Genomic DNA, 121,896 nt, shown 5'->3' with positions numbered 1-121,896 from the left:
GCCTCGTGACTGCCATCTAGTGTTTATTAGGAGCGGTTTTCATATTGAACAGCATTAAGAATTTCAAAGTTAGAGAGAAAAAGGGAATGTATGCTTACTCTCACTATGATGAAGCTAAAAAAAAGCTCTATTGTTTGAAAAACTGAGAAATATTTTTACTTCAATAATTATGTTTTTATTTATGAATAGTAGCTTTTGTGGTACATAAACAGGGACACAAACACCCCGATAGTTACCATCTTATAAATGTTTATTCTTGGTACAGTAAGAATGAATCTGTGGGAACTGAACATCAGTAACTAATAGAAAAATACCTTCGCCGCACCAAGTTCATTTCACACACACACACTTATAGCCTGTAGCAAAACAATATACTGTGTTGTGAACATTTATTTAAAAAAGGAACAAAACTCTGAGTGCAAACATTAAGTTTGAAGTGCCATCTATACATAAAGACATACAGTGTGAGGTACAGTATACTGGCATATGTTTTGATAATATTCTCTACAAAAAATATCAGTGATTTTCTCATTTTTAAACTTTCTTTTTAAAGATCTAAGTAATTCCCTGTGTGCAAATGTTTATATTTTTATATATCCGGTAGTCTTGTTCACTCCAAAAAGTAAACAAGTCTTTGGAGTGAATAGTCATTGAAATATATTTGGCTTCATGTATAAAAATAAAGTAGTATGATCATCACATCTGATGTGTTTTCAGTCCACAGGTCTTTAATGTCCCTTTAGCTGGATGTTTAGCTTCAGAGTCCAGAGGCATCAGCGGAGCTCTTGAATGAAGCATAAGGTCCACACAGCATAAAGGATGCAGACATCACTCCAACATATCCATGAACAAAGTCAATAATGCATTTTTACCTTGACACACTTGGTTGGTTTTTAGAACACGTTTTGTTGGCAGTCACTGCTGACTTTCATGTTGTCACAACACCTTTTCTAAAAGGTTCTGCAGGTCTTACTCCAACATGAAAGGCGCAGGTTTTATTTTTATTTTTTACAGGAAATTACCTTTGATTGCAGTGGCAGAAAGCTCACAGAACTTCCTTTGACATCTTCATGTAACTGCTTTGAGGTTTAGCCTTTGGCCTCAGGTTGCCAAATGCTTACTGGCAGGTAAAAACAGTGTTGGATGTCTTTCCTCTGATGGGTTGGCTGGATTCTCCCAACAGTGCCGTTGTTCCAGCAGAGTTAACTTAACTAAGGTCGAGGGCTGGATGCTCCCGCAGAGGGCTGAAGCTGTAGATGGCTGTGAACTGAAGGGCAAACACACACGTGGAAACAGGACAAACAGGACAAAAGATGGTTAAAGTTGGTTTAAAACTTTAAAGTGACTGCTTTTACTCTTACAGAGAAAACAAACAAAAAATAATTACATCTACTCAGACAAGACTTACAGTATTTTTTAAAAATATCCACACCCATTTTAATAATTTTATTGGGATTTATGTGACAGATCAACAGAGTTCAGATCATCATGGAAACAGAAAGCGTCTTTTTTTATTCTTCACAGATAAAAGTCTGAAAAGTGTGGCCTGCATCAAGCTGCCACCACCATTGGGTCTTTTCCATCAATGCCTATTTGGCTCAGTTTGACCCAGAAGTGTGTGTGTTTTAACCTTGATGCGGCTTAACCCTAGCCAAGTACATATTACTGTTTAGCTGGTACCAGTAATGGAGGCTCATGTTTCTCTGTGGGACGGTGTGTTCACAGGGTGTTAAGTGTTAGTTTTCAGCTACACATTGCGTAGTAAATAAAATATGCAGAAACAAACTAGCTGTGCACTGAAAGCCTCTATAAAGAATTTGCTGCATTTCAACTGATACACAAAGATCGAAAACACATTTGAGATGGTTAACAAAACAAAATCACAAATCTAACCTGCTGTTCTGTCCCATTGAGAGGTTAGAATGAGGGTTACTATTCTTTGTTTGAGCTGAAATAAAGGGTGTAGACGCTGTCAGAGTGGAGTCCATTAGAGGCCAGAGTCTGAACACCAATGTGGACAGGTTCACTCAAGTTGATGTTCTCCAGAATACACTAAAATAAAAAAAATGCATACTATATATGAGTACTTGTTTTAGGTAAATAAAATTCAGCATGTTTCATCTGTAAAGTGTTAAGAGGGCTTGTACCTTGGTACACGCTGAGCTCAGGACAGATTTATGGAATTCCTTGTTGACAAACACCTGAGGGATGAAAATGAAATGCTGTATTTGTTCAAGAGACGTGGTAAACATCCCAAGGTTGAAAATGAAAAGAACATATGCAAATCTAAAGAGCATATTTTTTCTACCCACCCTGTAGCCATACACAAAAGTGTCATTGCTGCAGCCGAGCTCGTCAAGAGGAGGCCTCTCCCAGCCAATCAAAAGGCTGCTCTGTCCCACTGTTTTAATAACCTCAACAGAGCGAACCTCCGCTGGCGCTTCTAAAGAAAGTTCGACAAAATTTTAGCCATTTACACTCAGTTTTCTTTACTTTTTTCAGTATAGAAGGACGAGCCGTTTTCATATTTCAAATTCTAACCACAACAAACAAAACAACACAGTACATTCAGAGAGCGCTAATAGGCCCAAATGATACATTAAAACGTAATAATCGTATACAGCAGAGTGTAGTGCAGGCAGCGAAATGGGGAACACTAAACAAGAATGTGCACTGGAGTGTGCTGCAACGTTTTCATTAATTTAAAAGACAGGCACAGAGAAAAGGACATATTTGCAGGGAATCTAATATCACAAAAATAGGAGAAGAAAAACCAATATGGTGCCGTAATGTAGTGCACCATCTTTCTCAACACTATAATAGTTGCTCAGGTCCTCATTTTGAATTTTTGTGTCTCACCTTGAAACTTATGAGTAGCTGAAGTTGTGTAAGAGTATTCAAGATTTTTTATTGCTGGAAAGTAATAAAAAAAATAGCCTATTTGCACTTGAATGCATCATATGTGTTTATATCTGTCTCAAAAATCATGAAAATTTGAATCAAAACACAGCAAATGTAATATGAAAAAAGTTTCTGGAAGTGATAAATCAGAGAAGATTCAGCTTTTCAGACAGCACTCACTGACCATAATTTTTTTTCACAGAAAAAGAAAGTCCAGACATCTTGAGTTTTCACCTTACCTGGTCTGGGTCTTGAAGCATTTTCCAATGCAGCAGTGGAATGTGGAGCAGCCTTGTGGGATTTCTCAGGAGAGAAACGAGTAGACTGACTGCAGGATGTATTGAGTGGATCTGTTTGTGTAATGATAGATAAATCAAGCATGGGGTTGAATTTCTTTTCTATCTGCTTTGTGTGTGTGAATAACTTGGTGTCATCACTAGAGATGGAGCTGTCTTTTCTGTGAGTCGGAGACTTGAGAAAAGAATCAGGACATATTAAAAGTTCTTGTCTTTTAGATCCGTCTGCTTTAAGGTGGCAGGATGTGAACATGCTTGGACTTAATTTGGCATTAGTAGACCGAGATGTGACTGCATTAAAAAGTGTTGGTGATTTCTTAGAAGCGTCATAATTAGTAGCTACGTCTTGGGTGTGTTTAGTGTGGAAACAAAATTGTGAGACTGGCAGAGACTCAGTACATTTATCACTGAAAGGAAAATGTCTTGTTGGTTTGGGTGAGTTTAGGTCTGCAGGTGCTGAAGGTGAGAGATTTCTCTGAGGATGCTTTCCTCGTCCTCTGTTCTCTGGTGCCTTTAAAAGAAGACACCCAGAAACATGAACCATCTTAACATCTTACTTTAATTTGGGTTAAAATATCTTTTTGAATACTTAAAGGATTTCTTAAAAGTCCGTAATCCTGTTAAACATTTACGCCTCAGGTTACCTGAAAGCTGTCCATCAGTGTCTTCTGCAGTTCTTCTTGCAGGTTGAGAATCTTCTCAGGACTGCTGAGTCTCCTGCTGGGACTGACTCGTGTGCTTGAGGACTGCCGAAGGAGGACCATGCAAGTGTATGCCCACCTCGGATGTATCTGAGGAGTGCTTGTCTTTCACCTCCAAATCAAGGAAGTCGATTTTCTCTGGTCGGCTGGTTGCTTCGAGTGATGCGGTGACAGGAGAGAGCTGAGCAAGGGTTAATAAAGATTTACTGTTTGTTATTTATAAACGAGAACACAACTTACAAACAGAAAATACATACATTCTCATTACAGCCATGTAATGAGAATGTATGTATTTTCTGTATTTTTCATTACAGCCATGTAATGAGAATGTATGTATTTTCTGATCATACATTCTCATTACAGGCATGTAATGAGAATGTATGATCTGGTGCTTTAAATCTAGATGATCTGGTGCTTTAAATCTAGCAATGACTGGTTTTAACTGTTTAGGTGCAGTAAAACAAAATTTAAGTATAACTTGAGCATCCTACAAATTGAACAAAATGTATCAGAGCTATTTTCTGGTATCCTTCAAGTTAAACGTATAATATAGCTGCTTTTTTAGTGTTTGGATTAATCTTCGATTCTTTGAAACAAATATCTGTAATCAAAATTATCAATCCATTTTTTTCACTTTGTTTATTTAACCAGCTGCTGTGGAAAAACAAAACCATTGTTATAGCTTAGCTATATTATGCATCATTATTTGTAAACTACAGCGATGGGTTGCTTTACAACACATGTTTTAAAAGTGTTTATGTTTCCTCACCTGGGGGCTGTTTGTGGAGAAGATCTCCTTTAATGGGACGACAGGGGACACCGTAGTACTTGAAGGAGACACTGACCCAGGGGGGGTTTCCTTTAGTGTTTCTGCTGCTGCAGGTGGAACTTTCCAGCAGTTTGCCGAAGTCTCTCTGGCAAATATCAAAGAGTGTTTTTCACTCTCACCACACTGAACTCCAGATTCAGCTGAGACTTTATTTTGATGCGTAATCAAACAGTTTGATACAACTGGGCAGGTTGGATCAGGAAGGATTCCCTTGTTGCAGCCTTGAAATGCTGAAAAAAAATGTTGTGTAAAATCACTATAGTGCTCTCTGCGTTGAATTTTGCTTTCTGGTGAGAATGCAGCAGCGTAATCCTGCAAAGCAGCATCACTGAGCAGATGCTCGGCCTGCTGCGTCAGCCTGGGCTCCAGACTGCCGTCTCTGTGCATGGACTTCATCATCTCAGCTAACAAGATGTTTCTCTCCTGACACTTCACCACCAGGCAAGACAGCTTGGCCTATTATTGGAAAAAAAATGTTTGTAAGCAAAAATCATCCACAGGGAGCTGTTCAGCAGCAAAAGCAATTTAAAACAACAATTCAGGTGAAAATTTATTTTGTTTCCTCACCTTTAAGGGAGCTACATCCAGATCAGTTTGGCTTTTTCTTTTAAGAAGTGCATCATACTGCAAATAAAATCACACACATTTAATACTCAAAAAATAAAATGAAGGCAGAACATCAGAAAAGTTGCTGACTGGTTACCCACCTTGGCTCTGATGTCATTGTAGCGTGCTCTGAGGGAGACGAGCGCAGCGGTCTGATCGTCCCTCCTGCCCCGTCCTCGTTTCAGAGCGATGTACTCTGAGTTTAGCTCCTCCAGAGCCACGGTCTGTGGAAGGTTACACACATATTTCACATCAAGTACAAATTAATGAGGCTACTTTAAACAGCAGAAGAACAATGATGCTGATTAAATGGGAAATGTCACCATCACCTTGTTATACGTCTGTAAAACATCCATTTATCAGCCTTAAGTCATTGCCGCATGGTTGTTACTTAAATGAATGTCCTCGATGGTTAATACCGAGTCATAAAGAAAAATAAACAAGCCGTGCCTTAGCTTTGAGCTGAGCAGAAAGGATGTGATGGTGCTCGTCTGTTTGTGCCTTCAGAGACGAAGCATCAGTCTTCTCTCTGAGCAGGACCATCAGTTTATCCTGCAGCTCCTTCACCTGCACGAGCCACAGCCACTAGTCAGACCCAACGCATATATGCTTCGTTTACAAAGAACGAGCAGAAACTGTCTAACAACAACAAAAAGCTGCCAAACTACATGGAAATCTGACTTTTATCTCCACAAAACAGTTAGGTTTGAATCTTGTGATGCCGTAGCCTTTGAAAACAGGAACAAAGGTTTCTAGTAGAAAAAGAGTTATTTGTTTTATATACAATAGCAGAAATATAACCTTTGAAATAAAGATAGAAGAGTCTGCAAAAGCACAAGATAAGAGAGATAAATAAGTGGCTTGTAGAGATATTTTACCAGGTTCAGTGATATTACAGGGGGGGTGTTCAGTTAATTGGATCATTGTATGCCTGGTGTAATGAATTGGTGGCTTCTTTTAAAAAATACCATAAACTGATTAATTTTGGGCATCAAAGAGAATTTTTGATCAAAGCAGGTGTTAGGGTTTTAGTCTTCTTAGAAGTCTAAGAAAAGTAAGAGAAGCACAGAGAAGGTTTCTTTTTTTTTGTCGTTGAGTTTAACTTTTAGACGAAGTAGAAAAAGCATCATGAATTCTTTGAAATACATCAAGTCCAGTAAAAACTCTTAGCTCAGGAAACATTCTTGGAAAATCTGAATACCTAAGAAGATTTCTGGATTTTACTAAATAGCAGCAAAGCAACTACGCAATGTTAACCACAAAACTATGCATAAAACATCCAGAATAGGATTAACTATATGAAGATGAACAAGAGTTTTTTTTTTAAATAATTGTATAAAAAGTTTCATAATTGAGGGTATATGTAATTAGGAGTTATTTCCTTGTCATTTGGGACAGTCACCAAAAAGCTGGTGTTTTCTACGTGAGGTTTTATCAGTGATTCTTAATGTAGAACCCCATTTACACAAAAGATGTGAAATAATTTTATTAACATCACAGCAACATATTAATGAACGGAGGTTAAGATATATTTAATGAAGTACCTGCAGTGTAAGGGTCTCATTTTCCTTCATGATGTCTTCCCTCTGACTGGCTGATTCTGTCAGTCTCATGATCTGATCAGCTGACTTTTTTTCTACTGTTTCACACCTGGCTTCTGACTGGGACAGCTCAGTATGCAGCTTCCTTATCTTCATTTACAAGAAAGACCATAAAGATCATGTACGTACAAGTGTTATATATTCATAGTTGCTTGTACTCACCTCTGCGTGATTCTTTCCCACTTCTTCTCTTGACTTCTTTAATTCATCTCCCAAAGCTTCAATCTCCCTCATCAGGTCACTAACATTCTGTCATTCATAAAAAAAATCATATTGAGTTAAACATGGTATGGTGTATTGCAGCACTATTAGGATATAAACTTAAAACATAAGACTTGAATTTAATCAATATGTCAATGAAATTACTTTAAGTACCTTCATAGACTTTCCTCTGTTGTTACTGGTCTCACATCCTGGAGCATCATCTCCTTTCTCTGTCCTCTTTGTCATATAATCATTTCTTAGATTTAATTCATGATTGGTCTTCTCAGCTTGCATTTGAAGGTTGCACCTGTCCTCTTGTAAACTCAGGATTATTTGCTTTATGTTTCTTTGCTCGTCCTTTAAACAGATGACTGATTGCTCGACTTTTTCCTTTTCTTCTTTCAAACTGCTGACAGACGTTATTAGCTGGTCACGCTCCTCTTTTAAAGTGCGAGTTAGTTCCTTCTGGTCTCTCTGTTCTGTGAGACTTTTAAGGGACTCTGTTATTTTGTCTCGCTGTTCATTTAAATGAAGAACAGTTTGGCTTAGCTGCTCGCTTTCTGTCTGTAAACTCTGCAGGGACTTCATGATCCGATCCCTCTCTTCTTCACCACTCAAAATAGATTCTTTTATCACATCTTTATCTCTTTGAAGAGCAGACAACAACAGATTTAGTTCCTCTTTCTCTTCTTTAAGGCCACTGTTGGACCTCGTGTACTGATCTTTTTCATCCTTCAGACTGCAGACAACCCTGCTCAGCTTCTCTTTCTCTTGTTTAAGTCCATGTAGAGACTGAAAGATGCAATCTTTCTGCTCCTTCAGCGCCCATACTGAGCGAGTTAGCTGCTGTTTTTCTTCCGTTTGTCTTTGGAGTGACAGAGCGACTTCTTTCTGCTCTTCTCGTAGAGAACTGATGTTGGCTGTCAGCTCTTTTTGTTCTGTTTTGAGGCTCTGGATTGAGTTGCTGAGCTGGGCTACTTCATCTGTCAAAGAACTAACATGCAGGCTGTTCTGAGAGTGGTTTTGTAATGAGTCACGCTGAATGTTTTGCTGACAGCCAGACAAGGAGGCTGTGGTCAAACTGACAGTTTCTTGACTGAAACTCAACTGTGTTTCTTTATCTTCTTTAAGCATATTTTCTACTAGACTGTCCACACATTCTTTTTGTTTTTTCTGTTGGAGGCATCCCGGTATTTCAGTGTGGTGTTCATTTTGCCCCAGAGATCTGCAGTGCTGGTTACCCTGTGGTTTCTCTTTGCTCTCTTCAAATTTTTGCCGAAGCTCCATAATGGTATTCAGATCATCCTCAGTCTTCCTGGTGAGTTCTGAGATCAAACTGACTTGTTCTTGGTTCTCCTGCTCCAACCTGACAACATCCTCCTCCAGCCGACAAATACACTCCCTGAGGTGTGTTTGCTCCGTTTTCATCTCCTCTTCTCTGAGTTCAATGTGAGCCTGCAGCTCTTGGATCCTTTCTGCCAACGCCCGGTTTTCCTGATTCAGGGCTAGGATGAGCTCACTTTGTGCAAGGTCAAGAACTGCATCATCTCCAGCAGAATTTAATGGAAGAGGATGATCTACATCACAGGTGGCAGGTGTGATGATCTATAAAGCATAACAATAAAAAGATACAATGTAAATACAAATATAATGGAAGTGACAATTTGTCTTGAAAACATTTTAGAAAAAAAAAACATGAAATACCATTTCTTCTGATGACAACTGAGCTTTTGCACTCTGTTGTTTTTCAGTCTCTCTCCTGAGTTGTAGCTTTATTTCAGCATTCTCCTGAGTCATCGCCTGCAGCTCTGCTTTTATGTGCTCAAGTTCATCCTCCAGGTGGTCACGTTCTTCTTTAAGAGCTTTCGAATTGTCACCAAACCCCAAGCTGTGTAAAGCTGCACTCAGGGCATCGGATTCTGCACTGGGAACTTCCTCCACATTTCCCAGTTTAGGTTCAGTTATGAACTCAGTGGAAAAGAAAAGGGACTGGAAACCTGGGGTGGGTTTGGAACCAATTTGGGGAAAATCATTGGGAGGATTTAGTTTTGTGGTTCTCGTAGATGGTGGGAAATGATCATTTGGGTTGTTTCGTGTGTGCTCTGCTGCGCCCTGATGGTCAATGCGTTGAACTGCAGACAGATGTGACACAGGAACTGCATGTGACTGCGCCTACAAATTATAAAAAGTAACAAATGTTAAATGAATGCTAACACTTAGGATACTCTTTAAATGATTTATGCATGCACAACACTTCTGAGCCAGTTACCAACTGCAAAATATTGACCAATGTATATTCATAAAATACTGTAATGTATAAAATTCAGTCAATGTAATATCTATGTATAAGTCACAAGAGATGTTCCATTTAACAGGCCATTTTTACCCTGAATGACTCCAACACTAAAAAACTTTTTATTCCTCCGCCCCCATACAACAAGTGAGGAAAAACCTACAATTAACCTCTATAAATACATTAAATAAGAGAAAGTAGTCTTATGGATAGTTTAGAACAGATGCTTTGATGCATACAAAAATATAATCTTGTATATAATCTTGCAGTCGATAAATTTTTTCCTGTTTTCAGAATTATCTGAAGCACATTTCTTGTAAGATTTTTTTTTTTAGGAAAAAATATGACAATAAAATATATGTGGTCAACACTAATGTGATTTTTTTTCAAGTGAACCAGTTGAATAGGTTTTGCTAGATGATTTTCTAAGTTTAGATCAGAAACATACTGATTTACAACCTTCTGAAACATGCACAGTTAAGCAAAACTAACCTGTTTTATCTCTAAATATATACTTTGGCTTAATTAGATTTTTTTTTTTTTTTTACATTTATAGAATGAGCAGCTAGTTATTTTAATGAGACAGAGCATTATTTTCTATAGGAAGACTGCAGCTGTCCATCACCAGGTAGCTCATTGACTTGTGGAAAGTTTTATGCTCTCCTGTCACTCATTTTAACCTAAAAAGCTCACTAATATTTGGGGTTCCTCGGTACATTACATTAGAGGTCGTGCTCATTTGAAGCAGTTTTTAGATTATTATGAGCACTTTTTTGTCTCTTACCGTCTACATTTTCTCAGTTTGATTATAAACAAAATTTTGATCTCAACAAAATAATCACATGAAGTGTGATGAAAAAGTTAGTTCCTGCTTACGCACCTCTCCTACTAGGCTTCCTGTTGAAGATTGTCCAAGTGCCCTTCCCAGTGACAGAGGGCTGACTGGTGTATCCGGACAGCAGCGTGGCAAGTTCACTACAGGAATGGTACACGTTGCCTCAGGTTTTAGAGATGACAGCGGAGGTGTGGAATTACCTGCATCCCTGAGAATCTCCTGGAGACTCTGGTTCTCCTTTCTCAGGTCTTCCCCCTCCTCCATCATGGAGTTCTCTGCCTGTCTTAATTGATGCAGCTCTGCCTTCATCTCCTCCACTGTGCAGCCCAGGAAGTGTCTGTTCTCCTGGGCCTCCTGCAGTTCCTCCAACAGTTTCCTCCGCTCAGTCATCCCTTCCTCTTCTCTCTCCAGCAGTACCTTGAGATCCTCCTGCAGGCTGATAATGAAGCTTTGCAGTCTGGCCTCTTTTGAAGTATGTTTTGTTTCCTTGTCTTGTCCTCCCTCTATGACTGAGTCTGTCTTACTCTCATCAACCTTTGTCCTTTCTTTACTCAACGGTCCCACATTTGGCTGCCACTGTTTCTTCCTCTCTTCCTTGTTTTCCTCCTCTCCTTCCCCCTCTCCTCTCATAGATGGTAACTTGTCTAGTTCATTCATGAGTTTTACAGTCCCAGCTGTAATTCTGACAGCTGTGATTGTTGCCATTCCTGTAGCACAGCTAACAGTCACATCCAGTAACTGCTTTTCTAAACTGTAGATGCGATTCTGCAGACTCTGCTCTCTGTCTCGGGCCAGGTTGAGCTTCTGCTGGAGCTTGATTTTAAAGCTCTCAAAATACTGGGCCTGACGACTCATCTCCTCGTCTTTGGCCTTCAGCTGCCTCTGGCAGCGATGCAGCCTCTCCCTCCAAACATGCTCCTCTCGCTCCTTTTCTTGACTCTGATTAGGAACAGAGAGAGTAAGAACAAAATATCAAAGTAAAGTTCATCTTCACATATTTAGTGAAAGATTAACTTTTTGCAAGTTGCGGCTTTCAGACGTTACTTTGCGATTCATCACAAGCAAATGTTATTACATTTTTCATGTTTGTAATCTGTTTTCACTGAAATGCTCAGCAATTGTTTATACTCAAAATATTTTTGTAATATGCATATGCTCATGATAGCATTCTTTCCATTGCCATGTTTTTAAAAATGTTTGTGTAAATTGTTTCAAAAATATTTTAGTACTAATTGGATCTAGACTCCATGTGCATTTATAGGTGCAACATGGCAACATAAATCCCTATATGATGACATGAACTTGCAGTATCTGTGCTGATAACATTACCCTGACACAGTTTCACTCTGAACAGCCGCAAAACAAAGAACATTTGAAGACTGAACAGCTCACATGAATGTCCAATGTGTTTTCATTTCTCTGCATTTAATGTTGGAGAATTTCAGATTTACCTAAGATACACCAGCTCTAATGGAACATCTATCATAAAAACACATTGCTCAAAAAGAAAGAAAAGAAAAAAAAAATCAATCAAAAGACAGTGTTCTGGTTCTCTTCCCCTGATCTGGACCTGGTTGCTGAGCTCATGGACAGTGCAAGTTGTGAACTGGCAGCATTGGATGGACTGGACTTGATATACAAGACATGTTTTATTGGATTTGGGTTCAGGATGAGTAATATCACTCCGTATTCCAGGAAATGACTGCTTACTCTCATCAAATGAGGTTGGGCATCAACATAAACGTAGAGGAACCCAGGATGCCGTTGCCTATGCAGTGGCAAACCTCACAATGCTGATGTTCAATGGTAAATGAGAAAACTGTTTATGTTCATGCTTCATGTTGCCAGGCAGTGAGCACAGGACCAACCACAGGACAATGGGCTTTTAGGCCTCAAAACATCTCTTGCTGATTGTTTGGTCTGGGACTTTCACACTAGGTGGAGGCCATTTTGTAGTGCTCTGGTACAACTCATTCCGTTCCTTCTGGTAAAAAGGAGAAGACATCGGTCATGTTGACAAGTTAAGGCCATCTGCAGCTTTCTAAATGTCTCCTGAAATTATATCTGTGTTCTTGAGATGTGGTACTGGGGTAACATGGCAAACCTTTCCAAGCAGAGATGTACTGATGTGCAATCCTATTCAACCTATCCTAGTAGCAACACTGACCCATACCAAATGTGAAACTAGCAGAAAAACAGACAGAAAAAATAAAGAGGGAAAATTGTCTGTGGCCGCCATCAATAAAACCAATCCTGTAAAGGAGGTTTTTGTATCTTATCCCCTCTAGTCCAACAGTTCATAGTCTTATTAACATCAAAGTTACTGAAACTGATTTAACAACCTTTTCTAGTTAACTGACCTCCTCTTTGGTTTTTCAGTTTCCTTTGATATTAAAGAGTTCTGAGAGTAAAATGTGGTTTGTATACAAATAAATAAATTAGGTTGCAATCTACCAAAAACATATTTCACCGCCAATGCTTGAACTTGATCTTCAAAAGAAGTGAAAGATTAAATATGCAAAAGATAATTGAAAAAAAAACAAAAACATGAAGTTTACTCAAACCACAAAAATGACACTAAGTATTCCTAAGGTGTGTACTTTCAAATAAAATTTCCAGTCATGACTGCAGTATGTTGCATTGTTGGATCTATGTAATGAAATTTTGTCAAACATTTCAACTCCTTACTGCAGTGAATTACAGTTATAAAGCAACATTTTCAAAAAAGTCATAAAGAGTTAAGATATTATTTTCTAGAGCACTCACCATCGTCCTGACTTCCTGTCTGAGCATGTGGAGTGTCTGGTCCAGTTTGTGAGAGAGCTGCATGCTGAGAGCTCAGAAGCAGTCGCTAGCTGACAAAGCCGTGGCAGCAGGCTCCTCTTGGAGTTCTGCAGCTCTCTGATGCCAACAGTGTGATTAAAAACAGCCGTTTACATGATGTCATATTCACACCTTTCAGTCAAATTTTCAAAGCAAAATTTTAAAGACTTTCCTAAATTAAAAAATCTGAGATATGGGTAAAATCTCCTGAACACATTGTGTTTACATGACAGGGTGCAGGCAGTTGTGTGTGTGATACCTGATACCTCCTCAGTCAAAAGTGAGCATATAGCAGCAGGTGTGTTACTGGATCCCATCTCCTCCGAGTTCTCACCTGTTCCTCAGGATGACTGAACTGGCTTTGTGCTTCAAGTCCTCCCCCGTCGTTATACAGAACCTGCAGGTCCGTGTCAGTTCCTAGTGACCCAGCTGCTTCTAGAACCCGCTCTGTCCGATGAGGTCATGTGATCCTCTGTAGATCAGGCTCTGTCTTCTGAGCAAAGCTTACTTGCGACACATGGGCTGAGAAGCGTAGAGTGGCAAAGTCAGTGAGGTTTCCTGTTATATTAATGAAATTTTTATTTCTGACACAAAAACTGATATACTTAAAATATCTTCATCTATTATTCAACATGTCAGCAGCTTGCTGGCAAGTTGTTGGGCAGAGGTATCGCTCAGGTTACCCCGTCTCCTAATCATCATTCTGCTTACAAAAGCTCCTACTTTATCACTGTGCAGGGCACATCCGTGAATCTTTAGGACAGTGGCGCATGTTAGCAGAATTCCCTTAAGCCCATTTAATCATCACTATAGTGTCATTACCTCACCTGATGCAAACATAAAAAAATTTGATCCTGTGCTTTAGGACTGCAAAGCAACCCAGTGAGTCTGGCAAATAGTTAACTAGTTTGTACATTAAAGTCAGTAGACAGATTTAACAAATCTTTGCTTGAGTTATCTAAAGACTTGAGAAGAAAACCCAAATAAACTTTTATACAAACCTGATTGTGCTTTTCCACCTCTTAAAGTCTTCCCCTTCCAGTAAGTTCAATGTCTGATATGTGGACTTAGTTGTACTCCTGTTTCCATAGAAACTCCACAGACTCATTACAAGAATCCTTCGCGTCCATTTGGCACTCAGCCTGTTCACCCCCCACATTCAGCCCTGAACTTTCACTTCTCCTCCCCACAGCTTTTCTTTTCCACTGGGGCATTCTTTCTCCACTTCAGTAAAATGTTCAGATCTCACAATAGATCAGTTTTTATTCCCACAAAGAAGTCCAATGCTTCAAGTTCAAAGACAATTGCAAAATTGTAATAATAAACTATGTCACTTTTCTCTCTCAAGTATATACGGTTATAAAAATTTCAAATCTGCTTGCATTCCAAGTAGGGGGTCTTCTGCAAAGTGCACAATTATCAAAAAGGCCATAAGTTTGTAACTGTCAACAAAACATAAAAAAGAATTAAGTTTTGATTCCTTGCTTTGCTCCACAGCAAGTCAATATCTACAAAAACAAAAACAGGAAAGTTTTACAATTACTTTTCTAACCATCATTCCTATGTTTTAAGAACTAGAATGTAGTAAATTCTGGTCAGAGTCTTTACCTCATGGGTGTCCATGGTCACCTCCATTAAGGCCAAAGAATAAATGCCAAAGAGAAAAATAAGAAAAGGAACAAAAACTGAAGGGGGATTTAGGTTTTTTGGAAGATGACAAAAAGGAGAGAGAAGAACAAAAGATGTCAAATAGGCACAACATCAGCACAGTAGCTTCAGTGCCTGAGAAAAATCTTTACACAATTTGAACATAATTTTAGATTTAATCTGTTACAACCACAAACTTTAATGTCATTTCCTTGGATTTTGTGTACTTTACTAACACACAGTGGTACGCATTTGGAAAGTGGAAAGGAATTTAGACATATTTTTAAAAATTTGTTTTAAATTAAAAAAAATAAAATAAAATTGTGTGTGGTGCATTTTTATGGTGGCTTACATGCAAAATCTTACATGTGCAGAAAACTAACACTGTGCATTACCCCAAAACACCATTAATGGACAAGAAAGTCAATCGAAATTTGGATCAAATTAAATGCATCCTTAAATATGAGAGGCAAAGACTTGAGACTTTGGTGAAGATTTCTTTTTCAGCAGGTCAGTGGCCCTAAAATTACAGCCAGAACTACATTATTACATATAATCATTTTGAGCTAACGGGTTAAAATATTAAAATGTGTGGCTGTGCCTCATCAAAATGTTAAACCATAATAGGGGTATAAGGACCTGAGAAAACCACAGTAAAAACTGCAAAATTGTTTAACACACTTGCTTCACCAGCCATGGCAGAAAGTATCCTCAAAAAATCTGAACTTGTACCTTTTCTTCTATTTCCTTTATTTGTCTCTTTTGCAAGTCAATCCTGTCCTCCAACTCTCTAATTCTCTGCAACACAAAGACAAAAGCAGTTAGCTGGTCAAAATATCTTAAAATATTAACATGAATCCATTTAAAATCATAACATCTAATTATTATTCTTTATTTTAAAGGTGCTGGATAAAAATGAGCATCTACAACATTTACACAGTAGACGGAATAGTGAAGGTGATGCACTTTTCTTTGTCCCAGGCAGTAGAATCTATACTTAATGGGTATCTATATGCTTCAGACCTATTTGTTTAGACATTAAGAGTGAGTTAGTATTATACATTTATGATGTATTAGTGCTCAAAGTGTTCCTTTGTTAGATTTTGTCATGGTAATGAGTCTAAGTACAACAGGTTTGAATGACCTCTAAGGTGTTGATGTGATTAATGAATAACAGGTGCACAAAAACAAACACAAAAGTGAGTAAATCTAAAAAGGTGCTGCTTTAGTGGGAGAATACTACTAGGAGTGAGGCTATTAAATTCACAATGAAACACACACAGTCACACATTAATAACTTGAGTCTGTCTCATCTTTTGCTCTTCCATTTCAGACAGAGTTACAGGAAGAACACAGAGGGATACTGCATCTTTTTCAAAGCACCAGAGCTCTGGTGGCATCAGAGGTTTCAGACAGTTATCAGGGATCAGACTGAGGACAGGCAGGACTCGACAACCTGACCGGGTTTGGTTTGAGCCTTACCTGCTGGGCCTGCTGAAGGAGCTCCATGCGCTCCTGTAAGATCTGACTGTCATACTGCCGGCTCTGCCGGAGAATCTGACGGCGCAACTTGTCCACAGCTAGCCTCAGCTCCTCCCTCTGCCTGTCTGTCAGCGACTCGGCCACCGCCTGGCATGCCGGCTGCTCCTGCTGCAGAGCGCTATACAGCGTGGCCTCCAGCTCCTCGATCCTCTGCACAACCAGCCACGTCCACACAGGTACAAAAACACACATACCGGCAGGGGTGCACATGCACATGCACAGAAACAAACAGGCATGCACATGGCAGGCACAGACAAACGGAAACCCAGATTGCACAGAAACACACACGCACATACACACAGCACTGTGACCATGTTAGATATAGGGAACACCGTTCCAGCTAATAGTGCTTCCTGTTTAGATTTGAACACTTATGAAGCAATCCTTTTATTAACATTAACTGTTTACATACTCATTCTTCACTAGGACAGTCCCAGTTTACAGTAATACAATAAAACAAAGGAAAAAACATCAAATAAAACCTTAAAATAAAAAAGTGAATAAATAAAATGGTTAGAACATGGAGATTGACTGAAGTCTTCACTTCTCTTAAATAAATGTGTAAGTAAATTAAAAGAGAACATGGGTTTAGCTTCTCTGTGTTAATAAATTCATTTTCTCTTGAATTAATTAACCTCTGGTTGAGAAACACTTAACAATAAAATACCTTAAAACAATAATAGTAATAAAACATATGCAGCTTAGATGATGGACAGGGATTAAGTGGGTAAAAGGCCTTCATCTAAGAGAAAAATCAGATCAGGCCAGAAGCATGTAATTACCCCAACCAACTGAGTGTCCTAGACCAATCACAGAATTTGGGACTTATGTTGTAAAAGATGCAGTATCCCAACACAATGTGAGAAATGTTATTTCTATGAAACATGTTGCATTCATGACAATTAATGGGCTCCTCAGTGTTTATGTTACATGCTGAAATGACAATGTTGTGCCCTTACATGTTTTAACCAGTTTATAGCGCAATGACGCTCTTCACACAGCTTTCATCAAATTATCCAAGTTTTTAATTTAATTTACTAATAAAAGTATTACTACTGCAGGTGTAACCAAAACGGCATGGTACACCTACTGGACTCGTACCATGTAAGCCTGATCCAATGCTTGCTTCCTGTAATCCAGCTCCTCTTCAAGGAATCCCTTCTGCTTACTGAACAACTCCTGCAACAAAACAACAAAATACAGTACTCAAAATAATGAGCATCCTCAATGTAATACTGGAAGTCAATATAAATATGAAAAAAATTACTAATGGTAAGTTAGTTTTATGAATTTTTATCACTCTAGAAATTTAATCTAATGATTATGGCTTTGAATTATAACATGGGTAACAGTTGAAAAACAACAGAAGTCTGAATTTGTTTCATACTTTGTCGTTTTCAAGGTCGATCATCTTCTGAGTCAGTGCTGCCTCAGTGCTGTCTACCTGCTTCAACCACTGTGCATCAAAAGACAAAGGCGATTATTAAACTTAAATACTTTTTAAAATAGGTTTATCAGCAGGTTAATGTTACAATTGCAGTACCGCAACTGTCCACAGAGTGTCACCAAAAACGCAACAAGTCAGAGAGGCTTTGATTCACCTTTTCACAGAGCGAGATCACAGTGCCAGCCTGGATCACTGCCACCTGCTCCTCATTTCTGAGGTTCTGCAAAAATTTAAAGGAAGATTTATGAGAAATATGCAGACTGATCATTAATGCTAGCTTTAAAAATACAATAATGATCAAACTAACTCCATTGTCTCCCAGAATATCCAGCTTTTTCATCAACTCGGGAATGATTACATCCTGCACAGAAAGAAAATGTGGAAATTTACTATTGCCTAACGATAGGATTGAAGGTAAAAAAAACAAAAAAACTTTTTTAGATGGGCGAGTTACCTTCACTCCCTCCTGGTGGCAGTAGGTCTGCAGGGCACTGCTGCTATTCTCAGGGAATGCCGACATGTGGAGATTGAGTGCAGGAGATCTGCGTTCCCTCTCCTTGTAAAAACAGATACCATCTCAAAACTAAATATATGTTTTTGAAAATTGCCATACAGTAATAATTTATAAATCCTTACTGTCTGGCAGTAATGATTTATAAATTGATTGTGTTGCATAATTAAATGAATAAAATCGATAATATTCAATGTGAAAAGAGAATGCAGTGAGATGGAAGGGAATGAGGATTTACTTACATGACAGTGAAACTACTGGTCAGGATCTGCCAAAACGATGGAGGTAAACTCAAACAAATCGACAGGGATGCATGCTAAAAACTGAAAACTAAAAATGCAATCTGACATTTCTTTCCTACTGCCAGGTAGAACTGCTGCACAAAAACAAAATAATTTGTAATAAAATATAGTGATGCAATTATATTTACCTCAACAGACAAATATCAGACTTACTCAGCCTAATCCTTACAAAATACAAAATCATTCTAGTGTCGCAATCATCCTTTTATAGTTAAAATACAAGTTTTACCTATTAAAATTTTTTATTAAGAATAGAAGCATGCACATAAAAAATGACAAACTCAACGTTTGAAATGGATGGTGAACTTAAATATCTTTTATTTCTTTAGAAAATAATATTTATCTTCACATATAAAACAAGGACAAAAACAAATCCAGTTGATTGGATGGGTATGCAAACAGCTGCCATGCAAAAAAAACAAAAAACAGGATAACACAGGAGAATACAAATAAGGAACAGTGAGGAACAGTATTGATAAAAGTTATGCATGCATGTCTGATGGGTCACTGTATGTATGTTTTGCGCCTGGAACTGAGATTGTTATTATCGCCTGTTGCTGACAGTTTGATGGAGGGACAGTCTCTTACTTCCAGTTCGAGCACCCTGAATTCAAGCAGCTCATTTTGGTCCCTGGCGTCCTGAACTTCAGCCTGTAGCCGAGATTCAGCCTGCTGCAGTGCACAAATCTACAGACACAAAGGTTCAGAAATGTTACAGAACAAGGCGGATAAAGGTTTTCATAAAACCATTTACTTCTAAACATAAACAGTTTAAAAGTTAAACGAAATTTAAAGATGGTAAGAAGTTCTTGCAGTTCTTTGCTATTTTAATTACTTTCTTTTGAGAGCTTAATTATAGTTCCTTTGATCCAGTGAGGTCTTAAGCTATTTATGCTTAGAAAGGAAAGGAAAGGAAAGGAAAGGATTTCTACAAAAATCAGAGGTAATCTTCCTAAAGTAAGGCCACATTGCAGTATAGCGTTTGTTTTGCTACTCAAACTCTGAAATTTACTGCATTTACTGAAGAATAATCCTCAGTAAAAGAATCATCAACTGAACAGCTTATGCTCAGATAAGTGATTGTAGACTACATAATCTACCTTCTCGTGCAGATCCTGGTTGGTCCTGATCAAGTATTGCTTCTCCTCCACCCACTTTGAATCCTGCCATAACAACCAAGCACAACATCAGCAAGGAAGGACTTGGCAGCAGAGGGATTAAAATGTCCCCAGTGACTAAAGAACGAAGATGTCAGCAAACATCCCCAACAAAACCAAAACATTATGTTCAGTGCCATCGCAGATGCAACAAAAAGACAGGAGCAGAGTATGAGTAACACCAGTTTATTGATCCAGGCGAAGAAAACCCACTCTTGTGAAAACAGAAAATAGAGCTACATCCAACAAGAGTTCACAGTAAGAGAGAAACAGAAGGCAATCTGAGATGAAATACAGCAGAAAAGCAAATCGGAGGAACAGAGCTGCATCAAGCCACATTAGAACATGCAACATGCAGAAAAACAAGTATTTTGTTTTGGGTTTTTTTTACAATGAACTTTATTTAGACATCATGCTTATTTGTTTTTATAGTGCACCATTATATAGAATATCAAATAACTAACTTTTTTTAAAATAACCTTTGCATTTTCTTCTATCATGATTGTTTCACAAACAATGCAAACTAGGACACTATGACACTGAGATCCTCATCAATTCAAAACCAATTCAAGTCAATTTACCACAAGCAGAGCGTGCAGTCACAAAGCTGAGAACATGCAGGAGGTGTTATCACAAGATTCTGCGGAACACCTGGTCAACATAACGCCATCCCAGCAGCAGAGCAGCCAAACAGACATGCAGGAGGGCCAGCAAGAGCAGGACCACTAGGCTCCTGTCCCCATCCCCCGTCTTTATTACCTGTCCACTCTCTGCCAGGGCCTTCTCCAGGTCTACAATCTTTGCCTGGCAGCTGCTGAGCTCCATCTGGAGCTGCTCACGTGTCTGTGGGAGAATAAGCAGAATTTAAAAGTTTTGTTTATATCCACAAATCAAAACAGTAAAGGAAAAAAAGCAGATACATACTCTGGCCTCCCTTTCAGCATCTAAAGTTCCCCCACTCTGCTCCTGCAAGAGAGCATAAGCTCGCTGCAGAGCCTGGTACTCTCTGGTGAGCTGACGGAAACGGAGCTCTGACTCCTCACGGGAAACAGTCTGTCAAAAAAATGAAAAGGGTCAAACAAACACACTTAACAAATTTTAAATGTCTTTTTCTTGGAAGGCATTCACCAGTTATCAAGATGAGCCAAGGTTTAAAACTACTAAAACAATTCTTTCAATATTTATGCTTTTAATCAGATGTCGGAAAAAGAGTAAGGTAACAATCCCCCAGATATTGCTGTGCACTGCTAATCAGCTTGGCTGAAAAAATACTAATAGAAACTTACAAGGAATACAGATTCACCTGTTTGGTAATATTTCTCATCTTGAAAAGCACAGAAACAATGCAAAAACATAAAGAGAAATATCTATTACTCTTATAAAGAGCCTTAAACTTCAGGCAGGATTCTCATCAGTTAAGCTAACAGATCAAATACTACTTCTCATTGCAAATGACCTGAATAACTAACCGACTTATATCTGCAAATTATAGCTTTAATACACCGTAAAGAAAGCTGAACAAGTTTCATGCACAAGTGTAATACCTTGTGAAATAAGGTATTACAGCAATAGAAATTTCTTTTGCTTTTGTGTTCTACACAAAAGCCTTTATGTAGGGCTTTTTTTAAATATCTAAAACCTATTTAGATTTTTGCATCAATACTGTGACACCATGAAACCGTGGTACTTTTATTAAGAATATACCATGAGAATCCCGAACCGAACCATTGCCAATATTTCATTCAGTTGTTATAATTGAAGAGTATAATACTTTCTTAAGGCAGACAAAGAATTACCTCTTCTAAATCTTCCTCAGGTGTGGCAGGTGTGCGGTCAGTCAGGTCAGTGTTAAAAGACGTAAGTGATGAGGTCTCAGAGTCTATTGATTCCTCATCAAATCCAAAATATGTCTCCACAACATGCCTCTGTGGGAAAAGTATGAGAGAGAATCTATATTGTGAATAAATCTTTCAAAACGTGTTATGTCTTTGTTAGCAACTTCTATCCATTTATTCATATTTTGTCCATTCAATACTATAATTTCTAGCAAATCAGACAAACTGAATCCTTATTTGCATAACTTCTGTTCTTACCATCATGTTTATAAGTCATCTCCTGGCAACCAGAAAAATAAAGGCAAACTAAGGCACAAAGACAAATGAAGGAGGAGAAGTAGAGGGTAAGAAGGATGTATTCTGTCATGATCCAAAACGACAGCACCAACACTAAATGGAAAACGAAACGTCCTCAGAAGTCATCTGTTATTTCCTGGACTACAGCAGCTACTCTGAATACTATCCAAGGCTTCAGTGATGTTCGGAAGATTAAATCTGCTTTTCTCACACTCCCACGCAAAATGGAAAAACAGACAATGGAGCTTCTGGCTACTGTCAAATCACTCCAAAAAAGCCAAAAGTCAGCAGCTGGGTTTTTCTCCCTCGCCTGGAGTATTAGGCATGTGTTCTATATTCCTAAAAATTTGCACAATGGTCCAAGTTTCTGTCTAAAAATCCAAGCGACTGTGTCCAACTCTTGTCTAGTTGTTCAAGCTAAAAACCTATCTGTGAGGAGAGATGGAGAAAATACAATGTAGCAGGAGACTCCTCCTCCCAGCAGCATCCATGACTTTGAAATGTCCCTTGACAGATTAGTTCAAACAAGCCCAGTCATATGCACTGCACGTCAAAGCAATTAAATTTTCCAACAGCTTCACCTAAATCAAAAAAACTTACTACCTGGTTTCTCCTTTAAAAGAAAAACCTACTTGATTTCCTAAACAGCAATAAATAAACAGAAACTAAAAAAAGACTAAAATAATTTTTATTCAGCTGTGAAGATTATTCAAGCAGGAGTGTATCCTTATGTTGTTTCTATTGTCCCTGGAGCCTAATTAGTCAGAAACACACACCGAGTACTAACTGAAGAAATACTTAAGGATCTGTCAGCCACAGATAGGAATAGTTGCTTAGTGACACACTGTTGGCTTACGGCTGTGGTAAAGCAATATTAAAACATACTTTGGGCAGTTTGGTTGCTTTCCGTCGGTTTTTCTTGTTCATCACTAATCGGTCACGTTCCTGAAAAAAAAAAACCCACCAAAAAGTTTGTCAAAATCTGACTCCAAACTCAGACAACACTGGAATGTAAATCAAAGAATGGCCACTCATAAGTATACAATACATAATAAAAAAGTATTCATTAGATATTTCCCAAACTACAGGGCAGTGAAATAAAAATAGCTGTTTGACTTTTCGTGTTGAAAGATACTTAAAGAACAGGCAGCAACCTTTAAAAACAGAGACATTCACTGCTGATAACAGAGTAAAAACGAGTCACATTTCAGTCAGGGCACAAAACACTAACTGGTTTGGGAGTGCGGCCCATTACTCTCTAATATGGGTAAGTGGGTCAAATTGAATTAAAGTTAATGGATATGCACTGTACTTTTTACATGACACATCTAAAAATATGGATGGAATGAATGCATCCGGATGGAGAATACATTAAAAGTACATCACAAAAAGTTGTTACATGTGTACTTTATATATAAAAATAAAGAAATATATTGCTAAACCAGTTCATTTTAACCATATTAAATAAATGAAAGTCAGAAAAACATAACCTGTGTTAGTTCTTCAATAATGCCACGCTGCTCAGCAACCTGCAGCTTGAGAAACTCCACTTCCTGTTCCTCGTGGGCGTGACTAAGGTCTGTCAAGGAACTTGGTCGCTTTAACTGAGGCTGAGTGGTTTGGTGCTGTGAGGGTGGCCGAGAGGAAGAAGCCTTTTCCTTCTGCGGACAGAATGAAGAGCCAAATCAGGTTTTATGCTGTTCCTTTAACTGCCACTAGAGGTCCTGTTTCCTATGGGACAAAAAATTTTCTAATACCATTAATACAATGATGTGGAAAAATTACAGTTAGGTTACATCTGCTAGTTGTATTGCTATATGTTTATTCTAAGTTCTGTATATTCCCACCAAGTTAAAGCTGTTTGGGTTACATGCACAAGGTTGGACGTTGTTTTTCCCCAGCTGCATGGGAACCAGTCTGATTCCAATGCTTTGGATCCCTTATCCCTTTGTACAAAACTCATGTGTTGTTTCTGCCTGGCAGAGCTTTCCGTTTCAGACTTGCTTCATTATTGATTGTCCTGTGAGCTCTCTGAGTTGTGCACAATTCATGAATAAACCTGATTGAGTGATTTTACCTGAACAGTGCTTGGAAATAGTTTTTATCCACGACAACAATCATACAGCTTACCCATGTGACATCATTGCTTAGGGCTCACAATGGTATTTCACTGAGTGGCAGAAAAGAGCTCTGATAATGATCACAGACTGAATGAGGAACTCAAAAACAGAAAAGTGAGGCGTGCTCCTGGGCATTAGCAGTGAAAAATGCACAAAAATTTAGATTATTATGATAACATACATTAAACTCTGACTGATGATGTTAACAAACCCCCATAGCTGACAGTATAACTACACTGCTTAGAGTAATTTAGAGAAGTAGCCCATTTAATAATGGTTAAGTTTTATTTTTAGAGCAGCTGTTGTGGTTGTGAGATTCTGACTGTAGGCAGTGACAGATGCATTCCCAAAACAATTGATTAAATTTTAAAAACTTTGTTTTGTCACTTCTTTACTATGCTCATAGTAATTATCTCAAAAAAGCATAATAAATCTGTCATAAAAATATAAAATAAGATATTTAAAGCATAATGTCTACAATATAGATCAGAAATAAGAATTAAAGAGCAGAATATTGCATGCTTCACTCCACTGCATCCAAAGGTGTGTATTACACTTACTAATCCAAGTATTGGACAATGAAAACCTGTATAATGATGCACTCTACACACTGTTTACGAGCTAATTAGAAGGCCGAGTGAAGTTCGGAGGTCTGTCGATGCTAACTCTGCAGAAAGCCACAGACCTCTGTGGACTCTGCTGACCGCTGTGATTTTATTTAGCTTAGAACTTCATGATTGAGTTGCTGTTATTTCCAACACTTCCACTTTGTTGTAACACTGCTTACAGTCGACTGAAATATTTAGTAGTAAGTTTCCAAATGGGTTTACTGCACAGTTGGCATCCTGTCCCAGTACAATACTGGAATCCACTAAGCTCCTGAGAGCACCTGCCTTTTCACTAATGTTCATGAAAGCAGTTTGCATGAATAGGTGCTGGATTTTCTGAACATGAGGCAATGGAAGTGACCAGAACACCTAAATTCAATGATTTGGACCTTCAACTAGAAAGAGGTAAAGTGAGAAAATTCAGACAGTGTCAACTCACCATCTCTGCATTCTCTCGACTCAAGTTCTTGAGTTTCTCCTCCATTCGCTGTAACGTTTGTAAGAGGTCATCGTTCTTCTTGGACAGCCGTTTATTCTTCTCAAACATGGGCTTCATTTGGCTCTCTGCCTCTCGCACCCGCTTCAGCTGAACAGAGGAAGGAAACAGGGTGGGGAAACAGTAATCTTAAGTCTTGACCTCTGCTGACTCAGAATTCCAACATGTTCAGGAGGGCTAAAAATAAAGTTAAATGTTTCAAAACAATATGTATAAAGAAAATGTTTCCTTTGATCGTATATATAACTGCAAGGGTGTTTCTCACTAGTTCATTCCTCTCATCTGCCAGAAGTGCATTTCTGTCCTCCAGCTTCCTAATGACTGAGTGGAGCTCTGCAATCTTCAGCTGGAATCTCCTCATGTCCCGCTCGTCCACCTCCTGTTGGGCAGGAGGGAGAGGGGAGAAAAAGGAAGACAACAACTGAAAAAGGGGACACATGCAGGCCAGCAGATAATGGAGGTGGACAGGAAGGAGGATAGGATGAAAGATGAGTTGACATTTTAACGGTGTGAATGTAAATGTGTGAGAAAACAGTCAACATGTTTTAACTGTGGATTAACTTTGAACGGTGGGACAACTCTGCCAATACGTAAAGACACTTTGCACCTAGACGATACAAACATCCCTTAAACATTTATATTACAGATGTGCTGATTCCTATAATGTACTGAAAGAAGGTAATATAATGACCAATAAGGGTTTAAAATGTTTAGTGATTCAACGGTTCTTCCTAACAATGCTGACAATGCTTGTGCACGTGTATGGTTTCAGCTGTGTGTCTGTGCAGTCCTACCTGGTTATTAAGCAGGTCTGGATTTTCTCCCAGGCCAGGCACCACCTCTCGCTTGGGGCTGCCGTGGTTGTACTTCTCAGCCTCTCGTACCTGTCCCAGTTGTTCATCCAGGGCTTCCTTTTGAAGCTGGAGCTTCTGGGCATAGCCAGCCTGCAGCCCCAACTCCCTCTCCAGAGTACACACCACCCGGTCCTTTGCCTTTAACTCATCCATCTATGAAAAGCATTGAACAGGGACACAAAACACTTAGAAAGTGAATCAAAAAAACACTTTGTTTCAGAAAGTTTTGTTTAGGACTTGTTAATGATTTTGTTTTATTTATTTTTTTATATTTTGGCACTATTGGCCATTCTAAACAGTAGTTCAATAAAAGCACCCGCTCTACTAACTGATCCACCCAGACCACCTTACATTTTCTTTTACATAAAGGAATAACTAACTTTTACATAAACTGCACACTGACCATTCTAAACACAAGTAGCAAAATAAGAGACCATAAATCCTTTTGCTTTAGCTTTGACTAATTTTAGAGCCTTGTTTGTGTCTGGCATTGTGAACTATCTGACTTCCCTCCGTATTTTGTTCTTTAACACCAGTGTTTCCTGTGTTCATCTGACAATGAGTCATTCTGCTTTCCTTTAGTGTTGCTCAAACATTCCTATATTAACAATGATGACTGTTATAATAGTCCTGCAACATTTAGGGTTGTTAATGAGTAACTGACACAGGTGTGCAGGCTTCTGTTCTTGGAGATAGGGACAGCATGGTGAATATAAACTCACAGCAGACAATTGGTCTCCAACCTTCACACAACATTCAAAAGATAAGCTCTAAGCTGGGACTAAACTTCATCAGCAGAACAGGTCAGTTTGAGACGACTCTCAATGATATTCAAATATACTCAGGATATGGTTGGACAATAAAAGTGCAGATACTACATATTATGAGTGTTACAACTACAGGAATCAGGATATAAGTATTGATGCTAGACTTTTTGGCTTTATTTTAATCATATGGCTGTTTAATACTCTTTTATTCATAGCACAGTATCTAATTCTCATAAATTATAGTTTTGATGATACAGCTTTCAGTAAATAACTGGAAATTAATGGTATAATCCTTTAAGAATTAGGAATGATAGATTTGCTTTTTAAATTTCAAAATAAAATGTCATTTATGACAAAGTTTTTTAAACAAAAATATGGAAAATTGTTTTAAACTTCACAATCTTTGCTGCAGAGCATTTGTAGGAGAACATTTGTCCTCCTACAAATGTTATAATTTGTAGGAATGATAACATGGATTCCTAAGTGTAACAGTAAGTGTAGATAGCCATACGATTGGTTATTTTTTATTGTGAAAAAAGTTTATATGTTCTTGTTTTGTCTCCAGGTTCCTCCCTAAGTTCAAATACATGCAGGTTAGCTTAACTGTTATGTCCCAAAGAGCAAACATGTCCATGTAAACATGAATGGTAATCTGGCTCTATGGACAAGCCCTTCAGGCTCTAAGATCCCATACGGTGCCTAAGGTCATAGCTAATGTGAAGTAAAATAACAAGGACATTTACTGTTAATTATTTAAACTGTTTCTAATTTTGGACTTTGCTAGAAATTTTCTGAATATTTACATAACTTGGACTCTCTGAGTCTATATGTTATTCCTCTTTAACACAGTCTTACCAGCCTGCGAATGTCTTTCTCGCAATCCCGCTTAATGCGATGAACTTCATCCTGGTGTTGTTGGTAAGCTGTGCGTAGATCAGCTGCTTTAGCTTTATCAGCTTGCAGAGCATTTGCCAACGCCTCCTCAGCCTGCTTCCTGGCTGTTTTTTGCTCCTGAATCTAAAACATAAAGACCCGCACACATAAATTAATATACAAAAAATTTTAAAGTATAAATAACCCAGACAGAGGTTCATATATTTATAAATACTTGTCATCCCATTAAAATGCTGTAATGGTTAATGCTCTGTTTGTCTAGAAAACACAAAGTAAAACAATAACTTGGCATGCTTTCCAACTTGCTTCCTGTTTTTCAGCAACAAATTTACAAAAGGTGTCTGAAGTATCACAAGAATGTTGACACACCCGCACACATTCACACATTTATTCCATGTAGCTTAATAATTACTTAAATAAACAGAGCCAACAAAGCTACACAAAATCTGTTGGGCATTTATGATTTCAAAAACCACAGAGAATGAACAAATAATGAAAACTCTGGAAAACTAATAATTTGTATCCCCACATTAGACCTGCGCAAGGTATTTATGGCACATAAAAAATGCGATATCCATGTTCATTGACAAATTATTAGGAAAAATGATAACAATCTGCAGTAAAATTGGATATGTTGTACAGACTTTACATAGCACCGTGTTCCTAATAATTGTGGTCCTGATTCCCATTTAGTCAAATTCTTTCAATAGAACAAATTTTCATCTCTGACCATAACATAACTCTTGCTTATTGGAGTCACACTGAATTACAACAGGCAATGAGTAGATTGTAGAAACTTAAAAGCTGGGCACTTAACATCGCAAAAGTGTTTAAGAATTGACTGGTGGTCAGTACAAAAACACCAAAACCAAAGAAATACAAACTGTGAAGAAAAATGAAAATATAAAGTTCTCTATCAGAGACACATGAATGAACCCACCTCCTGCTGAAGCTTTAGCCTCTCCCCATCAAAAGCTCTCCTAGCCTCCTCCCGAGCTTCTCCTAGAAGGGCGTTTTTAAGCTTGTCAGCTGCTCCATCTCTCAGTGCGTTTACAAGTCCCTGCAGCCTCTGCACCTCTGTGTCCCGGATCTTGATTGCCCGGGTTAGCTCAGCTTCATGCTGCCGCCCTAGAGCCTCGCGAGCAGACGATATTTCGCGTAGTTTTTCTTCGTGGAGTTTGGCACGCAGGTCAGTGAGTGCTACAGCGTGTTTGTGTTGTTCAAGCTCCCGGCCCTGTCGCTGTTCCTGCAGACGCTCTCGGAGCTTACACACCTGTGAGAAAGTGGAACACCAAAAACAATACTATTGCAGCCCAAACATCAAAACTGTTCAATTGCCATAATGTTTACTAAACTGTAAAGTGAAAGCCTGTCTTAAACATGTCTGCTGTAAGTGTGAAATCCATCTATGGAAAATAAGCATGTATATGTATTTAGTTGTTTTTCATCTTTAATTAAACAACATAGTTTTCACTTGTGCCAAACGCCCTGAGCAAACAAAAGTCATGTGAGGTTACAGACATTGTCCAAATAAAACAATGAAGGATAAAAACAGATCATGAAGGGAGTGTGCATGTCAGTAGGAGGATATAGTTACATAGAAGCAGTCCTTCCTCCTGGGAGAGATCCTGCAAGTGAAAGACACCTTTCCTTTGGAACTTTCTTTTGTTAGCAGAACTTGACATTGAAAACCAGGTTGGTCATAAACAAAGCTGTAAATATGTGCTGAGGATTTTCAGGGGCTTCAATGAATTCAGATTCAATGTAGAGGATTTTTGGTTTACCTGAACATCACTGATTATCAAACTACTCATTACAATGAGTTTATGAAAGGGAAGAAAAATATGCCATTAATAGCCTAAGAGAATGAGATTTTTAACAGAAAGTATTAAGGTGTTCAGTTATGCCAGTTGAATCTAGTTTAGTTGGCTGATTAAGTGATATTTCTGCAGGTTAAACATAGGATGACAAAAAAACCCTGAAATAAATAACTTGCCAATCATCACTTGACAATATGCTTCAGATTGTTATGTTTAAAAACAGGCTTCTGCATCCAGAAATTTCTGGAAAGGATTTTTATAAAGAATTTAACTTCTATACTTCTGTGTATATATATTGCTTTAAGCAAATCTAATCTTATAATTACCCCTTTCGACAAAAATGTTTTTTATCTGCCCAGTACACTATCAAACCCTGAATGGAAATATGCTGCCTCAGTGCATGTCCTTCATGGCACAACCCTGACTCATCTGTGGACAATGTGCTCTTGTTAGGGTTAAGGAGGAAAAGCCTTCACCTAGCAGAGCCACTAAAAGCTTTACTGGCATTGTGGTTTACAATAATTATATTGCTGGCTTTACTAAGAGTTATAGCACAATTTTCATGAGAATCAATAAAAAAAAGAAATTGTGCTATATAAGGATAGAAGGAAGCCGTGCAATTATTCTTTCCAGAGCTTCTTTTCCAGCTTTACTGTGTCTATCACAAATTTTGATATATTTATAACAATGAATGTCATAATAACATTAAGGTTATAATGATTTTGGTAATAGTATAATTTTACAGTAAACAGACAATTACTGTTTACTGGAAGTACTATGGAAGTGATAATTAAAAATCAGTTTGCTTCCTGATACAGACCCTTTCATGCATAGTGGTCACTACAGTGGACAGCTATCTAAAAGCCATTTTCTTGTGCTTCCTGTGGATTTTTATGTTATAAATGCACACAGACCACTGAAGTGGACACTAATGCATCATAAAATATACCATCAACTACTGGCCATCAGCTGCAAATGCAAGAAATTATTTTTGTTAAATACAATATGGCCGACAGACAAAAAAGCATGAGAACCGACCCGGTCCCTCCTTCTACTGTAGACGACTCTTGCAAATAAAAAAAATATTGTGACATCAGATAACCCCTAAGGAACAATACTACTGATGTATTTTTCAAATAACAACTTTGTATTTGGACAAAATTACAATTCATCAAATAAAAATAAAAAAATATATATATATATTTTTACAAAAAAAATGTTCCTACCTTTTTTTATGCCTTAAGAAAAATTTTTTTAAAATGGAAAAAAAATTCTGACACAAAGGATCATAATTCATGCATCAAAGGGTTAACTTACAAAGATAGTTATTTTCTACAGGGTTGATATCAGGCTATTACAGAAGCATGATGTTAGTCTGCTTTATCCATTCCAAAACCAGTTTGGGTGTATGTTTGTGATCATTATTAAGTTGGAACATCCAAATGTGCAGAGATGAAGAAATTGGAGGATTTCAAGGTTATAACTCATTATATAATTCACTTTGTGCAAAACACCAGTTTGATAGTTGGTTTGGTGTTCTTAGAACTAGAAGTCTTCTTAACTATCCGACCAAAAGGGTTTATTTATTATTAGGGGCGATTCAAAGTGTAAAAATTAAACAAATCTGTTATCTGTCGGCCTCCATTTTGTAACTACGCCTGACGTCAAATGCAGCTGGTACTGGAACATATGCATTAGCAGAAAGCACCACAACAAAGAGGAAACTACAATAATGAAAGGAGACAGTCAACTGGTCTGGTCTTCGTTGAAGGCAAAATTTTTGTTTTTTTATCGAATGTGCTGGAGGACCAAGCTTGGCATGAGCTTCACTGTGTGTAAGGTTTGCAGAATGAAGATCAAGCATTTTACTAATGTAAAATGGGCAGAGCCGCAAATGTGCAGAGCCAAGCTACAGTGGAGCCAAAGGTAAGCAATACCCTCCTGTACGTTTTTAACTGAGATAGCTGTGCCACAGCTTTACCAAGAGACTAAAGGTTGCCAGTGCCTTTACCTAATGGACAATAGTGGCACTAATGTGATCCAACTTGTAACAATTCCATCTTACCATGGATTAAAACTTTATAAATGTGAAAAAGACACTAATGCCATTCTGTCTTGTAAAGCTGACTGGAGTAGATCATGAGGAACCTTTGCATACCAATAAGTTGAAGTAGAAATTATTATGAATTGTTTTTAATCAAATTTGAATCAAATTATGATAATAAAAATCTGAATTGAATAGTGACATAGTAATAGACTCCCATTCCTAATTATTATTATTAATTATTTTTGTAGGCCTTTTCCATTGTTTCTCCTCACCTTGCCCCGCTCCTGCTGCAGCTCGATCTGAATGTCCATCAGTTTGCTCCTAAGTTCCTCATTAGTGGCCTGCGGTGAATCAGCCATCACCTCTGATTTCTCCGGCTTCCTTCCCTTTTTAGAGGGTTGAGCCGATGGGGGTGTGGTTGATGACATAGCACTCCAGCTGCCCCGTCAGGACAGACATAAGTGTGCACCAGGTGGCGAAATGGAGGAAAGTGTCAGTCACTGCTCCTCCTCCCTGTAAGTCCTTGCATCTTCATCTCCACATCACCATCTACATCGTGACCAGGAGCTGTTGGAACTTTCTGTTTAAGAGAGAAAAATACAAGCAGAAAGACAGAGAAAAAATACTGAGTCAGTATTAAAAACTGGGTTACACAAAACTATCCCACACAACACTCTGGGCCCGAGCCACATGACACACCACCGCCTTGGAAAACAGACTATTTTGGGAACATTTACTCTCTCCCCAGTCACCAGTTTCACTTTTTTTTTACATAAGGGTCATTTATCAGCAGTCTGTTGCACTCCCTAGAGTGCACTTACAGGCTACATAGTGCATGAAAATGTGCCTGTCGAGGCATTGCAATCCCTTGTCAGGAGAATCTCACTAGAATCTTCTATGAACAAAGAAACTAGCACAATAAACAAAAATGTTTTCTACAGACATCCCATGATCTGCATCACTAGCTGCATCACAAATCTATTCTTTATCAGAATAAACTTGTCTTAGCCTTACAGCAAATGGTGATTACAGATTTTTGGCTACATCCCCAGCTAGAGCAGAGATATTGGATCGACTTCAATCCACCAATTTTCATGTTGGGACCTTTCAGTTGACTGGTGGCAGAAAGAACATGTAAATTACAAACTGAAAGTTTTTTTCACTAAAAAGGGTTTTTTAACAGTCTGCTATAATGGCGCCCTGAGTAAATTTGCTTCATTTCAGCTTGACGTCTTGGTTCCATTCATTCTTTTTCCATATCCATCTCATGTAGTTTTGCAGTGGCTACATAACATAGTGAGCACCGACATTGCAAAGTGAAACTGTCAAAATGTTGCATCAAAGGAAGTGCAATGTTATGAAAGACAAACTGACAAAAACATTGCAGGCAACAGTGCTCATTGTCAACAATGTATCTGCCTGAGTCAGGCCTGGAAATGATTTAAACTTATTATTAAAATTATTTAATAACAGAAAATATTAATTAGAACCACAGGTTTGTCAAAACACCCTTGCTATTATTCCCAAACTGAAAATGGATTTCATTTGCTCAATTTTATTTGAAGTAGGCAAAACACAAAACCAGGATAAATATTACGTTACTGATTTCAGAATAGGGTACAGTGTATATCAGAAGCACTGTAACAACTCTTCTTTAAAGTTCTGTGTCAGTACGTTGAAAGAAAGAAATTAAAAAAATATATTTTGCAGTAAATATCCTAAAAAGAAAATATTTACAAAAGACCTATTCCATATATTTCCTTACTTTTATTTTGATTATGTGTACTATAGATAAACACAGTAATGTAATAATCGGACTAAAAAGAAAACACATTTGCTCCAGATCAGCTATGTAATAAATTATTCTTTCATGAGTAATGTCCTGATAAAGCTTTAAGAATATGATATAACATTCCCTTTTTTAACCAGCTGAATTCAGAAGCTTCCTACTGACATCCAATCCTCCACTGAATCCTCCATTGAATCCATTAGAACACTATAAGATTCATCTCCACCTCTCGCTTTCCCACCATAATGAGCTCTCAGAAACCATGACATCAACTTGACTAAGAACGCTAACAAAATGATTGCTGATATTTTTAGAAGGAAATAAATGAATTTTGAAAATATTTACCTATTTTTGCCTTTGTCTGAGCTGGAAAAAAGTAACATAGGCACATAAGCTTAAGCAAATACAGAGGGATTTAAATTAATAATTACTTATCCGCTCCTTGTTTCCAGCTCAGGGCGTCCATTTCTCTTGCACAGTTTGTCATACATGTGTTGCTGCATTGACACAAATCAGTTGAGCCGAAAGTGGGCAGCTCCAACATCGTCTGTAACCCAGTAACCCTCGAGTCTTTCTGTTGACTTATTTAATAAATAATGTAACAAGGAGAGAGCTGAAGCATTTAGACTCGAGACGCTTCTGTCTATTTCGACACACATTTGCCAAGCTGCCTTACAACATACACAGATGGCAGAAATTGTTACCAAGGCAACTCTTGCTCTCAAAAACTCTCATATTCTCCAAAGCAAAGGATGATGGGAAGGAGGAATCCATTGATGGTTAAAAAACTGCATGGAGGCTGTACATAGGAAATATCCCTACATAAATACATGATTTGCGTTTCATCTTTCAGTCGATCTCGGCTGAGGGAGGTGAATTGATTGCAGTGAGCATGGAAGCTGAATTTACGCAAGCCACTCACATGAGATAAAAGGAAAAGATAGAAGAATGATAGAATCAAAGACATCCTAAGGTTCATCTCTAAGAGAAACAGAGAACATAAAAATTTTAAGGAAAATAAACACATCCCTCAACCAACCTTACCCATCTTCCTCTCTGTCCTCCTATTTCATCCAAGCTTGCTGCATCACTCCGACCCGCTTTACTAGCATGCCGAAATTACAGATCTCACTCTGATTCACAAACATGGATAGAAAAATCATTCACACAGAGAGAGCAGTGACACAAACATGCTTTCCCTCAGCCTTCAACTGACCAACCAGGGACAAACACAGCTGACACACATTCTCACTGGCACCAAAAGCTCTCACTGCTGATTCACGTTAAGAACAAATGCTGTATTTACAGTAGAACTAAACTGAATAGCAATCACATGCGAAAGGAATATGATTGTACATGTGAGTATTGTGTATAAGCATGCCACCATTTCTGACATGTCGATGCTTGCCTGTGTCATTGGGAAAGACCAGGTGCACCCAGGAAGAAATGGCTGTGGGGCAGTAACGGATCAAGTGTAAATTTAAATCCTACTCGCATCTAGATGAAAGTCTTCTTCACAAGCCAAATGCATATTAAACACTTTTCCATGCTTTCTCTCTGTTTAAATTTTTGTGAACTGAAGTGTCCAGACTCACACATGCAGCTATAACAGGTGTCACTTTCCTCATCTTCAACACTGTAATGTCATGTTTAGCTGTTAAAGTTTTAGAGAAGTTTGGATTCAAGTCAATGGCAGTCACAGAGAAACATATTTCTATTTTTTTGTTGTACATATTAATAAACAGTGGCAAAAACTAGTTAACTTTTCCTAGAACTGAAGTGTGTGTAGAATGAGTACATATTAACAGATGTATAACAAAGTGTTGCTAAAAAAATATTGTTTTTGCTTTGTTGTCACACATAAATGTTTCAAAGACATTTTAACATCAAAGATAGTCCAGTATCTCTAATGTAACCCTATGTGAAAATCTAATCAGTTCCCTTGTTAAATAATCAATTAAGGTGTAATTAACCACATTTTCTGGATCTATTTCACCAGAAACACTCAGACCTGATTTCTGCCAAAAATTATTGAAATAGAACTTGTCTGACAACATGAAGTAGGCCAAAAGATCTGAAAAAGAAACACATAACACCCTGCTTTTTTTTTTATTTTAAAAAAAAGGAACTGATAAAAAATTGCTAACATTTGTCATTCCGGAAAATATAAGAAAGTCGCTATGAAGGTTTTGGGACTTAAGTAAAACGACAGTGAGAGCTTTTATCTACAAATGGAGAGCAGATGGAACAGTGCTGAACATTGCCAGAAGCGTTGGTCTAATAAAATTACAACGAGCACATCAACGACTCATCCAGGAAGTCACAAAAGGACCCGGTAAAATATCTAAAGTTCTGCCAGGTTCACTTCTTTCAGTAAAGCTCAGTATTCATGATTGAAATATCATGGGTGAGTTCCATGACAAAATCCAGAACCCAAAGGCCATCTCATATTTGACAAAAAAAAGAAAACATCTGGATGACTTTTTATACAATCTTCTGTGGAAAGCTAACATCATGTAAAGCTAACAGAATTTCAGAAAACTAACATCAGCCAAACATGGCAGTAGTGTGATGGCTATAACTGATGCAACCAAGACTTCTGCTCTCTACCAGAAAAACTTGAAGAAGTCAGGCCATTCTTTGGTGACCTTAAGCTGAAACACACTTAGGATTAAGCAGTAGGACAATGACCCAGAGAACACCAGCAAGTACACCTCTGAATTTCTATAAAAAAATAAATAAAAAATAGAAAAAGATTCTAAAAGTTTATGAGTGGCCTAGTCAAAGTTCAGACTCAAGTCTGACTAAAGATGCATTGATGTAACCTTTAACATATCATTAATGCAAAATCCAAGCCTCTGAGGCTTGAATTAAAACAATCAATTTTAAAAAGATGGAACCAACATTTTTTACAACAATGTACAAGACTCACTGCCAGGTTTTACAATATTTAGTCTGCCAAGACTGACACAATCAATTATAAGGACATACAGATTTTGCTACATACACGGATTATATATTAAGTGAGAATCTAAATAACTAAAGTGCAACAGGAAAAACAGAAGATATCTGAAAGAGGGCAAACACTTTTTTTACAGACTTTATGGCACTCGAAGTTTGTGTAAGTTGCCATGTAACCACATGCTCCCAAGATGGCAAATGGGCAGTACTTTTCAAAGTTTATAGTTTATTGAAAACCAGGAATGCCATACGGGAGACTGGAACTTTTTATAGGGGCACTGTGAAGCTAACAAGCACCTTTAATGTTCACAGAAGCAAACAACTGTCAACTTTGGTCAAAAACCTTGAATTACCTCATTCTGTTCAAGTAGAGTCAAGTTTACATTCTGCAACAAGACGGAGAGTGGAAGTAAACCTTTCAACAAGGACAACTGACAGCTCAAGATTCATTATCCTTCTCACCACCCGTATGTAGCTGGTACAGCCTCACATTCTGAGGCTCTACCAGATTAATGAATAAAAAATGTACTCGCTAAAAACAATTAATGTGCCACCCAGACAACTAGGTCCAACATCACTGCAGCTAAATTGTTTTATTGCAACTGCAGTAGCACGTTTATGGAGGTGATAATAAACCCATATGGACTATGATGTTGGAACAACTTAAGGTTTGAGACATAAATGATTCCAGACAAATTAATGCAAATAGGATGGCAAGCAGATGAATAAAAACACAGCTTCAGCTTGTACCACAGACTCATGCTGTAATCTTGACCTAAATCTGGCAGTATAAAGTGTAAAAACACAACATAAGTGTTAGAAAAATTTTTTAAAAGTTCTGCCTTATTATAAAGCAGCACTGGGTTTTGGTGCTTTGACACTTTAAGTTTAATAACTTACAGCAAATGCAGGATATTCAAACATTTGTTTATTTAGAAATAGTTTGTTTCTCTACAACCCAAGGTTTCATTTTTTTAACATCACTATGTAAAGTAACCACTTTAAACAGCTGGAAACAGTTGATCACATGAAACCTGAGGCCTGTGGGGGAAAACAAGTCTGTCTGCCTACCATATGCCCATCAACATTTCTTTCTTCATGGATGTTTGCCAGATATTTACAGTCTCATAACATCACTTCTAACTGTTTCAATCTGCTGATGATTTTCTTAAATTATAGTCTGTCCATTCTAAAACTTTAGATTGTTTTGTTAGATTGTTTTTCTCCAACCCCTGCACAAAAAAAAATGCTAATCATAACTAGAGATCAACCATTGAAGTTTTTCCTGGTGGATACAACTATCAATTTCTTTTGGTGGTCTTAGTGGCCACTTGCCGTTTTGTTCCAAGGACCATAACAAATAAAAGAGAAAATCATTTGCAGATTGGTTAAGGGTATTAGTTTTGAACTCAAAGCATATGTCCCTGAACTAAAAAATTAAGAGTATTGTACATGATCAGAAATATGGGGGCATAATTTTATCTCATTTAATACAGGAATAGAAAAATCAGTTTTTTCATGGAAGTTTACATAAAAAAAAAATTCACAAAAAAGTTAGGACAAAAATAATACTGTACACATATTAAAAATATCATGCTCAGATTAAAACAAAGATGCATCTTCATACTGTAATTTAGAGAAAGAAAAACTGTATGAGATGTGTATATGTACTAAAAACAACAGAAGATTTGCTGTGCAAACAACATGGATTTACAAATGATAGCATGGCTGTTTTTTTTTTTTTAAATGAATGAATTGTAGATAGCAGGGATATAAATACTTGAGTTTGAGATTGTTGGAAACTGTGGTGGTTATAAAGTTTTACAGCCGCTGGGAGGAATAAACTGCAATAACGCTCCTTTGTGCACCTAGGATGCAGAAGTCTATCACTGAAGGAGCTCTCAAGTTGAAGACCAGCTTCAAGCTTAACATTGTCCATCAGTAATGTTGTTTCAGCCAGATTCCTTCTGTCTCCCACCAACTGCAGTGGGTCAAGGGGGCGTCCTAGGACAGAGCTGGCCTTTCTGATGAGCTGATCTACCCGCTTCCTCTCAGCTGTAGATCAGCTGCTGCTCCAACAAACACCATAAAAATGGCTGATTGTTAGAAAGGTCTTCACGGGCGCCACCTGAACTCCAAAAGATCTCATTTTCCTTCCCAGGCAAACTCAGAGCTTTATTCTCCCAGAAGCAATGTGTGTCTTTTTGTGTTATTATAATAATAAACAAAATAATAATTAAAGTCACAAAGCATTTTAAAAGTTAAGTTTGTGAATTTAGACAGTTTAACTTTCTGGGCAAACCAACGTAGGCTTAAAACATGCTCATTGTACATTAACAGATGGTTTTTCTCAAAGCCAGAAAGACCTACACAGAACTAGCAACTGTCAAACATTAACTAAACATCAATGAAAAATTAAAAATGTCCAACAGCCTCACAGGCAAATATGAGCTCTAGTAAAGACTTCACATCTTTGCTAGGGCTACACTTCAACTTAGATTAAACAGATAAGCTGATTCCACTGAACATGTTTTTATTCATACCACACATTTACTACCAAGCTGGAGGGGTGAGGGGGGGTTACACACTGTCACACATTTCACACTGCAGTAACATCAGCAGATTGTAAGAGTATCAGAACAGGTCTGGCGGCTCTCCAGACATCCCTCCACAGACCACACATACACCGTCAGCAGTCTAGAGACTTAAACCATGGTAGGGCTGATTGTTGGAGACTGAAAAGTACCACAGCTCAGTCACTAGGTGACCCCAATCTCTGGTGAAGCCAAACATGAATTAGAAATCTTTGGATGTTAATTTTATTACCCAGTCTCTGATGAGATTATTATCTTTCACTGCAGGAGAGACTTGGGTGTAGCTTCAGCAAGTACATAATGTGTATGCAAGGGTTTGCTTTTGCATGCATAAGCACATCTGCATGCATCTTTGCAATAATAATTACACCTCCTGCAGGATATTCCAGTGCAGAAGTAACAAACTGTTTACATTGAAGGTGGAGAGAAATGCTCCAAAGAGAAAACACATGAGAGTAATAGTTCACAGGATTATTATGGCACTAGAGTATAGAGTTTGTCAGTGTATAAGGGATTATGAGTAAGGGATAAATTGGAAAAAAAAATATGTCCTAAAGAAATTAGTATAAAGGGGCTGTGTGAGGAGTAAAGACTACTTGATAATTAACAGGAAATTGTGTTTGATAGAAAAATGAGATAACAACCCAAAGTAGAGAATACATCATGATTTCTGATCAAACAGGGCTGATTTACAAAGCTCCAGAGCTCCTAATATGGCAGCAAGAGAGAAAGCTAGTAAAGGGCTATGCTGGGATGTGTTAGAGGTGGCCCTAATGTGATGTGGCCAGACCCCTAATGGGAAGTCAAACAGCAGATTAAAGGGCAGTGGGTTGCTCTAGGGGAGTCAGTGCTTGTCCGGCTTGCCTGCCAACCACACCCCGCGGCGACATGAGAGGGGCTGCCGCAGCATCCTCCAGCCACAGAGGACTGAGGTCCATGTTCTGGTTAAAATCACAATACACGTTCTCCTGATAAATCTTATTTTATCACCAAAAGGGTGTGATGAAATAATAAACATCCGTAAAAGGAGACTGGCGTTATTTACTCACGTTGGGTAACGTTATCACCGCTCTCCAGGCTTCCTCCCTGGCTAACTGGTGGACTATTTTAGTAAAGCCCCGCATTATTCACATTCTTTAACGAGTCAAAATGGCTCTTAGGTTTCTTTAGAAAAAAGCCACCAAACTCCCGAAACTAAAACCCAGACAAGATGAGACCTCTGGTGTGTTAAGTCCTCTGCTGCACCGCTGCTACATCATCAAACACGGGTAACGGAAGCGGCTAGCCGCTTGTCATTCCACAAATTAGCCGGCAGAAGTTATTTAGCTTGACATTGCGAACAAACTCACCTGAAATTGAGGTCCTAAGCGCACGGTCACAAGTGGCTGGATGGCAGTGAAGCGTCGTTGCTTTTACATCCAGGAAGGAAGGAAAAGAGGCAGGCTGGCTGGCTGGCTGGCTGGCTGGCTGGCCGGGGTGGGTGGGCTACGGTGCCGAGATCTGAATTCAAACACTTCATGCACTTTTAAGACGCAGGACACCGCTTACTCCGCTCAAACGCGTCTTCTCCATAAATTTCACTCATGTCCAGGCGTAAACACAACGACTGAAACTGTATTTCAGCCACTCTCCTCCAGCGACACACAGCCAGCAGCGTCTGGCTTCTTCTCCTCCCCTCGCGCGCTGCACGTTAATTTCCTCCACAAACCGTTGGAGTCCTCGAGCTACGTCACACGTTCCTTTACATTACATCTCCACGAGGTCGATAAATTAATAAATAAGTAAAACACGGCTAGTGGCTGCAGCCTATCCACGAGGGCGTCGCCAGCAGCGTGATAGAGGTGCGACACCTGACTGCGTGTGCAAGGATGACACTGAACGCGTGCACATGCGTGAACACGCCGCCCTGGTGCGGGAGAGGGGACGTACAGGACGTGCGGTCACACACAAGCAGTTACTGAATATATAAAACACATGAATACCCAGCTCTTCTAAACAGAAATATGCTTTTATTTTGGACACAAACGTGTAAACGCACCTCTTTGTGAGTTGTTTTTTTTCTGACAATACACATTTTAGTGATAAGTTATAAATTTGACTGGTTTTAAAACAATACACTCTCAACAAACTTGGCCTAATAACCAACTTTCTCTGATCCCCAATTCTTCAGTAGCCCTACTATAAGAATAGAAAACATGCCTTTATTTGTTCAGCACATTAACAGTCCTGCACTCTTAAACAGCCTAGAACTCACCCAAAAATCAAGAAATTATTTAAGATAGTAAAGATATAGGTCAATATGGGTGCTAAATATTATACCAAAGATTTAATAAAAATATCAATATTTATTGAGGATTTTTAAAATTTGAATATAGAGTGCGATGCTATCCAGTTCAGTAAAGTTTAGTTCATTTCATTATATTTCTCATTTTGTAAAAATGTTTTAAAAGAGACTACATTCTGTTCAAATTTGTCAAATGACCTGGCTGAAACTAAGAGAGATTTTATTTAAAACTGATTAGCAGGTTGTATCTGTTCAAAGAGAACACAGAAAATTAAGTTCAGGCCTCTTTAAATTAAATGTCCTTTCTTGTGAAATTGTCTAACTCAAACAGTCCCCATGTACCTTTGTAAAAACCAGAAAGACATATACTTTCTCCTTAAAAACGGACACATTTTGTTTAGTAAAGTGCAACTGGCAATTATTTAACAAATATAGAATTTAGCCAATAAAAAAAGAAAAACAAATGTCTTTCTTAAAGCTTTCTATTATCTGTTATTAAACAATTTCACATCATGAAATCAGGAAAATGTGTAAAGAGAGAATCTGCCCAAATGAGAGTCTGTAAAGAATTAATCTTTTTATGTTGACATTTATTTATTCCATTTTAGAATTGTCAAACCTTTAGGTTGGCTCTGTTTTTTAGTTATTAGACAGCTTCGCTGAATTTATTGTATTCCCTGATATATTTCTGCATTCCTTAATTTTGGACAGTATAGCATGCTGAATCATAAAAGCAAACAAAATCATCTGGCAGTGTAAAAGTGGTGTGATTGTGACCCAGTTTCCAGAGAGGATGCATTACTTACGCACAGCTGCCTGTCTCTGCTGTTCCACACTTTGCCAGGCAGTCTGCCATTCATGAGCAGCTACAAACACATCCTAACAGCACAGCACTCTGTAGCTGCAGCATATGTAGCTTATTGCTCTAAGGCAGTAGAGATCACAAGAGGAAAAACACATGGACTGAGATGTCCTTCAGTAGTGTTCATTTGCTCTCTTTATGTACAGATTTTAATGTGTGAACTATTTTCAGAGTGATAAAGGATAAAGCAGAGTGGAATGGGGATAATATTGAATATCAATCTACGCAATATTTATGTTCCTGCTAAGGCCAGCAGGCAGACACATAGAGGGAGTGAAAAACGCAACGTTGGTGCAGGCTGGGAGCAATTGGGAGCTATGTAAATGTAGGTCCAAGTCTGTTTTGGTGAAAAATTGACTCAGGGAGCAAATGTGTGTCACAATGTTTGTTATTTGTTTAGCCCGAGGTGTCATTTTCCCTCCCAGTTTTAGGGAACATGACATTTTGTCAGGTTGGCTTTTGCAATAGCACTTTGTAGAAAACAACAAGCAACAAGCAGTGCAGGTCACAGAATCAGGATAAAGAAAAATTCTCCATATGACATCGCAATAACCTTGTGATAAGACCTTGTGATTTTTCACTATTGAACAAAAAAGGAACTTAAGGTGTTTAAGGTAATAATACGAGTGACTATTAATAGGTCAAAGTAACAGGTAATAATCAAAACAAAGATAGCTGATGTAATGTATTTCTATTCTCACCAGTTCACAGCCTGGTGTACATGTAGCTCTTCTATCATGCACTGCTGTAAGATGTCCAGTGTGTCAGTTTAAGATTTGCCATGAGTTATTAGGTAGACATAAAAAAAAACATGTGGAAGAAGGTGCTCTTGTCAGAAGAGGCCAAAACTCACCTTTTCAACCCACATTTAGAGTACTACCTGTGAAGAGGAAGGGTAACCTTGCACATAAAACACCAAACCTCTTGGGGCGGTGCGTGGTGTAGCAGCAGTACACCGGGTGCCCATGTACAGAGGCTATTACTCCTCAAAGCAGCCATTGGGGTTTGATTCCTGACCTTGGAACCTTTGCAGCGTGTCTTCTCCCCTTCTCTCCCTCAACCCATTTCCTGTCTAATATGGTACAAATAAAGATGATGCAGCGCTACAAAATATTTTATGAAAAACACCATCCAACAGTAAAACACTGGCTGTGGTAGCGTTGTGCTGATGAATGCCTGTTTTTCAGCAGGGAAAAGGGAAATTTTGTGGTTGGTGGGAAGATAAAGGCTGTAAAAGACTTCAGATGGAAAAGAAGTCATCTTTCCTCAACAACAATCCCTAACATCCAGCCAAGAGAAGCTGGAGTTTTTGTTTCTCTTCAGTGAATACAAAGTATCAAAGATGTTGATTCAAAGTATCAACATCTTGACAGATCTTTATCATTTGTTCTGCTTAATTCATAGACGGATATGGTTTACTATGTTTTATTTTAAATCAGGAATTGAACCTTCCAAGTTTGAACTGACATAAATCATTGGAAAGGCTCCTATAGTCATCGTTCCACATGGCAAAATCCAATATATACTCCGTGCATACAAAAATTATCTAGAAATAAGATGAGATACGTGTTGTTAAATCTTGCGCACACAGTAAAATACAACTTTCTATTGTAAACATTTTTGCTGCAGTGTTTGAAAATACAAAATACTGAGAAATATTATCATTTATTATCAATACTTGGAATAGTTAATTTAGGTTTTATGTCATTCCCAAATTTCAACATGGTAAATTAAAGACATTATAAGACAATCTGCATCTGTTTGCCAAACAGATACCAATATTTCTTCTGCATGCCACTAAAAGTAGCCCAAGTACCAGTTGTGGCATTTCCTCTACAGTTTGAGAACCATGGGGTTTAGAATTAAGCACTTTCGTGCATCAATGCGGTTTTTACAAAGTTCAGACCTAAATCCAAATAAAAACCATGTGGCAAAACTTGAAAACACGGTCACTTTGCATACAATCTGACCTTGAGCAGGAAAGAAGAGTGGATTCAGAGGAGAAGCTGGTAGAGACATACTTGCATCTGTGATTGCAGAAAAGCATACTTTGCTAACTTTTCAGATTATTTGTAAAAAACAACAAAATCCAACCATCATGTTCTTCCCATGTTACAAGTATACACTACAGTGTGTTGATCTATCACATAAAATCCCAACAAATACTTTGAACTCTACTGATTACATCATAAAATGTGGAAAAAGTGAAAGGCTTTTACAAGGCACAGTAACTTGATAGCTTGGGTATAAAGAACACCACTTCTTTTTAACTCGAGAGAATCTTTTTATTTTTAACATATTGATGAGAACTTTCCACAATGAGCTTACCATACCATCGGTTGTGCTGTTGGACCTGTTGTAGCTAAAATTGCCCTCCAGAGCTGAAGACTTACATTAATACAAGATTTAGTTGAAACCCATTTGCAAACAGTTGAGAAGAAATAGCCACTGAGTGAAAGAGTGGATTTCAGAGGCAGTCCACCATACTGACCTATTTTCACGACTTTAACTCAAGTGCCCATGGTGACGTAAGTAATTCATATGAAGGTAATTAGGCTTCCCCTGGGCATGAGTCACCACTATTAGTCAGTATAAATTTCTGAGCCTGTTGTTCCATGTCTGTGCCCAAAATCTAGGGTCCTAATATCAGAGGACAGCTTCTCTGGCCTGCAAGTCTGTGATTTGTTAAAATGTTACCTAAATAAATGTCAAAGCAAGCAAGGTTACAAAGTGGATATTTATATTCTTATGCATTGGTGAAGTAAACTCATATATTCCATTTGAAAGCCCAAACATTTTAATGCTTTACAAGCACTGAAAAAAATCCTCTACCCACACCCAGAATCATTAAAGATTTCTAATGTTGCCTGGATGCAAAAAGTGTGAGCCAACAGGCACCATTAAAGGCAAACCAATGTTTCATTCATTATTACTTACATAATGGAAAACAGACATGTTTGACTTAGAAGAATATGGCAGTGTGTAATGTCATGGATTTTACCTTCTCAGCTTTTTAGTTTGTGGTATTGATTTGTGACCCCCACAGTCACTGTTTAAAATATGCAATAAATATCAACAATAATTCAAGTCATAATAAGAAGGTGTCTTAGTGGACAGCACAGCAAGCTGTGGTACATCTCAGGCCACCCACACTGAGGAGATTTAAGCAGATCCAGAAAGAAGATGGGTGAATATTTCATCAGCCCTTTAATTCAATATCCATGGTCTTATAGTTTGTTTTTACATATTATGTAGAAGCAAAATGTAAACATTTAATAAGCAGTACCTAGAAAAACTATTCACATCCCTTGAACATTTTTACATTATCATGTTTTAACCATAGCTTTCCATGTTTCTCAGTTTTTTTTATATTTTACACCACAACACAAAATAGCACATAATTGTTCAAAGGAAGGACAATGATGTGTTGTTTTCGAACATGTTACAAGAATCTGTACTCAACCTCTTCTTAACTTTGATATCCTAAAATAAAGTCTGGTACAACTAATTTCAAATAGTCACCTAAAGAGAATTCATTTTTATGCAGCTGTTCTATGAATTTCTTAAAGGTTACTTATACAATATTTCTGAACAAAGCCTCATTAAGACAGGGACACGTTAGAGAGGTCAGGATGAAGTTAGAACCAGGGTTAGGTTGTTGAAGAAGGTGCTCTTAAATGAAATAAAATCTCACCTTTTCAGAATAACATTCCATACATGTGCCCAAAAAACAGAACTTTGCCATGGACACAACAATCTCCCCATGTGGGGACATTGGGAGACTTGTCTTCAGCAGGTACAAGGTTTAGATCAGGGTGTCCCATTCCAGCAGCTGGAGTGTGTCAAATTATGTAGGAGCCTTCTAATGACTAATCCTTTTGATTCAGATATGTAAAACCAGGGACAAATCTAAACCACCGGCAATTAGTTAATCATGTTGCTCACCACTGGTTTAGATCACAGCACATTCATGTGTCAAAAAAACCCAGTCAAAATTTCAGAACTAAATATATTTGATAATTTTGGGCAGCACTTAAAAACTAGATGTGCAGAAATACTATACATAATATCTAACACAAAGAGGAATAGGCAAAAAATGTTGTCTCTAGAAGCATGATGCACATTTTCAGGTTCAGACGTTCCTGAATAATATGCACACCACATTTTTCACATTTTCCTTCTTTTTCTTTACTATTATCTGCTGCTTTGTGTTGGCATGTCACAAAACACTCCAACCAAGTACATGGACGTTTGCAGTTGAAACATGACAAAATGTGAAAAAGCTTAAGAGGCATTATTTTTGCAAGGAACAGTAAACTAAACAGAAGCTCAACCTTCGCAATATTAATTTACTCTTTGTGTTTGAATTACTTTTGTTCTTTACTACTGCCACTAAGGCCCTTTAGTAGCTGCTGATCAATAAATGGAAAGGTTAGTGAGCTGAGAAAGAGAAATTTATTACCAGTGAAGTAGCCCATTTATTTGACATATTTATTCAGAAACAAAAGGTGAATCCTGTGAGAATTATTGCCTATAAAACATACACCAATTGTACTTTATGAGTGAGACTGAGAACAACTCAAACTAACAGTGTTTCTTAATCTTCACATCATTGTTTCTGACCAATTAATACAAAAACATGCCTGCTGTGACTTGAGCCATTACTTGCTTGAGGTCATACGGAGAAGTACAAAGCAGACTGAAGTCACAGAAGCAGCTTGTTCCAATTTTCAGACTGTAACGACTCAAAGTAATGATTGCTTGATAAAAACTGTCTACTGCTGTCTCAAGCAGAGGCACTTTGGTGGTGACAAACCACCAAAGGGATTTACGTATTCAGACGATTTGAACTCATGATAAGCTGATTATAACGAACATGTGCTTGAGCTGTGAAGGTGTGTGTGTCGAAACCCAGTCTAAAGACTAAAAACTGATTTCCTAATATATTCAGACTAAAAGCAGTAAAACGGTGCTGCTTATCCTCTAAACTGGATTGTATTAATCTACTAATCACACAGCGTTTCTTTAACTGCTTCTCCCCAGCTGCACTGTGGCAATTAAGACCCTAATGTTCTTTTCTTTGGCTACTGTGTTATTTCTACTCTTGTTCTCTTAGTTGAACTCTGAAGATAACCTGGGTTTTGTTCCCTTTAATGCCCAGTAATTGTTGTTGCTCTTTCCTGTTTTACTGTGTACTTCTTTATGGTTAATCTCAATCTTTCATCCCTGCTTTCCCACCACATCTGGTATCATTTTACAGTATAAAATCATTCAAATAAAAGTAGTGGCAACACAGTCTGCATAGTGTGTTCCTCATATGGATACCATTTTAAACATTGGATCTCATTGTTGTTAGGTGTAAGCACCTTTTCACTAATTGACACTTTTTGCTAGCTCCTAGGTAAGGTAATTCCTCAAAATATTAGCATACTAGATTCCCTTAAACCCTAACCAATGGTTGTTGAATGACACCCAACCATTAGAAAAGAACATAAAAAGAAAGTTCTTCAGTTTTATAGAATATTTATTCAAAAGGGAAAACAGCTAAATGTCATTGGTTTTAGTTTCAAATAATATTAATGTTTTAAAATCAGATTTATAAATAAGACAATGGACTTTTGGGTGGGTTTAACAAAAACAAAAAAAAAAGCATGAAAGAAAACACAAATGTAATCTGCTGCCATCTGCTGGTGTTGAAATGTTATAACAGGCAAGTAAAAAGCAAATTAAAATAATAAAAAAAATAAAAGAAACCAACACAAGCTAAATTTCTTTAGCTTTGTTTATTGCTGTTGTTGGAGCTGGGCCAGTGCGATCTGTTTAGCTTGATTTAATATGCAAAATCCTTGCTTTTGAATGATTATAGTGTCTGATCACTGTGACTCCGCAGGTGAATATTGTGGCTATTCACCAGCAACGTTATATATATATATATAAAAAAAAACTAATTAAAAAAAAAAAGCAACTTTATACACTTGTAATATTGGAAGCTCCGCCTTTCCGACCAGGTCCACGGCTCTCTTCACCGGCTGCTAAACGAAGCAAGTCCCTGACATCATTTTCCTACTTCCTCCCTATTTAAGCCAATCATATTGTGTTTAGTCACACGAGTGTGTGGTTTTACCCAATCAGAAGCCGCAAAACAAAATGTAGGCGTGAGCGCCAACTGTAGCAGCTGACTGTCTTTCCTGCGCAGTGTTGGTGTCTGGAGTTTGACCACTGTCAAAGGAAAGGACATGTCTATTTCTCAGGATCCAAACGGAGGACTGACTTGAAACAGCAAGTCCCACGACCCAATCACCAGAGATACTTCACTAATTCTTGAAATAAACCGGAAGGTGAGCGGGCAGCAGTAATTATTGTTAGCATTATTAGCTATAAAGCGCTAGGTTATCTCGCTGTAGTGATGTGTTAAATGGCACAGCAACGTGTGTTATTGTTATATAACAGTGGCGGTTCTCACAGCTGCAACTGGACTCAAATGCCTTCCCAATAAGTTCAAGGATGTCACCTTCTCAGGCTAGCTATTCAGTTTAGCTTGATGTTGTCTGAAATAGAGTGATAGATAACATAACGTGGTTCAAACACTGATAAAAGTTTTAACTTAGACAACCTAAACTACCAAGCAGTCACAGATTTCTAGCTGAATTAAACTGTGCTATGTGGTACAGAGTAAAGGCATGAAAACCTTATGATCAGCTGTCTTAGCATTCCAAAACCCACATAGCATCATTGTTGTAAAAACCAACATGATTTAGAGTTGTACGCCGTGTTGATGCACAGATAGTTTTGCTAGCTGGTTACAGGGGAATAAATGACTGTGTTCAGAAAGTGAAAGTGCTTTAGAAAACTTGTTTTTGTTTATCATTGTTTAGGTGTGCGACGTGAACATATTCGCTAAACTGTGGTTTATTTACGCATCTCTACTGAGACCATGATTGGGTTTACTGTCTCAAACAGAAAATAGACAAATGATTTGAACAGCATCAATATTTCTCAGACCTCAGCTTGTTCACGTGAATCTGGGAGTCTGCAAACAAATATTTTAACCACCGGCCTCCGACTGCTACTTTGACCACAACAACTGTATTTATAATGAGATTAAATATCACTGTTTAGGTAACTTTTGATTATAGTAAGTTGCACCAGATTTCACAAATTTCAGATCTATATTCAAAAAATAAAAATCTAATATCGCTACAATGTACTACTTTGTGTTTGTTAGTCACAAAAATCCTGATAAACATACTTTAAAGTTTGTGGTTTTAAGATGAAGAAGTTCAAGGGGTTTGAATGTCTTATTTCATTTTTTCTTATGATCTAAGTCAGATCAGACATGGATCATAAGTCTGATCTCTGAAGGTTAATTATTGATACGTTTAGTGATGTAATCATTTCTGCCAGTCACCTGAACTCTTCCTCTCACAGATATTTCAATGAACTCATATAAACACTAAAGTCTTAGGTTGACTGTTCTTTTTTTCAGCCATGGATCCTTCATCTACAGGCAACCTCCCCACACCAAAGCTCAACCCTTCATCTCAACCCATGAGGCCTGGAACTTCCTCGCTCGGCTCATCGGCTGAGCTCCTCCACCCCTGAGCCGAAGAGGCATAAAGTCACGCTGCCGACGCCTCTGACCACTCCATCACCTCCTCCCTCCACCACCTCGCCTCAGATATCTCCACGGCTTTATTCTCGCTCTTCCTCCCTCTCTACACTGACAACTCCATTTCCCTACCAGCCCTCCAGAAAGCTTTTCACAGCCGGGCAGATCGCAGCTCAACGCAGCAGCATCAACAGGAAGTCTTTTTAATGGTTCATCGGCTGCCGCGGTGCCTTCATCGCCTGTCTCACCTGAACCAGGTAGAAAACTCAGACCTTTGAGCTCAAACACAAGCTTTCTAACGTGGTTTCACTTTGCAGTTTTTCTGCAATCAGTGCAGCCAACACTCCTAGACACTGTTGTGTCACCATAACAAACAGACATGCAAAGCAGCTGCTCCCTTTCTACTGACCTTCAGGGAAACACCAGAGTCCCTCTTTAGTTTTTTCTGCTGTTTGTGTGTCATGTTGCCATATAAGGGGTATAGATCTCTTATTCACATCGCTTCACATCGCATAGCATATTTTAGTTATTTAAAACAGTTATTTATGATATCAAGATGTATTGCTACAAATTGTGAAAATATCACTTTACAAAAAGCGTGAGCCTATCAAATTGATACAGGCCTTATAATGTAACTAACAAGCAAAAGTTAAAACTGACCTTTTGAATAATTAAGACTGGATGTTACCTGTAGCAAGGCAGCAGCTGTTTACTGTACTAAACTAATAGTTATTTTAGGGTTCAGAGAGAGCAGTTAAAGTATGAGCAGTGTTCCAGGACAGCACAAGAGGACATCTAATGCGTGTCACTGGATATCATCAGTATTTTCTTTAGCTCACCCACACTCAGACAGACATCTGATCCACTCACCAGTATCACCTACAACCATTGGAAATATTAAATCACCTGAAAGGTTTACAGAGCCTTTATTTTAACAGAAATGTTTTTGATAATTGAAGGTCAAACTTCCCCTGGGACCTAGGAATGGCAGCTTAAGATCATTTACTGAATGAGGAGGATTGTGAGAACAGAATAAGGAGCTTTAAGTGTTTTTATTTTATATACTCAATTTTTCTTCAACTTTTTCCCTTTTTGTTACTTTATAACCACAAACGTTAGAGTATTTTGTTGTGTTCATGTGTGACTAAGCCACACAAAGTAGTTTGCAACTATGAAGTGGAAGGAAACGATGCCTGGTTTTCAAGCTTTGGTTTTTACGAATGAAAATATCAAACGTTTTTACTGAGTCGTGATGTAGGTATTTTGCCATATGTTTCAACCAACTATGCACATTTACCTTTGCTTATTTCTATTTGCAACATAGCTCGAGTTCAGTTAGATTGGTTGTTTTGTGTCTGTGATCGTCTTTTTTAAAGAGATGCTACAGATTATCTGTTGGATGCAGCAGAGAATCTGTTGATACCAACATTAAATTGTTATTATCTAACAAGCAGTTCTGTTACTCAGCCTGGTGTAGATGAAGAGTCTCGTGTTTGTACATTTGCAGTTGTGCCATACACTTTTCCATTTTCGGATGATGGATTAAACAGTGCTGCATGAGATGCTCAAATCACAGGACATTGTTCTATAGTGGACCTCTGGTTGTATGTTTATAGTTCCTTTCTTGCTGTTTGCAAAACCTCAGACAGTTTCTTTGTCTTTGTGGAATGGTCTGTATAAAGCTTTAATTATCTTACTCTAAACTCTTATCAGTACTGCCATCACTGATGAAGAAAAGCACCGTGACAGGATGACAACCATCTTTCACCATGGGATGGTGGTTTTTCGTTTAATTTTAGTGTCATCTGACCAGAGCAGTGGGAAATCAAAATATACGCACTTGTGTATTTTTTGAAACCTTTTCAAGTTTTTTTTTTTACCATGGTCAATCACTTAAAACCCTAATAGACTATACTGCTTTGTTTTCGGTTAGCAAATCTGGAAGACATAAAAAAGTATTAATACTCTCTTATGCACCTCTTTTTATGCATTATTACAAACAGGCCTTTTAACCGCACATCTCAGATATCATAATTCTATGACCCATAAAACTTAAATCAAAATCATCTGATTTTTTTTGTGTGTGTGTGTGTTTTTCCAGATGAGTCAGAGGAGGATGTCCGTTTGGAGGATTTGGAGGAGAGAGCAAAGTCAGGTGATGCTAAAGCACAAACAAAGGTCAGTGAACATGCTGCAGATTGTTGACCATATGTTGGAAACAGAACAGATCAGCTGAGTCATGATAATGTTTATAGTTTAGCCCCACTATGGACAGATCAGCTGTGCTTGTTTTGCAAGATTAAGACTGAACGTGTGTATGTGTGTTTCCAGATGGGCCGTCACTTTCTGGCCTTGGCAAAAGAAAGCGATGAGGAGCTGAATAACTGCAGAGCGGTCACATGGCTGATCCAAGCTGCTAAACAGGGCCGCAGAGATGCTGTCAAACTGCTGCAGCAGTGCTTAAAATTCCAGGAAAGGTGACCAAAAAGTCCATCAAGCTACTCCTGTTTTCAGTGTGACAGCAGAAATCCTACTTTTATTACTACTAGCTTTTTTATGTTGCTTTTATTCACTTCTGTACTTCAGGAATCACTTTGGAGAACTTTGAGGAGGTTAAGAAGTTATGCACCGAGACACGTTTTGAGAGGGGAGTCAGGAAAGCAGCTCTGCTCATGTATTTTAAGCTGAACCCAGAGAAGAAGAAGTCTGTGGAGGTTTCTGATTTGCTGGAGAACGTGGAGCATGTTCACTGCAGAACCAGGTGCAAAAAGGAAAATTTTTACACAATTTAAGCTTTCTTTCTCTGCCTTTTTGTCAATTATTTACTTCCACTTGTTTATGGAAACCCATCTGCTCAGGCCCACTCAACAGCTCTGCTAAGAAACAAAGGCGAGTCCTGGAGACGATGGTTTCCAGAGAAGGTTTGCATATTTTAACATATAATTACTCATTTTCATTGGTAAAGAGGACTGTAATGTAAAATTTGCATTTTGCAGGTTTTATAAATCCATTTGGGTCTTAGCTGCTTATAAAAAACACTAAAAAAAAACCCCCATCAATTTGTTGGCAATAAGTTAACGTTTTTTGGTGTCTGGAAAAAGAGCTATTTCAAAAAACTCCTGATTAAGTCACAGTTGACAGGCACTGCGCCGTTACCTAGCAACCCATACATAATAGGTCCCCTTTAAATCATGCATGATGGAATGATTATTTATTTAAGGTTTCCCATTATGGATTGCTTATAAAACTTCTTTTTTTTTTTAACTGAGTTTATAGGTTTTCTTTTTTCCTTTCGTTGCAGCCAGTTCTCATGTGGGTCTGGATGACTTTGTTGAGATGACAAAGAAATATGCTCAGGGTATTGCACCGTCACCCTTCATGGCCTCTGCAGCAGATGATGATGATGACGATGATGATGTGGTAGTGAAAAATCCAGATGAACTGCCGCTCCATCAGAAGGTTAGACACTGTTCCCCGCAAATATTTCTACACACGTCTGTATGAGAATTGTGTGTAACACATTTGCGAATTTAAACTTGCCAGTAGTTTATTTTACATATAACTCCATTTTGGCCAATTTGAGCATTTATAAACTCTCTACAAACATAAATGTTTACATCATGTGTGTCTCTCTCAGTTGCTGAAGTTCCCTCTGTACGCTCTGCTGGAGATAAAAGAGCATCTCATAGACTGGGCGTCTCGGGCCGGCATGCAGTGGCTCAGCGCCCTCATCCCCACTCACCACGTTAACGCACTCATCTTTTTCTTCATCATCTCCAACCTCACCATTGAGTTCTTCATCTTCCTCATCCCGCTGCTGATTTTCTACCTCTCCTTCTTCTCCATGATCATCTGCACACTGCGGGTATTTCAGGTTAGTTATGACTTGCGCTCTTTTGGACAACACTGAGTATGCGTTTTAGATTTGTGAAATATTGAAGAAGTAATGAGTTCACCTTTAAAAGACGCATTTGTCTTTTCTAGAATTCAAAGGCATGGGAAAATTTCCGAGCTCTCACAGACCTGCTCGCTCATTTTGAGCCTGGTCTGGATCTGGACCAGGCCGAGACCAACTTTGGATGGACACACTTGGAACCTTACCTGTAAGGTCACCTCTGTTTGCTGGTTTTTTTTTTTTTCATTTTATTTGCTCTGTTGTTGTTGTTTCAACTGGGTTTCAAACTTTTAGGTCCAATTCTTCTTTTTGATTAAAATTTTGTTTGAAAATAAGATCATATGAGAAAAGAAGAAAAAAAGACCAAAAGACAATATATAAATGGAATCCAAACCTTTTGTCTTCTTCACTTCCATGCACTTTGGTGCCTTTGCCAGTGCCAAGATACCAACCAACATGTTGAGTTATTTCTGCTAAATGTGTCCAGAGGAGTGGACAAATATTTAGTCTGAATTATGACAAAATATTTGTTGATGACTTCTACAAGTTTGTGGTCCGGGTTCAACATGCTGAGGACACATTTGCTCAAACATTATATCTGTACATTTGGTCCTGTATGTGTATTTTGACCCTTGTTTCTGTTTTCCCACAGGTACTTCCTGCTCTCAGTGGTCTTCGTTGTGTTCTCCTTCCCTGTTGCCGATAAATCCTGGGTCCCCAGCTCAGAGCTAGCTGCCATCGCTCTCTTCTTCACCATCACGGCCTTCCTCAGCCTCCACGCCTCTGCTCAGCTCTTTGCTCGTAAAGCCCTTCTCTCTGAGGTCCTTTCAGGAGCATGCTCCCTCACTCAGCTGCTACCCGACTCCTTCTGGTTCTTCCGGATCTTTGGGAAGACGTTTGTCACAGTGCCTCTCGGAGATGCCGTGGTGTTAAATCTTGGCATGCCGTGGCTTTTGTACTGGACACCTCTTCTATCTTCTCTTCCGCATGGCCCAGCTGAAAGGCTTCAAGGGAACCTACCTGTGCCTGGTGCCCTACTTGGTTTGCTTCACCTGGTGTGAGCTTTGCTTGGCATTCCTCAATAACGCCTCAGCCATAGGACTGATCCGGACTTGTATAGGCTACTTCCTGTTCCTGTTTGCCCTTCCTGTTCTCACACTGGGTTTGGCTGCCATGATTATGATCCAGTTAGTGCAGTGGTTTCTGACCCTGGAGGTAACAAAGATGGTGGTGACACTGATTGTCTGCTTTGTGCCCGTGGTGTTGAGGCTCTGGACTCGCTTCAGCCTCAACCCCATCGTGGTTTTGAGGTCTTTGTCACGGAGCAGCGTAGTCAAGCTCATCCTGGTGTGGCTGAGTGCGGTGGTGCTTTTCTGCTGGATGTATGTCTACAGATCTGAAGGAATGAAGGTGTACAACTCTACCCTGACATGGCCTGAATACAGCAACCTCTGCGGGCCATTGGCCTGGAAGGAGTCCAACATGGCCCAAACTCAGATTCTCTGCTCCCACCTGGAAGGACACAGAGTCACCTGGACGGGACGCTTTAAATATGTCCGTGTGACGGATATCGAGAATGGGCCGCAGTCGACTATCAACTTGTTTCCTGTTTTTCTAGGAAACTGGATGCGCTGTCTGTATGGAGAACCCTATCCGATGTGTGATGAGGGGACACAAAACGCAGCTGCTGAGCCCCAGCCGCTGCCGGCTCCAGCTCCTCCTCAAGAAGATCCACTTTGCAAACTGAAAACCCTGGCCAAGCATGAGTGCCACGTCAAGCGCTTTGACCGGTACAAGTTTGAGGTTACCCTGGGAATGCCGCTCGAGAGGAAGACTAAGGACTGGGACAATCATAGAGGACGAAGATGCAACCAAGGACATAGTCTTGCGCGCGAGTAATGAGTTCAAGTCTGTGCTTTTACACCTGAACGCCGGCAGTCTGGTGGAGTTCAGCACCATCCTGGAGGGGCGTTTGGGCTCCAAATGGCCGGTGTTTGAGATGAAGGCCATCCACTGCTTGTCCTGTGGGGACACCCGCGTGCCCAAACGCAAACAGTTCAAGATTGAGCACGACTGGAGGCGCACAGCTCAAAACGCCCTCCAGTTTGGGTTCGACTTCTTCTTCAACCCCTTCCTGACCGCTCAGCTAGAGGAGCAGTCAGACACTGAAACAGAGATGGTGGCGCAGGAAGACACATAGAGTGAAGACAACTCTTAAATAGAAGAGGCCTCATAATAATAAAGCTATCGAAGAACACTAATTATTGTACGACACCGATCTATCTGCAATATTGGTTATTGAGTACAAGGAACAAACAGATCCTCAAGCATTTACTGTCTTATAAAAGCCCTCGCACTCCTTGAACATCATCACATTGGTTACATTACAACCTCAACCGTACCTCACTGGGGATCAGCAGCTGAAGATCTGTCTGATTTTTGTGTTAGCTTATTTTTGGTTAACACAAAATAAGCTCTGATCTAAGGCATGCTGTGCTAAGTCTTGCTATACATTTTGTGGTCATTGAAAGGTGAACATCTCCCACATCCTCAAGTCTTTCAAAGAACAAAAGAGTTGAATTTCTCTGTATTTAGTTTAACTTCATCCTCCTACTGACTACTGACCCTGCTGCCTCCATGTTTAACCATAAGGAGCAGTGACGGCCTTTTATCACACATTTTTGCATGGAGACCAGAAAGTTCCATTTTGGTCTCATATGACTGGAGCACCTTCTTCCACATGATTGCTGTATCCTATACATTTTTACAAAACCTTAAACACACTTTTTAGGGTTTACTTTCACTCTCAAATAGTTAAGAGTTTTCCACCTGAGCTGTGTATCACTGCCGCTCCTAGGGAGTCACCATAAACCTTTTTGTTGCTTCTCTAGGCCTGTCATGATGACATTTTGCTGGATAATAAAAAAAACTGCTATAAACAAAAGTGTTGTTTTGAGACCATTTTCAAGTAATATATTGATAATGGCATAATAATGCAAGTTCTCTCTTTCAAAGACTAATAAACTTTGCTTTTAGTACAGAAAGCGCCACACTGAAACTAAAATAAAACAACCAAAAACAATAAATAAAGCAGAAATATAAACCTTGCATAACCCAAACCATAAACAAAATGGATTATTAAGCTCATTTTAATTTAATACGCGATTAAGTGCCTATTGTGACAGTTTTATTGCTCTCCCTATCCAGCCTGTCATCTTAGATGGACGGCCTTGTCTTGGTAGAGCTGCAGTTGTGCCATAATCTTTAGATATTGGTTTTATAATACTAAAATATCCCAAAAATGTTATCCTTAACCTGTCCTGCTGCACTTCTTGGTCTTCATGATGGATTGAGAATGAGATTGATTTCAACATTTCAGAAAGAAATTGGTTACTCTGTCAGAGTAAAAGAGGATGAATGTAAATGCATATAACACAAGATAATCAAGAATAATGCAACATTTCTTTCACTTCCTAATTATGCCTTGTTTTTGTTTGTCTATCACTTAAAAAACAAAAACATTAAAGTAGACTGATGTTGGTGCTTGTAATGTGACAAATTGTGAAAAGTTCATTAGTGTGTGAATACTGTTACGAGACTCAATATATCTGCCGATATGTGTTTGAGTTCTTACAGCTTTTGAGCCAAAACATAAACTTGACAGAAGACAGAGTGGAAATACAAAGCGATCAGGATTTACTGCCTGCTGCTACAGGTGTGCTGTGAGTTATTTAGAAACATTTTATCCAGTTGAAGTTTCATGTGTGCTGACCTTAGAGTTAATCAAGTGATTTTTCTTTTGTTGCTATTCAAACATGTTCCTTGTAAAATTTCATCTTTGGTGGTTAAAATCTTCAGTATAGAGATTTTCTGGGCTCCACTGTGGACTGCTCCATCTGTTCTTGTTTATCCTAGAGTTATTGAAGGACACACTGTTTGAGGGATATAGTCTTTTGTTTTTGATCAACACTAAATTATTTAACAGTGCTCTCAGTACATGGTGATTTTTTTTGTGTTAGATTTCAGATTCTTCACCTCAAATTCAATTAGAGGTGGAGAAAAAGTCTTTGCCCTCTTACAGATTTTGCTCTTTTTTTTTCTTTTTTTATGAAATGTAATATTTCTGACCCTCAAATAACTTCTGATTTTGAAAACCTGAGTAATTACAAAAAGCTGTTTTCAGATAAAGATTTTATTCATCAAGAGAAAAAAAGTTATCCAAGTCAATATTCTATGTGAAAAAGTAATTGCCCCACTTTGTCATTTTTAGATAAAAATAAAACAAAATTTGAAAGGGGGAAACATTGTAAGTTTAACAGCTTGGCAATGTTGTTTTTGCTTGTTTTATTATTCCACGTTTGTTTCCAACAGTGTTTGTCTACGTCTCTGCTGTGCAGGGATTTAATAAACTGAACATTTAGTCCCTGGTTGAGGGTCTGTTTTGAATGTTACTACTGTTTTCTGTACTGTGACCCATAAATATGTTAAAACAATAGCTTTTGGTTGTTTTTATTAAAAACTGCTAATGCAGATTTAGAGACCTCCATTTCAGTGTCATTTATGTAAAGCCACATTTTAAATTGCTTAGTACTTCAATGTCTGTGGTGTTACTGCCTGCCTTTAGCAAGTAGTGATATGTTCATGTAACAATAGACAAAATGCCTCATATGTACCTAAACTGAATATACTCTGGTAAAAAAAAAAAAAAAAGAAGTCAAAAACATTTTAGAGATGTGGGAAATCTCAAAAGTACACACAAATTGTTAAAAGACAAGTTTTATTTTTCACCTTAATGTGACATACTGTACATCTTGTGCGATTCAATCGGAAAACAAGCCGTAAGAGGTGAAATGTAAAAAAGACATTAACTTGCAACGATTTTGTTCTTTTAACTATACATACACATTAAAAATAATTTGCTAAAACTCTTTGTTTTACTTTCAGCACCTCAGCAACGTTGAAGTCTATTTTCATATCACATCTTCACTTAACAAAATTTGCCCTTTCTTGTTTCACAAAACTGCCTCAAGCCTGACTGATGGTGATGCTGAAGAATAAAATCCTCTTCAACCTTTTAGCCACCACCTGAAGGAATGAAGGAAAATTTGATTATTTGTATTTTCATCTATACCTTTACTGAAAACCCAGTTCTCTCTGAAGAAAAGTAACCCCAAAGCATGATGCATCCACCACTGTGTTTCATTTTGTGTGTGCTCATCGTCACAATATAACATATTCTTCCACCAGGTTTTGGAAGATTTTAGTCAGATGTGAAGCAGGAGATTCATTAGTCCTACAGATGGTTAGTGAATGCAGAGAATTAAGAAATGCTACTTCAAGTCTCTCCAGATCATTTAGAGGTCTCTTGTTGTTGATCTTTTGGAAATCTTCCTAAAAAAAGGTTTATCTTGTTTTTCCCTTTATTTTGCCCAAATATCCAGTTTTATAATGCTGTGTCGTTCCACATTTCTCGCTAAATTCTCCACTTTGCCATGGTACACAAATAATACTGTGGACTTTTTTTTCAGTACTGACTCCTTGGTATTTTTAGATTTCTGCAAACTACAACGCAAGTTAAAAACTGCAAATGTCAGGAAAAAATCCTGGTAAAAAGCTTAACTGTAAGTTAATCAGATTCACAATAACTGTTGGCTGGTATGAAATCAAGACTGCTGAAATCTAATAAAAAAGGTTCTTTGCAGGGTAATTACATTTGTGTAGTTGCACTAGCATTTTGTTTTTCGGTTGATATTATACACAACGTCACAATATATGTGTAAACATGTTTTTTAACAATTTTTCTCAGTCTAATTTTGTTTGCGTCTCACAATTCTGCATTTCAACAGTGTGAACTTTTTATGTCCGCTAATTAAGTGTTTAGAAAAGCATACATGTCAACAAAAGATTTTTTAAAAATGTCAAAAATTATATTCATGCGCATTGCTTCTGTGAAAGTGGTCAATTATTCAGTAACGTTCCAAGTTTTTTGCAAGATTTGACTATCACGCCTCTTTTCCATTCAAGTGTATTAACGACGTAATGCCACAAGGTGGTGCTTGAGTATACGTAAATGAACAAGATTTCCAGCCACACGTTTACAACAGAAACTACAACTGTGTCCTCATTGGGTGCAATTTTGTTGAATCCTTTATTGAAAAAAGAGAAAGAAACAAAGAAAGATATTAACATTATTTATAACTGTCCATTTGACAATCATGTCAACATATATTTAGACAAAAATATGTGAATCAACTGTATTTGATAAAGACATGGAGTACGACCGACACATATTCCAAACAAAGAAGCGCCCGTCTTTTAAAAAATAAAAACTTCTGCACATCCAAAAAAAAGTAATCAGTGAGGAAGGCCGAAGAGATTAAAGTACCATCACTCCGCTGTAGCTTTGGAGGCAAGTCTGCAGTTGGTCGACAGACGAAACGAAACCTCATGTTAGAAACAGAGCTGTTATATACAGACACCACTGAGGCCGCTCTAAAGTTTTTTTTGTTGTTATTCTGATTATTTTAAGGTACAACATTTAATCTGAAACATTCCCCATTTTTCTCGGTTCTCAGTTTACACTGATCTGTGGACGGCTTCATTCAAAATGGACGAGTACAAACCGAACTCGAGTAAACATGCTTCAGCATCCGAGGACACAAATAGGAGGTCAACGGTCAACTACTGGCGGCTCCTGCTGCTGTGAGGCCCTCCCACCCCCAGGTTCCCCTGAAGCTTTTCTACAGCTAGGTTTAAATGTTTAACGAAGGCAGCCAAGTCAGTCAGACAGACGATTTATAAAATAAATCTGTTGAACATGCAGCATCTTTTTGCTCGATTGTTGCAAATATTTCTTCGCCGTTTTTTTTTTTTTTTATTATTATTATTTTTTACTTTTTTGCTTTATCTGAGTTTAATGTATTGAGTGTTGAAGCAGCAGCAGCACACACAACAGCCCTGGATCAGAAGCGAAAAACACAAACTGATATGTTTGGATGTGTTTTGGCTAAAAATGAAAACAGTCATTGCTTAAACACACGGTCTGTAGTGGGTTTGTGTCTGTTAACGTCTGCTTCTGTCTGCAGGACTGTGAATGCTTCGCCCCTCTTGAGGGCAGAGGCGTCTGGTGCAGTTTGGGATGAGGGGAAAGTCACGGGGTTCATCTTTGCATATCGCACATGTCGCTTCATTTTCATCATCAGATCTGCCTTTTGTCGTCGACATTTAACAAGAAGATACAAAAACAGAGAGCTTTATCTGGAATGAAAAACAGACAGTTATATAAATGGCCCAATTTTTTTTTTTTTTTACACAAAACAGTGGGCAAAGGGGATAAGAATAGGCTTTCCTTGAGCACACGAATACATAGAGGTGAGGAAGAGGAGGTGGAGAAAGAAAGAGAGCCTGAAGAGTTAAAAAAAGACAAAGAAATGTAAAAGTCCTTCTAGCCTGAGAGGGGATCTGATCCCACCCACTCAGAAGCCAAGCTGTGGTGATTACCACACCATTTACCACAATCCACAGGATAACAATAAAAATAAACACAGTTTGGACAATTTTCAATAATAACCCATTGTGTAATGCAGCCACTTTCCTTTTTTTATCCCTGACTGGACTCCGTTCACTTGTGGGAGGCTAAGGAGGAGATGAATGTGTGTATGCATTCTGACTGTGTGCATTAGGCATCTTCCTGGGTTCTGTGGGCCAGCGTTTGAGTCTGATAATGTACATTCTAGCATAGTTGCATGTTTGCTTGTAAACTCGTTTGGACCCGCCGCCGACGACCCTTCATCAGTGCATCTCGGAGTTGAGTTTGTCCTGGAAGATGTACAGGTTGTTGGTGGCAGCGATGGCGATGATGTTCTCGTTGGGGTGCCAGGCCGTGTGCAGGATCTTCTTGGTGAAGTCCAGGCTGTCCACGCTGATGTCGTCCTTCCGCCGTTTCCCGCCGGCGGCGCAGACCCTCCGTGGCTTCAGGACGGCTCTGGGTTTGCTGCTCTCCCGCGAGGCCTCCAGGGTCACATCTCGCTTGGTGTTGCGGTCAAACATTCGGAAAAAGTTGTTGTAGGCGCCGGTCATAATCACACTGGACAAAACAAAAGCAGAAAATTCATCATCTTTTTTTTCACATCAAGCTACTTTGATACCCCTAAATAAAATCCAGGTTGTGTAATAAGTAAATAAGATTTTACGTGAGTGAAATTTAAGGTGTCAGAGGTTTGTTAGAGAACATTAATGAGAGCATCATGAAGACTAAAGTTCACAGTAGATAAGTTAGACATAAAGTTGCGAAGAAGTTTTAAAAACAATATCAGGCGTAGAACATCCCAAGGTGCCGTGTTCAATCTCTCACTGAAACAAGAAAAATCTGTGGCTTGAACTCAAAACCTCTTAAAACATGGCCGCTCATCCTATGGTATCAAACTGGGTCACCCATTTGGATGACCAGGATTGAATTTCTCCAAATTAAATATTTGCTTTTGTTCATCAAAGCACAGAGACCAAGCCATTACATGACTTACCTGTCCGAGCCGTTCCAGGAACACTCAAACTTGTCGAAGATGCAGTCGTTCTCGTAAAGGGAGCACAACTTGCTGCGGAGGTAATCGTGTACCTGGAGGAAAACACGGACATGAAATAAAATTTTACAGTGGGACACGGCCGCGTCACTCAGAGGCTCTGGTTCACGGCAGACATTCACAAACACCCGAATCTAAGAAAGGAGCAATTTGGTTAGAGCTGTCTTTGAACCCTTGACACCATCCTTCACCAATACTTAGGATTGGAGTTTATTTTAATTCAAAAAGCTTTTCTATAGCAACTCAGTTCATTAAAATCCAATTCAGTTTCATCACACCTTCACTCAGACACAGTTATTAGCCGTTTCCCTCGTGCCTCCATTCGACCTTCCCAGTTTAGCACTGTGTCTTTTGGTGATGCAAGTTTTTGCAACCGGCAGCCGCCGTGATGTGCATCCCATCCTCACCTTCCACACTCTGCATAAAGTCAGCAGTCAGTCGCCTTGTAATCAATAAACGGTCAAGCTGAGGTCGCTTTGTGCTTGTACATCACTTCTTGGGACATTTTTGTGTCTCCCAACGGACCTTTCTACCCGGGGTCAAAAGGGACAATGTCAGCTGGACCTGGACACTATTTTCTGCTGTCTGCATAATCTCTTACAAACAGCAATCTCTATATACTACCACTGTAGTATATAGTTTTTTGGCTTTTTTATTTGTGCTAGCTCTTAGATTGATGTATGAGAGAAATTTAGTGTGATTTTTTTCTCTGTTTTCTCCTCTCAAAGACTTTCACATAGTGTCAGAAATGATATACACCTATATGCATAACAAGCAAAAACCAAAAATCCTATAAAGGTTCCCACTGGTGCATTTAGACAATGGGACAGATAAATAAAAATGTCCTGTTGTTTTCTATTGTATACACTTTGAAAGTACATAAATCAAATTCCACCCTTTCCTAGACTTTTTTTTGACTTTGTGGGAACTCTGCAGAGCTTTGTATAATCCGTGGTAGATCAGATTTGAAACATGACGCTGATTGCAGCGTAGAGCTTTATAATCCTCACTTACTGAGAAAGAAGAAATGAAAATGTAATTCTCTCAACATAAAAATATCTCAAATTAAGTTTCTGCTACAAGTACACATGATATAAAGACATGTGATAGAAACATGATGATCAGCAATGTTCATTCTGTAAATAATTAACAAAGGACCTAAAACAAAAATTGTGGCATTCCTTACAAAAATGTGCCTCACAAAAGTATTTTCCTCTTGAGTTTTTACAGCCTCTGTCTGCTGTGGAAACACAATCAACATGGAGCTTCTGGAAAACTCAAAGTCTAGTATGGATCTGCAATGTCTAAGAAAACACACGGAGACTGTTGTTTCAGTAAGGCTGGCCAGGTGAAAAAGTTAACTCAAATCTTTTAAAATTATAGTAAAACCCAGTTTACTCTGACTCCTGTCTCTCACAAACATCTTAATTAATGATCACTATTATCATAAACATCAGAAATAATTTGTTTGAGTGCAGATTGGATTACAGCTTTACAAAAAGTGGAAATTTAAAATAAAGCAAAAATTCAGATTGAAGTACTACTGGATATTTGTAAAAGTGCTGCCTATAAATGCTAAAGGTAAAGTTACTCTGACCCACATGCTGCTTGTTTTTCTCACTCTGTCCGTTATTGCACCTTCAGGCTACGTGTCGAAGTAATTACAATACAGATATCTACATCATTTACTTTCTTCTTACTCCTGCATCCTTTTCTTTACCCTTCCCATTCTGCTCTTCTCCATCACGCTGTCCCCAGTCTGCCTTCCCAGTCCCACACCCTGGTTCTCCCCCTTGCTCTCCCTCTCTTCCCCCTCCCTCTCTGTGCTGCATTGCAGATCTAGGTGTCAGCCACTGTGTAAGGTATCCCTCCTTCTCGCTTTACTTTATGAGAGGAGGCTCTGCAGCCTATAAATAGCTCCAGCGCAGTCGTTGCCTCCCACTCAAGGCTGCCTCAGGGGCCCTCACACGTCAGGCATACCTGCAGGCAGACTTGTCCACCTAAACACCCGTCACGGCAACGCTGGACACTCACAGAGACTTAGCGGATCATCATACAAGAATAAACAGAAACTTGTGAGACCTTTTCTTGTAAACAATCAGAAATTACTGTTTGAAGAGGAGATTATTTTATCAACTTAGTATTTGATAAGCACGCAAAGCTGTTTTAATCTTCGCCTGACATCCAGTGAACTACATTTACCAAAAAGTTTTAGGGCTGACGTCAGTGGGAAGCTTACTCTGGCCTAAATTCTGTTGAATGTTTCCAGGAAGGTTATGTGGAAAGATGTAACCATTAGTTAGGACTGTGCACATGTGAGGAAAGGTTTCTGTCCTCGTAATTAATTTCTCAAACTGTTATTTTAAATGGCAGCAACACAGCTTTGGTCAGCCAGCAGCAGAGAAACAGTAAACACCATATGAGTTTTGGTGAATAAGTCTTAAAAGTAAAGTTGTAAGGAAAACTTTATCATGAAGTTTGGTCTTGGAGTTGACGTGTTTTGTAGCTTTGCTCAATTGTTTTAAACAAGATGTGGTAAAGTAAAAGTCTGCAGACTTTTTCAAATAAGAATTGTATAAAGACATGATAAAAGTGTTTGTATAAGACTTCACTAAATAAGATGGTGAGAGAGAACCAGACTTTTTGGGCTCTCTGTCAGCATAGCTCGATATTTAAACCAGAATGTTTAAATATGTTAAATGCTGCTCAGGGTTCAATTTGACTGAGTGTGCACATTGGTGACATTTATTGCTTTGTAAGTGGGCCTGTTTGCAAAACTAAAACCTTATAGAGCAACGCTAAATGTAACCCTGCATTTTTTAATATGTCCTATCTCCATTGAATTTCACACTTCCATGTGGAATATTTCTAGTAATAAAAACAAATATCACAACAGTTATCAGGGAGTTGTTAAGATGAACGTATGTCACAATGTTACTGAATATCAAAGAGCAGAGAGGAGGCTTCTAAAACCTTCAGAAATTAAAGACCAAAACTTAGTCTGAGCAACACATCCAACTAATTCCTGCTCACAGGAGACGTCTAGAAGTTGGTGTTATCAAAAAAGATCAACTAAAAATATTTCCGTAAGCATGTTCATTCCACCATATTGCACATAAATCAACTTCTGGATTACATTGTGATGATTTCTTCATCAGTGTAGATTACTTGGAGTGCTGCAGACATACAGTGACATATCAGTGGTCACACAGACCTGGTATGTCTCCAGGGGCTTGCTCTCCATGTTGAGGTCCCACACCTTTGCAGTCAGGTAGTCTCTGGTAAGCAGGTAGCGGCCGCTGTGGCTGAACTTCACATCAGACACAGAGGAGATAATCTCAGAGAAAAAGGAGCGAGCGCTAGGATCCTCGGGCTCCTCAAACACTGCATAAAGTGAGAGAGATAAAGTAGGAAGAAGGTGAACACCACTCGCTGTTTAGCTTTATAATAGAGGTACAGGGTGACTCTGATGAGTTTTTATGGTGACAGTAAGGCAAAGACTCTTTAAGTGTGCCGTTCTGAAATACTGCTCTGTGTTAACCTCTGCAAATTTGAGTTATTTTTATGATTTTGCCAATTAAAATAAAAGCCATAGCTTCAAAAATAAGTATGGTTTGCGAAGGAGCTTAGCATCACTGACTCATGGTCAGAGCTGTAAATCAAATGGTAGGCATTTCAGCAGGAAGAAAAGGGGCAATAAAAAGGCAGCTTTGGTACCTTGGGGCCCTCGCATTAAAGATTAAAGGTACCTACCATCAAATGATTTGTGTCCCTTAGTGTAGGCAGATTTATGAAACGCTACCCCATGTTCCAAATAACCAACATGTTATATGAGACTTAGTGGATGCTGCTGATATGCTGTCAGGAACTTATTGACAGATTTTCTACACTTTAAACTTAAACACACAGATTACCAAGATTTTCTTGTAGTCCATGTTCCATACATAACATGAACGACTACAAAAGTACAGTAAAACAATGAATTGAATAAGATGTTCTAGACAGTCAGTTTAGTACATTACTGGACTAAAAGCTCACATGCTAATGTGCTGCAGCCACATGTGACTACCTTCTTTTCTAGCCTTACTTTAATGAAAATGAAGCCTTTTAAGACCTGCTTGACTTTATAAAATGTTTTAGAAGTGTCAAGAAATCAACTAACCACCACTTAAAATGTTTTTACCAAAATGCCAAAAAAAAAAAAACAACAGACAAGCTAATAGCTCAAAAGCCTAGTTTTAAAAATCATCACGGTTAAAATAAAAAATAAAAAAAGATAAATAAAATAACCTCTGACTGTGTCTCAGCAGGAATGCTTACATTTGGAGTGCTTGTCGCACAGCGCTGCTTCTCTCATGTCACAGAGGCGTAGGGTGCCTTTGCTGCTGCTGTAAACAAACAGGTTACAGTGGAGGGGGTGAAACTCTGCAGCTGTGATCACCTCCGTCAGATCCTCCATGTTTGCTGGTTTGATGTCCACAATGTCTGATAGAAAGAGGCCTTGTTCAGGGAAACAGCAGAAAATCAGTTACTGCTTTGTTCTGCAAAAGTAACTTATCTCAAATACCCATCAATGTTCTTAGAGATTAAATTAAGCTATTTTTTTAATTAACAAAAAAAATTTTTTGCAAAGCCTTAGAATAACATAAACACAGCCAACACAGACTCCAAATACACAGCTGAATAAAACAAACTAATAAACAGATATCTTCAGGGAAGTTGTTGAGTGAAAAGTAATTCCATATTTAGATGAACTGTAATAATATAATCCTGTCTGGGTTCTGGATGTGAATGCTTTGCAATCCGACCTGGATTAGAACCCAGAAAGGGGCTTGAATATTTATGCAGCTTCTGCATTATTCATTAGGACATAGTTTCACTCCTCAGCAATAATACGCCCCCTCCCCCAACAGCAGAGGGTTTTTATCTGTACAGTAAAGTGGGATTTGCAAAGTGGAAGTTCTTATATATGTGTGTGGGTGGAGGGGTGGGGTTCATTATTAGAAATTTGAAATTATACAGGTATGAGTACATGCTTTATTGATGTATTTGTGTGTGTGAGAGTTGGAGTCTACATTGCCTCGATTGTAACAGTAAAAGGATACTGAAGCTGCGATCAGTGATGTCTAGATGCCAGAGGTTGATCCTCAGGTCGTCCGCTGACATGTAGGTCTCATAGTCCGAATTGACCGAGATGGAGTTGAATGTGGTACGTGTGGGCGTTGGCAAACACCCGCCGGGGGCTCACCTCCACCATCAGGTCCATCGGCTTCAAGACCGGCACCTGGAAACAAAAGCCAGAGCAGCATTATGTCCCTTCTGGCTGCTTACAGGAAAAAAAAAAAATCTGCCAAGATATGGAAGATATATTTCATTTAAAAAACACTACAATATATTAATATTTAATGTTACAACCCATTAAATAAGTAAAAAATGAGAGAAAAATCAAAATGCAATAATTCACGTCATATTAGGCTGAATTAGTTCTCCACCAGTTTGAGACTGATTTAAGTCCTACTATGAACACGAATGCTTTAAACAATTTAGATCAAGAGCAGATGTTCGGCTGAAGCAGCTGCTCATGTTAAAGGATTCCACCTCCCCCATTAACTCTCTCTCATGTGTACCTTGTGCTACTGACCCACTTTTGTACATGTAAGCACAGCTGAATCTACTGACCCAGTTTCACTGTCCAGCCAACCAACCAGCAAGATAAGATAAGATAAGATAAGATAAGATAAGATAAGATAAGATAAGATAAGATAGTATTTATACCTGCAAAGAGGTGACTGTAGAGATATCCTTGATGCGACCTTCTTCATCCTTCAGGTTGTATCCTTCTGGTCGTTTATCTCTTTCACTCACCTTCCACAACTTTATGGTTTTATCTGGAAAACAAACCAGATCAATTAGGCAAATTATAATGGGAATTTCTGAAAAGGTATCATCTCTTGATGAGGTCTGCAAACCCAGACATGTTGGAGGTATTTCCCTAGATTTTTTTAAACTTTGCTTTTGCTTTTCCTAGGATCTTCTTGAGCTAAGGAAATGTGTAGGTGTGAGGACTAAGCAGATAATGAGCTGCTTACAAAGACAAACAAATAGCAGTCGTTTTATTAGAGTATATTAAGTAATTTAATCCATTACGCTGACAGAGAGCAGCTTGTTGCAGCCTCACAGACACCTACCTGCAGCCATTCTTATAATACTGAGTAATTATGTCACAGTATAATAGGATAGAGTGAGATCCCTCACTTATCCCAAAGACCCTCCATAACAAAAAAGTAAGAATATCCCACACAGCAAAAACAGATTTTTCTATTTGAAACACTTCTTACCACAGGATCAATCAAAGCTTTTGCATATCAATCTTGGCCACCTAATTTGACCTTTTTTAACAAAAAATATTACCAAAAAGCAGAGCTTTAAAAACTTGTTTGTATCCATCTCCTGACTTATACTTTTCTGCAACCTTTTCTCTGATTTGCTTGAGGTGTTTTTTGTCTTCAGGCTGTAATGGTAACCAGAGATATAAATTAATCGGTGAATGGACCTTCCAGACACAGGGTGTTTTTATACTGACCGTACCGTGGTAAAAATGATTTTTAGTATTTACACACAAAGCATCAGATGACTTCTGCAAACTGTTTTATTGAATAAAATTCATGTGCCGTCACCTAACTTTCCTACTGCATTGTTTTATTAATAATTAGCTGCAGCAGCAACACATTTTTCAATCTCCTAGTCAAATAAAGGGAGCGTTTCTTGCAGCTGCTCCCTGATAATAAAAGAACGGTAATATCGCCACCAACCTGGAGCACCGCATGTTTACTACTCGCTTGAAGTACATTTTAAGAACCAAGCAGCATCTTGTTGTGGGAAGTGTTGAGGGATTAAAATGTTTTGTAGCTAGAGGTGATATAAAAATTATATGTCATATAAATTTCATATAATTTTTGGCAAAATCCTGAAAAAAGACAAAAGAAACAACACGGACATGCTGTTCAAATTCACTTCATACCAGTACACCTGGAAATAAAGACAGCTTCTCCGTAGGTTCAACACTAATCTGCTGAAGCAGCTCCTACATTTTTCATACTCTCCATCATAAATAATATAATACAAGACGAAATCAATAATGTGGCTCTCAGGGTAAACCTATAGATCTTACCGTAAAGCCATAAACCTGGGATGTAGAGTATAAATCCAGACTCCTCTGCCAAGCAACACAAGCTTGGGATGCTAATGCAGTTTACAATTTGTGAAGCATCAGGTAAAGTAAAATCTGCCTCCCCCTGAAGAAATATCTAAATAAATCACCTTTTCCTCACATAAAAGTCTAAAATCCCGACAGTGCAGACGCTACACCTCTAAAAGAAAATAAACCAAGTTTTTCATGTAGCAAACTGGATAGCTTAAAAAAAAAATTCAGAGGTTCTGCTCGCACAAAACCGAATCAGTCGCATCAGTTTAATTGGCCAGAGGTTTTAGTAACTTCTACATTTAGCTATTATTTGACTTGTATAAAATCAAATGTGCTATGGTTATTAAAATACTCAGTTTTAATGGTGGGCAATAATTTTTGCACTATTCTTTTAAGAAAACGGCCCGTAAGATGAAGACAAAACAAATGATTTTGTACAGTCTTAATGGATTTTAATGTGTTCAAGCAATTTTCTCCAAGTTGTGTAAGATACAATAGAAATCTAAAAGATAAGATTTTCTTTAAGTGATTATTCAAAATGAAAAACTGTATTTTAATTGAAAAAGGTCAACAAAACTCATTATTTCATGTTATTTATGAAGTCAAAGGAAAATAATGAACTTACTTGTCTCATTCTCACGTTTAGTTTACGTAGACCTAACATTGGAACTTGATTTACTTGTTGCAAAATATTGTTTTTAACTTGTATTGTTTCAAAATGAGCTTCACGTAGCACCGAGGCTTAAATGCAATTTCTTAATGTAGTATAGTTAATTATTTTTACGTCTTTCATACTGCTGCTAATTGATATGTATTACTGATTTGGACGGCGCTTATTAGTCGCTGTGTGATGCATTGTGTCCAGAAAACCATTCAATTTCAATGCAGGACGAGCACAAAATCTGTCACGAAAAGATTTAGTGGCGCCATCATTTATTATCAGCTACATCTGTTAAATACGACTTAAAATAAAGCTGAGAAAACTGATGTTTGATACATAAATTCTCCGTGATACAAATCTATAAACAGTTTGGTTTCTGTTAGGTCTGTCAAGATGCAAGAAAGAGCAAATTTCCCTTTTATTGGCCAATCGTTTTATTTTAAATATGCTGTAGGAGCCGTAGTTTGATGACTGCTATAAATATCGCCACATTTTACGAACGGAGGGAATTAGTTCAGTTTTTGTCACTTGTTTAGCTTTTAGGAATTGCAGCGGCTGCAGTGCGCCTGCAATAAAGGTGCAATAAAGCTGATAAACAGGTGAAGAACAAAACTAGATAAAACCATTTCTATCCTTGCTTTTTCTCGCTCTCTGTGTCGGCATTACCCGGACTCGGACTCGGACCCGTTGCCACGGCAACCGACAGACAACAGCTCAACTAGCAGCTAGAGCCGAGATTACCGACCAGGAGAATCAACACAAAAAAGTACGCAAAAACACCAAAACAGAACATTCAGTCTGTTACATTATGCTGTCAGGCTTGATGTCTATATTGTCACTATTAATACATTTTCGCCTGACCACAGCGGTGGTTGACTAGCTGATTTAAACTCCTGCTCTACTGATGGTGTGTGGGTTGTCCTCTTTTAGTGCTAGCGGAACCAAAACACACTGAACTGCGCAGCAAATGTTAAGGTTATCAAAGTCAATAGCAGGCTGGCAGCAGTTAGGCTAGCATAACTAACTCGCTGCTCACTTTTTCAATATTTTCTCTAAATTAAAACGTTTCCCTCACCTGTTAAATGTGAAACCCTTGAACCTTGTTATCTATGGCTGTCATAGGGTTGAATTAACCGCTAAACATTGCGTCCTTTTTTCAGATACTTTGCGTGATTGTGGTATTTTCCTTTCCACCGGCATTCCTAACTCAATGGACAGCAATGGTGCATGTGTGGTGCAATTTAAGCATCTCTCTAAAAGGGTTAAAAACATTTTGATTGTTGGTGCAAATCCAGATTTGTTCTGTCACATTCACAAAATACCAAAGTCCACAATATTATGGGTTATACTGTGTTTACTTATTGAATTCTATGATATGTAAGCATTTCCTGCTACTATGAAATGACGATACTTCACTTTTATATCAGAATCTCTGCTTTGACAGATGATTCTGATGGCATTAGAGCCTAATATTGTCATAACGCTCACCTCTAGTTAAAAATTGGCCCTGGCTTCTTTAAGATGTGTCTGCTGTTTTGGGGTGGGATGTGCAGTGGATTGTTCTCTGCTCTCACCATTGGTGGAGAGGAGAAAGTGAGCAGCGTTCTGCTGAGGCAGCCATCGGATCTTATTGATCTTCTCCTCAATCTCCAGGCTTTTAAGGTAGTCGAATTCGGGCTCATGGCTCTGAAAGGTACTGTACACATTGTACTCTCCCTGGGAAAATGGCTCAGACTTGCTCTGTGGAAAAAAACAAACAAACAAAGGAAACATGCAAAGTTAATGTCCAGACCTCATTGTACAGTATCCTTGATAATGTAACGATACTGCCGCTGGAATGGAAGATGGTTTATTTGTTACTGTTGAGCAAAAATCCTTTGTATTTGTTCGGAGCATTAATGTGTGCTCCTACCTCTGGTTCCCTCTGAAAGATGACCACACGGCCTCCTTTGTCCCCTGTGGCCAGGAGCTCTCCTGTGTGGTTGAACTCTACAGTGGAGATGATATCCGCTGGAGCAAACAAGACAAGGAAACAAAGATGGAATACAAAGAAGGAGATATAGTTTGAGAGGAAAAATGGAAGGAAAGAGACAAAGAGGACAGGGATTAGATAACCGACTACACACCAGAATTCATCTGTCTAATCTAAACAGGGAGAGAAATCTAAACTATAAAATGTAATTCAGGCAAAAATATATTTCATTGTTGATTGAAAAAGAAAACATTTTTAAAAATTAGACAAAAACCAGCACACATACATGTTCATAGTGTGATCAGGTGTTATCTGTCATCTACTGTGACACACAACACAGTGTGTCACAGTGTCAGATGGATACAACTGATCTGCACATACTTCAATGTGCAAGTAATTACATAGCATTGTGACTGAGTTACTGAACATATAATGCATCTTCTTTTAACGTGTTTCTGCTTTTTATGTTTACAACAGTATCCCCACCAGGGCAAAAACAAGCACTCAAGTCCAAGTGACCACCGAAAGATTTCTAAAAGACGAGTCAAAACAATGACCAAAAGAGTTGTTGAAGAGCCCAGATGCACTCACTAAGCGCTTCAGAAAGACATTGGAATAGGAGGTAACGTTTTACTTATGAAAACAATAAGTAAAGCACTAAACTGTAATATCTTCAATCCCACTGCTGAAGAAATAGCACGTTAAACTTTGTTTAATATTTGCTGCTGAAGATCCTATAGAAACCAGAGAAACATTGGTCTGGAAAGATGAGGTTGAACATGAACATAGGAGTTCATAGGAGTCCAAATGGAGTTCATATTCACTAACTTATGTGTATTTGATGAGCATGAAGTTGAACATATAGCATCCACAGAGGATCTACAGCATCCATTCTTCTTCTAGTGTTTGGAAGAAGAATAGTTCTCCAAAAACATCAAAAGTAAAGTTTGTAGATAGGAACATCATGGTGTGGGCTGCCTTACAGGGACCAGCAGGCTCTCTTTATTTTGAAGTAAGAATAAATGGAGAAATGCACCAGGACTGAAGGGTTTCTGAGCAAGAGATTAAATACAGCATTTATGAATTATAGACTCTTAAAGCATCAACTTAGAGAAGACAGTCAACATGATTGTAGTCCGTTCACTCCTGTAGTTTCTCTTGTTCTGTTTTCCCACAATAATCTCACTATGTAATTCTTCATCACAGATGAGCAGATAATCACTCCTTTTACAAATGATAGCTGAGCTGTTAAGTGTTAAATCTGTCATCTGTACACTTGCAAATACAAAAAACAAAAAATGTCCGGTATCACCAGGGTGATGACTACAATCATCATCATTATCATCATAAAAAAACAAAAACAAACGCACAGATGTCCAGTGTTTTTCATGGATTGTTTTTCTTCATGTCAATGCATTCGAAGGGTTCACACCTAAATGATGACATATTAATAGCTTAAAGTTTTGCTCTGTTAATGATCTACGGTGGAACAGAGGCATTGCATGCTGGAAATGTTTGAACATGCACAATTTGATGTACTGCACAGGACAATGTCTGTTAATATTAGGCCACTGGCATTATCTGATTTATTTTAGCCTTTTACATATAAGCTCATGATGATTTGAGGTTTGAGGTTTGAGGTTATCATTAAGATGATCTTTCTTTATGAGCAACATTATTCTTATCTGTTTCCAGTGCATTCAGTAAATGCCTCTTTGTAAGCTCATATAATGGATCAAAACACCTGTTTTTAAAACTGTTATTAAAATGTTCACAATCAAAACTGGCACAATGTTCCAATTCAATGTTTCTGACCAGAATAATGTACAAACTCAACTCAAAACAAAAAATCCAAGCAATGCCACCAATCTTTAGTTTTTGACCGCATCCTCTTCACTGACAATTAATGTCTGTTAATTTATCTTTTTGCACATGTCTTCCTACAATGTAGATTTCTACCATGGAAAATGTTGGATTGCACCATTTTAAACTTCACAGATTTAGTTCAACTCAGTTCCCTTCGGCCTTAAGAAAATGCCTATTGTGATTCTGGATGCAGTTTGTTCTGAAAGAACACAAGAACTTTCTGTGTAATTTTATCAAAAAGAGTGAATCTCTTTGTTGCTTCTTTTCGGTGAAATTTCTTGGACCAATGCAAATCCCATTTATTTCACTTCAAATGATGTCCAGTTCAACCCCATTTGTGGGTTGGACCTGCAGAGTTCAGTATGTCAGACAACTCATTTTGCTTTTGATTCTTTTTTTTTACGCCATTGATTGGATGAGTGAAATTTGAAGAAACAAAACAATAAATGAAAATACTTTTCAGTAATATATCCGATTTATTACCGGCACCAAGAAGAGTTGCTACAATCAATTAATTAACCAAACACAAGTGTGTTATGTTTTGTGCTTAATTTTTGTTGTGTTGACAATTTATTTTTAAGTTTCATCAATTTACTCGCAATAGCATTACAACCAGGCAGCTTCAGTTTATTTGTCAAATCTTATTTGAGGTTTACAACAAGATGTCCTTATTTTGAGGTTTTGCATATCCCTTTAACAAAGTCTCTACCAAAAGGAGTTCATATTCACTAACTTATGTGTATTTTATTTTCAATATTTTCACTTGTCATTTGTATAAGTAATGCTGATCTAAAATGCGAAAGTGAGAACATTATTCTTATGCTAAAAACACAGACCTGCTGTAACTCTTGTGTCAGATTAGCTTTGGAAATCCACAGAGGTTAGTTTTGATAGATAATGCCATGTCCTCACCGGCTTTGTCTGCAATAAAAATAGAGCATGGAGAGCGTATTCATTGAGAGCCAGAGCTGAAGCCTGTTTTGTCACGGCCTTGAGAGAGAGGAGAGGGAGAGATTTTATGATGAGTGGAGGCAGGGACTCATCTCCACTCTCTTCACCAACACAATATTACTCACCCTCATCTTAACACACAGACCGTAACTGGTTCTTTTTTTCCCCTCTTTTTACTATGTTTTACATCATTTTATTACAGTATTTTATGGATTTTGAATGGGCAATCTTATTATTGTATTTTTAATGTTTCAAATCTCTCTTATTCTGTCTTCTCTCATCCCCCCCCCCGGCCGCCTGACTGTATCCAACTGTGTACATAGTGGTGGTGGTGATGCTGCGGGTGGAAGAGAAAGGATGGTAGAGGGAAAAAAGGCATTGGGATCGAGGTGGAAAGAAAAAAGGAAAGAAAAAAAAAACAGGGAAGAGGGGTCCTCCACTGGTGAGTATGGGTTGCCACGGTAACGAGCCAATCCAACCAGTGGAAGTAGTCATGACGGCTTGCCGTATATGGAAGTGTGATGAAGGAGGAAGTGGGATTCATCAATCTAATTCTTGCAGGAAGACACAGCGTGGTGAAATAATTGCACTGCTGTTTGTCTGCTTTCCAAAATGCTGCTAAATTATCACCAGGGGATAGAGCACACGGACAGCAGCGCGCAAGCATGGGCTCTGACTCACTAATAAGCACAAGCCTGGTCACCTGAGTGTGTACTGGCAGGCAGAAAAGCATATTCTCAATACTCTTTGTAAGAGAAAGAGAGCTAAGCAAAACCACAGGAGGAGCACACAGTGTAGCCGAAGAAAATATGGAGCAGACACTCCACCCTCTTTATCTTTGTGATCATGTTTACCTCTTCTGCAAACACACACGTCTCACACCAATCTGTCTCTTTTGATCTTCTCATTTGGAGAAATCTACAAGATAATTAAGGATAAAAAAGAACATGCCGGTACAGGTATAGCATCAGACACAACATGTTTGAAGGGGCATGAGAGTGGAGATCCCTTCCCTTTTTGTGCTGTGAGGTATAGGAAGTCAGCCATGTTTGTAAGCAACAAGCAGTGTCTGGTGTCTGAGCATTAGTGTGCGGGCCTGAGTATCTATCACTCCACAGAAGCTGAAGGAACACATGGTGACTGCAAGTGCATTATCCCACACGCTGCATATCAATACACACGACTCAGTCACATAGAAAAACACTCAAATATGCAAAAGGAGAAGAAAGCATTTGAGGGAAGGCAGCTCAGTTATAATCAGCACATCTTCTTTAATGACCTACACAAATACATGAGAACATATTGAAAGACACAGGGGAAACAAATTCTAATTTACATCTATAGTACTGTGCACTTCTCAATAAATTCCCCAGAATATCTGGTATTATTTGAAGATGTTTTTTTTGTTAGTTTTTAGTAACTTTCTTTACATTTTTCTACAATCAAAGCTTGGTAAACCTACAGGAAGGTTTGGCGTAGCTATTCATTGATCAGACATCAGCTGTTTCGCTCTAAAGTCTTGAAACAGTCGCTGAAGCTCAAAGAAAGCTAAGTCATCATTCCAAGAACTGCTGATCAAGTGTAAACCAAAGCGCTTTGCAAACATATTCACTCCTGTTTTGTGAATAAGCCAAAGCAAAGAAGTGTGTGAATGTGAAGTGCAACTCACCCCTTTTAATCTTTTCTTTTATTCTTGAATTTGATAGTCAGATGAGACCAAATTTTAACACTTTGTGGCAGAAAAGCATCTTACCATCTCCAGGGTAAAACATATTGGTGGGCAGCATTATGTTGGGTTTCTTGTTTTTCTCCTTTTTTGGCAGAGAAAGGGAAGTTAATCAATGTTGGCAGGAAAATGAGTGAAGTATGTTAGTTAATTGTATTGAATTTAATTTAATTTAGAAGTATCAGAGTAAAGAGGGGCAAGTATAAATCCAAACCATGGATTACGACTGTATTTTGTAAGAACATTTGAAAAGAATGCATTATTTAATTTCCATTAAATGATGTTGTACAATTTGATAAATAAACTTTAGTTTTATGGTAGTTTAATCAATCTGAACTGTTTTGTGGGAGGGGGTTTGTGATGGGGGTTTTTTTTAAGGCAGGCACCAAAATTAATTAAAGTAACAAGAAACGAGAAATCTTTTGTTTGAACCCTTTTTTTGTTACATTGTGAGAAAAGATCTGCAAGAGAAGAAGGCGGTGAGAACCCAGAGAGGGGAAATCCTTTCTCCTAAGGTTTCTGTAGGGGCAGGATGGGGGGGCAGATGTTCCAATTATAGAAATCTCAGTTCTGGGTAAACATGGACCATTAAAGCTGAGCCAAAAACACACACTTAAAAGAAGTGACAAGCCACCACTCAGCAGGAGACGCATGTGCATGTGTGTTGGAAACGGCGTGTGTGCATGCCGCAGCTCAAGCACCCCACATTTCCTGTGTGCATGTGCACAATTACCCAGCAGAGAAATAAACAGGATGGAGGGAAAGGAGGAGGAGGAGGAGAAAGAAGCGCCGGAGGGAGATGTTAAATTGATCCCTGTCCTGCAGTTCTGCAGTTATCTAAAATAGAAAAAAATCTAAAATAGTGCTTGTGTTTGTGCTAAAGGTGCACGTGTGTGCAGGGGAGGGGTTTAAGCCCAGCACAGCAGGGACTCTGCTGTTTCTCCAAACACACATCAGCACAATGGAGCAGGGCTGGTGTGAGCCTAATGGTTGTAGACTCAAACAATTAGAATCATAAAACCAGCATCAGCTTCAGAATATGCTGGATGCTCCAGCTATTATTTAGCTGCAAAAATATAACAAACACAATTTTTATGTTTTGAAGGTGATTTTCTGCAAATATATACAAATGAAGAAAAGCAAAAGTAGTTCCTTAGTAGATCTGTTGATCCTGTCTTTGCATTTATGGATTTCTTAAGCAGAAAATATGGAAATGTTACAGAGGATACAGCCTTATGTGAGAGGATTTCTACACTTTAAATATATCTTTGTGTTCCAAGATTCAGAGAGCAACTCATCCTTATTAGCATTCATGGACATAAACAGATCTATTTTTATTTCAAGTTGACAAAAAAAGAAGTCGAAGTAGGACAGCTAAGCTTTGAAGAAGGCAGCATGTCATCTGAGGTTAAACTATTTAAAGATATCTGGAAAACGTAGATGTAATTCACACAGAACCAGCCTGACAGGGACAAAAATAAATCTGTGCCTACTAGAATAAACTCACCTATAAAGGATGAGGCAGACAGACTGAGACAAAGGGATGTTTGATATATTTATAACAATCAGACTCACATGAGAATCCACCTGTCTGATGCACACATACCCATGATACCACATTCTCACACACACACACACTCAAGTCTATCGTGTGTCATTTTGGGGTTGTGTGTGGCGCAAATGTGTGACACAGATAGGACCTTTGGGAAAGAAGAGGATAGAAAACAGACCTTCAGTGTAAGAGGCAAACGGCTCAGGCTCCAGAGAAAGGGTAGTGATGTCGGAGCACAGCACCTGGATGGGGCTCAACATCCTGGGGGAGGACTCCAGGGTGGAGAGGGGTGGACAGGATGGGCGGAGCTCTTCAGGCTATAGCCAGGAGCAGCCCTGTAAGAGGAGCAATGGTGGACGGCAGGGGAGGGAGGAAAGGGAGGGAGGCAGAGGGTGAGGAAGGGAGAAGGGCCAGGCAGGGTTAAGGGTAGGGACTGAGTTACTACATCACCACATTCGGGCATGAGTACTCGTTAAAAGAAAAATCTACAGGGAGTGTATTCATGATGACATTATGTCTATGCAACATGAAATACTCACAGGCGGGGTTGGACAGGAAGGTTACAAAGATATGGAGATGAACAGAGATAGATACGCTACAGAGAGTCCGTCTTTGTCTTGTTTGGTCCTATTAATGAGATTTAGTAGGTGATAAATTGCTTAGAGAAGGAGAACAAATGCAAACTAATCTAGATTTACACTTAATGGAGACACCAAGAAACTCTTCTACCATAGGCAGGCTATTTAAACTCTTTTTAATCTATTTGGTCTAATAGACAATTTGTCATCGATGAATCCCACCCTCTTCCCAGCTTAACCTTACATTTCCTTCCAGCAGGTCAACATTTATGGCACTGCCAGTGTCTTGCTTGAGATCTCAGAGGTAGAACAGCAACTACTAGCTTCAAGCCTCGCAGTTGCCTCAGTCAAAAATCACACAGAAATGGAAGGACGGTTCCCTGCTTCAACGTTTTTTGTGAAATAGGCAATAAGATATGAAACAGGTTTCATATCTTGTGATTCTTTGAACTTGTTGTTTATGACTGAAGAGTATGTCCTCAAAATATTTGAAAAAAATGGGAAATATAGAATAAATCCAGTTTTTCACAATCACCTCTGCGTGTTCATGTCAAGAACGAGAGGTATCCCGCTTCTTATTGTTGTAAGAACAGTTCAAAGTGGCAGCCTGCGACTATTTGCCCCTAAAAACGAAACAAATCTATTCAGCCATCATGTCAGCGTGCTTAATGGTGCTGCTTTTTCCTTATATTGTTAATATCACAGCTAACGTCTATTAGAAAGCATCCTTTTACAACACTCTGCTGCTTAAGGGTACCACGGTAAGATAAACAATCTCACAAGTTGAACCACTTTTGTACAACATGGAGAAATGTAAATCATTTAACTATCTCACTCCTCACTAAAAGGTCATATGACATAAACTAACCAGAAAACCTAAAATCAAACCATCATTAAACGACCTGCATAATGACCTACAGATGTTTGCTGAAAAATACAGCACTAAAATAGAAATATTTACAGATTTACTGTTTAGTGTTTCATGAAGCAATGGATGTCAAAATTAATTGGCGGAAAACCTGCCAGTCAATCGTCATCTTAATCAACTGTCATCACTGGTCAGCTTCTCTTTAATCAAGGTCAGTGAATGCACCAGGACCTAGCATTATCAGGAAACAATTATGTTGTTCAGTGTGGATGCTGTTGATGAAGGAAGAAGTCTCTAAGGTAGTTATTTTGAGCATCAGTAAGACGTTTCAAATAAAGTCAGAGAAGTCACACAGATGTAAGGAAACTAGATGTTCAATATGTTGAGACTGTCTGAGGTTTAGTCAGGTAACAGGACAGTAAAGTCTGTTTATCCTTAGACCTTTTATGCCCTGTCTATCATGGCAGATCAATGCTGGATTTCAAAATGTTGGTACATTTTTCTTTTAAATCTTACCCTACTCTAATTGATATTCTCTCTGGAATACTAGTGAACACTGCATTTTCATTAATGTTAGCCATGTTAGCTGTGGTAATTGCAAACATAATATGTTAAAGTTACCTTAAAATGTCAACTCTACTCTATTAGCATGTTGTCATTATCCATTACAGTAAAAGTAGGTTTTACAGTAAATGTTCGGTCGCAGCGCCATGTTTCTTCTGCTACTAAAAGATAATGGGAAAATAATTAGAAAAATAGATTTTTGATGTGTTTTTTAAACTTCCTAATATTATAGTTCTTGAGAAATCAGAATTGGCCACAAATCTGCCAGAAATATTTAGATTGATCCATTTTTGTTTCAAACAAAGACCAACAAAAGGAAGTTGGCACAAATAATTTAAGCTGTTCTTGTTTTGATTCCCTCTAGATAAATGCAGTGAACTAACTATGCAAAACTGTTCAGTTATTTTAAATGTTAATATTTCCTGCATTTAATTTGTAACATAATCTGATCAGACTACATTAATTTGTTTACATCTAAAAGAAATACAAATCTGTCAATCAGGTAATTTCTCTTTAAATACAAATAATGGACTTCTTCACTCAAGAGTATTAATGTTTGATACTTATGTAATGGAAAAGGTGTTATCAGACGAATTTGTGTCTGTTTTAATTATTGTTTCATCTTTTGCTTTAAGTTATCACATGCCTTCACAAAAGCATCTAAATTTGGATCTTATTGCGATTTCCTCCTCCGTTTTTTGGACACAATGCTTCTCAATCTGGAGGGGGAGGACGCAGCCGAGAGATTTATTTTGGAAGCAGTAAAACATGTGAGGGGGAGTAAAGTGAGAGATGGTGGTTGGAAGGGAGGAGGAGAGGGAGAGCAGAGAAGAGGGATGCTAACCATCCATCCCAGTAGGTGTTAAAGCTGCGGTGGGAATCCCTACGTGTGCGTACAGTATGTGCACACACATATACAGACTTACAGACACACAAACATCCATATACACAAACCTGAGCAAACAAAAGATGCACATAATCTACTTGAATAATACACAAATGAATAAGTCTAAGAAAGGACTTATATTTAAGAGTTACTCTCAAGCGTAAAATCCCATATGTCTTTCTGACTCTACCAGTCTCTCATTCACATCCAGAAGCACATTGTGTTTGAGCACTGCTGGGTAATTATTTAGCAGGCGCACCACTTTAGAGTCGGACAATGCTTCTGGTTGTGATGGTGGATCGATGGGGTAGAGGTGGGGGGGAAGTAAGGAGGAGGACAGAGGTGAACATGGATAAATGGTGAAGGAGGGGTGGAGTACGAGAGTCTAAGAAGAAGGGGCAACCTTTTTTTTCTTTAATTGGAAATATTTACTCTAATAAGAGGAATATGAAACCGATTTCCTTTTAGCGTGTAATTTATGCCTCTTACTACATTATCTGCCACAACAACCCACAGCGGTGTGTCCACTTCAGAGTGAGCTCATCAGCAATTCCCCGTGAATAATGTCTGTGACTGTGCCTGCGATGTGTGGAATAATTAATACTGCCATTATTGGTGGGTGGAGACGGCCTGTCAGTCATACTGGTCAAGCATGAAAAGCAGGATGTTTATCACCGCTGACTGTTTCTATGGTGATTATAGATGGGTAATAAGGCTCAGTTTTTACTACAGAACACCCGCCTAAAAATACCAGAAATGTGCAGACATACAGCTCGAGGAAGCGAAAACCTCCTTCACACTTGTGGACAAACAAAGATATCTCCTGACTGCACAGGACACACAATAATTTACACAATTAACAGGCAAACCTACAGTATCTAAACTTGGTGGACAGACAAAGGATTATGAATATATTCAAACCTCTTGAATTTTAAAAAAAAATGTCTTCATGTTACAACCACAAAATTTCATTTATTTTTAGTATTTCTTTTGGCTTTTATGTGATGGACCACTGATAAATGAACCAAAAATATGCATAGTTTTCTGAAAAGCAATATACATATGTAACATATGTGTCTCAAGTCAGTACTCTGCAGAGCCACCTTTTAATGCAAGTACAGCTGCAAATTTGGCACATTTTAGAAAACCTGAAATATTGACTCAATCTTCTTTAAAATAGTCCAGCTTGTTGATCTCTGATCCAGAGTCTTTACGCCCCTTCTCTGATTAATATCTGTCAGTTTAGCTTTTCTGCCATGTGTTGGTAGGTTTTCAGGTGAGCCATATTCTGCATTTTAATATAAGTGACTATGTACAAGTATCAAACTCCAGTCCTCTAGAGCCACTGTCCTGCAGCTTTTAGATGTGCCACAGGTACAAAACACTGGAATGAAATGGCTTAATTACCTCCTTCTTGTGTGGATAAGTTCTCCAGAGCCTTGCTAATGACCCAATTATTCTATTCAGGTGTGGTGCAGCAGAGGCACATCTAAAAGTTGCAGAACACCGGCCCTTGAGGACTGGAGTTTGACACCCCTGGACTAGTGCTTCGAAAGATGTTCAAAGCTCAAGATAGCCTACTTCTTTAAGCTTCTTCACATCTTCATGCATGACCTGTCAGTGGTATTTGGTAAATCATGCTGGTTCTTCACTAATCTTCTCTAGCAAACCACTGAGGCCTTCACAGAACATGCTGGATTTGTACTGAGGGTATTTTCACACCTCATAGTCTTGCAGACTCGGTTTGATTGGCGACCAAAGTTGCAACATTTGTTACATTTTCAGCTGGTGTGGTTGGCCTTCACACTGCACTGTGTCAAACTATACAAACTAATTGAAAAACCGGTCTGCACCTCCTTCAACAGTAGGACACAGAAGCACAACTTCCTTCTTCACAAAATGTAAACAAAAATGGAGTGGCGTCGGATTTTAACAGGTATAGGATTTCTTTTTCGTCTTTGGCAACAGACCATAAGCCATTTCTCCCACTAGCTCTAGACTCTCACATTTATTTTGGTTATATTTACCCAGAATGCCCTGTCCTATAGTCTGCTTCCTGCTATCAGCCTGCTTGGATCCACATATGCTTTCAAACCACACCAGAGTTCACCTTAACTGAACCAAGACCTAGTTATTTACATGCCAGATTTCACTTTTTTAAGTCCACATTAGAGTTAGATTGCGCATTCACATCTTCATAAACAAACTGAACTTTCTAGTCAAATGGACTAGAGTTCAATTAAAGCAGACTGAACAGTACTCATCAGAATGCAGCCTAAAATACTAATAGGTATGGTCCATATACAATGCACAGCACACCTTCAAGATTTTCATTTGTCATTTTTCATCCATTTTACAGCTATGCGTCTCTTTGTGTTGATATATCACATAAAATCCCAATGAAGTAAGTTTGTGGTTGTGCCAAACTGTAGAAATTTTCTAAGGGGTGGAAACAATTTATTTCAGCTGAAATGGGTTACCTAGATCGCTAAGAGGATGATAAATAAGCTTATAACACTACGGTGACCCTTTAATGATAATCTGGTCTGGGAAGCACGGTGAGCAATGAGCAGCAAGAAACAGACCAGTGAGGAAGGACAGACAGGAGATCCAGTGTGATGGTAAGAAAAAGGACTGTGGGGAAATTCTGTGGGTGGTAAGTGCTGCTGAATTTTTTAATAGTCCCTTGGCACAGATCTGATATGCATTCAATTTGACACATGCACCTGTTTTAAATTCGAGTGGGACAGCAACAGACTGTAAGAGGTGACACCGGACTTAATACATATTCAAGAAAGTACGTAGCTGAAGTTTCTGGCATGTTTTTGTGGGAAATTAAGATTTCCCTGTCTCTCTCTTCCTCTCTCAGACACAATATGAGTCATACACAAACTCATTTAGATTTAGACCAGATCAATTGCTTCCTGTGGTGTAGAAAGAGCTGTGTTGCACACAGAAGGTCAGCAGGCATGAAGGCACAAACCAAGCATACAAGCACAATTCTCTGGTCAAAATCCCATAATTATCCAGACTCAAATTTCCAGACGTCTCAGTTCTTTTCTGAGAAATGTTAAAGTTTAAACAAAAATGCTTATGTAATGAAATCATTTATACTTTTCAACAGCTAGAAGGATTTAAATATGGAACCATAAGGAAGGATGGATTTTTGGGCAACGACATGAAGAAAAAACTGTCTGAAAATCAAAATTAAAACTATTCTTCCTCTCCTCCCTGAACGCACTTACTGTAAATCAAATTCCAGGCTTTTCTAGAGCCTGTGGGGACCCTGAAGCCAAACTAGTAAAACAGCTGATGAGTGAAGGAAGAGAGAAAAACATAGCCAACACACTTTCTGTTTGCAGCTCTGTCTGAACACATCAACACAGACAAAGCTTACAGATTAGGAATCCACCCTAAGCTTGTTGTGTCCCGCAGTGAATCCGTGTAAACACACCCGACCTCGTCTGTCTGCCTCTTACCTTCAGTCACATAGTTGTGGTCGGGGAGGAAGCCGTGGTGGTTGAGCGTCAGGGTGGCGTCAGTGTCTTCGCCCATCAGCGGGGATGGGGGGAGCCCCCGGCTCGGCTGGGCAGCGTGGTGGTGGTGGCAGATTGGTGGTGGTGGAGGGGATGGTGGGGATGCCGGCCAGCACAGCGTCCATGCTGCTGCCCGCCGACGCCTCCTCAGCACAGGGGCGCACAGCGGAGCATCCTAACCAGAAGAGGTGATGAGAAGCTGGCAGGTCACTTGGGAAAGATGGAGAGGCTTACAAAAGTCCTCGCAGCTGCTTCTGAAGACCAGGTGCCAACCTGCAGAAGGCGGATTATTTGAAAACATCAGCATCACTCGTGCAGTGAGGGAAAGCCAGCACAAGTCCACCCTGCAGTGGGTGTTCCTAATATTCTCCCATAAACACACTCAGACATCACAGACCTGACAGAAATGGGTAAACTCAGTGGATTCTTCAAAAACAGAAGAGAGGATGAGGAAGAGGAGAGAGGGGGATGGGAGGGAGGGATGAGCAGAGCAGGGCTCTTGGTCGAAGTATCTGCAGTGCTGCTGCTTCTGCAGTGAACCCACTCACTTGGAGGCACACACACGTACACACAGGATGAGTTAAAACACACTCTTACCTACACACTCAGCAGCTTGTGAGATTCTCCTCTTCAATCAACCCTCCATGCAGGATCTCCTCAGCAGGTAAATGTCTCTCTGCCTTTCCAAAAATAAATGGTAAAATCCTTGCTGGCTTTGCGCTCTGCTGCAGTCTGAGCTCTGGCGCATGTGTGAGAGGAAGAGTGAGAGGTAAGGAGAGGGAGGGGAGGGAGAAGCGGAGAGGATGCGTCCTTGCTGCGCTGGTACGTTTGCATGATGCATCGCTGGAGGCTCCACCTTCAATCAGGAGGAGCCAATCATTACAGAAATGAGAATCTGCTCAACCACTGACTGTAGCTGATTAACTATGATGAAGAAGCAGACAGGATGGAACAGCGGGAGGCCAGAGGGAGTGACAGAGGATCTTATAAGGTTGTAATCAATGAGTAAAGAGGCAGGAAAGGGGTTTCAGGCTGTTTCACTCAATGCTGAAAACCAAACAGAGCACAGAAACTTGAGTGAAATATCACAGAGATGAGAAACTGACTTATATTTTAAACATGCGACAGAAAGCAAAGCACAAAGCAAAAAAGGACAATTACAGATCATGGGACAACCCTATTTTTATTATCTTCAAATAGTTTCTGAGAGTTAGAACCAAAGCTGTTAGAAACACCTTAATAACTAACACATGATCCTAAAGCCCAATGAATAACACAAGTTATAGTTTTATGGCTCATTGCATGCAACAGAGTGCTCTCATTGCAGGAAGAAAATAAGGTTGACCAACAGAACATTGAGCACAGAGAAACACTGTTCCTCCATAAAACTCATAAAACTCTTTGGTCAGATCAAATAAAGAAGATATAACATTTTATGAAGCTTTATGTTCATCCATATGTTTGCTTATGGAAAGTAAAGCTTAACTGTTAACACAATGTTTGTAAGATCCACTATGAACAAATTGCCATGTTGAAATCCCGACTCCTGGGCAGAACAAAATACCTGGGCAGAGAAAATCATTTGGATGCCACCGTACACCTTGCAGCATATTGTATGGAGAAATGTACAGGGACAGTTTTGATAAGAATATGAAGATTAAACAGCATATTCATAATATTTACTTCATAACATCTATTAAATAAGTGAACAAATTGTGGCAGTGTGTTTCTTTCTCTGAAATAAGAATTTGGTCCAGAGTGCTGGATTTCTGAGTCAGTAGGGTTATGAAGGAGGAGCCACTTTATGGCTGACAAGGAAAACTGTCCATTATGTAGCGAGATTTATTTGAAATAAAGGTCAAACGGGGCATCACATAGCTCAGTGGTAGAGCAGGCGCACCCTCCACAGAGGCTACATTCGTCAACGTAGCTGTTCCCAGTTCAGTTCCCAATTACTTGCTGCATGTATTCCCCTTCTCTCTCTGCTCATCTTCCAGTGCCTTTACGGTTGAATGAAGGACACTAATCCCACAAAAGACTCTGCAAAATGAAATAAAGGTCAAATAATTGCAGCACTGACCCAAGGAGAAATGATTGAACTAGCAAAATTGACTTAGCAAAGCTAACAAACTCTGTATGCTAAAACTAGCACAATAGACAGTTTTTTTCAAACTCTTCCTAAATTTAAACCTTTCAAGTGAGTCTAAATGTGGGTTGCTTCTATTATATGTAACTAGAAATCTAAAGTTTTCAGATCCGTATTTTGTGTGAAAAGCTAAGCACTCTTGTGCGCCCTCTGCTGGCCAGGAGGCCCTATGCTCAGTTTGCTTTATTTTTAAACGGCCCCAAAGAGACAAAATTGAGAGTAGCTTGATCTCAATATTTAACAACATATATCCTCCTACAGAGATAAGCAAAAAGTTAAAATATAATAATAATTTGAAAGACGAATTTTTGTCTAACGGTGGGTATTAATACTAAATTATCTACTGGTAAGAAATAGCAATGAGTTATCGTGTTTTAATCATAGCAAACAGTTGCAGATATAGACCTTTTCTGTCAAGTTATTTACAGTTTCTCCATCAGTATTTATTTTTACTTTTTCTATGCTGTAACACCAACAGCCCTACAATCAGAACTCAAGTTTTACATCAGTCTGTGACCACTGGAAAGCACGGTTATCAATACTGAGACACATGCTTCGTCTATATTGCCCCTCTCTCCTTCATGGGAACACTATTAGCCACTTACTGAAGGACAACACACATACACACAGAGAGAGGCTTGAGCTGGTGTGGCAGCAGAGTGTGGGCTGCCAGTGACAGTTGGTGCCATCATTGCTGCTGGCTGTCTGCCGCCGGGCTTTAGCCCTCCTTCCCAGGGAACAAGAAGTGCTGTTTATCAGACTTACTCCAAGACCGCCAGCCTTAATCTCCCCCAGTGACTACTTACCAACCACGCACAATGTTCCACATGCTACAGCTCCACATCTAACTGTACTGTGTTCATCCGCTAACTGGAATTAAGCTCAAATCTCAAGTATGGCAACGTAGAGGTAATTTAATGCATTAAAACAATTTTTTTTTTTAAATTTAGTTTTTTGTTTAACTGTTCTTCTGAAATACTGACGTACAATATATTGTATTTTCTTATAAAAGATCACTCTGACCTTCTGGTGCATGACTATGAGATGACATTAAGATTTACATTGCTGCGAATCAACATTATAGGATGTTTTTATTTATGCTTAAGTTGTTTTTGAAAAGAATAATGAAGTAGGATATCACTAATCAGCATTGCAGCTCAAAAGTACAATCAAAAAGGCAATACTAACAAAGTAATACATGTCCAATGTAGATTGAAAGCCAGGTGCTTTTTGTGAAAAAAAAACAGTGATGAATATACTAGATGTGTTTTTTTCTTGTACAATGTTTTTGATTTTTTTTTTTTAATAAATGTTTTACTTATTCAAAAATATACATATAGAAATATATGTATCCTTCTGAATAAGTGTTTCTGAAAGGTAGACCAAGTGTACACGCATCGGAAAAGTTGGAGGCCGATACAATTATTACTTTCAATTGTCTATTTTTGTCGGTTTTTTCCTCTTTTTCTGATTTAATTGATCAAATTTGTCCGTAATTGCTGTTTATGTTAGTGCTTGCTCAAAGATTGGATCCCAGAACAGTCATTCACCCATTCATGCACACATTCACATGCTGAAAGTAAGAGCTACTATGGTTTCAGGTTGTCACTCGAACTCCTCCTTGACAACTTAACAATTCCTCTAGGAGTATAATCTCAATCATCGGCCGTTTATGTGGCAGCTTCATTGTACAGTATAGAGACTCGTCAGCTTGTCCTTGTTAACCCGTCATGACCCTGACGGGGCCTTCCTGCGTGGCTACAGTCTGTCACCTGCTGAGACCGAGTCGTTCGTGCGTGAACACTTGGCCACGGTCCGTTTTGTTACCATGGCGACAGCAAGCGTGACCACCCACAAACCCGTCCCAGACTTGGACCCTTCGCTCTGCATTCGCATCTGACCTGCTTTTGTGCCCTCACACCAGCTTCTTCAGGACAGATGGTGCAAGGCTGTGGTGAGATTTAACAAGAACGTTCAACACAAATCTGTGGCTGAGGAGGCAGAAATTATTATTCCTGTTATACTCTGAACATGTTGAAAACCTGGACTGACCAGACACCACCAGTTTGTATAAAAATATATATTCATAGAGTAGTATTAAATATATCGCTTAGTTCCTCATTCTTCATTAGTTGTTATTTTTTTTTATTTCATACATTATTCTCATTTTGAAGATTTTATCTAAACAACTAAAGTCCAGAGAGTCTAAACTTCAATCTAAACTGAAATTAAATGTGACTTTTAAAGCTACTGTCCTTCTTAAATGTCAAAATTATTTCAGTAGACATTTAGACGAAAAATCTCCCAGAAATAAAAAAAAAAAAAACATTACAAATTACCTTCACAGTAAAAATTTAACTGAAAACATAACTGCTCAAACATTTTTTTTTTTCTTTCAGGTGAATAACAGAGCAAACTTTTAGTTGTGTTGAATTATTTTTGCAAAAAAAGGAAGAGAAATATTAAATGTTACATTTTATGGCTTATAAGATTAAATTGTATTAATTTCTCTATAGAGTTTTACATTTTAGTGTTGTCTAGAGTTCAAAATATTATTATTTTTAAAAAGTCAGAGCTATACTGTGGATGTAATTTAGAAATTGGAAAGTTGTTTAAAGGCAAACTTTGCTCCAAAACCTTCCTGATATAAACATTTTTAGTTAGTTAGTTATTTCACTTTATGCTAACACGGGATCAGGATTTTAACTATGTTTAATCATCTTTGCTAAAAACATAATTTTGCAAGTAATTATTAACAAAAAACTACAACCGTGAATTTAATTGGTGTATTGTATAGGTTTCAATATTTTGTTTTTATTGTTTGTATTGTCCATACATACAGTACATAGTCTTGCACATCTGTAAATAAATATTTATATCTCGTAGAGAACTTCTGGATAGATGCAAACTACATCTCGTTGCTTGTACTTGTGACAGTGCAATGACAATAAAGTTGAATTCTATTCTATTCTATTCTACTTTAACGTAGTTGAGAGTTTTATATTTAATTTCAAGTAGCTGTAATTTTTTTTTCCACCACAGCAATATATGTGGTTCTGAAATTATTCAACAGTTTTTAAGACAAAAGTCAAGACTGAAGATATAAATACTTTCTGTATCATTTCCTACACTTTATTGTAGAAACAACAAATACAGATAGACACATTGAGATGTGATAAATTCACAGTAGCAATTTTATGAGGTTTGTCCAGGACTCTATATCACACGGTAGCTGTGGTTTCAGGCATCCGATCTGAATTGAAATTGCTTTCTTTGTGCAAAGTTCATAGAGATTTATTTGCAAATCTTTTTTTGTATATCTGTTCATAAAAATGAGATGAAAAGTGAGCAGCCCTCACATATGACCTTAAGCATTGCCAGATACAGTAATATTTCTAGAGCAGTATTTATATCTTGTGGATCCAGCCACGTTTTATCAGTTTCTCTTCCTACATCTTCACCTTGTGTGACACAGAGCGAATACCAGGCAGTCGCCGAACCAGATAAATTGACTTAATGCTCCATAAAGGGCGGAATGGCAGACTCCATCATGATTCAGGCCTACAACTCGTCAACATGATAATGATCACCCTCATTTATCACAGGCAATAAGCTGCGTCCAATCAGACGCAGCACCGCATGCGTCTGCCTCTGTTGACCTGCTGCCTCTCTCCCGTCCCACCCCCCACTTCACCATGCAGACGCATGGTTTCTTAGCAACCCGCAAGCAGCCTAATGGAGAACACCGACTCAAACGTGCCGTATCTCATGCACACACGTTCGGAAATCTGAAGGAGGAGGATAACATGTTTCCACTCTACCCTCAGCCAACTAAAAATACAACCAGATACAAATATACAATCTACCTGCCTCCATGAAGCCAATCGGTTCTGCTATCAGCTGTGCATCTACTCAGCATAATCTGTTAAAGGAAACTTAATCATTGACAATTTCTGAGTGATCACCAATATTTAAAGCCCAGCAACCATAAAATCTGCACTTTCCAAAAGGCTGAAAGCATTATGAGATGGAAGTTAAAAGCTCTGCAGCCTCCATGCAGTTTGACACTATTAGCACATTAAGGGAGAGCTTAAATACAGTCAGCAGACGATGGATCAACCAGTGCCCTGAGCGGGAGACAGGACCATAATTCCCCTAAGGGGTGAGGGGGGGGGGTTAGTACTTTAATAGCAACTTGCATGAAACCACAGACCCTGGAGAGAGGTGGGACTGGCTGGATAATAATGAACAACCTTTGGGCAGCTCTAAATCCCATATAACTTCAACCCACGCGCCATGTTACACAGAAAAAATGGCATCTATCTGCAACCACTGTATGCATAAAAGGCAATAAAGTGTCTGGGGAAAAAAACAAGACCTGGAGAGAAAAATCTATGTTACATGCATATGACATGTTTAGAGGGTTCACTGGGTGTCAGGGGGATCATTTCAGACTCAGCAGATTATGATAGGGTGATGGAGTGAGTACTTTAGCTGAAAGCAGGGAAATGAGAGAAGGTTGAGTGTGTTATTTTCTTCTGGAAAGTTGCAGTAAAACTGCAGCCGGCAGAGGAAGATAAACACATGCAATGCAATGGGTCATTTAGAGAAATACTGCCTTGCACAAGTATTCATTTCCTTATTATAACCACAATCTTCAGTGTATTTTATTAGGATTTTTACGTGACACACAAACACAAGTAGTGCATAATTATAGTGTGGAAGAATACTTGGTTTCTATTACGGTTGCAACTAAAGATTATTTCAGTAATTGATTATTCTATTGATTAGTCTGACAACTAGTCAAATAAAAAAATTGGCACCTTTAAGAGAGCTGTTATTTAACCACTTAAACCTTTTAATATAAAATATTAGAAATACATTTACAAGATGAAAATAAACACTTCATTATTTTAAATAATAAAATAAACATTTTATTGTGCAACATTTATTTTCCATTCTTTTAGTGAATGCTCTAACATTTGTAGCAAAGGATGCATCTGCAGCTTAAAAAAACGTACCAACATGTGAAAACCTCAACTTTTTCTGTTGGACTTATCAGTACAATGAAGGGTTCACTTATAAATCATTGTTTTTGCATAAATTGATCAATAATTGGATATCAAAAGACGCTTAATAGGAATTTCTTTTATTTACACAATTTGAACTAATACAAGTTTGTTTATCTTAAATGCAAAACACATTTACTTTTGTACAGTTTTTGTTCTTTCAGAAAATTTTATTTTTTTAGTCTATATACTCCAGTTAATAATTTATTGATTACTAAATTAGTTGACAAATATTGCCATTCATTGCGATTAATTGATTCAATCCTAGTTCCTTGTGCAGTTTTACAAATAAAAAGCGGAAAAGCATGCTTTCCTTTTTATGTAATCTGGACTCTGAGTCTGTGATAAAATCTATCATGATGTGCTTTTGTATTCACACCCCTTGCTCTGGTACCCCAAAATCAAATCCAATGCAAAATATTCCAGCTGTGTGTAATTTAGTCTGATCACAATTTCAGCTATTCTATGAAGGTAAACCTTTTCAAGGCTTTACAGATTTCTCTCCATTTGGCGTTTCATGTGGTTTGTAAATCTTATAAAGCAATCATACATCTGGCAGTCCAGCTTGGTCCACGGATATTTGTTGCCCTTTTCCTCTTTAGGTAAAGCTGCTTTGAACAGATTTACGATTACACACAACTAAATATAAACAAAATAAATATTGCATGGAATGGATGCTATCTGAATACAATCACAAAACATTTCGAGACTCAAATCCGTGCACAGATTAATGCCTCTATCTGGCCGCATGCTTTCAAATAGCATATAAATACAGCACTGAAAGTGTGCTGTGTCTTTATGCGTGCATTTTGAAGGTCTGTAAGAACCCCCAGCTTTATCCAGTGAGGATTCAATCCGCCCACCACAGCAGCAGACAGCAAACCCTTATCTGAGTCAGATTTATAAATGTTAAACCTTTCAAGTGAGGCACGCTGACATTAATGTTCGAATCTCTTTGTCGTGCTGCACAGCCTCTTCCTGCTCTGTGTTCTTAATATATTTCCAGTCTTTCTGACTGAGGCAGAGAGAGACCTGCACACAAACACAGGTGACCTTTAAGGGGGAGGGGAGGTCACTGCATGTTGTGTTTCTGTGAGCAATCCATGGACTCAGCAGCTTGGGGAGTACATGCTCAGAGCCTGGGCCAGACCTCCCTCTGCAGTGTGTGAAAGACTGAGGAGGGAGAGACGGGGACAAATATCCCATCAGCCCCCACTTAGCCCACAGGCTCAGTGCATGTTTAGGTCTATGAAAAAGAAAAGAAAACATATATACACCAAGTCAATGTTACAAAAACTGAGGTCTTCTAGACAATAAAAGAGCTAAAAGTTGATAAAAAAAAAGTGAAATCCAACATATCTTGATCACTTCATCTAAATCCCATTTTTGTGGCTAATTTTGTTTGGGGTTTTTTTAAACATGTTTTCTTGAATTACAACTAGGATACATTTATTTTTCATGGAAATCCTAACATCAGAAGACACTCAAAGACTAATAAAAATAAAGTGTTTATTGGACATCTCTCATGTGTGAAGGATTTAGAACAATTTTAGAAAATGAATACAAGAAACAGAAGAAAGTTTGCAAGTTTTACATACTTATAGATAAAGAAGAAAATAGCTAAAACATGTTCTAATACATTAGGTTTTGTGCACGTATAGAATTAACTCACATTTTGATTTTTCTGAACATTCATACGATGTATTACAGGACAGGGCACCATGATGACACACGGGCATGCATCAGGGAAAAAGATGCTGACAAATGTGGGACAAAACAAGGTAAAACATGCTGAGAACATCAAAACCTGTCAGCATACATTTCTGTAAACCTTTCTTGTATTTGCACTGCCCCCCGGTGTCTGACATAAAACAGTGCAACAAACTTACATGTTTATTTCTTCACAATGAAAAGTCAGGATTTAGAGGATTAACTTTTTTTTTAAAGGAAACAAAAAAGTCCTCTTTAACATTACATTTACCACAATAAAGCTTTTCACAGCCGAGTCAAATTATAAGTTAAACTTGATAAGAAGTACATACAGTTAGCTTTGAAGAGACCAAAAAAGCTTCAAACTAAGAACAAACATACTTTCATTTAGCAGCCAAACAATCTGCTTTTTAAACCACAGTTCTAAAATAAAACCTACAGTAAATATTGTTTAGTCAGCTTAAGCAATGGAAAAACTTTTTTTTTACTGTTGAGAAAATCCTGAACAATTCTGACTTTACTAATAAGCTTGTTTATGAAAACAGATACTGAAGAAAAAATTCAGCTGTCTGATTATTGGAGAAAGTAGAAGAAAAAAAGTGCAGAAAACTAAAATAAAAGGCCTATGAAGTAAACAAGCAGTAGCAAAAACATAAAATCCAGGAGGAAAAATATTTAACCAGAAATCAACTGGAGGAAATTAGATTTTTTGGAGAAAAAAAGCAAAAAAGAAGAAAGTATTAATCTTCTTTAATATTGAAGAAGAAAAATAAGACTACATTCAATCCAAGGTAAGCACTGACAAAGAGCAATTATATTTACAGTAATATTTAAGATAGGATAAACAATACAGCAATGTTTTACATTTTTGAAGTTTAATGCTCTAAAGGGATTAAATTGTTATAAAAGATAAGAGTGCAAAGGAGGACCAGTTGTTTGTTCATGTCATATTCTTCCTAGTCGTTATTTCTATTTCCACTACTTAATTGAAAAAAAGAAAATAATTTTAGTGTTTTCTACCAGTTTCATACAGGATGTTCAGGAAACTGGGAAACATTGTGTGGTATCAGTTTTAACTACATGCTGAACAAACGTCCTTTACTGCACAACTCTGTATATTCATCCATCGAGGCAAGACAGACGAGTTCTAGTTCATCTGAATAAATACTTAATTATATTAAGTATGTATTATCTATGACTCAAGATTTATGAGTCATATATATTGGATTTCTAACCTTTATATGGTCCTCAAATACATTCATATTGTAGATTAATTACGTAAAGAGTGAATTCTTTCAATTGTTTTCTATCGATTTGGATGATTACTATCAACAGCCGAGGAAAATCCTAAATTTAGTTTCTCTGAAGATTATAATTGAAGCTATTAAACATGTTTTTTCGATACAGAAATGTCAAAGTATATACATGAACTTTGCATGAGTCACTGGATCAATGGAGGCGATGAGGCTGCTGTTTTTGCTGAGAGGTGATTATCAGCAAATCACCTAAAGAATGTGGTTACTTCTGGCATATGCACACCTTTTTCTACCATACTTTTTCCTTTCACCTAACTTTCCACTAATATGTTTGGATATTAGTAGATTTATTGATCTCTTTTAATCGTCTAATTTTTTGAGGAAGTTAATTTTGGGTTTTTATTAGCCATAAACTATGGAAGGAAATTAATGCCACTGAAAAAAAGGACTTCTCAGAAAGGAGTGTTCTTAGAATTTCCATAATCCTCTTGTGTAGTAAGCCAAAATAACGAAATCTAACAGAAAATGATGCTTGAACTATATCACTCTTTGTGTAATAAGTCTATATAACATTTGAATGTACCCGTACTAAATGGAAATCCTGAAACAAATGCAATTTTGATGATATTTTAATTTTTTAGATGCAGCTGTAGCATATATAAAACATTATTTGACAGTTTCTTCAGTTCAAATGAAGAGTGTGTTCAGAAATGGCCAACTTTGAAAAGGAAAAGAAACAGCAATATAGTCACATTTTGCTTGTTTTACTTCCACAGTTATGTTCAGATTATTATATTCATTCATTCACATCAATTACACTGAACAAAAAACTATTTGACCTAAAACAGACCTGACTCAGAATTAGACATAATCATCTACATAAAAAAATATAGAAGCACAAATAAGACCAAAAAGCTTCAATTGTTCCAAATTGCTGCCAAGGTGCTGAATAATAACTTAATGTAGGTATTTTTCCTACTTGTGTTGCTTTTAAATAGCACTCTGGCCTATGTCAGGCTCCGGTTGACCGTCAGAGTAGTATGGATCCCCTTGATGGACTCTGTGATTGTGCACCCTCAGGTTTCCTCTGTGGGCAAATCTTTTTCCACACTCGACACAAGCAAAGGGCCTCTTTCCCATGTGAACGTCTCGCTGGTGGGCTCTCAGGTTGCCGCTGCGGGCGAAGCGTTTACCGCACTGAGCGCAGCCGAAGGGACGCTCCCCCGTATGCGTGCGAGTGTGAACGGTGAGCTCTGACGGCGTGAGGAAGCTCTTGTCACAGAACTGACAGGGATGCAGTCTGACTCCGGTGTGTCGTAGAAGGTGCCTGCGCTGATGGGAAGGGTATGTGAAACACTTGGTGCAGTAGGGGCAGGAGTAAGGGCGTCCGCTACCTCCACTGGGAGTTACAGGATGACCTGTGAGTGTTGGTCTGACGTGCTGCGAGCAGCTGGGAGTTGGACTGCGGTCGCAGAGGATCTCTGGTAGTAAAATTAGTGACTCGCCGTGTGTGATTGATGTGGCCTCTTGCACCTCTGTCATCTCTTGTTCGCCAGGATTCACCAGAGGAGGCTGGAGTGAGATCTCTCTGAGCCTCCTTTTCTCCCGGACCCTGATCCGAGTTCTGGTTCTCGGACTCCTGATCCAGATAAGCAAATGAGGCGTTGTCACCTTCGTTATTGGTCTCGCCTGATCTAAAACCGCGCGGGAAGGAAGACGCGTCATTGCCGATGCTGCTGCTACCTGCAGCAGAGCAGTCAGTGCCATCTGCCTGCAGCTGGTCCAGACCTGATACAGCACCTCGAGTGGCGTTCAGTCCAGGTAACCACTCACCTGCTGGAAGTAGACTGGATTCAGATTTGGGAGAGCAGTGGTCAGGATGGGAAATGCACAGATTTCCATTCGGGGCTGGGACTGCAGCAGACCGCAATCTAAGATGCTGTTCATAAAAAGAGGTAACAGAAATCTGTAAGAACCTCAATACTTAACAAGAACAAGATATGAATGAGTAAATTTGTAATAGCTAAGACATATTTTAGCAAAATCACTGGGTATACTATGTGGGTCACTGAGAAGAAGCAAAACATCTCACCTCATGTTTTACGGCAGCTCCTTCCTGACCTGTAGCCTCTTCCTTCAGCATGCAGAGTACCTCCTCTGCTTCCGATGGACATGGCTCCTTCCCCACACTCAGTGCTATCAAAGAGAACAGATTAGTGCAAACTCTGTCTTAGTTGTACACCAGAGTACAACTAAGACTATACTAATATTAATATTAATACAGTACAAACTAATACATTTGTACTGTTTCTAAAAAGAATTTTTTTTAAAAAACACACACAAAAAAAGTATTCTTATCAGGGATAAAATAATATAATATACTAAGAGCTACAGTTCTTTTAATGTAAGTATTTTTTTATTTTTACTGTTCTGTAGGGTACTAACTAAAACAGATTAAATTATGAGTATTTCTGAATGCTTTCTATGCAGAATATCACTCCTTTCGACATTAGACCCTTTACCCCAGTACAGGGTTGTCCAACTCAAGTTATCAAGCCAATGTTCTGCATGCAACACAGTTCAAATAATGGCCAAATTAAGCCCTCAGCTTGTCATCAAGTTCTCCAGAAGCTTGATAATGAAACATTAATTCGGTTAAAGTGTGCTGAACTAAGAAAACATCTAAAACACGCCGGACTGCAGCTCTTGACTGGAGTTGGACACCACTGTACTAGTCCAATCAGTGTTACACAGTCTGGGTTAGGAAACATGTCACTTGAAGTTTGCCAGCAATAATTTTAAAACAAGATCAATTATAATTTATATAACTTACATTATTTAAACATGCCTAAAGACAACTTTAGGCTGTGCTTATATTTCTAGGTCTATTGTAATACCTGATCCTGTCGGGATCTGTTGCCTCAGGCTGCCCTCTCTGTCTCCTGATGACGGCGCTCCCTCCTCGGTGCCTCCACCCTTAGCTTTGTGCCTCCTCTCCACCTTCTCCAGCCTGCAGCGGAGCACGGAGATCTCCTCGGCTTTCTGCGCCAGCTCCGTCTGCTGCTCGCACAGGCTGCTCTCGAAGATCTTGGCGATCTCGCACACGGCCGCAGCAAGCAGAGAGTCCATGATGGTGGCCAGCTGAGCGTGAAACGCGCTCCTCACAGACTCCATGCTCCTTTTGTTGTGACTAAACCCGTCTTAATGTCCGAGACTGACCGACACACCGCTGGGAGCTTCCAGAAAACAACACGACATGCTGCCTGAGATACTGTCTGTATACAATTGGGAGTTTACGGCAAGAGCCTTCTAAAGTGTTGGCTATTTTCGACCGTAATTTAGTAAAAACCCCTTTAAAAGAGACAGGAAAATCCCCTGCTTCGCTTTCTCGTTATCTCTGAATAACATGTAAACAACGACCCAACGAAGCTAGCAATGCATCCTTTAAGCTAGCACTTGCGTTTAATGTCTAAACGCTGCACTAAAAACAGATTAATAGACAATCCGGTTGTAATTTACTGGAGAGTAACTTTCTGTTGGACTAGAATAAAATAAATATAGCAGCCTCACTTTCAAGGTAAAATCGCACGATTTATGTAGCAGCTCGACACCTGTGAAGAGATGTAGCAAATCTCGCGATAACGGATGAGAAATCACGTCCTGCATACGTGCAGGTAAGGCATGTGCAACACAGCTCAGTCTCTAATCGTCAACTAAAAGATTAATTCAACAATTTTAGATTTCAAATATATATATTTTTTTCATATTAATTCTATGGGGAAGAACAAGCCAGCTTTTAAGGGGGGAAAAAAAAATCAAAACATTAGCAGTGAAAAACTACAAATTTTGCTTTATTTCATAACTTCAGCATGAAATTAAAATCAAATAAAGGAACACCAGGAAGCATTGCAAGTCTCCATTAAATAAAGGTAATTTTTTACTATCAAATTCTAAACGTGTTAAAAATGAACAAAAACTAAACACAATTGTACGTTTTATTAAAATTGGGTTTAAATCAAATTAAGCCAACAACTTCAAGCACAAAATTTGTGCTATAACAAATAAAGCAAGTTCAAAACACATCAACAAAGAAATAAATAAATTCATGCTAATACATTTATCAACAAAAAAAAGCTAAGCTGAAATAATTCCTGTAGAGTTGACCCATTTTTTACAATTACATAAAATCTATTCAACCAATGTAATTGACACCAGAGAGCTCTGTGTGATGATCCAGCATTCAAGATCATCAAATAATACAGTTGTAAAGTACCAAAGATGTATCAAATGCAAACAAATACTTAGAGAGACTGGAGCTTCCTATTTTGTAAAAAAAAATTAAAAATACAAGCAATCACAAAAAAAGCACATTTTGGCTTGGAATCTCATTTCTCACAAAGTGATGAAGCACTTTTGACTTACTAGACGATCACCTAGCAAGTTTATAGATTTTCTCTCTTAAGAGTTTTCACTTTCTGAGGATACATCTGCCTTCATCAGTCTAATTTTAGTCAGAGAAAACAAAACATTGAGGTGACTACTCAACGTCTTAGCAGAAGACTGCTTTTGGAGGACAAAACCTGTCTCGTCTTATACCCTTTTACCTGTGATTTAAGAAAAAACAAAGCTACTTTGGCGTCTTGTTTTGACCTGAAATGGTTTTAAGAAATACAATACTTGGAGCTGTTCTTTTCCATTTCTGAAGTAAAACAAACAAAACATGGTGGGTGTAAATTACGGCTTTCAGTGAAATAATGTCCGAGGACAGCAGCTATCCTGTTGCAGTCTTCCTGTCCTCCTTCTTATGCACTCAGGCTAGTAAAAAACAAAATGTACGTCACTTATCACCTTCAGGGGCCTTCATTCTTGCATTTTCTCGCCGTGTTTTAATCCTGCGTCTTCGTCAACCTCTTCTAAGGGCTCAGTCCATCCAAAGTCTCCATTTTGGTTGCTGACCTGCATGAGACTTTTGTGTTTTTCCTTGGGTACATCGAATTCCTTTTTCTCATCAAGCCTCTCTAGACATATGGGCAAAGCTTGCGTCTTCTCACTATGACACATTTTGTGCCGTCTAAGTTTTTTTCTGGAGTTAGTCTTGTAGCTGCAATGTTTGCAGGAGAACTTTCGGGTGGAGGGGTTTTTTTTGTTAGCAGAAGACTGTGTGATTTCATTTTTCCCAATCACCTCTGTTTTGCTGGAGTTGAGTGCTTTTTGAGTCTTCTTCTCGTGCAGTCTGCATTTTTCTTTCATCAACTTCTTGTACTCTGCACAAGCTCTCTTATGGTATTTCACTTGACTTTTGAAGCAGAGGGCCCTCAGGCAGCCTCTGCACTTCCTCTGGGAACGGACATGTTCACCCAGGCCTCGCTTTGTTTTGAACACCTTGTAGCAAGTCTCACAACTGTATTTAGATTTGCTCTGACTTTTCTCTTTGTGCTTTGATGAATCTTCTTCGTCTTTCTTCTCTTTCTTCTCATCATTTGTAAAAGTTTCCTCACTCATTTGTCTTTTCCGAAGCCGTTCCAAATCCGTGAGGTTGCAGAAGTCCTTGCTGAGACCTTGGAGTAATTTGTTGAGGTCGCCACTTATTTTCGGGTGCCGAGCTGCTTGATAACCGACTGGTTTACTCTCGTCTTGGCTCGAGTTTGGCTTATCATTCATGGCAGAGACTGGGAGGAACAGACAGACAAATGGAGAATGTCATTTGAAGGTGTGATTTGAGACCTTTGGACTTATGTGTTGTGAGACAAAGTAGTTTAGCAACAACAAAGCAAAAAAGGGTGCAAATAATTTTGACAGAGTGACGTGAGAAACAGGAAAATGTTAACATATTAACATTTACAATAATTTACTACTTTCAGAAGGCTGATTAATCAAAATGTGACATAATGGGAACTATTACATCAACGAGTTTATAGAATCTTAGATTTGTGTCTGTTTGAAGGGTTTTCCATATTTATGCAAAACTGGAAACAACTTACTTTTTAACCTTTTAGAGAAACCCTGATCATTTTTATGAAATTGTCTATAAAAGAGCTAAAAATAAACGCAAAACATCCTGAAGGCATCAGAGAATGGTCAAAATGGTCCATAATTCAACTTACTTCTTTTTGATCTCCTGCTGACTGGAGATTTCTGGAGGCTGATGACATGGCTGTCCTCCTAAAAATAGAAAAAGAAAAACATACATAAGTTACATCTCTAAAAAGTTGTAAAAAATATCTAAAAAAAAAAAAAAAGAGTGAAGGACAAATAAAGGCTTAACAAGGATCAAACAATCAGATTAAGTCTCAGCATGTTCAGATCCGGCACCAACATCCGTCCTGGGCTCACTGGTTTTCACTTCTACTTGACTTCTGGATTTCACCATTAGTTTAGCTGTCTGACAGGAATCTGTCCGAGGTCACAGTGAAAGATCAACCAGTGGCCTGTTAAGCAACAAGCCCAGTGTGAGATATGGCACCAAAACAATTAGCTCATATAGCAATCTGATCGCTCACCCCATGCAGTTTGTGTTATTGAACAACCATTCGCCATCACCAGAACTTCCTAGATCCATCTACACACCTCGTGCTTAATGAGAGGAACAGGAAACAGACGAATGGAAAACTGCCGCAGTCTTACGCTGGGACAACCCTCCTCTTGTCTGTTCGATGCATCACAGCCCAGTGGAGCACACCAGTCATCGGGCACTGCGCATAAGCAGACACACTAAACATGTTTAACCCCACAGTAGTAAATATTCAGATTACTAAATAAAACTGAAGATGTGGAGTTATGTTCCTTATACAGCTTTCTAATACAGCAGCAGATTACTTGAAATCAAATAAATAACCCACTATACCTTCAACTTCACTCTCAGGAACTGTGACAGGCTGTTCTGGGGCAACTGGGGCAACTGGAACAACTTCTGGCTTTGATTGGGTTTCAGTCGTCTCTGCTGTTCTCTGACTGTTCATCTCAAAGTCTTTAAGCTTTAGCTCTGCACCTTGAAGCTTTACTTTGAGATGAGCAATCTCTTCTCCCTTCTGCGCCATCTCCAATTTATGGTTATACAGTGCGCTTTCAAAGATCCTCATGACTTCAAACACGGCCGTCCTCAAGACGGAGTCCATCGTTGTGGTCAGCTGGACCCGGACGCCTCGCATCAGAGCGTCAGACATGATGGAAGATGACCAACAGCGGCCTTCGGAGCGCGTGAGACGTTGCGGAAATCCTTATTGGCTAAACACAGAGAAACATGATCAGATCACAGTAGTCAACAAAACACACGATTCATGACTTATTTTTAAAAACCTATCATGTCTTATAAAGTCAACAACATGAAATGCTTCGGTTGAATGTGACAAATAGTTCACTTCTATGTACACTGTGATACTGTAGTATTTGTATGCTACTGAATTCCACCCATGATAAAATCACGCTTTGCATGCCAACAAAAAAGTTGGAATTTTATACTTTTAGCTCCATTTAACAGGATTAAGCACAGGAAGATACCATTTTACAAAAGGGTTATTTATCATAAGGCAATTTCCAATTTCACACACAATACTGAATCCACATATTTAGTTTTAAAGAAGTTTGTTTTCCAAAATTAAGCGAAATATTATTTTTATTTTTAATAAACAACTTACGATTTTGCTGTTATTTCATGACAGTCTAACTATTGATACATTTAGAGAATGTGATCCACACTATTGAGTAAATTAACAGACAAATGCGGTAAGTCGTTGTCAGTGCAACAACGTTATGATCATATAGTCTTTCTAAGATAATATGCTACTAATAAAGTTTTTCGCTTTTAAAACTAAATTTCACTTTAGCACGTGTTATTTTAAATACATTTTTATCATCTAAAGTACGCTGGATATGTTGCATTGGTGTATTTTATTATTATTATTTTTAGTGAATAAAAGCAGACCTAAAACTAATGCAAAATTTACAGATAAAGATCTTAATGAGAGGCACAAGACTCGCATGGTGAGGATCACACCATGTGACCAGTCAACAAGCCGTGTTGACTGAAAAGGCTTCTGATCAGAAATCGGGTATTGTTGTAACAACAGCAGTAAAAAGTAAGAGCCACTGGTTACTTAGCCAAGCTAATGAGGAAGTGATATCCTTAATCCGCCATTTTCCCCTCACAGTCCCCGACAAGAATGCAAAGCATTTCGTGATTTACTCCCATTAGTTTTCCTCGACTCGTAAACGCCTCATATCAACACTACTACCGCAATGCTACAAGATAAACTTAATATGCTGACAATCTGACACGCCTTGGCGACGTGGCCTAGGGAGAAGAGAGCTAGTGTTAGCGTATTCCTGGTAGCTAATAAAGTAACCCCACAACCATTCAAGAAACAGTGTGCGAACACCAGCTGCATATGAAATCAACCTAGGCTCACCTGGGAGATGGCTTTTCGTTACTAAAGCGGAGAGAACGTATAGAAGGTAACCGTACCACAACCCAAATGGGCTTTTCCCGCCGACTGTAGCAATGACGTCGTAGCTCTGATCTCTGTAGTTAACGGAGCCATACGATACCTTATTGTGATTGGTTAATGTGTCGTTAAGCGACATCTTACGCTGCAGACGCATTAGTTGCTGCATTCAATGTACATCGTAATTCATCATTTCAACCCACGAACAGCCGGTTGGGCACATTGCAGAGGTACAAACCTGAAGAAAAATTCCTACATATGTTTTTTTTACGTAACTAAAGATAAGCTCTAAAGAGCTACATATGTTACCTTATCATTAAACATACAACACAAAATAAAAAAATGTATGATAATTACTTCCTATCCTATCCAAGATCTAACATAAAACATATGCGGAAATTTAGACTGAGAGTTTAAAATTCAACACGTGTTAAATATATATTCACGCGACTGCTTTCTTTTAATTTTGTTAGTTGGAAACTTTAAAATGCAGCGTTTTTAAACTAGCATTTCTCCCTTATTTTTTATTTTTTATTTTTGATACGCTCACTCTTTTTGCTGGACAAAATTAAAAATGCCAATTTTTCAATTAACACAGAATATTCACATCTAATCATAACCCACTTTCTTGCCTCACTTTAGATAGGTAATTAAAATAAACTTCCTAATGTTTCATAGAAAACAGTTAAAATTTCATTCAATATTAAGGAAAAATTATACTGAAATTGTATTCCAATCCTTGTCTCTCCAAAGTTTTAAATATAGAAAATGTTTTTAGAGTAAATATGATTACAATAGTGGTTTGTATTTATAATCAACCTAAGTGTATACATGTTAATATATACTTAACTGTATTTACAATTAGTTTAAATTATTACATTTATTGTGTGTAGTTTAGTCGTTTTTTTTAACTGTAAAATTTAATAGGTTTACATATGTTTTTTTGTCTCTGAATTTTTAATCCATCTGTGATATATGGCCCTATTTTTTTCAATCTCAGCAGCGGTACTTTTTGTTGGTGTCCTACTTTTATTGTGATTCTACGGTGTCTGTGTTGTGCCAAAAAAGATGAATCTAGCTTAACCACATTAACTTTTTGCAAGTAATAAAACAACCAAAGAAAACATGGCTTCATCCAGAATTTTTTTTATTTATTTTTGGATGGAAAAGGAATAGTGCAAAGGGTCAAGTTAAGTGCTTTTTGGACAAGCTCCACAGTATTCTGACTGTTCTAATCTGAACCTCTGACCGCCTTTGTTATCCACTGCATCGCTTTTGACTATATGAAGTAGGAAAAAGCTGGAATGATCTTCTGCTTTAGAAAGTTGACCTCCATGTCAGCCAAAGGTGGTATTGTTCCAGGCCACATTGGCTGCATCCATGTCCACAAAGTTAATGTAAATCCTGAGACAGACACAGGGAGAAACTAGTTAACGAGAGTTGACCTTAGCGTTACACGTCATATGAAGCAGCCCTTGTGTATTTATTACCTGTCAGGAGAGATGCTCAGGTGTTTGTTGAGCAGGCCGCACAGCAGTTTTGAATACTGCTTGTTGTGAGCGCCGCTGATCTTGCCGATGCTGTGGAGGGAGCAGAGGGCGCAGGGGTCTCCCTTTCCTCCAAACATCATCATTTGGTCAGGGTTGATGTGCACAGCAATGTACTGGTATGCAAGACAAATGCAGTCAGATACCAAAAAAGTAAACTTGTTAAAGGTTTAGGATATCTATTGTGGTCCCGTTGACGTCTTTGTACTTTTATTTTATTAAAGTTGCCGCAAATAAATCGTCCTCTTAGGTTTATCATTCATCAATGCTCAGTCCAGGCCATAGTTTGCATAGTTTCACAAGGATCTGCTCACATAGCAGATTAAACGCAACTGTGTTTCAGTACATTTGAAACATGAAATGATCATAACGGCACAAATAAAACTAATCCATATGAACAACACGAGGTCCACATTGATTCTCCAGAACCGAGTGATCCCAGGCCTACCTGCACGGGTTTGCCCATCGCCTTGGCCAATTCCTTCCGTGGCCTCGGACAGCAGAGCCGCAGGGACGTCGCTTTTAGCCACAGTTGGTGTTCACCATGAACATCGGCATGATTACTGCTGTGTATTTTCTCCACTGTTGGAGCTGCTGCAGATGATTCGCTCTCCTCCTGCTCACAGACGGAAGAAGACAAGATCATTTCCTCTTTCTCTTTTGTAGTTTCGGTCGGCAACAATGTCAGAAATTGCTCACAGCGCCCCCTATGGCCGTGGAAGACTTATCACTCCAAGAGGGTGTGACGTGAACGTATTTCGGTTCATTCTGGCGTTTGTTTTGCATAATTTATTAATGTTGTAAAAAAATATTTATATGATGGAGCGGACAAAAAGGAATATTTTAAACAGATCCTTGAAAATAGACGACAAATAAACCAACCAATTAATTCCATACTCTCTCTAATAATCTCCAAATATAACAGAACAAATTGTTTTTAATCCTGAACGTTTTCTAGCTTTATTACATTTCACTTGGCTGTTTAACATTTTGATGACAGAGCTGTATGCTAACAAAGTCACAGCAAAAGGATGTTCATACTCCTTGGCTTTTGCAGACTTTCATACAAAAACAAGTTAATCTGTTTGTCACTGCAAGCATTTACATGTATTTTCACATTTACCTACCTTTAAAATCATACAATTTTAACGTAATTTTAATTGCTTAATATTTTAATTTTCATTCTTTCTACACTTATTGTGTCAGCCTTTAAAATCAAGAATAAGACAATTATTTTTGCGTGGCTCCAACGTGTTCGTTATCTATTTTAGGCAAGATGCTAGGTTTAGTTCAATAAATATTCTATTTAACCATCTGGGTGTGTTGTCAAGTTAAAAAAAAGTTAAATTAAAAGCATTTCAGCACAAATTGAGGATGAGCATTTTAAAGTTGCGCCTGAACGTCGTGGTAGGGTAATTACGGTAGTGGGCAGGCATCATAAATAGTGCTGAGGGAGCCCAGGAGGAAAACAGTGTCAGCAGCAGCAGGAGACAAACGGAGAGGGCTGAAGTTGGATTGCGCTTCCTTTTGTCACCGCTTCCCATGACTTACTTACCCAGTGCAACCTGTAAAATCACACTGTGTGTTTTAATTTTACGTCTTCTAAGTTAAAACTTGGGCATCGTCTGCAGAAGGTGCGTATGAAGAGCTAAATTAGCCTTGATGCTAGCACTGGAAACCCTCCTGCGATCCACTTAAACACTCTGACATGTTGGAGAGTTTACTAACAAGCGAAATTGACGAAGATCTTTCGTTTGGTGTCAATTAAACTGATATATCACCGTGGTTGCGTTTAAAAGGGCTGAATGGAGGGGCTATAGTGTAATTAAATTGTTACAGGTGGGGTAAGCACATATATACTGAGTCCTTTGAGATTGAACAGTTGGTTAAAATATAGCAGCAGCTAGCTAACTTAAAGTAACGGCTACCGAGGTGATTTCCTACATCTTTAATCGAATAGGTGTGATCAACTTCCAGGATCCAGTTTGTAAATCTTTGTTAACGCAGTCATCAGTTAATTAATGCTGAGTGTTGATCAGGATCCACAGCTCTCCGAGTCAAGACGATGGAGGAGTCGGTGAGCGCCTTTGAGACGCATCTGACGGCCGTCATGGACACCCTGATTCCGCGCCTCCGTGTGCGAGATCAGCAAGCTCTTCCAGGAGACCGTGAACGACTACCTGGTGGAGCTGTCCCTCAACAGGAAGGAGAACGAGGCTCTCAAGCTGCGGCTCAAGCTCACCGAGAGCAAGCTGAGGACGGAGCGCAAGTACGGGATGGGCTGGGCGGCCAGCCGCCGCAACGCCGGCCTGAATGCAGGCGAGGAGGTCGGAGGGCGGCAGAAGCGGAAAGTTGACGTTGCCCGTAAGTATTTTGATGTAGAGTGGTTGAAGACTTTACCACAGCCTTTCAGTGACTCGCATGTCTGTCATTTCCATCAAAGATGTATCTGCGTTTGTGTGTCTAAAGTGAAAAAAGCTTTAATCTTGCTGTGCAGACACTGACACTCTTGTTTTGTTGGAAACCATCTGGCAAGAGCTGATCTCTCTCCCTTCCTCCTCCGCCTCCTCTTCATGATCTTTCCCTCCATCCTTCGCCTCCCCCTCTCCTCTCCTCTCATTGCACTGCATTCTGGCCCTCCCACTCCTCTTTCCTTCTGCTCCCTCCCTTCCTGCCTTGCTCCTCTCCTTCTGTCTCCCCCTCCCCTTCCTGCTCCTCCTTCTGCTCTCCTCCCCCCATTTCCTCCTCCTGCTCTGTTTCTTTCCTTGATCACGTTGCACACACACGCACACACACACATATATATACTCCCCCGCCTCCTTTCCTCTCCTGCTTCTCTCTCTATCGCCCTCCATAATTACACACTCAACTTCTCTTCTCTTTTTTTCCACTTTTCATCCTCTCCTTCAACATGTCACCCCGTTTCTCCTCCTTCTCAACAACTCCGCTTCGTCCTCTCCTCTGTCATTTCTGTCACATGTTTTTTTTCCCACTCCTTCCCACTCTCCTGTGTGTCCTTCTATAACCCCCTCTCCTCACTTGTTCATCATGCTTACTCCTCCCCCTGGTTGATTTCTTCTCTCCTTCACCCCAACCTCTATTTGACTCCTTTCGCCATCTTCCTCCTCCACGTCTCCCGTCTCTTTCCCCTCGTCTCTCCTTCATCCTTCACTCTTTGCCTCCCAATCATTTCCTCCCACTCGTCTCTCTCCCCCTCATATTTCATCTTCTGTCTCCCTGTGCCCTCTGTCTCCACACCTTCCTCTGCCGCCCTCCCCTCACTGCAGGAGGCAAGCTGAAAAAGGTCCCAGCAGCGGTCCACAGCAAAGGATGGCCTGGAGGTGTGTGGGAGGAAGGAGGAGGAGGAGGAGGAGGAGGTGGTGACGGGGGAGGAGGAGCTGGAGGGGCTTTAGGCTTAGTAACGGGAGCAGTAGGAAGAGGGGGAAAGGAGGCCAGGGAGGCGTACCTCGTCCAGTTCCCCCGGGATGAGGAAGACGAGGGAGAGATGGAGGATGACGAGGACGGGGAGGGCAGCCTCAGCGGCGAGGGGGAGGAGAACGCCAACATCAAAGAGGAGGTGAGGGAGATGGGCTTTCTCGGCGGAGTAGTAGGAGGAGAAAGTGGCACAGCATCACCGTGTTGCTCGGCAGCTTCATGTAGACCGAGTAGGAATGTAGACGGCAAGATAATGAGGAGAGGTGATGAGAGGTTCGCTTGCATTTCTCCACCAACAAATCACAGCAGAGATGTTGGCGATAAAGAGAACGCTGCTGGTTTGATTTTTTTTAAGCTGCTAGACTTCCCTCTTGAGTGGAAATCTTCAACTCTCAAGTACAGCAAAGCTTTTATAATAATTCTGGATGCAGCATGAAGCTTTTTCCTATGCAAACACATAACCAAGTGGTACGTTTTTATCTCAGCTTAGTCTTACAGTGTTGAGCAAAAAAATACACCAAAGAGATAAAAATCGGTCCTATAATCACGAACTAGCAGCTGATGTATGAAGAAGTTAGCATGGAATAAAGATGACATAATTACAAACATTTTAAGTAATGTATTTCCATTGCCTTATGTCACGTCACGACTACAAGCTTTTACATGATCCAGGAAGTAAACTACTCTGTTGCACCTAAATAAAATCCAGTGGAACTGATTGCCTTTAGAGTTCATCCGCATGAAATAATTGTCATTGCCATGCTAAGATCTGAAAATTAATATAAAGAGATGCTCTCATCCAGTCTGACTGAGCAATGAGACAATTTGCAAGAAAAATGAACAAAGAGTGCAAAACTGGGAGATATAAACACCAAGACTGTGCTGTAGTGTAGTTACAGCAACAGGTGGATCTATAAAACACTGACACAAGGTGGTTGAATAAAAATCCATGCCACACTTTTCAGACTTAAAAAAAAATATATATATATATATTTTATCCTCCTCTTTTCAGAAAGCCTGTATGTATAAAAGTGATGCTTCTCCTCCTCTTAAATTTGGAAGCCATTTTATACTTGAATAATGAATTTATCACTGTGGAGGAACTGTGTATTTCCACTTACGGCTATTTAAAAGCAAACTGCATCACTATACCAATGCCAGAAGTAAATGCTTATTGTGACGCTTAGACTATTTCTTCTCTTCGCAGGGATTAACTTTCCTTGTTTTCTTTTTTAAATTATATGAAGCGTTGTTGTTGCTCCCCAGAAACCATCCACTTTTCATTTTTGGCATATTTCACAGACTGTATGACATGAGTTTAGGGTTTGCTGTTATTTAGGTGAATTAATTCTTCCAGTTTGTCTAATGCGTTCTGTCTCTTTCAAACCTCTGACGATAAATTATGCGCTGAAGCAAATTTAACTAAACGGCAGCCATAGCTTGGCTTTCATCTGACCATTAAGAACAAGAATCGTAGCATATATTGTCTGTTAGTAGCAAACCCATTTGTCTGTCTTGATTAATTGTCTTATATTGAAAATGTTTAAAAGACTGAACTGAAGTAAAAAAAAAATATTTAAAAAAAGACAGAAATGAGATCTTCCATTTTGGTTTAGTTCCAAACAGCAGCATCATATTTGATATTTGAACATTGTGAATGTTAAATGTGAACAATTTGGTCTGATTTAGAAACTCTCTCTCCATGACTCAGCTGTTTGCTCTCTGACTGTGCAGTTTTCGCAAACAGAGGGCTATCAGCCTGCTTCTCTGAGGCTCATAAAGGAGGCGTTGAAGATGAATCCGCCCAACCAGAACCTCCTCACTGGCTCCAAACCCCAGAGTGAAGGTAATGAGCCCGGGACGCTCAGACTGAGGCAGGGCAAGTTAGAAAATCTCAAAATAAAAGTGAAAGTCATTCCTCACACTAACGCTGTTCTCCCTCCCTCTATGTCTATCCTGCAGACCTTTCAGATTGCCCCTCCGCTCTTCATCAGAAAGTAGAGGAAGAGGAGAACTGGGCACTGAAACGTTCCGAACCAGCAGACGGGGGCATGACGATGGACGAGCTTCGAGGCCTGGAGTCTGCACTGAGAGCTGAGAGAGGCCGCGAGCAGGCGTCCAGGACGGCGTCGCAGCATGATGCAGGGGTGGTGCAAGGGAGCGAGAGGAGCGTGGCGCCGAAGTACATCGGACTGGACGGGCTGGAGCAGGAGGGCGAGCTGGATCCTCCGCCTCCTGCTCTGCAGAGGGAAGAAGCCGGCGTGAAGGATGCTACAAGGGCTGGAGGCGTTGATGGAGCGGAGCTGAAGCTAGGCTGGTCGAAGAAGCTGAGAGAAGTCGACTGTGCTGCTATAACGCCTGCAGAGGGCGCTGTGGATCAGGCAGAGCCAGAGCAGCTGCCCCATCCGTCTGCTCCTGGAAGCGTGGAGGAGAGCGGAGAGGAGGAGGGCGGAGGAGATCTGCTGCACTTCTGTCCACAGTGTGGAGGAGGCTTCACTTCAGAGGCGGAACTAGACGAGCACCCCTGTCCACTAGGTGGCGCCCACTTGCAGGGCAGCGGGGAAGAGGTGGGCCTCTTCCCCTGTGCCCACTGTGGCAACACCTTCAGCCACGCCTGGGCCCTCAAGAACCATGAGTGCGCCTGTGCCGCCGAGCGGCCGCACTGCTGCGAGATCTGCGGGAAACGCTTCACACACTCACGCTCCCTGGAACGCCACCACCTGGTGCACACGGGCGAGAGACCGCACCGCTGCCCGCAGTGTGGGCGCTGCTTCAGTCGCCTTGGCAACCTGGAGCGGCACCAGCGGATCCACACGGGGGAACGTCCGTACGGCTGCGAGGCCTGCGGGAAACGCTTCAGCCGCGTGGAGTATTTAAAGAGACACCAGCTGATACACAGCAGTGAGAAGACACCGCTGCAGTGCTCCAATTGTGGGAGGAGCTTCAATGATATCGAGCAGCTGAAGAACCATCAGTGCTTCTAGAAACGCCTGATGAAGAACAGGAGAAACTCTGGAGAAAGTTGAAGTTTACGACGGAGTATCGGGGTCATTTTAAGGGGAAAAAAAATGTATTATGAGAATAAAGTCGGATAAAGTCATAATATTACGAGATATTTTGAGAATTACGCCGTAACAATATTAGAATAAAGTTGGAATGTTATGATTTTATTCTCGTATTAATTCCACTTGTACGACTTTATTCCCGTAATATTATTTATTCTCGTAATACTGTGACTTTATTCTCACAATATTATGACTTTATTTTTGTAATATTCACATTTTCTTAGTGTGCCCCTAGTACTCCATCGTAGAAGTTAGCTGATGAATGTGACGATGATCATCTTTGAGGTTAAAAGTGCACATGTGGGTGATTTTTGCTGGCAAGAAATCAACACTAAAACTCGTTTTATTGCAGGAAAAATAAAGCCTCTGCCATTTTCTGTGGAAACGTGTAAAACCTGAACTTATTTATGAGCAAGACTACATTGTGAATTTTTATTATTTTTTAGCAATAATTCAGTTGTACTAAAGCCCCGTTCTCTTCCTGCCAATACAACTGACAGTTTTGTAAGCTTTGTATTTTGTATCTTTTTGTTTTGCTCTCTGTTACAAAATTAAACATTTCGATTCATCCTAAACCATCGCACACCTTCCTTTATTTTAAGGTTCGTAATGAGAGGGATGAGAACCTGTAGAGGGCGCTGCATAACCGGTAGAGTGAAGCTGAACTAGGTGAGATGAACACGTTTGTCCATTAGGTGGCGCCACTTTGTCTTTTTCTACGGCTCTCTGCGGCAACATTTATAGTCGAGGGTGTGCAGGGTGTCCCGGATGATCAACCAAAATAAGTGGTTTTCCTCCTTTTATCTATTAAATTATTCTGCACTCTAATGTCACCACTTTATTTCCCTTTTATATTGTTTATGTGAATTGCGTGACATAAAAATTAAAGAACCCAATTTTGTTTTATTTAAAAAAGTAAAAAGATAACTAACCCAAAATGTCAACAAACCTGAAATGAGTGTAAGTATCTATGCTCAATTGCTGCACAACTAAAAAAAGCACATTTTCCTGTATCACTTGTTTATTTTCATCTGTTTAGGTGAGAATTATCAAACATTCCAATAAACACTTTCTGACATTGAAAAAAATATTAGTGATCAAATATAGCCACTCTTCTTTTCAGTAGAGTGATAAGATCAGTTTCTTGGTCTGTTCATTATCAAAGTTGTTGCAAACAACCGCAGCTTGCACTCTATTCAGAGAGATGGTCTGTTTTCCTTCACGAGAAACACGAATAAACTTTTTATGTTTTATTCTTTTAAGTTCTAAGACATACATTAAAGAATTTCAGATGTGTCTACAGGTAAATACTTAGGTTGACATGACATAAAAAATTTTTTGAAAACTGTTATTGATGTTTTAAAAGAAAACATCCATCTACAGGCAGGAGGTCTGGTACACCCTAAACAAGACTGATAAGTGGGAAAAACTGGAGACCAGGATACAAATAAAAGAACAAACACAGCTTTATTGAAACATAAAACACCTCAGCTGAGGCGGAGAGATTGCATCCAGTTAGACTGTCAGACAAACTCTGAACTAAACATCGTGATCCCCTATCTTTGTACACCCCTTCACATATCAGAGGGCGTTAACACATACCCAAGGGGCTTTGAAGATTAGCACATGTACAAAGATGGAATGGAACAAACACAGTCAGAGAGAACCAGTTCACAGCGTGGATCTATAATTAAGAACAGCTACATCCTCGTTTCTGTTTACCTGCTCACAATGTTCCAGTAAACGAGTACAGGAAAGATGGGGGCTGTTTTCCTGTCAAGGTGTGATAATTATTTATTCTTTGTCTGTTGTCGGGCCATCTCTCAGCTTCTTCTCTTTTTTCTTTGTAATCCTTGCATCAGTGTCAGATGATTTCTTCAGAGCCATGGAGATAAAATCATGAAATCATAACCCACTAGCTTCGTATCCGTAGCTTTATGTGTAGCTTTGCAAGTAGCTTTGCGCACAAATGTATTTTAAAAAATCCATAGTGCTGACAGATGGTATAATAGGATTATAAGTGAACTGAACTGAAAATGGAAGCTAAGATGCATCAAGATTAATATTAATATATTATATTAATATTGTAATTATTTTATGCATGACTGATTTTTGTTTTCATCAACTGAAATAAAGACTCCAGTTCATGCCAAGAAATGCTTTATTAAAAGTTTGTGGAAAGAGTACATTGAAAAATCATCATCATTTTCCATCAGTAAAATGCTCCACATATAACTTTTGTTCTGGGATAACTTGAGCTTTTTACATGTTACTTAGCTCCACAGTGCCCATGAAACAGAGTTATGTTCATGTTTAGTTTCTTTTTCAGGATCGTCTCCAGTTCCTCTAAGGGCATCTCCTTAACATCATAGCCTGAATTTTTGGGATCTCTCTTCACCACATCATTTCCACTGTTGGGATCGTTTCTTCCCACAGCAGCATAATGTGGGGAAGTATTTTCCCTGATCCTTTCCCACATTATTGTCGTTGCAGCAGTAAGCAGACCATATGTACTCAGGAATGTACACCCTATCTTTGATTTTGTGCTTTCCTGACTGATAAGGGATGATGCCGGTAACTACATACAATTTATCTTTGCAGACATTTTTAAATCTGGCCAACATCTTCTGTTCAAAGTTGTTCCAGTCACTGCCATTGGAGGTAAGCTGTTTGAGGAACGATGTTTGTCAGGGTAAAAGTCGGCCGTCCGATCGTCCTTTGTCGCTTGGTGGCTGCTGGGGTTGAGATGGCCTCTGGTATAGCCGGAGTGTTTGTAGTCATCATCCACGGCCTGGCTCTCCTTCACATTTTGGTCTGGGTTTTTGATGTACGTCATACTTTTGTCACCTTTGCTGTTTGCCAACTAAAATATACAGAAAGAAAGAAGAAAAGAAACCGAGAAAAAAGATGGAAAGATAAATAAAAAATAAAGACAGGTCATTTAAAAACGATAAGCAAAATTCATTTAGTCATTGCTTACACTGTTTATCACTGAAAGAGCAAAAACGACCAAATGTTAGTGGAATAAAAACATTAATAGCTACATGAGGCTTTTTCTAGTATAACAGATTATTTTCATTCCCAACTACTTCCCTGGGAATGAAAAACAATTTGGACATCAAGGTCTTACCTGAGGCTCAATCATCCAATTAGGATGAGGTCTCTTCCCATCTGGACTGCGGAGTTTATAGGCAGAGTACAGCGGTGTCCGATACTTTGAGTTATATAGGGTGGCAAAGCGGTAGGCATTATGGTACAAGCTGGCAGATATGCCGATACTCTGGTCCAGTGATATCTTTGGGTGGTTCGTTTCTGTAGAAGAACTGAAGGCAATTGTTAAAGTTTACAGCAACCTCGCCATAAACCAGGCAAGAAGAGCAGGTTAGGAGAAGAAACAGAGCTCCGTTTGACACCATCTCTCTTTCAGTCCTTTGGAGCAAGATAGCAGAGTTACACTTCGTGTGAAGGACAAGAAAAATATGTGAAAGATTTGGAGATCTTGGTTAAATACTACCTGAAAATCATAGAGGAAGTGGCTTGTGGCTTGATAATGCTGTTATCAAGCTACTTAGCAGTTTCACTTTAAAAATAGCGGTTGCAACACTTTACATAATGTTTACGGGAATGGAAATGTATTAATGTGTTATTCAGTCACATTTCTTTCTAAATTGTATCAGGGCTTCTTCAACACGAGTAAAGCAGCAACACATGTTGAACTATACAAAAGAGTATGAGTAATTAGCAAACTGCAGAAGAAGTATTGATTTGACAAATAGTAGTCCACACACGCACGCACGCACACCCCCACCCACCCACACACACACACACGCACCCACACTCCCCCACACACCCCCACACACCTCTACACACACACACAATCTGCCTCATGGACAAGAAGGACAACAAAGGAGTTGTGGAGCTCCATCTTCTCCATCAGTTAAAGGTAAAACTCTTAAATGTGATCAATTCTCCAACAATCAGTTGTTACAGCAAAACATTTACTGATTGTTTACAATTACTGATGATTACTAGATGTTGAGATTAAAGTTTTTCTTTTGACTCAGTCAGTTGGTGGACTAGTTGATGTTTCTAGGTTGAAAACAGCTTATTCTGGCAGAGCTTAAACCTCCATTTTGTGGAGGTGGAGGCGACACAGCAGCATCCTCTCTGAGAGATGCACTGAGACTCATTATGAGATTTATACTCTGCCTTTTTTGATGGTAACAGGTATAAAGTATAAGTTTATACAGCACAGAGGCTATTGGGTAATTTTTTGTTCAACACAGTAGCGTGGAAGCTTCCTTCTTTTGCAGTTCGTGTCTGCTTTCAGAGATCGTCTTAAATACCACAGTGGAGATACGGGCCACTCCACATAGCAGAAAAATCATGACATGTGTGAGAACATGCAAATACAAATTGCTCTCAAGCTGGAAATATTAAAATGAGGTCTAACCATGGTTTTTTTTTTTTTTTTTTGCCTGTCAGCAAAACGAGAAGTTAGATAAGCTTAGACGGTGGCGCAATTGGTAGCACTGTTGCCTTGCAGCAAGAAGGTCTTGGGTTGAATTTTGCACGGAGTTTGCATGTTCTCCTTGTGCATCCATGGGTTCTCTCTGGGTACTCCGGCTTCTTCCTGTGTGCATGGTTGTTTTCTCCTGTCTGTCTCTGTGTTGCCCTGCGATGGACTGGCGACCTATGCAGGGTGTACCTCACCTGTTGCCCATTTACAGCTGGAAATAGGCACCAGCTTCCCTCCAGACTCCAATGGATTAAGCATGTAAGAAAATGAATGGATGAATAAGACTTAAAACTCATTATATTCAATAGGTTTTGGGCCTTATGTCTTAGATTACAATCTGAAGTTAGGATATGACTTCAAGCTTTTGAAGTAATTGTTCCACTTGTTTAATTGTGCAATTAAAAACTTTATATCACTACTGTGTTTTCCATCTGAAACCAGATTTGAAAAATTGCACAATTAAATTTTTAAATTTATTTGAAGATATTTACTTCTGATCTGAAGTCAATATCTATTACTTCAAAAATATCTATTATATTCTGAAGTAAATATCTATTACTTCAGATCAGAACCATAACGGTTTATATTTTTCTTCCGCTGCATGTCCAAACAGTAGAGTTTTGTCATTTTAACTGTTAACTCATGTTTATGTTAAATGTGAACAAAGTGCCGATCTCTGCTTAGTTCTTCAGTCAAGTAACAGTAATTTTCAACATTTGGTCATTTTAAATGCAATTAAATTAAGTTTATTTATATAGGAACAATTCACAACAAGATTTATCTTGAGGCAATTTTCATAAATAAAAGTAAGTTTAGTTCAATCATACTGACAGTTCACAGCCAAATGAATACATTCCAAATTGATCACACAGTGGAAAAATCCCAGTCAACTTCAATTGGACTGATACATGGATCATCCGGTCTGGTGCCTGTCTTGTCATAAAGAAGTCAACATAAAGTGGTGTAAGGCAATTCAAGTTTATTGATGTTGCACTTTTATTTAATGAAACATTGTTTTAAAACAGAGAATAATTTATTGAAGAAAAAAAAAAACATAAAACATGAAGTCCAGATGACATAAACTTCACTTTTTGCCAAGTCTATTGTTATAATAAATAGCCTGAAAGGTTTATGGTTATTCCTCTACTATTTATTTTAACGTAACTTGGACCCTGAATTAAAAAATAAATAACAAATTTATTTTGACTACAATTACAACATTTTCAAAATTATTTTCTTCAAAGATGGGGTTTGTTGGAAAAACGCTGGATTTATGAAATGCATTACTAAAAATGTTTACAAAGTGGCATGAATGATCTCAACAGCAAGTAATAAAACCCTTATATAAAGGATTTTATATAAGTGTTTTGACAGTTCCCATCAAACAGGGTGACAGAAACATTCAGCCTCCGGGACAGGATGCCCTCCAAAGTCTCCAGGGTCATCTGCTTCACATCATAGCCTCGTAGAGAAGGCCTCACTTTATTATTAACAGGCACAATCTCCTGTCCACTGCTGGGATCATTTCTTCCCACTGCAGCATATGAAGGAAAGAGCTGCTTCATCCCCTTGAGGAGGTTCGTTTTGAATACGGGGCAGCAGTAAGCAGACCACATGTACTCAGGAACAGACACTCTGTTATTGACCCAGTGCGTCTCTGATTCGTAAGGCATGACACCAGTGATCACGTACATTGGCCCGATGCAGAAGTTTTTGTACCTCTCCAACACCTCGTTCTCCAGCATGTTCCATGTGCCAGAGTTGGAGCCGATCTGCTGAGGCACTATGTTTGTCAGAGTAAAAGTGGACTCTCTGTCTTCCATCGTCCTCTGGTGCAAACTGGGACAGAGGTGACCTCTGGAGAAGCCGGAGTTCCTGTAGTCTTGGTGGACCGCTTGGCTTTCAACCACATTCTGATCAACGATTTCATTAAAATATCTCATTTCAGGACTGGCACGGGAAAACGCCAACTGAAAAAAGAACACCAATGATTTAATGATTAATTCAATTAATTATCTGATTCATTTTACAAACTACATGTTTTTGTAGTTTGTAACACTGTCCATACACCCTACCCTGCCCAGGCTGGATTCCTGACCCTTGTGGACCCCCCATTCCTGACCTACCAGTGTGACCCCTTCTACACCACCATTTTTGTAATAAAACGATTGGTGAACCGAACACTTGTTTTGGCTGCGTTTTGGGTTCTGGCTCATTTTGCTTTAAAGTTACATCATTACAAAATAACTGATTCAAGTAAAATAAAAACTAATTTCCAAAACTACTACCGTCAGTAGATAATGTGTTAGAACAGTGCAAAGTAGTTCTTGTGACAAAATCTACTACTTGGTCTCCAAATGACACAAAAGGTTTAACAGATACAAAATAACATCAAAACAACAAAGTGTGCTGTAAAACCAAAAGTTTTAACATTTCAGCTAATTTTATTTGTTCATCGTTGAAGCAACTCAAGATCAGTAGAGTACCCACAAGTCAAAGTAGCATTGCTTCATAATGATGTTAGTCTTAAAAATATAAAATACTAATAGTTTTTCAAACTGTTACCTGTATAAGTCTGAGTAAGTTCTGCTAGTTAAGAACTCAGTTACCTTTCTTATGATTTAAATCACAACATTTATAAACAGCAGCATTCATAATATTTTAATGAATATTTTTTAAGAATAAAGGACTGCTTCTTTAAAGTACAGTCTTACTTATTTTACCTACCTGTGGTTCATACATCCAACCGCTTTTGGGCCGCCTCCCGTCCGCAGGACTCAGTTTGTAGGCAGAGAACAAAGGAGCCCGATGCTGACGGCGATACAGGCTGGCAAAGCGATATCTGTTCTTGTAGCGCTGGCATATTGGCTGATACTCTGCTTTCTCAAGACCCCTTGGAGGAGTTCTGTTGTAGAAGAAGTCAAGGCACTGACAGAAGTTGTTGCTGACCTCTCCGACAGTCAGACCACCAAACCAGGGCAGGAGGAAGAGCAGGGCTGCTGTGCAGGACGTCAGGGAGTTCCTCTGAGACATTCTGTGGTACAAACAGGTCAAATGAGATGAATCTGTTGAAGAGAGATGGAAGATCTGCTGATACGTTTCCTCTTCAAAAGCTTTAAATTAATGTTTCTCTCAGACAGGGGCTATATATAGAGCTGAAACCTTGATGATTACATTTTGAACAACACCTATTTTGACCTATGTCATTTCAAAACCGACTGTCGTAGGAGCAGAAATCGCTGATTAGTCATTTATAGAAAATAGATGGCTTCTCAAGAAATAGTTTTGTCAAGTCAAGAGTGTGTGAAGAAACACAATGCTGTGTTGTTTAATCATGAGAACAAGATTAAACAAAAATGTGGTTATAACCAGAGGAACTTCCAGCTCAGTTTCTGTTTTTATATTAACAGCTGAAAAGCTGTTTTCACAGAGGTGAAAAGACAGAAGACGTTGCTGTCTTGTTTTAGTCTATTTCATCTGAAGGTTTTAATGGCATGAATATTCAAAGCTAACTTTGAACAATTAGAGAAATGAAATATGTATGATGAGTTTTTTAAGACCTTGCTGGGACATTCTTTAATCCTAAAAATTTTCTTCAGGTGATAGAAGGCTGACTTTGTAGTTGCTTTATGTGTCTTTGAGGGTTCAGGTCTGAGTCCATCACTGCACCCAGATTTTGGGCCTGATCTCTAGTTTCCAGCTGTAATAACCGAAACTGTGTATTGACCCCACATGGTTTCTCTTAAGATAATAACTTCAGTTTTGTTTCTGATCAGCTGGAGAAATTATGTCACATACAGGCATTGATTTCTTCTACGCATTTGTTCAATGCTTAGACGGGTTCAAAGTCACCTGGTGACATCGTAATGTAGAGCTGAATATCATCTGCATAGTTGTGGTAGCTAATATCTTATTACATGTTAAACTCTGAACTAGCATGTACATATTAAATAGTAGTGGTCCCAGTATTGAACAGTGGGTTACCCCATGTGATTTTTTCCTCAACTCCAGTGAGAAGTTTCCTATTGACACGAAGAAGTCCTTGTTCATAAGATTTGAACCAGTCAAGTTCGGTACCAGAGTCTGACCCAGCTCCCCGTTTCTTCACCAACAGACACCAACAAAGTGGATAGTGAATATGTGATATTGTGCTATTTAATTAAAGCATAAATAGAGGTTGGATGATGTAAGCATTTCTTATCAGCCCTTGATAATTATTGATTAGATTTTTGTTTTGTTAGATTTTGTTGTTGAAGTAGCTGAAATATTACCAAACTGGGGATTTGTCCTTTCCTGTTTCCCATTGAGCTGTTGCTGCCATCCTTGGAAATTTGGGTAACAAACAATAAATTTTCGAATTATGTGCTCCTCTTTCCTTCCCAGAAGTAAAAATAGATGCAAGTTAATTTTCTTATGTGAGATTAAAAAAAAAATTTACTCAATATATAATCACTGCTTGTGTTTTTAATTTTCCTCTCTGTGAGGAAAATTAAAAGATCACATATTAAACATGATTAACTTAGATGAAAAAGATAATAATCTTATATTTTCTTTTGGTCCTGTGGGGCCAAAAAAAAAACTATTTACTGCAGAAGTGTGAAGCAATCTTCTCTGTACAGTAGCTTTGACAAGCTGCGGGGGTGCTTTGACTATTGTCAGCAGTAGAACCACTGCTTCCAGCGTATCACACCTTTACAGGAATTGCAGAATTTCTTATCAGTATGCAACGTTTTATGAAGCATCATGACACAATGGCACAATTCAGTGGGTCAGTTGTTTTGGTTTCTCTTTTGGTATTTCACACATTTGTGTTTTATTATAATCCATATTTCACAGAAACTACGACAGACCAGTCAACTACGAGAAGTTTGTAATTACAGCTTTCAAATAACAGTTGATCTTTGACATTATATTTTTTCATTTATAAAGAAACTCAATGTTTCTGTTTCCATGATTGCAAACATTGAGACGTGTTAATTATCAAACCTTATCAAACACGCTGTTTTGAAGCCAAAAAACCCTCAGAAACATACAGGGCTAACCCGGAGAATTGACTCATTTAAAGTTAAAACTCAGTTTCACACAAATACAAATTCTAGCATAAATGTTTGGTCTTTGAACTGGACCATTCAACAACCAAGCTATTTTTTATTAGCAGCTCTGTAAATCTTTTTGATAAACATTACATTACCAAGACATATGAAAACTTACCTTTATCTTGTTTTTTTCTACCTTATCTTTCTTGCAGGAAAGATAAGGTAGAAAAGAGAGCAATTCCAAATTGATCACACAGTGGAATAACTTCAGTCAACTTTAATTGGACCAATACAATTAAAGTTGAAAGAAAAAAGAGAGCAATTTCTTTTTTCTCTTTGTCCATAAAAATAATGATTTCTACATACATTATAAAATATATTTTATTGTTTTAAGTATTATTATTGCTGTTTTTGTTAATATAATCACAAAGAAATCACACACACACAAAAAAAATCAGCTCCACTTAGGGGGACCCCTAGCAACTTCGGGGTCCTAAGCAGCCGCTTAGTTTGCTTATGCCTTGGGCCGGTCCTGTACACTAGCTTCCACTTCAGTGGTCTGTGTGCATTTATTATAAAAATCCACAAGAAACACAAGAAAATGGCTTTTAGATAGATACCACTATAGTGACCGCTATGCATGAAAGGGTTAAGAAAACGTTTTCCCATTGCATCGCAGACGCATCTCTGAATAGAAATTAACTTTTTGTTTCTGCTTTTAAATACTGATATGTAAAACCCACTTTTGGTAGTTTAATTATTTTCATTATACTTTCTATAGTAAAGTTCTGCATTTTCTGCTCATTCTTCACATTTTATGTCAAACTCTGATCTGTTTTACTTGTCTAGTTCAGTTGTTCTGGTTTGTTACTGGGTTGCTCTAGTTTTATATGAATGGAAGAGCTAATTTAAAGATTATTTAAGCGTCTTGAAAGATATATTCAAAAACTTTACCTTTGTAGTCTTACCCAGGTTCAGTATTAATGTTTTATTTGATGCAGCACAAAAACAAAACAAAGTTTGCCAAAGGGTTGCTGCTTGTAGAATACGTCATCGCCATCTAGTGGTTAATCAGTCGAATTACACTTGACACCATTATTCGTAACAGGGTCAAGGTTGCTGTTCAGCAAGGGTGTTGTGTAGCACTTTGTGTTCCAAGTTGGTGGGGACAAAGAGCAGCAGGGTCATGGGGGCGGGGTTATGGTGCTGATGCTCCAAAAGTCACTGGAAGGCCTTTTCTTTTCTAGTGCTAAGAATAAAGCCAAAACTTACATGTGAATGCCAGACAGTCTTATTCAATAA

At 38.8% G+C, this 121,896-nt stretch overlaps 9 protein-coding genes across 16 annotated transcripts; 2 read left to right on the top strand and 7 right to left on the bottom strand.

Annotated features, from left to right (window-relative positions):
- Positions 1–229: 229 nt before the first annotated feature.
- jakmip1 (janus kinase and microtubule interacting protein 1) lies at positions 230–40,646 on the bottom strand. 8 transcript variants are annotated; one of them, XM_032554849.1, is made up of 24 exons: positions 40,127–40,646; positions 31,706–32,013; positions 28,507–28,839; positions 27,528–27,689; positions 25,846–26,058; positions 25,317–25,430; positions 24,995–25,141; positions 23,318–23,488; positions 22,713–22,772; positions 21,492–21,620; positions 20,620–20,748; positions 20,455–20,538; positions 19,639–19,701; positions 19,127–19,225; positions 18,180–18,281; positions 18,033–18,086; positions 17,880–17,945; positions 17,666–17,734; positions 17,380–17,457; positions 16,219–16,428; positions 15,469–15,534; positions 14,698–14,774; positions 14,091–14,597; positions 13,424–13,611 (listed from the first exon to the last, which is right to left on the bottom strand). In XM_032554849.1, the coding sequence occupies exons 2-22, from the start codon at positions 31,859–31,861 to the stop codon at positions 14,724–14,726; spliced, it is 2,556 nt and encodes an 851-aa protein (XP_032410740.1). In that variant the 5' UTR covers positions 31,862–32,013; positions 40,127–40,646; the 3' UTR covers positions 13,424–13,611; positions 14,091–14,597; positions 14,698–14,723. The 8 variants fall into 8 exon arrangements, with proteins under 8 accessions (XP_032410736.1, XP_032410738.1, XP_032410737.1 ...); XM_032554850.1 differs by having other exon boundaries at positions 14,091–14,531; XM_032554851.1 differs by lacking the exon at positions 40,127–40,646 and adding an exon at positions 34,267–34,373.
- An 8,764-nt stretch (positions 40,647–49,410) lies between these two features.
- Positions 49,411–57,973, top strand: wfs1b (Wolfram syndrome 1b (wolframin)). Its single transcript, XM_032554761.1, is given in 15 exon segments — positions 49,411–49,507; positions 49,509–49,676; positions 49,678–49,789; positions 51,634–51,710; positions 51,864–51,998; positions 52,000–52,009; positions 52,119–52,281; positions 52,283–52,293; positions 52,391–52,453; positions 52,834–52,991; positions 53,170–53,406; positions 53,517–53,635; positions 54,080–54,386; positions 54,388–55,281; positions 55,283–57,973. Coding segments are annotated over 15 exon segments (2,895 nt in total). The 5' UTR covers position 49,411; the 3' UTR covers positions 55,628–57,973.
- Positions 57,974–59,551: 1,578 nt separating this feature from the next.
- On the bottom strand, positions 59,552–86,551 carry LOC116714287 (serine/threonine-protein phosphatase 2A 55 kDa regulatory subunit B gamma isoform-like). The gene is given in 11 exon segments (XM_032554762.1): positions 59,552–61,513; positions 61,950–62,041; positions 65,221–65,390; positions 66,327–66,491; positions 67,112–67,208; positions 67,210–67,290; positions 67,782–67,894; positions 71,446–71,611; positions 71,784–71,881; positions 84,314–84,643; positions 84,968–86,551. Coding segments are annotated over 10 exon segments (1,353 nt in total). The 5' UTR covers positions 84,390–84,643; positions 84,968–86,551; the 3' UTR covers positions 59,552–61,218.
- Positions 86,552–93,077: 6,526 nt separating this feature from the next.
- On the bottom strand, positions 93,078–98,201 carry LOC116714225 (uncharacterized). Its single transcript, XM_032554643.1, has 3 exons — positions 97,449–98,201; positions 96,644–96,747; positions 93,078–96,490 (listed from the first exon to the last, which is right to left on the bottom strand). Exons 1-3 carry the CDS (start codon positions 97,723–97,725, stop codon positions 95,942–95,944), a joined length of 930 nt encoding a protein of 309 aa, XP_032410534.1. The 5' UTR covers positions 97,726–98,201; the 3' UTR covers positions 93,078–95,941.
- A 180-nt stretch (positions 98,202–98,381) lies between these two features.
- On the bottom strand, positions 98,382–103,133 carry LOC116714221 (zinc finger protein 257-like). The gene is made up of 5 exons (XM_032554638.1): positions 102,957–103,133; positions 101,396–101,775; positions 101,119–101,243; positions 100,656–100,713; positions 98,382–100,220 (listed from the first exon to the last, which is right to left on the bottom strand). The coding sequence occupies exons 2-5, from the start codon at positions 101,712–101,714 to the stop codon at positions 99,412–99,414; spliced, it is 1,311 nt and encodes a 436-aa protein (XP_032410529.1). The 5' UTR covers positions 101,715–101,775; positions 102,957–103,133; the 3' UTR covers positions 98,382–99,411.
- A 989-nt stretch (positions 103,134–104,122) lies between these two features.
- Positions 104,123–105,181, bottom strand: mif (macrophage migration inhibitory factor). Its single transcript, XM_032554651.1, is given in 5 exon segments — positions 104,123–104,396; positions 104,483–104,655; positions 104,988–105,020; positions 105,022–105,069; positions 105,071–105,181. Coding segments are annotated over 5 exon segments (348 nt in total). The 5' UTR covers positions 105,098–105,181; the 3' UTR covers positions 104,123–104,329.
- A 791-nt stretch (positions 105,182–105,972) lies between these two features.
- On the top strand, positions 105,973–111,614 carry LOC116714220 (zinc finger protein 16-like). Its single transcript, XM_032554637.1, has 5 exons — positions 105,973–106,173; positions 106,588–106,903; positions 107,827–108,116; positions 109,709–109,820; positions 109,937–111,614. The coding sequence occupies exons 2-5, from the start codon at positions 106,816–106,818 to the stop codon at positions 110,956–110,958; spliced, it is 1,512 nt and encodes a 503-aa protein (XP_032410528.1). The 5' UTR covers positions 105,973–106,173; positions 106,588–106,815; the 3' UTR covers positions 110,959–111,614.
- A 1,571-nt stretch (positions 111,615–113,185) lies between these two features.
- On the bottom strand, positions 113,186–113,901 carry LOC116714230 (endonuclease domain-containing 1 protein-like). The gene is given in 4 exon segments (XM_032554650.1): positions 113,186–113,482; positions 113,484–113,702; positions 113,704–113,739; positions 113,741–113,901. Coding segments are annotated over 4 exon segments (564 nt in total). The 5' UTR covers positions 113,876–113,901; the 3' UTR covers positions 113,186–113,308.
- A 2,604-nt stretch (positions 113,902–116,505) lies between these two features.
- LOC116714224 (endonuclease domain-containing 1 protein-like) lies at positions 116,506–118,770 on the bottom strand. The gene is made up of 2 exons (XM_032554641.1): positions 118,286–118,770; positions 116,506–117,528 (listed from the first exon to the last, which is right to left on the bottom strand). Exons 1-2 carry the CDS (start codon positions 118,589–118,591, stop codon positions 116,899–116,901), a joined length of 936 nt encoding a protein of 311 aa, XP_032410532.1. The 5' UTR covers positions 118,592–118,770; the 3' UTR covers positions 116,506–116,898.
- Positions 118,771–121,896: the final 3,126 nt, after the last annotated feature.

This window comes from Xiphophorus hellerii, chromosome 23, assembly GCF_003331165.1.
Source record: "Xiphophorus hellerii strain 12219 chromosome 23, Xiphophorus_hellerii-4.1, whole genome shotgun sequence".
Classification (NCBI taxonomy): Eukaryota; Metazoa; Chordata; class Actinopteri; order Cyprinodontiformes; family Poeciliidae; genus Xiphophorus; species Xiphophorus hellerii.
The sequence above is the reverse complement of the archived record's forward strand: the minus strand, read 5'-3'. Positions and strand labels throughout refer to the sequence as shown.

Excerpts from the sequence above, each read along its gene's own strand:
- jakmip1 (XM_032554845.1), bottom strand. The coding sequence starts at position 13,095 with ATGCAGCTCTCTCACAAACTGGACCAGACACTCCACATGCTCAGACAG. Across the intron at positions 7,025-7,096 it reads TGGGAAAGAATCACGCAGAG|ATAAGGAAGCTGCATACTGA; the intron begins GTGAGTACAAGC and ends TTGTAAATGAAG. Across the intron at positions 5,184-5,294 it reads TGGATGTAGCTCCCTTAAAG|GCCAAGCTGTCTTGCCTGGT; the intron begins GTGAGGAAACAA and ends TTCCAATAATAG.
- LOC116714225 (XM_032554643.1), bottom strand. The coding sequence starts at position 97,725 with ATGGAGTCTGTGAGGAGCGCGTTTCACGCTCAGCTGGCCACCATCATG. Across the intron at positions 96,748-97,448 it reads ACAGATCCCGACAGGATCAG|CACTGAGTGTGGGGAAGGAG; the intron begins GTATTACAATAG and ends TCTCTTTGATAG. Across the intron at positions 96,491-96,643 it reads GAGCTGCCGTAAAACATGAG|CATCTTAGATTGCGGTCTGC; the intron begins GTGAGATGTTTT and ends TTTTATGAACAG.
- LOC116714221 (XM_032554638.1), bottom strand. The coding sequence starts at position 101,714 with ATGTCTGACGCTCTGATGCGAGGCGTCCGGGTCCAGCTGACCACAACG. Across the intron at positions 101,244-101,395 it reads TCCTGAGAGTGAAGTTGAAG|TGCCCGATGACTGGTGTGCT; the intron begins GTATAGTGGGTT and ends GCTTATGCGCAG. Across the intron at positions 100,221-100,655 it reads CAGCAGGAGATCAAAAAGAA|TCTCTGCCATGAATGATAAG; the intron begins GTAAGTTGAATT and ends TGTTCCTCCCAG.
- LOC116714220 (XM_032554637.1), top strand. The coding sequence starts at position 106,816 with ATGGGCTGGGCGGCCAGCCGCCGCAACGCCGGCCTGAATGCAGGCGAG. Across the intron at positions 108,117-109,708 it reads ACGCCAACATCAAAGAGGAG|TTTTCGCAAACAGAGGGCTA; the intron begins GTGAGGGAGATG and ends CTGACTGTGCAG. Across the intron at positions 109,821-109,936 it reads CTCCAAACCCCAGAGTGAAG|ACCTTTCAGATTGCCCCTCC; the intron begins GTAATGAGCCCG and ends TCTATCCTGCAG.
- LOC116714224 (XM_032554641.1), bottom strand. The coding sequence starts at position 118,591 with ATGTCTCAGAGGAACTCCCTGACGTCCTGCACAGCAGCCCTGCTCTTC. Across the intron at positions 117,529-118,285 it reads GTTGGATGTATGAACCACAG|TTGGCGTTTTCCCGTGCCAG; the intron begins GTAGGTAAAATA and ends TTCTTTTTTCAG.